A 144,179-nucleotide genomic window follows, 5' to 3' on the forward strand; every position below is an offset into this window, starting at 1 on the left:
CATAGTATTCCATGGTGTATATGTACCACATTTTCTCTATTCAGTCCACCATTGATGGGCATCTAAGTTGATTCCATGTCTTTGCTATTGTCAATAGTGCTGCAATGAACATACGTGTGCATGTGTCTTTTTGATAGAACAATTTATTTTCCTGAGATTGCTGGGTTGAATGATAGTTCTGTTTTTAGTTCTTTTAGAAATATCAAAACTGCTTTCCACAGGGGTAACTAATTTACATTCCCACCAACAGTGTATACACATTCTCTTTCCTCCAAAACCTCACCAACATCTGTCATTTTTTGACTTTTTAATAGTAGCCATTCTGACTGATGTGAGGTGATACCTCCTTGTGGTTTTAATTTACATCTTTCTGATGATTAGTGAGGTTTTCAATTCTTTACCTTATGGTCAATGCCCAGTTCTCATGGCCACCTCCCAGTTATTTATCAGCTGTGAGCATTTGCTTCCAAACAGCTTGATAAGGATTTTCAGTGGGTCATCTTGCAATTGCTCTATCACTTCTGTATTTTCTTACCTTTGCCATCTCTAAAGCCACACCAATATTATAATTAATACCATGAATGGAAATTTGATTTTCTACCTTTCAGTCTTCCAGGAAGGCAGAGCTAGAAGCAGTGGGTGAGATTTGGAAAGCCAGATTTCAATTAAACAGAGAGGCGCCCTTTCAAACCATCAGAGCTGCCTGTGGACAGAGCCACTTTGAAAGGTGATGAGCACACAGTTAGTAGAGCTCTGCAAATGACAGGCTGCATCATATTTTCAGGGATAGCAGAAGGAAGGTGCCAACATTAGGAGGGAAGTAGGAAAAAAACATGCCTCTGGTCCCTCCAGACCCTCAGTATTTTATTTTATTTTATTTACTTGTTAATTAAATTTCCACCCAGGCAGAGTGCAGTGGTACCATGGTGGCTCACTGCAGCCTTGAACTCCTGGGCTCAAGCAATCCTCTAGCCTCAGTGCCCTGAGTAGCTGAGACTACAGGCCCGCACCACCATACCCAACTAATTTATTATTATTTTTTTGTACATATGGGGACTCACTATGTTGCTCAGACTGGTCTTGAACTCCTCGCCTCAAGCAGTCCTCCTGCCTTAGCCTAACTTCCCCATATCAGTAGCACTGAGGAGAGCGGTTTTCACTGTAGATTCTGACTGCTCCCATCACCAGAAGCACACAATGCAAGGGAATGAGGCTGTTTTCCACATTTGGCATTTGCTCCTAGAGATTTTTTCAGCTTAGTTTCAGGTCCTGGGATGTGGGTCAACAAGATGTTGCTAGACTTTGAGGATGGACGTGCGCATGCCTGGTTTCCGCACACACTTCAATTTAGCTTCTCAGATGAACTGAGGCATCCTCAGTTTGGTTAAGTAGGTGGTTAGGCAGGTTAAAATGAGCAGATTACCAGGTGCGGACTCTGCAGCTCTATGGAGAAACATCATAGAGTTGGAGTCCAGGTTCAGTCTCTGGTGTGGCAGGCGAAGGGGACTTTGGGTGGGGAGAAAGGCAGACGGGCTCTCTTTTTAGGCGGGGCCGGGAAAAAGATGTCAGTGCTTTCAGGAATGTAGCTAAACTCATGCTTCCAGGCTCTGAGCAAGTAAAATCTAAACCAACATGAAAGCACCCTCTCAGCCCTTCCAGCATCCTTGGGCAGCTGCGCCGAGGAAGCTGGGGCCGCATGGACTCAACACGTTCCAGATCCTGCGGCTGAACACTCAGGCTGAGCTCTCAAATTGGCAGCGCAGAAACACATCATGTCAGTTACAGCCTAGCTGCCCGAGGAAGCATCTTTCTAAGCAGGCTCATGTACAATGAGCGTAAGAACTTTCTAGAAAGCCATTCCCGGTGACTGGTGCTGCTTGAGGTCTTCAGTGCTTGCCTTCTTCATGTAGAGGTGCAGAGGACGGAGAATGTCAGCTCTCATGCGGGCGGCAGGGGCCACTCTGATAGCCACACGGCCTCCACCTTTCCCTTTTCTTGTGCACATTTTCCCTTCCCTGACCTAAGACCCTTTACTCAACACCCCAGAGAATGTTTTCTATAACTAAATCCAAGGCTAAAGACTGGCAGACTCTAATGGGTACTTTTATGACTGCCATGCCACCATGACTGAGAACTTGCCTCCTTGGTCAAAGGCATTTTCTGATCTACTGGCAGGTAATATAGTTTATCTGCCTATTGATACAAGTCACCCAAGAAAATTGCCGCTCATTGCCTGAAGAATTATTCCTAATTAATACTAAAAGTACTGAAAGAGGAGACTTTGTTATTTTCTGTTTCCAAAAAAAGGCCTCATGAAAGATCCACAAATATAATACACTGTTTTTATTTTATTTATTTTATTTTATTTTATTTTATTTTATTTTATTTTATTTTATTTTATTTTATTGAGACAGAGTCTGCTCTGTCGCCCAGGCTGGAGTCCAGTGGCGCGATCTCGGCTCACCACAACCTCCGCCTCCCAGGTTCAAGTGATTCTCCTGCCTCAGCCTCCTGAGTAGCTGGGATTACAGGCGTGCGCTACCATGCCTGGCTAATTTTTTTATTTTTAGTAGAGACAGGGTTTCACCATGTTGGTCAGGCTGGTCTCGAAACTCCTGACCTCATTATCCACCTGCCTCGGCCTCCCAAAGTGCTGGGATTACATGCGTGAGCCACTGTGCGCCACTGTGCGCGGCCTGTTTTTATTTTAAACATGAAAAATATGAAACACTTGGCTTTTGTTCCGATCACAAAGGCAATATATCTTTTATGAAATTTACATATATTTCTATACAGTCATGCCCTGCATGACAATGTTCTTTCTGGTCAACAACGGACTGTATATATGATGGTGGTTCCATAAGATTGTAATGGAGCTGGAAAATTCCTATCACGTAGTCGTGTTAATGTGTGATGCATTACCTTTCTGTGTTTAGATATGTTTAGATACACAAATACGTATCATTGTGCTCCAGTTGCCTAGAGTATCCAGTACTGTAGCATGCTACACAGGTATATAGCCTAGAAGCAAAAGGCTGTACCGTATAGCCTGGGTGTGCAGTAGGCTCTGCTATCTAGGTTTTTGTTAAGTACACACAAACCTAGATGGTATATTTTATTTGCACAATGAGGGAATCATCTAACAATGCATTTCTCAAATGTATCTCTGACATTAACTAATGTACAATTGTATTTTTTCCTGCAGTTATGTATTATTCATAGCTCATTTATTATTATTAATAGCACAATTTATTATTATTACACACAAACCTAGATGACATATTTCATTTGCACAATGAAGGAATCATCTAACAATGCATTTCTCAGAATATATCTGTCATTAAGTAATGCATAACTGTACTTTTTCCTACAATTATTTATTATTATTATTATTATTGAGACAGAGTTTCTCTCTTGTTGCCCAGGCTGGAGTGCAGTGGCGCAATCTCGGCTCACTGCAACCTCCACCTCCCGGGTTCAAGCGATTCTTCTGCCTCACCCTTCTGGGTAGCTGGGATTACAGGCATGCACCACCACCCCTGGCCTTCAATTATTTATTATTAATAGCTCATGTTTTTTTTTTGTTGATAGCACACTTTATTACTAATAGTTCATTTCATTTTCTGTGCCATTAAATATTTTTCTATAACAATATTTTTAATGGTTTTATTATATTTCATTCCATATATGTTACATAATCCAATTAATTAATTGATTTCCTGTTGTCCCCTATTTATGCTGTTTCCAAGTTATCTTTTTTAGCAATACCACACCGATGTATACTTCTCCCAGAAATGTAAGATAGTATCTATTTCCCCAAAGATCAACTACAAAGGGTATAATCATTTTTTTAAAACTTAAATCAATTTAGTAGGCATCTCATTGCTGCATCCTTTCAGTAACGTTTGTAGGGCTCACCAGATTTTCAAATATTTATTGGCCATTTGTATATTTTTTGTAAATTTTACTTTTTGCTCTTCTCCTGAAGCATTTTTAAAAATTAATTTATTATTATTATACTTTAAGTTTTAGGGTACGTGTTTACAATGTGCAGGTTAGTTACATATGTATACATGTGCCATGCTGGTGCGCTGCACCCACTAACTCGTCATCTAGCATTAGGTATATCTCCCATTGCTATCCCTCCCCCCTCCCCCCACCCCACAACAGTCCCCAGAGTGTGATGTTCCCCTTCCTGTGTCCATGTGTTCTCATTGTTCAATTCCCACCTATGAGTGAGAATATGCGGTGTTTGGTTTTTTGTTCTTGCGATAGTTTACTGAGAATGATGATTTCCAATTTCATCCATGTCCCTACAAAGGACATGAACTCATCATTTTTTATGGCTGCATAGTATTCCATGGTGTGTATGTGCCACATTTTCTTAATCCAGTCTATCATTGTTGGACGTTTGGGTTGGTTCCACGTCTTTGCTATTGTGAATAATGCCGCAATAAACATACGTGTGCGTGTGTCTTTATAGCAGCATGTGCCTGAAGCATTTTTTTTCCAATTACTTATAAGAGGTCTTAAGACTATATTATCGATGTGATATGTTGCAAATAAATTTAACATGTTGTCATCTGCCCTTAAATTGTATTTATACTACACTCCAGCCTGGGTGACAGAGTGAGATCCTGTCTCTAAAAAACCAAAATGTATTTAAAGTTATTTTTTCTTTTTTGACATATAGACAATTTTAATTTTAATGCTTTTTTTTTTTTTTTTTTGAGATGGACTCTCGCTCTGTCACCCAGGCTGGAGTGCAGTGGCGCAATCTCGGCTCACTGCAAGCTCTGCCTCCCGGGTTCACGCCATTCTCCTGCTTCAGCCTCCTGAGAAGCTGGGACTACAGGTGCCCGCCACTATGCCTGGCTAATTTTTTGTATTTTTAGTGGAGACGGCGTTTCACCGCGTTGGCCAGGATGGTCTCCATCTCCTGACCTCGTGATCCGCCCAACTCGGCCTCCCAAAGTGCTGGGATTACAGGTGTGAGCCACCGCACCCATCCAATTTTAATGTTATCAACATTGCTGAAGCCTGAAAAAAGTAAAAAAATGTGTAAACCGCTATCTCTGTCTTTAAGGAACCTACAATCCAATTGTGGAAATAAGAGATAAACGCATGTAGAATAAACAATGCAATATCTTAAAGCAGCAGCTTTTCACAAAGAAAGGGAGTAGCCACCAGGAGAGAGGCTTGCCCAGAGTACTAAAAAGCCCCTTTGGCTGGGCACCATGGCTCATGGTGTGCGTCTGTAGTCCCAGCTACTTGGGAGGCTGAGGTGGGAGGATTGCTTGGGCCTGGGAGATTGAGGCTGCAGTGAGCTGAGATCGCGCCACTGCACTCCAGCCACGGCAAAAGTGCAAGACCCTGTCTCAAAAATAAATACATAAATAAACAAAAATGAAAAGCCCCTTAGATGCTATTGATCATCACTCTTCCCCTCCCTTAGTTGGTAACCAGAGGTCTCAATGTAACTGGACAGGAATAAAGAGTGTCTCCAAGTGGTGTGTAATTAATATGTGATACTTGGGCCTCCCCTCCTGACACCTGGAGACATTTTCTCTTTTCTGGTCAACAGACTGCATACCTGTGCCAGTATCTTTGATAACATCAGTGATCTAAACTGTTTATTTATGGTTTGTGAAAAGTTAGAAAAGTATCTTGAAAAGAATTTTGGAGGAAAGAGAGTGAACATTAACTCTAATGATTTTCTTTTTTGTATCCTTGAAATTATATTGTGTTGTGTTTAAGCACTGAGGGTTTTGCTGGTCTTTGTGTCTCTCTTAGTATCTTGTAGAGTACCCAGCACATCTGTCAGAATTTGTGATGCTTTTTAAAGACTCAAAGCCAATGAGACCTGGTTATCTGTGGGGTGCTGCTGTGGCATGAATGTTTGTGTGCCTCCAAAATTTATGTTATAACATAATCCTGGCCAAGCACGATGGCTCACACCTGTAATTCCAGTGCTTTGGGAGGACAAGGTGGAAAGATTGCTTAAAGCTTGAAGTTCAAGGCCAGCCTGGGCAACATAGTGAGACCCCTGTCTGTACTAAAAATTTAAAAAATTAGCTGGGCATGGTGGTGTGTGCCTGTAGTCCCAGTTACTTGGGAGGCTGAGGTGGGAGGATCACTTGAGCCTGGGAGATTGAGTCTGCAGTGAGCTATGATTGTGCTACTGCACTCCAGCCTGGGCAACAGAGCAAGACCCTGTATCAAATAAAAAAAAATTTAAAAAAAGAAAGAAAGGAAAAACCCACCAAATGCAATTGTGTTAGGAGATGGAGGTTTTAGGATTTGATCATGAGGGCTCTGTCCTCCTGAGTGGAATTAGTGCCCTCATAAAGCTCAAGGAAGCCTGTTTGGCCTTTTTGCTGTTTCAGTATAGGCAGACACAGCACTCATGTCTTCTGCCACGTGAAAACTCAGCATGGAAGCAGAAGGCAAGCCCTTACCAGACACTGAACCTGCCAGTGCCTTGCTCTTGGACTTCCCAGCCTCCAGAACTGTGCAAAATAAATTTCTATTGTTATAAATTATCCAGTCTAAGGTATTTTGTGAAGGCAGCGTGAACTAAGGCAAGCGTGTACAGTGCGAGGATTCAAGGAGCGAGGAGTACGCTTAAATAACCTGGTTGCAGGAATCAGGAACAGAAATTTGAGCAGGCAGTTGCCCAAGGTAATGCAGGCCTGGGTGGTGGGGGATGGATGGAGGCCTCCCCGTGATACATTCCTCTGGATCGTTCTGCAGAGCAGCAGGAGGCCTCTAGAGAGCAGAAGCTTTTTCAGGTTAGATGGACTTCAGCCAGTGGGGTGCTGGTAAATGTTTAACAACTGGGTCTCTGGGGAAGCATAGTCCTGGTTTGAAGCATTTGCTGATTTCTGTGGTATAAATACTCCCAGTGTGGAGTATTGCAAGCCTCCACTGTGAAGGAAGTCACTGAATGTGCAAGTGGAAAGAGATGCGTGCCATGGGCTCTAGTGAGTTGGTGTGAGCTGACCGCATCTTGTTTCTGTGCAATCTATTCATTTATTCTTTCATTCATGGCAGGACCACAAGTAGTTCTTGAGGCAGGAGCCAGTGGGGGCAGAATTTAGCATCCCATGGGAGGCCAGGAGCACAAAGCAGACAGTGTGTCCAAGCACCAGCCCCACACGCTGGAATCGGGGCTTGGCTTAGAGGCAGGAAGACATGATGCTAAGTTGAAAAGCTGGGGCAAGTTTCAGTCATGACAGTGGGGGAGGAAGACTGATTGAGGGGCTGCAGTGGGGCCCAGCACTCTTCCCTGGCCAGTTTCAAAACTGATGTCATGATCTAGCAATTGATGTCCTTGAAGCTCTGGATGTCTGTTCTCCCCTGCTCAGACCTGGCTCAGATACAAACAAGGGATATAAGGGAGAGAACAGCAGGGAGCCCGAAACCAGGGGCCAGGCAAGATAAGGACTTCAGTAAACACCCAGCACATGAATCTGATGTCTTCATGTACCCACAAATGAGGGAATGGAGTATTCCTATTATTGCCATATTTCACCCTTATGAGGAGTTAGATTATCACCTAATTTATTCAACCAACAAATATTTTTAGATGAACAAGAGAGACAAGAGTTTGCTTTTGTGGAGGCTGCATTCTTGTGGAGGAGACAGATAACAGACCATTTATAATAGTACCAAATTGTTTCTGATCGAGACAAAGGCTAGGAAAGGCTGAGGGAGGGGTGGCAGAGCAGGGACAGGAGATGTGTCCCTTTATACAAGGTGGTTGTGTTCTTTCTGAGAAGATATTGGGGCTGAGCAAGAACAATGAGAAGGGACCCATCATTCAAAGAGCGAGGGGCAGAGGCAGAAGACAAGGCAAGTGCCAAGGTTTTGAGGCAGGAAGAACAGGAAAGGAAGCCCAGTCTTTTTGGGGAGAAGACAGGAGGGTGGAAAGCCAAAGTGTGGTGAGAGAGAGGGCGGGACAAGATGAAGTCAGAGAGATGGTGAGCTCCTGATCTGTAGGGCCTTGAAGGTCAAATGAACAGTTTGAATTTGGTTCTAGGTGAAATGGAAAGTCCCCTAGGCAATGCCATTTTCCTGGTTCATGGACTCAGACTGGGAAAATGGCAATGCCTGGGAGGTCCACCCCATCCCCTGACTTACTGAATAAGAATATAAGAATCTGGTTTTTTGTTTGTTTGTTTTTCTTGTTTTTATTTTTTTTGAGACAGAGTCTTGCACTGTTGCCAGGCTGGAGTGCAAGGGCGTGCTTTTGGCTCACTGCAACCTCTGCCTCCTGGGTTCAAGAGATTCTCCTGCCTCAGCCTCCTGAATAGCTGGAACTACAGGCACGCACGACCACGCCAGCTAATTTTTGTATTTTTAGTACAGATGGGGTTTCCCCATGTTGGCCAGGATGGTCTCCATGTCTTGACCTTGTGATCCGCCCGCCTTGGCCTCCCAAAATGTTGAGATTACTGGCGTGAGCCACCGCACCTGGCCAATAATCTGTTTTAACCAGGTCCCTAGATGGTTTTCATGTACTGTAATGACCTGCTCAGGGTGTCATAACAAAATACCATAGACTGGGTGGCTCAGACAGCAGACATTTATCTTCTCACACTTCTGTAGGCTGGAAGTTCAAGATAAGGGTGCTAGCATGGTCAGGGGCTGGGGAGGGCCCTCTCCCTGGCTTGGAGAAGGTCACCTTCTGACTGTGCCCTCGCATGGCAGAGAGAGAGAGAGAGAGAGAGAGAGAGAGATTTCTCTCTCTTTTCCTCTTCTTATAAGGCCATAGTCTTATTGGATTAGGTCCCCACTCTTCTGACTTCATTTGACCTTAATTAGTTCCTAAAGACCTTGTCTCCAGATGTCCCCTTGGAGAATAGGGCTTACACATATTAATTTGGGAGTGGGAAACAATTCAGTCCTTAGCTTGTACATTGCTTTTGAGCAGCACTGATCTAATATTACTAATTCTCAAACTTCAGCGTGCATAAAAATCACCTGGAGGAATTGATGAAACCCAGAGTCTTGGGCCTTCGTGGATTCTTATTCTTGCTCTGAATCTGATTCAATAGTTTCACCCAAGGGTTTTCATTTCTAAGAAGCTTCTCGATGCTGATACTGCCAGTCCACGGGCCATACTTTGAGTAGCACCAAATTAGACAATAAATTTGGGTAACCAATTTTCAAAAAAGTAAAATATCGTAAGATAATCTAAACTTAATCTTTTAAAAAATTCAGCTGTTCTGAAGATGTTTCATATTTATAAAATTTTTAAGCATCATTTATTTTTAAATTATATGCAATCATGCTGCATAATGACATTTTGGTAATAGATAGATATGCTAGGGTGGTCCCATAAGATTATAACAGAGCTGAAAATTCCTATCCCCTAGTGATCATAGCTGTCGTAATGTCAAAGTGCAACGCATTACTCGCGCGCTTGTGTGATGCTAAGGTTAATGTATTGCTGAAGAAAGAGAAATTTTTAAAAATACCCTTAGTGTAGCCTAAGTGTGCTGTGTTTATGAAGTCTACAGTCATATACAGGAATGTCCGAGGCCTTCACATTCACTCATTCACTGGCTCACCCAGAGTGACTTCCAGTCCTGCAACCTCCATTCATGTTTAAGTGTCCTATATAGGTGGACCATTATTTATCTTTTTTTATTTTTATTTTTTGAGATGGAGTTTCGCTCTTGTTGCCCAGGCTGGAGTGCAGTGGCGCGATCTCGGCTCACCGCAACCTCCGCCTCCCAGGTTCAAGCGATTCTCCTGCCTCTGCCTCCCGAGTAGCTGGGATTACAGGCATGCGCCACCACACCCGCTAATTTCCTTTTTTTTTTTTTTTTTTTTTTTTTAGTAGAGACGCGGTTTCTCCATGTTGGTCAGGCTGGTCTTGAACTCCTGACCTCATGTGATCTGCCCACCTCGGCCTCCCAAAATGCTAGGATTATAGACGTGAGCCACCACGTCCAGTCTATTCATCTTTTTTCATATTTTTACTGCAACTTTTCTATGTTTAGAAATGCAAATACTTACCATTGTGTTCTAATTGCCTACAGTATTCAGTGTAATCACCCGCTGTAAAGGTTTGTAGCCTGGTAACAATAGGCTACACCATGTAGCCTAGGCGTGGAGTAGGCTGCGCCATCCAGGTTTACGGACGTGCACTTTATGATGTTCCCACAATGACAAAATCACCTAATGATGACGTTCTCAGAATGTGTCTGTCGTTAAGCAACACGTGTATATGAATTTAAATTTTTAATTTTAACTGATTTGTTTTTATTCTGGCTAAGTGGAGTTTTACTTAGGTACTTTCCTTTGATCACCTGAAAGTGCTTTGCAAGCATTTTGTTAACCCTCAGATCTACTCCAGGGAGGATAGTAAATAAAAAATTAAATGTGGAGAATCGACAGTGTTTTGGGTCACAGGTTTCTAAAACTGGTAATCAAACCAAATAAGGGTGCTTATATGTCAGTCGTGGTTTCTCCTGGTAATCGGCAGCAGCTAACTTAGTTCAGTTCTTCAAACACTGCAAGTTGTGAAGTTTAGCAACAATGATTTACAAAAGCTGCATTGTTTTTATTATACCACCATTTTACCTAATTATTTCTGGTATAAACCCCAGTGGAAACAATGCATGTTTTGTTATAAAATTCCAGCCAGAAACTTTGGACCTCAGACAAGAAGGAAATTTTGGCAAGGTTTTCAGGGTAAAACTCTGGTATGCAAATTCCTACATACATAAAATGAAGAATTAATGTAAAATGTCGTGCCAAGAGCACACTACTTAATATTTGCGCATTTCCTATTAAAACTAACTTGCTTGGAGGATAACTGTTGTTTCTTTTTTCCCTATGATTAAAAAAATGTTATTTCAATCATTGTCAGATACAACTCATTTTGAAGTGTATCATTTCAAAATTCACCTAAAGAAATGTTTAGGAGGCCAGGTTCAGTGACTCACGTAATACCAGTACTTTGGGATGCTGAGGCAGGCAGAGAGTTTGAGCCCAAGAATTCAAGAACAGCCTGGGCAGCAAGGTGAAACCCTGTCTCTACAAAAAATACAAAAATTAGCCCGACGTGATGGCATGCCTGTAGTCCCAGCTACCTGTGAGACTGAGGCAGGAGGATTGCTTGAGCCCGGGAAGTTGAGGCTGCAGTGAGCCATGATCGTGCCACTGCTCTCCAGCCTGGGTGACTGACTGAGACCCTGCCTCAAAAATAAAATAAAATAAAAATAAATAAATAAATAAAAGAACTGTTTAGGAGCAAGGACAATGTATTTGCAGTTGGAAAAGACTGTTCCTTTAAACAAGCTCAATGCTATTAAATTTGTTAATAGAATGCTATTAACAAATTTATCTTGATGAACACTCTGTCCCCAAAATGCAACTTATAGTTTTGAAGATAATTGGGAAAGGAGATAGTGCTGGAAGCTTCACAGAGAGGTTTTTCTTCCATGACAGTTTTTTAAATTAAACTTTTCATTTTGAGACAATTGTAGATTCACATGCAGTTTAAGCAGTAGTTCAGTGAGATCCCATTAGCCTTAACCCCCAGCAACCACAAATGTGTTTTCCAGTTCCATAATTTTGTCCTTTCTAGAATGTTATATAAATGGAATCATTCAGCATGTAATTTTTTAGGACTGATCTATGCCAGTCAGCATGATTCTCCAGATTCATCCAGGTTGCAGTGTGTATCAACAGCACATTCCTTTTTCTTTTCTTTTTTTTTTTTTTTTTTTGAGATGGAGTTTTGCTCTGTCACCCAGGCTGGAGTGCAATGGCACGATCTTGGCTCACTGCAACCTCTGCCTCCCAGCTTCACGTGATTCTCCTGCCTCAGCCTCCTGAGTAGCTGAGACTACAGGTGCGCACAATCACGTCCAGCTAATTTTTTGTATTTTTAGTAGAGACGGGGTTTCACCATGTTGGTCAGGCTGGTTTCGAACTCCTGACCTCAGGTGACCCACCCATCTCGGCCTCCCAAATTGCTGGGATTACAGGCGTGAGCCACTGCACCTGGCCAGCACATTCCTTTTTATTGCTCAGTAGTATTTCATAGTATGAATGTATCCTGGTTTGTTTAGTCACTCATCCACTGAAGGTTATCTGGGTTCTTGCTAGTTTTTGGTTATTATGAATAAAGCTGCTATAAACATTTGTGCACAGGCTTTTGTGTGCACTCAAGTCTTCATTTCTCTGGGATAAATGCCCAGAATGCAGTTACTGGGTCGTGTGGTAGTTACTTGTTTAGATGGTTAAGAAACTACCACATTGTTTTCCAGAGTGGCCATATGAGTTTACATTCCCACCAGCAATGTATGAGTGATGCAGTTTTCCTGCATCCTTGCCAGCATTTGGTGGTGTCACTTTTTAAAATTTTTAACCATTCTGATTGGAGTATAGTGATAGCTCACTGTGGTTTTAGTTTGTATTTCCCTAATGGCTAATACTGTTGAACATCTTTTCATTGGCCTGTTTTCCAGCTTTATATATTATGTAGTGAAATGTCTGTGTATATGTTTTGCCATGTTGTAATTGGATGGTTTACTTTTTTTTTGAGATGGAGTCTTGCTTTGTCGCCCAGGCTGGAGTGCAGTGGTAGGATATCGGCTCACTGCAAGCTCCACCTCCTGGGTTCACGCCATTCTCCTGCCTCAGCCTCCCGAGTAGCTGGGACTACAGGTGCCCACCACCATGCCCGGCTAATTTTTTTTAATTTTTTTAATTTTTTTAATTTTTTTTTTTATTTTTAGTAGAGACGGAGTTTCACCAGGATGATCTCGATCTCCTGACCTAGTGACCCACCTGCCTTGGCCTCCCAAAGTGCTGGGATTACAGGCGTGAGCCACCACACCTGGCCAGATGGTTTGCTTTTCTACTGTTGAGTTTTAAAAATTCTTTGTGTATTCTAGATACTCGTGCTTTGCCAGATGTGTGGTTTGTAAATAATTTCTACCACTCTGTAGCTTGCCATTTTATCTTTGTAATAGAGTCTTTCATGGACCAAGAGTTTTTAGTTTAGATGCGAGCAATTTATCAACTTTTAATTTGATAGATCATGCATTATGTGTCAAGTCCAACTCTTTGTTTAGCCCTAGGCCCTGAAGATTTTTTCCTAAAAGTTTACAGTTTTACACTTCAAATTTAAATCTATGATCCATTTTGAGTTAATTTTTGTATAAAATGTGAGACTTAGATTTAAGGTTCAGTTTTTGCCTATGGATGTCCAATTGCTTTGTTTTTCAATTTGTTGAAAAAGAGTGGTTCTTGCTCCATCGAATTGTTTTTGCACCTTCATCAAAAATTAGTTGGTTATATTTGAATGGTTCTATTTCTGGGTTGTTAACTCAGTTCCTTTGATTTATGTGTCTGTCCTTCCACCAATACACACAGTCTTAATTACTGTAGCTCTATAGTAAGTCCTGAAATTGAATAGATAGATTCCTCTGCCTTTTTTCTTCTTTTCCAAAATTGTTTTGGCTGTTTTAGTTCCTTTACCTTCCCACAGGAATTTTATAATAATTTTGTCTATATCTACAAAAAATTTTGCAGCAATTTTGATAGAAATTGCATTAGACTTGTATATCAATTTGGGCAGAATTGACATCTTTACTATATTCATTACTTCCAATCCATGGACATAGTATATATATATCTCCATTTACTTAGGTCTTATTTGATTTCCTTCATCAGCATTTTGTAGTTTCAGCATACAAAGTCCCATACAAGTTTTGTTAGATTTATACCTAGGTATTTTAGATTTATACCTAGGTATTTCATTTTTGAGCAATTGTAAATGTTACTGTATTTTTAATTTCCATGTCTGCATATTCATTGCATTCATTAATAGCAATTACATTTTGTATGTTTATCTTGTATCTTGTAAGCTTGCTGATCTCATTTATTAGTTCTAGGAGTTTTTTTGGTAGTAGATTCTTTGGGATTTTTATGTAATCATGTCCTCTGAAAATAGAGGTAGTTTTTTTTTCTTTCTAATCTGTATCCCTTTCACTTCTTTTTCTTGCCTTGTTGTATGACTAGAACTTCCAGCACTATGTTGAGAAGAAGTGATGAGAGTGGATATCCTTGCCTTCTCCTGGTCTCAGGGGGAAGCTTTCAGTTTTTCACAAGTAAGTATATTAGATATAGATGTTTGTAGATGTTTTTTATCAAGTTGAGGAACTTCCCCTCTAATATATTTGTTTATATTTTAAAATTTAGAAATTTAGATTATATGAACATTACAGGAGTTTTTTTCTCTTTCTTTTTCTTTTTAATATGATGACAATCATGTTTTTCAAGTTTTTTTCTCAAGTTTACAAAAGTACTTTTGTCATCTATTCCCACCCAAAGGATGTTGTATTCTTGTTTTGCCATTCTTGGATTTGTTATGGAATGTGCTGCTTACACAGAGGAAATGTTGGCTATCAATCTTAAGCTAACTCACTAAGAATGAAAATAAGTCTCAGGTCATAGTTTGGCTAGTGAAGGACCCATTTCTTTATGGCTTTGGGTATAACACAGAAAAGATGTTGGGAAATAAAGGGAAAGGGATTGTGGGTTCAGTGACCATTCTTCTGTCTCTGCTCAGCCCCCTGCCTCCCAGGCCTACAGAGAGCTGGCATTACAGTCTAAACTCCAGAGTCAGAGATATCTTTCCTCCTGACCCTAATTTCCTTGGGGCCACTTGGCACTGCAGAGCTCAAGCAAAGTGCGTGTTCATCTCTGACTCCTGCCTGAACACTCCAAAGTCTTTTTCCTCCAGGTCAGGGATTTTGTTTTGTTTTGTTTGTTTTGTTTTGTTTTTTCCCAGCCTGTTCAATGAGAGCTGCAGGACAAGAAGCCCCGCAGTGTTGCTTTCCTTTTTTTCCATCTTAGACTTTCCAGGCCTGCAAGTGTTTAAGTATACCTCTACTGGTTGTCTGCTAAGCCTTGCACGTCACATAACTCTCCTGGGTGTTTGATTTTTGCTTTAAAAAGATGAGCCTCCATCTGAGTTCCTACCAACCACAAAGTGAAATGAAAATTTGGCAAAGTTCAATCCTATAGATGTGAAGTGGTGGGGGGTTTGTTTGCTTCTTCAATTTGTTTGCTTTAATTATGCAGGTGGGCTTTCTACATTAATCAAACCTCTTTGGTACCTCCCAGTCCCAGACCCCTTTTTAGCTCTAGTCTGTGTTAACATAGAACTCACTATATGTATGTCCTTGGGGTCTCATTTTGTTCTCCAATTTTATTATCTTCTGTTTAAGCAGTGAAACTCCAAGTGGTGCTACTACCCAGGATCACAATATGAGAAGAACAGTTCATAGCTGCAAAGCATTATGGAAACAAAAAGTCCCCTTTAACTGCATAATGTCCCCTATTTACTCCTGGTAATTTTAGTAGCTTTCTTCTGAGAAGCTCAAAGCATTTCACAGTCTTTATTTGGCCACTGGCAGATTTCATAACGTGCGACATGTACCAGGATTGACAGTCATTCCCATGTGCAGTTCTGCATTTTATTGATAGGATGCTTTACATAATTTTGAATGAAAACAGTCTTATGTACTTCAGCCTACAGATCTTTGGAATATTTTTGGCTTCGAGAGGAGCACTTATATTTGTTGCCTTGGTAATGAATATTTCCTCAATTGCTCAAAGTGATCGATATTTTTAAAAAACATTAACAAAGGCCCCATGTCTCTGGAACTGATTAGAAATGTAAAGGGAGTTGTTAGTCCTCCTCAGCCAAAAGGAGATGGATAAAAATCTCCTTGGAGTTAGATGAAAGATCTGGGCAACTGTTCACTGTGGCTAAGCCTTAGTACATCTGTGTCTTGAGGCTCAGCAAAGTGATATCTCTACTAAGATGGATAACTTCAGATATTATTTGGTGTGGACTGTATCCTACAAGAGGCTTATAGAACCTAAGATTGAGTTTTGCAGGACTAGAAGGAAAATACCTCTGAATTGTCTTCAATTATAAATTGCTTCCTTAGAGGGGGGTTAAGATTAAAAATACATTTACAACAGCTACAAAAAAGATACCTAGGAATAAGTTTAACCAAGAAAGTGAAAGATCTCTACAGTGAAAACTATAAAGTGCTGATGAAAGAAATGAAAGAAGACACAAATAGAAAAATATCCATGTTCACAGATTGTAAAAATTAACATTATTAAAATGTCCATACTACCCAAAGAATCTACAGAATCAACCCAACCCTATCAAAATATCAATGACATTCTTCACAGAAATAGAAAAAAAAATCCTAAAATTTATATGGAACTACACAAGACCCTGAATAGCCAAAGCAATTTTGAGCAAAAAGAACAAAGCTGGAGGCATTACACCACTGAACTTCAAAATATACTACAGAGCTATAGTCATCAAAATAGCATGGTATTGGCATAGAAACAGACACATAGACCAATGGAACAGAAAAGAGGGCCCAGAAATAAATTCACACATTTGTAGCCAACTGTTTTCTGACAAAAATGCCACAAACACACATTGGGGAAAGGATAGTCTTTTCAACAAATGTTGCTGGGAAGATGATATCCACATGCAGAAGAATGAAGCTAGAGCCCACATACAAAAATCAACTCAAAATGAATGAAGGACTTAAATGGAAAAGCTGAAATGATAAAACTACTACTGTAGAGTAAAACATCAGGGGAACACTTTATGACATTGATCTGGTCAAGAATTTTTTGGGTAAGACCTCAAAAGCACAGGCCACAAAACCAAAAATAGACAAATGGGATTATGTCAAACCAAAGAGCTTCCGTATAGCAAAAGAAACAAGAAACAGAGTGAAAAGACAACCTACAAAATGGAAGAAAATATTGGCAAACTATGCATCTGACAAGGGGTTAATTTCCAGAATATATAGGGAACTCAAACAACTCAATGACAAGCAATAACAACAAACCAAAACCAACAAAAAAACAACATGGATGTGGTAGCTCACACCTGTAATCAAAGCACTTTGGGAGGCCAAGGCGGGCAGATCGTCTGAGGTCAGGAGTTCGAGACCAGCCTGACTAACATGGAGAAACCCTGTCTGTAATAAAAATACAAAATTAGCTGGGCGTGATGGTGCATGCCTGTAATCCCAGCTACTTGGGAGGCTGAGGCAGGAGAATTACTTGAACCTGGGAGGTGGAGGTTGCAGTGAGCCGAGATCTCACTGTTGAATTCCAGCATGGGCAACAAGAGCAAAACGCCATCTCAAAAAGAAAAAAAAAACTCAACCTAAATAATCTTAAAAAAAAAAATGGGCGAAAGACCCAAATAGACATTTATTGAAAGAAGATGTACAAATGGCCAACAGTTACATGAAAAATGCGGAATATCACAAATCATCAGAGAAATGGAAATCAGAACCACAAATGAGATATCACTTCACCTCAATTGGAATGGCTATTATCAAAAAGACAAAAAGTAACAAAGGCTGGCATGAAGAAAGAGGAACACTTATACACTATTGGTGGGAATGTAAACTAGTACAGCCATTATGGAAAACAGTATGGAGGTTCCTCAAAAAATTAAAAGTATAATTACCATATCATCCAGCAATCCTGCTTCTGGGCATACATCTGAAGGAAATGATATCAGTAACACTGAAGAGATATCTGTGCTCTTATGTTTATTGCAGCACTATTCCCAACAGCCAAAACATGAAATTAATCTAAGTGTCCATCAACAATGAGTGGATAAAAAAGTATAGTACATACACACAGTGAAATACTATTCAGTTATAAGAAAGAATGAAATCCAGTCATTTGTGGCAGCATGGATGAACCTGAAGGACATTATCTTAAGTAAAATAAGCCACAGAAAGATGAATACCACATGTGCTCACTCATATGTAGAAACTAAAGAAGTTGATCTCATAGAAGAGGAGAGTAGGATAGTGGTTACCAGAGGCTGGGGAGGGTAGTGGGGAAGTGAGGATAGGGAGAGATGAATCAATGGGTACAAAGTTACTGTTAGATTGGAGGAATAAATTCTAGTGTTCTATTATACAGTAGGGTGACTATGGTTCACAATATTGCATTGTATTATTTCCAAACAGCTAGAAGAGAGGATTTTGAATGTTCTATCCACAAAGAAATGATAAATGTATGAGGTGATGGATATGCCAAATACCCTGATTTGATTATCATGCAATGTATTCATGTATTGAAACATCACACTGTACTCCATAAATATGTACAGTTACTATGTGATAATTAAAAAATAAATGATACATGTTGAGTATCCCTAATTTGAAAATCTGAAATGCTCCAAAATCCAAAACTTTTTGAGCATCAACATGATGCTCAAAGGAAATGGTCATCGGAGCATTTTGGACTTTGGATTTTCACATGAGGGATGCTTAACTGGTAAGTACAGTGCAAATATTCTAATATCCCCAAAAGCCAAAACCCAAACACTTCTGGTCACAAGAATCTCAGATAGGTAATCCTGAACCTGTATAACGACAACAACAACAAATGAATAAATAAAGGACTAAAAATACCCCTAACTTTAAAAGAAAGAACATTCTTATAGCTCAAGGCAATGCAATGATAGCACAGATTACTCGTTCACTGTGGCCAAGCTGACCATAGAAAGTGGCGTCAATCCACCTACCAGACGTACTGGCACCAACTTTGCATGGCTAGCACCTAGACCTTTAAGCAAAATGATGTTAGTTTTTGACTGGTGTCACACCTCTTGGACAGTAAAGAAAAGGATGACTCTCCCAGATAAATGGTCATTCATGAAGCTGTTTTATTTATGGATGCTCCTTTTATCAATAGCAAATAGCATGCATTTATAAGAGGTGCCCACAAACAAGATTCTTATGGGCACATTTCTGTCTTTCTGTCAGGTTTTTCATTTCTGGAAAATCAGCAGCTAATGACTATTTCTAGTGTTGAAAAGTGGGGCAAGTTGGTGTGGCTGCAACTCAAGTTTGTGCCCAGGGACAAAGGTAGGATAGCTGAAAAGTGTGTGAAGATAAAATTCAAGAGAAACAGGCATCTAGGAAAGGTGGATAATAGGAAGTGTAAAAAGAAAAGAAATAATAGCTATAATCACAGGTGGAATTAGAAATGCACATTTGTCTTTCGAGAAAATTAGAAATGCTCATGGCGGCCGGGCACGGTGGCTCACACCTGTAATCACCAACACTGTGGGAGGCTGAGGCTGGCGGATCATGAGGTCAGGAGATCAAGACCATCCTGGCTAACATGGTGAAACCCCATCTCTATTAAAAAAAAAAATTATATATTTATAAATATGTGTGTGTGTGTGTGTGTGTGTGTGTATGTATGTGTATATATATATATATATATATATAAAATTATAAAATTAGCTGGGCATGGTCGTGGGCTCCTGTAATCCCAGCTACTCAGGAGCCTGAGGCAGGAGAATGGCCTGAACCAGAAGGTAGAGCTTGCAGTGAGCCAAGATTGCACCACTGCACTTGGCAGAGCGACAGAGCGAGACTCCCTCTCAGAAAAAAGAAATGCTTATAGCATGTTTCATTCCCTTTCTTGGCATATGTTAACCCCATTTAGATTCTACCCATATCTCCGCACAAATGGCCTCTTCCTAGATGATCTGGCCAGCTGACCCTGATCACTGCGATCCAGAGAATACAGAATCAGGACCACGAATCTGACTCTACGGTGGAGCACATTTGGTACATAGTGATAATTATATTTTTTTGTGTTCACGTCTTATTTCCTTATCAATATTGTATGCTTCCTAAGAGCAGAGTCAGTCTTTCAGTTCTTGTTAGTTTGATGTTTTGCACCAAGCAGTGCTAGTAAATATTTCAAATGGATGATGGTTGAAATAAAAAAGAATGGGCCAGGTGCGGTGGCTCACGCCTGTAATCCCAGCACTTGGGGAGGCCGAGGCGGGAGGATCATGAGGTCAGGAGATTGAGACCATCCTGGCTAACACGGTGAAACCCCGTCTCTACTAAAAATACAAAAAAAAAAAATTAGCCAGGCTTGGTGGTGGGCGCCTGTAGCCCCAGCTACTCGGGAAGCTGAGGCAGGAGAATGGCGTGAACCCGGGAGGCGGAGCTTGCAGTGAGCCAAGATCGCGCCCAGCCTGGGCGACAGAGCGAGACTCAGTCTCAAGAAAAAAAAAAGAAAAAGGAGTCAAAGCTGAGAACTTAAAGAAAAATAAAATGTGCTCAGTTTCATTGTATATAGATTGCATGAGAAAGAAATGCACTGTTTGGGGTTCTAGTGCTGCTTGCATTCTGTCTCTGTGTGAATAATGTTTCAGAATGCACCCATGAAGCAGTATAAAAATATCATTACTGCCCTGTTTCATTACAGTGAACATTGCTGTATACTTGCAAGCTGGTAAATATGTCAAGTTTTAGGATCGATTTCAATGTACTGATCATATCTTGAGCAGTCAAAGAGTAATTGGGGAAGGCAAGATGGTTTTATAGCAAACGACTACAGGAACTCTTACCTGCATTTCTTCAGATTATCATTTTACTATGCAATGTTTCATTAGCTAATTGTTATTGAGACAATGGAGGAATCGGTTCCAAAACAGTCAATTACTTAGTCCAATTTTGGTAATAAAAACATTCTATGAATTGAAATATAGTTTACTCTGAAAGGAAATCCTACCTCCCTGGAGGCTGTTAAATGGTTTGAGAAAAATGGTTCCACCACTGGTCTTTTTGTTGCAACATCATATGTTGGAAAAAATACACTTAATTATATTTGGTTCACTCTAAAAACTTTCTGGTGCAAACTGCCAGGATATTAGCAAAGAAAACCTTGCATTCAGGAGTTAAACAGAGGGGAACATAGGTTCCAGAGAGGAGATAGGGTACCCCTAAAGAGGGACGCAGCAGACCTGACAGCCTCGATCTTTAGACTGAACTCAGTTGTCATTCCATTACTTCATGCAGCAAAAACTACAAATAACCAAACAGTGACTCAGAAGGGCCCCTCATATAGTTTAGGAAATGTATCTTTTGTTAGGGTGCAAAACTACTGAGGTCTTTGGAAATCCCTAAATTGTAAACTGTTGTTTTTCAATTAGTAATTTGATATTTTTAGTAGGAAAATTGCATATTCTATTGAACAGTTACTAGATGAGCAGAATATGTATGTTCTACTTAAAGAAAAAAAAAAGCTTTTTGATTGCTTTTGTGAAGGCCTGCAAATGAATCACTGTCATAAAACAATGTGTTCAGGAAGCCTCAATACTCTTGAAAGATGTCGTTTGCCACTGTTGTCTTTTTTTTTTTTTTTTGGTCATGCATTTAAGACAAATCCTCTGTCCTAACACCACCGTCACTCACCAAGTAGCTTAGAAAGAATGTTTTCTTGGGACTTAAAAACAGCGATTGTGGCAGCTCAATTCTTTTTGCTGTCGAAAATAGTTTAAATATTTTATTTCTCTTTTAATTTGCTGTTTTCTCTAACCCCCACCACAGAGATGTGTGTGCACGCGTGCCACACACACACGCACATGTCTGAGCCCCATTTTGACACTGGCCCCGAGCTTCAGCCTGTGTTGTGTTTTAGGGTCTGACCAGTTGCACAGAAAGGATCTAGGGCCACCTGTGTCCTTTATCTGCATGTTGCATCTGAAGGTCTCCAGGGCAGTGTTTGCTCATGAGGATTGAGTCTGCAAGTGACCTGTTTGTTTGAGGAAGCAGAAGAGCTTGTCTAAGCACCTAAAACATCCCTCAAGCTGCTGCTCTCTGTCTCCGTAATGGGGCCCAGCAGCAGCGCCTACCACCTAGGGGTTCTCTGGTCAGTGGTATTCTCCCGAGACGCGTTCTGTCCGGGAGCAATAATAAATACCAAGCTGTGAAACCGGCCTTTGTGAGATATTTGAATTGCTTATGACTTTAGAGCCTGGCTCTGAAAGAACAGAACAGCTTCATATCAACTATGCTTTTGTTAACTTGATGAAATTGGAAGCAATGTAATATTCAAAGAGTTTATAGTATTATTTATTTCTCTGCATTATACCTCTTTGAGATTATCTGTAGTCCCTTTTATACTGCTGAGTACATAGTAGATACTAAATTTAATATTGTTGGAGCTTAACTTTTGCAAAGAGTAAAAATGTTTTGTTCTATATTACAAAGAGTATGGCTGCCTACCACTTTTTCAAATTATTTAAAAATAAAGGATGCAAAATACTATATTCTTTTTAATTTTTATTTAATTAATTTTTTTTTTTTTTTTAGAGACGAGGTCTCACTCTGTTGCCCAGGCTGGTCTTGAACTCCTGGTCTCAAATGATCCTCTCACCTTGGCTTCCCAAAGTGCTGAGATTTCAGGCATGAGCTACTGTGTCCAGCTACAAAATACTATTCTCTATTTGTGGTAGATGAATTGAATTAATGGCCCCAATCCATGCTGTGTCTATGCCCTTTGCAATGTGCTTTGGAGTTTTTCCCATCAAGAGATGGAACATAGTTCTCTAGTGTTGGGTTCTGAGTTTGGGCCTGTAATTTTGGCTAAAGAGGTATTAGCAGATTCGAGGTAAGTAGATGCTTGAAAAAGTGCCTGCACAGTTCTGTCTCCTTTCTTTTTCACATGAGAACATATCTGTGCTTGAAAATGAGACCAGTCACCTGAGTTGTCTCAGCTGAGGCCGTCCTAGGCTAGCTGACAGCCAGCTCCCTACTATCAGACATATGAATTAACCCAGCCAAGATCAGCAGAGATGCCAAACCAATTTTGGGTGACTGTCATTGTTTGAGTAAGCCCAGCCACGCCCTGAAAAAGTGCCCAGCTGACCATAGACTCATGAGCTAAGCAAGTGCTTATTACTTTACACCACTGGGTTTTGGAATGTTTGTTACCCAGCATTTTTGTGGCAGTAGATTACTGATAAAATATTAAACACGATGCAGCTTTTCTTCAATTCAGGAGAATTTCACACAAGGGTAATTGTTATGAAAATTCGTATTTTTTTTGTCCAGCTATGAACATAAGGAAAGTGTAGGAGGTAGAGTTGAATCTGCAGAGACCTTCTTAACATCATGGCTGTATATTTATTTCTAGACAAAGTTTTAGTGGACGGGCATGATAAACATAAGGGACGTTTATCACAGAAAATATTAAAAGTGTGGTCATATGAAAAAATGTACAGTTGTTCTATATACTCAAGTTACATTAAATAAACAAACAGAAGCAAAATAGCAAGACTCTTGTGGTTTCCTGTCTTGTCTTTTTGTTTCCCATAAAAATCATGGGGCTTAGATTATTTAATTTTATACTTAAATGAATTCTGGATAAATGTAAAATAATAATTTATATTTATGTATTTAACATAGAGAACATCAGAGCTCTTAGTTTGTAAGCAAAGGAAACTGACCCTGGCTTAGAAAAGGCATTTGTTAGAAGAATATTGAGGAGCTCACAGAATCAAAGGAAAGACTGGAGGACCAGCATGGAACTGGACAGAAACAAGAGCAACTCTTAGGATAAAAAAGGGAAATTAGGTCAGGCACAGTGGCTCACGCCTGTAATCCCAGCACTCTGGGAGGCTGAGGCGGGTGGAAGGCTTTGAGCTCAGGAGTTCGAGACCTATCTGGGCAACATGGCGAAACCCCATCTCTACTAAAAATACAAAATTTAGCCAGCCGTGATGGCATGCACCTGTAGTCCCAGCTACTCGGGAGGCTGAGGCTGGAGAGTCCCCTGAGCCCAGGAAGTGGAGGTTGCAGTGAGACTAGATTGTGCCACTGTACTCCAGCCTGGGTGACAGAGTGGGACCCTGTCTCAAAAAAAAAAAAAAAAAAGGAAATCAATGCAAAAAGGAACAACTTTTTAAAAAAATTTACAGTCTAGGCCAGGCACGGTGGCTTGTGTCTGCAATTCTAGCACTTTGGGAGGCCGAGGCGGGCGGATCTCTTGAGGCCAGGAGTTCAAAACCAGCCTTGCGAACATGGTGAAACCTCATCTCTATAATACAAAAATTAGGTTGCATTGAGGCGAGATTGCACCACTCTACTCCAGCCTGGGTGTTAGATCCAGACTCCACCCCCCCCCCACCCGCAAAAAAGCTAAACTCCACTACATATGGACTTTTTAGTTTTCAACTGGCAGGCTCTTCTTTTACAAGTTCCCTTATACTGAGAGGAAACAAGTTTGCATTGAAGCCTTGTTTGTTGAAGGAAATGCTGTGTGGGGAGTTGTCTAAAGATAACTGGGTAAGTGAATCTGTGCTAGTAGCCTCTGTGATTAGAGGTGAAGCTCAGCCCCAAATCTAAATTCTCTGGTCTGTGGCAGTAGCACTTTGGCGGCCAAAGCTATTGTTCACCAACGTGGTGCAGTTGCACAAGCGTGGCTTCAGAATGAGTACATAGTAGGCATCCACCACCTAGGAGCTGCAGTACTTATCTTGCTTTTGTTTTTAGAGACAAGGTCTTGTTCTGTCTCCTAGGCTGGAGTGCAGTGGTGTGATCATAGCTCACTGCAGGCTTGACCTCCTGAGCTCAAATGATCCTCCCACCTCAGCCTCCCAAATAGCTAGTACTGCAGGTACACACCCCATGCCCGGCTAATTTTTCTATTTATTTTTTGTGGAGATGGGATCTCACTATGTTTCCCAGGATGGTCTCAAAACTCCTGGCCTCAAGCAGTCCTCTCGCTGTGGCCTCCCAAAGCAGAGGGATTATGGGCATGAGCCACCGCGCCCGGCAAGGACTTATGTTTAAAATGAGGACCATATTTGGAATTAAGGCCTCATAGGGTTGTTGTAGAAAACCCTGTGTGCAGAACCACTCAACTAAAGTTAGCTCAAAGGGAAGCTGGTGGGACGACGGGTCATACGCTCTTCACTACCATGAGGACTGAGACAGGTGGTGAAGAAAAAGACCATGGGCTTTAGACCAGATAAGGTTGGTTTCCAATCTTGATTTTGTACCAACAAAATGTGTGACCCTGAGCAATGCACTTAGCCTCTTGGAGGTGGATTCCTCACTTGCAAAACTGAGATAACACCAGCCTTGGAGGCTTGTTGGGAAGAGTGAAAGTTGGTAGATTGTTTAGCTATGTCTGGAATTTAGTGGGGATCTAAGAGGGAATCTCTTGCCTTAGAACACTGTAGGTGTTTTACCATCACATAGCCCTTACAAGTGGAAAAGTAGAACGGGGTAAAGAATTCAAGGCATTTATTTTGTCACCCCCTAGGCCCGGGAAGATGTATCAATTAGCGACAAGACCAGTCTAGAGCCATCTGCTGGAGCAGCTGTAGCGCCCTCACAGAATCTTGCCCCTGGGATGACTTCCTCTGCCGTAGGTATTCATTCAGATGCTTTATGATGACAAAGCTGACGGAGCTGGGTCACTAACCAGACCCCCTCCCATTGTTGACATCATTGACAGGGTGGCTTGCTTTTTCCTCTTCCTCCTCCTTCTCTGCTTTCTCCTACCACAATGACTTTAATTTAAGGTGCCATGGGGGAGAAACATAACCTTATATCTGTGTGTCATGTTTTCAGTTCTATTTTCTATTCTATTTCACAGATACATTTCTGGCTCCAGTTGCAGTTGTAATACACAAAGAGGAAAATGTTTGTGTGGGTCCCTGAACTTTGCACAGACAGGCAAGTGAATGCACTCAGGCTAGAAACATTTCTGTGACTTTTTGCAATAATGTTGTTGGCTAAATCTTTTCAATTTCTGGCTACATCCTTACTCTCTTTACAGTTGAGAAGACTTGCAAGGGTGAGGTGAGCAGGGAGAATGACTGCTTTCATTAAGGAAGGAAGACAGGAGAGAAGGTAGAAAGGGAGGGAGGAAGGAAGGAAGGAATAAAGGAAAGAAGGAAAGAAGGAAGGGAGGGAGGTAGGGAGGGAGGGAAGAGAAAGAGGGAGGGAGGGAGGGAGGAAGGAAGGAAGGAATAAAGGAAAGAAGGAAAGAAGGAAGGGAGGGAGGTAGGGAGGGAGGGAAGAGAAAGAGGGAGGGAGGGAGGGAGGAGAAGGAGGTTGAAGAAGGGAAGAAGGACAAAAAAAATATTTTAAGGAACACACCAGGTTCAAGTTTCCCAGATCAAAATTCATATTCAGAGGACATAGTGTTTGGTTAACTCCGATCTATACAAATACAAAGGTAATCCTGCATTTGAACAGAAGCCTCACTTTATAGGAAATCACCTCTACCATTTGGCTCCCACCCAGCTTTCTCTGTCTCTCAAATACATGCTTTCTCTCTTTTGGACTAGAATGGAGATGCTATATCCTCTAGAGTGAGATTTCTTGGAAAGAAGAGTTTTAAAACTTGGCAGACGTTCATGTAAAAGCAAAGAGCTCTATTTGGGGCAAAGCTATTGAGTGAAAAGATAATGGAACTTGGGAAATCTGGTTGCACTTAGTATCTGCGATTCATTCACAGCCAGAAGAGCAGAGGGTTTTTTTCTTTAAATAAAAACAAAACAGTAATTTGCTAAAATGATAGTGTTTCTCCCTGTGTGCTTCAGTCGGCAAAGCATCCCACGTGGCTCTCTGGGGTCTGTTGGGACATTTTTGCTTCCAGTTACCCTCTGAGTGTCTCACTGCTAAGATTTCTCTTCCCCTACTTTGTCAGGAAGCAGAATAGTTCCTGGGAAAAAGATCTAGCAGCTTAGTTTATTCCTTTTATTGGGTGACTCCGGCAACAAACTGATAATTTAACTCATTTAGATAATATGTTATGATGAACATTCCCCACCACCCAGCCCCAATCTTTGTTTGGTCTTAATAATAGCTAAGATTTATTAAACACGCTGAGTGTCCATTTTGTTCCAGGCACTGGTCTAAGTGCTTTCCATGTGTTAAGTCATGTTAGTACTTGGGCGAGCCACAGGGTTATTGGTCTGTTTTATTTTGTTTGAGACAGAGTCTGGCTCTGTCACCCAGGCTGGAGTGCAGTGGCTCGATCTCGGCTCACTGCAACCTCCACCTCCCGGGTTCAAGTGATTCTCCGGCCTCAGCTTCCCGAGTAGCTGGGATTACAGGCTCACACCACCACGCCAGGCTAATTTGTGTTTTTTTTTTTTTAGTAGAGATGGGGTTTCACCATGTTGGCCAGCCTGGTCTTGAACTCCTGACCTCAGGAGATCTGCCTGCCTCAGCCTCCCAAAGTGTTGGGATTACAGGCGTGAGTCACTGCACGCGGCCTGGTCTGTTTTTCTTTGCAGATACATCCCAAGAGCCTAGAACAATGCTGGGCAGATAGTTGATGCTCCACACATACTTGTTAATGGATAAAAATTCCTCATGACAGCCCGGTGAGGAAGGTAGTTTATAGATAAGGAAACTGGGAGCTCAAGAAGTGAAGTGACTGTCCCCAAGGTCACTTGGCCAGGAAGTAGGGAAGCTGGTACAGGGCAGACCTAGCTGTCGGCTACAGAGCCTGTGATCTCCGCCACACTGAGCCATGGTCTTGCTTCCCCTGCATTGCTCCAGTAACCCAGTGCTCCAGAAAGACTGGTCCCTACAGTCCTGGGATATTCCTGCACTGAGCTTCACTTGTATCCCCCACAATCCATCACGACCACACCACCATTGCTTTCTCTCCTGCTGGCAAGAGAGAGAAGAATCCCATTCTGTTTTCATGCTCAACGGAAGCTGTATTAGCCTGTTTTCACACTGCTGCAAAGAACTGCCTGAGGCTGAGTAATTTATGAAGAAAAGAGGTTTAATTGACTCACAGTTCCACAGGCTGTTCAGGAAGCATGACCGGCAGGCCTCAGGAAACTTAAAATCATGTTGGAAAGCAAAGAGGAAGCAAGTACATCTTTTCATGGCAGAGCAGTAGAGACAGAGTGAAGGGGGAAGTGCCACACACCTTTAAACCATCAGAATTTCTGAGAATTCACTATTACTTGAGCAGCAAGGGGGAAATCCACCCCCATGAACCAATCACCTCCCGCCTAGGCCCTTCCTCCAATTTGATATGTGGGGATTACACTTTGATCTGAGATTCGGGTGGGGATGCAGAGCCAAACCATATCAGAACCCCACTTTTCCCCAAGCCCAGGCTGCCTTAGGGGTCAGGGATCTCTCCTTGCTTACTACGTGTGCTGGTACCACTCCTTCAACACTTACACATCAAGTCTTGGTTATCTTTTAGATTGATGAAGACTTGGTCTCTCTAATTAGATCATAAGCTCCTAAGGGACAATGACAATCTTGGATGCCTAATATTGGTTCTTAATCAAACATAATTGTCTAGTAGGGAAAGAGAGGTGTGGCCAGTCACCATCCTCTCCCTCAATTTCTCATCCCCACTATGTGCCATTTTCTTTTTCATGCTAATGAAAGATCACATCTAAGGAGGCTGGGGATTAAAGAAAAGCCAAATAAAACTCCCATAAGATTTAGTATAAGAGAGGTCATTTAGCACAGTGGTCAAGAGTGTGCACACTGCTCTTAATTCATTCAAGTTGGAATCCCAGAGACACTGTATTCATTATCTATTGCTGTGTAATAAATTGCCCAGAACTTGGTGCCATAAGGTAACATTAAACATTATCAAATGCTATTTTTCCTGGTCTGTCCTGAAGCTGCAGTCAAGATGTTGTTCAGGGCTGTGGTCCTCTGAAAGCCCAACTGGTGCTGGAGGATCAGCTTCCAAGGTGGTGCACTCACATGGTGGGCAGGTGGGGCTATCTGTTAATAAGACACCTCCATTTCCATGCCATGTGGAGCTTTCCACATCACTTCTGCCACATTCTACTGGTCACATGAACCAAACCTGATGCAGGGTGTGATGGGACAATACAAGGACGTAGACACGAGGATGTAAAGATGATCAAAGACCCTTTTGGAGGCTGCCTACCACATCTATCATTTATAGCTGTGTTAGCTTGGATCATTTCCTTAATGACTTGAAGTCCAGTTTCCTCATCTCTAAGATATGGATAATCATTGCAATAGATTATTGCAAGAGTTAAATGAATTAATACAGGTGAGATGCTTAGATTACTATGCAAAGGTTAACTGTTTATTAGAAAGTACAAACTGATGTCAGAGTAGGAGAGAAGAAGGAGTGGGTGATGGTGTGCATCAGAAATTTTACTGTTCTGATCAGGAGAGTTGTGTGAGTCTGACTCAAATCTGGATTTCTTTGCCTGCTGGTTGCTGGGCAAGTGTTGAGGCGGCTCAATTTCCACATCACCTTTGAGGTTGTCATCACTCCATTTCATGCATATTGCACATCTTGTGATCCGAATACAGTCTCTGTGCCACTTAGACACAGGACAATGATTGTGGTAATCATTGCAGAATTCATGTTTTAGGGGGAAATGCACAGAACGTAAATTACTCCTTGCTGATTTGTTGCTCACCCAGGAAACCAGTGGTTAACCCCATTCAGATCTGATTCCTCCTTTGCAGAAACCTAAACATAAAGAAACAGACACACACACACACACACACACACACACACACACTCTTTCTCTCTCTTCAAGGGAGCCTCGCTTTTGCAATAGATATGTTGCTGAAATGCTGTGTGTTCCCCCAATTTTTGCAAGCCAAGTGATATATTTTGCTTAGACTTTACATTCTCATCTTAGAGATGATTTACCCTGATTTATTTTCAAATCGCAATGGATCTTAACATTTTTGGCTAAAAGTTACTTTCTTTGTTTCTTCTTTCTCCTCTACTTCCCCTACCCCATTTTTGTTGTTGTTGTTAAGAATTTAAAGGTCTAAAAACACTTAAAGCCATTAGGAAGTTACCATAAGGAGAAGAATCCTTTTCCATATTATTAATTCATGGCTCTGCTGGGGCTCTGTGGTCCAGCATGTGTTTAGAGGACAATGTTCTGGAGTCAGGCGTCTGAAGCAAGGACCTCTGACTTAGGCGCCCAGTGAAGTTTATGATGCAGAATAGAAATGTGACTTTTCATCTGCTTTGATTACTTTATCTGAAAAGTTTCTAGGCCTGGACTTACGCAAGAATTTTTTTAAAAAAGGAAATTCTCAGACACACACACACACCCGGGCTGTATTATAGGCACAAACATTGGAAGAGTGTCAAAGGGAAAGAGACAGGGAGGAAGTAGCAATGTTAAATTGAAACTTGAGTCCTAATTCACCATTTCATGCCTTGGCAATGCAGTTGATACAACAGTAATACATCAGGGGCCCTTCCAACTCTGGGTGGGAAAGCTACAAATTATGGGTTAGCTCCTTTTCCTTTGTACCCAGAATGAAAAACTGGCCTCAGTTTAAAGGCAATTGGCACAGTAAGTGAACCAAAGACATTTTAGCTTGGACCAGTGTGTACATATAGAAATAGGATTTTTTTTTCCAGTGAATTTTATGAGCATTCTTAACATACTTAAGGAAGCAATATTCAAAGACAAGAGAATATCTATGTAAGTTCTTATTTCAAATGGAAAAGAACATGAGGACATCAAACATAGGATTCCTTTTCATAGGTTGTATTTTGGAGTTCAATTTCTATCCAATTGCTGCCAAATGAAAGAGCTGTGTTTTTCGTTGGTTTGTTTTGTTTTTTGTTTTGTTTTTAATACAGGTTCCCACTCTGTCACTCAGGCTGGAGTGCAGTGGGGCGATCATCACTCATTGCAGCCTCGAACTCCTGGGCTCAGGTGATCCTCCCACTTTGGCCTCCCAAAACAATGGAGAAAGAGCTACTTTGAATAATCATGTTGCAAGGAGATGTAGACTTTAAAAATCACTTACATAGGGACTTTACTGCTGTAAGACCCTTTGAATATTGCTCATCAGTTGCCTGAGGACAGCTTTAAACTCTAATTCTGGATGTTTTCCCTCCAATGACCCTGAGGCAGGTTAAAGATGGCTGAAAATTCCTTGACACTTTTCATGAGTGGTGGAGTCTCTGTTCACTTTTCTTGTGACTTCTTTGACAAATAGAACACTGGAGAAGTGACACCATGCCAGTTTTCAGACGCGGGTTTTGAAAGGCCTGGCAATTTCCACTTTGTTTCTCGCAGCCCTGAGCAGCCATAAAAGAAGCTCAACTATTGCTGGAGAGACCACGTAGAGAGGCCTGGACATATGTGGGGAAGCAGACCAGTCCAGCCGAGCCAGCCTTCCTGGCTCCCCTGCTGAGATACCAGTCACATGCATGAAGCCATCTTATACCCTCCAGGTCAACCCACTGACAGCTAAAGACCACCTAGTATCCTCAGTCAATGCCACCTGCAACAGAAGAATTGTCTAGCCCAGGCCTGATGAATTTCTGACTCACAGAATATGAGAATAAATACAATTATTTTTGTTGAGAAACAGGTCTGTGATAAGAACCTTTGAACTATGAAAAAAAAAGAAAGTTTTTTTCTATTTTAGGAACTCCTTTTTAAGACACATGACTCATTTATAAGCCAGCTGCAGATTACAATCTACAGCACAAATTCCAGGCAGCATTGGGGCATCTAGATTTGATTAGACAGACAAAAATTTCTGATATTAAATTCTTATCTGGTTTTGAAAACTTTCTCATAGATGCCTTGAGAACAGATACGATTCATTTTTACTGACCTTTGCTGGACTGATCTTAATCGCATTCCCTATCAGAAAGTGCAGTACATTAGAACAAGTCATCATTTTAAATAGGCTATTTCAGGAGCAATATATTAAATTTGTAGAAACCTCATTCCAGAACATCAAGGCAATTTTACTGAGGAAATGTAAGAACTAAGCTCTTCTACCTCTGCAAGAACTTAAAGGTATTGAATGGCTGCAGTTACAAATTGATTTGATATACATCATACTTGGAGATATAACTCTTCTGTCTAAAATAAATCAATAATTTTGCTCAGTCTTTGCTTTGTGCCTAGTGTGCTCTCTATAGAAAGACAAACTCCTGTTTGATTATCAAAGTTGGTCTGGCAATGGAATGTTCTGGTTACTCAAATATTTTACTTAATTGAGAATTCCTATCCATACCACACAGCGCTGACCAATTTCAGAGAATTACAAGTAAGTGAAATACCGTATAATTTCCATTGAAAATGACTTTTCTCTTACCTAATGATTCAGAAGGCCCTTGCGTTTCCAGTGCCCAAGGGCACCGTTAGAAACCTAGAACTGTAGACGCAGGAAGCCCCCAAAACTGGGACATTTGCGTTAAGTCTGTTTCAATTCCAGAGTTGTCGTGTAGAAGTCATCCCTCATAGCAAGTTGTTCATTTATCATTTTTCTTTGATTTTCATACAAGTAGATCTTGGAAAGAAATCCATCTGCAATATTTTGTGTTCTAATTTGGTGTAAATGGAGTATGTCCTATCCATAAATAAGTACCTATTCCCTGGAAATAATATTTTCTGCTGAGTTCCTGGAAGTGGTGGATGCATTCTCACAAGATCCTTGCATGAACAGTGAAAAAACTCCTTGGCAGGAGCTCAATTGCTCCTAGGGAAGTAAACCTGAAACCCAAAGCACGAAGTGAAAGTGAGTGCTCAGTGGGTGAAATGGACCCTCGCTGATGTCACCAGTTCCTTGTGATTTCATCAGCGGCTTCAAAGATCAGCTCTCACAATGGTCTCTACCCTCAGGTAGCAGGTACGATCTAATCAATGAGTTATCTGCTTGTGTGTCGCTGCCTTCCCTTCATTTTCACATGTGGAAAGGGAAGTGAGGGTGTAAAGGAGGACGGAGCTGGGCTTGGACTCCTGAAGGACACAGCCTCTGAGGCCAGGTGAAACCCTGTAAGCAAAACCACAGAGGCAAAGTCTGATTTGAATATTTGCTCCTCACCACCGAGATTATTTATTTATATACTTAAGAGACAGGGTTTTACTCTGTTGCTCAGGCTGGAGTGCAGTGGTGTGATCATAGCTCACTGAAACGTTAAACTTCTAGGTTCAAGCAATCCTCCTGCGTCACCCTCCCAAGTACCTGAGACCACAGATGTGTACACCATGCCTGGCTAACTAAAACATTTTTTTGTAGAGACAGGGTCTATGTTGTCAGCCTGGACCACCTAAATTATTAAAAAGACAAGAAATAACAGATGTTGGGAAGGAGGCGGAGAAAAGGGAACTCTTATACACTGTTGGTGGGAAAGTAAATTAGTACAATCTCTATGGAAAACAATATAGAGATTTCTCGAAGAGCTAAAGATAGAATTACCACTTAATCCAACAATTCTACCACTAGGTATCTACCCAGAGGAAAATAAATCAATATATCCAAAAGATACCTGCACTTGTATGTTTATTGTAGCACTATTCGCAAGGGCAGAGGGTAGTGAACCAGCCTAAGTGTTCATTGACAGATGATTGGATAAAGAAAATGTGGCATATACACATAATGGAATACCATTCAACCATTAAAAAAAAATTGAGGGCCAGTCCTGGTGGTTTGCCCCTGTAATCGCAGCTACTCTGGAGGCTGAGGTAGGAAGATTGCTTGGGTCCGGGAGTTTGAGGCTGTAGTGAGCTATGATCACACCACTGCACTCGAGCCTGGGTGGCAGAGCAAGATTCTGTCTCCAAAAAAAAAAGAGTGAAATAATGCATGGATGAAGCTGGAGGCCACTATCTTAAATGAAACAAACCAGACACAGAAAGACAAATATCGCATGTTCTCACTCATAAGTGGGTGCTAAAAAATGTTTATACATGGTCGAAGAGAGTGAAAGGATGGACAATGAAGACTCAGAAAAGTGAGGGGGTGGAAGGGGAGTGGGGGATGAAAAATTGCTTAATGAGTACAGTGCACGGTGTTCAGGTGCTGAATACTCTAAAAGCCCTGACTTGACTATGATGCAATCTATGCGTGGAATGAATTGCACTTCTACCCCATACATTTATATAAATAAATAAATCAGCACGAGATGCCATGGGGTGAACTACTGTGTTCAACAAGAAGGGGATGGATCTGTTTCCCTCCAGTCCTGCACAGAGATAGCAATAAGGCTGTTTCTCTGATGGCCTGGGCCACAGTGTGAGAGGAACCGGCAGAAGGAGTCTCGTAACAACATAAGCAGCCTCCACTGGCCAGCCCTAGGCAGGCCATTTCCCCAAATGTGTCTCTGTGTTCATACACGCAAACTTCACGGCCAGTACCAGGCGACCAGGATGGTCAGCGTTTGGGTTTCTTTACTGAAGCTTTGGAGGCGTAGCGTTCATTGTCGGCAGTAACTAACCCCAAATTTCTAAGCAACCTGGGCCTTCCACTTGCAAACTAGCTTTGAAGAGCATGGAATCTTGATATCAGTTCCTTTTCATGGATATGTATTTTACATAGAAAAAATTGTGGCCAGGCATGGTGGCTCATGCCTGTAATCAAAGCAATTTGGGAGGCTGAGATGGGCAGATCACTTGAGGCCAGGAGTTTGAGACCAGCCTGGCCAACATGGTGAAACCCTGTTTTTACTAAAAATACAAAAATTAGCTGGGCGAGGTGGTGCACGCCTGTAATCCCAGCTACTTGGGAGGCTGAGGTATAAGAATTGCCAGTGAACTGAGACGGCACTACTGCACTCCAGCCTGGGTGACAGAGTGAGATTCTGTCTCAAAAAAAAAAAAAAAAAAAGAAAGAAAGAAAGAAAAAGAAAAAATTGTAATAATTATGCAGCCAGAACATCTCCTCATGTCTTTCAAGCATCTGCAAACATGAAGCATGGTGAATGTACAAATGGTACTTGGTTTGCTGAATCATGAGTGTCAGTTGCCTGTGATGAACCCACAAACAACTCTGGAAAGGGGAAGTAAGTCTATACAGGTAATAGGTAAATGTCATATTATTATTTATGTCTACCAATTGATTGATTTAATTAGTTAAGTGAGTGCTTTATATCTAAAGACATTGGATTTTCCCATTCTCAACTTTCTGAATATGAGAAGTCTTTTGAGTTGCCAGGCACACATTGTCTTTTGTTAATTCATTCATTAATTGCTTACTCAGCAACTATTGATTGACTGCCTACCGTACCCCTGGTTCTTCTAAGTACTAAAGATGTAGCATGAAACTAGATAGACATAGTCCCTGCCTGGGGTAGAGCTCACATGCAGAGGCGAAGCCACGTTAGAGAAGTTCTTACAGAAATTGCTAATGCATGTGACAATCGTAATAATGGAGATGTCCAGGGTTCTTTGAGAAAATACAATACAGATCTAACCTTGAAACGTGGCAGATTGTGGAAAGCTTCCCTGTAGAAGATACTTAAGTCAATAAAAGTCTGAGCATGATGGCTCACACCTATAATCCCAGCACTTTGGAAGGCTGAGGTGGGAGGATCACTTGAGCTCAGGAGTTTGAGACCAGTCTTGGCAATATAGTGAGACCTCATCGCTACAAAAATTTTTTTAAAAAAATGTATCCTGGCATGGTGGTGTGCACCTGTAGTCTCAGCTACTTGGGAGGCTGAGGTGGGAGAATTGCTTGAGCCTGGGAGGTTGAGGCTGTAGTAAGTTGTGATTGTGCCACTGTACTCCAGCCTAGGCAACAAAGTGAGACCCTGTTTGATAAATAAATAAAATAAAAATAAAATAGGAGTTAGCTAGGGTAGACAGAAGGAAAGGTGTTCTGGCAGAAGGAACAGAAGCAGGAAGGTCTTAAAGTTAGAGCTTCGGGGCTGGGCACGGTGACTCACGCCTGTAATTCCAGCACTTTGGGAGGCCAAGCCAGGTGGATCACCTGAGGTCAGGAGTTCCTGACCAACCTGGCCAACATGGCGAAATCCTATCTCTAATAAAAATACTAAATTAGCTGGGCGTGGTGGTGTGCACCTGTAATCCCAGCTACTTGGGAGGCTGAGGCAGGAGAATCGCTTAGAACCTGGGAGGCAGAGGTTGCAGTGAGCCGAGATCACGCCACTGCACTCCAGCCTGGGCAACAGAGGGAGGCTTTGTCTCAAAACAAAAAAAGTTAGAGTTTCGCACATTCAAAGAGCTGAGAGCTTAGTAGGCAGTGAAGCAGGAGAGTTAGACAGATATCTCCAAGGGCCTTACTTATATTTTAAAGATTCAGAGTTTTATGCTAATGACACTAGGGAAACTACTAAGAGTTTTAAGTAGTGAAGTGACATGACAAATATGGGTTTTGAACAGATGGCCTTGGCTACCCTATGGAGAAGGCACTAAGAAGAACCAGAATAGATACAGAGAGAACTGTTAGGAGGTGTTAATTTAAAAAAAATTACAAGATCTATAAATTTGGAAGAGGAGAGAGATTTTATTTCTTCTTATGGGTTATAACCTGTAAGGGCTGGGAGGCGTGCCTCTGGCCAAGGCCACTGCAGGCACTTCAAACAGAAAGGGATTTGGGTAGGAGCTTTATGCTGAACAGGTTGGGTAAACATACATATTCAGCAGGTTACAGAAAGAGTTATGAATATTCATGAAGGCGGCCCTAACATGTGTGTACTGAATAAACGTGCATGTAACATACAACCCATGTTCACTTTCGGGTGGAGACTTCACATTTAAATGTATTACAATTAGGACCTATATGTCAAAAGGTCTTTTCAGGACATGAAGACACGCAAGTGCACACTCTGTAAACCAGACAGAACCAGTCCATGGGTTTCTTATCAGGAGAAAGTTACCTAAATCAGCCTCTTGTCTAATCACACCAGATGGCTGGTGGAACCAGGGGTCAGCTAGTCAGTGCCTAAACTCCAAAAGCGAGGGAAGTATAAAGAGACGTGTCTGACCTCCATCCCATCATGGGTGGGAACTCAGTTTAAAGTTTTTTCTGGGGTCCCCTTGGCGGTCCAGTCAGTTGGTGGAGTGGGGGTTTAAGACTTTAAGTTTACAGAGGCTACTGCAGAATCCAGGGGAGAGATGAGGGTGGTTTTACCTGAGGGCTGGAGACTGGGGACAGGAAAAAAACCAGTGACGGCTCCATCCTTCTTCCTCTAGCCATGCTCACTGTACAGCTTATCATTTATTTATTTATTTATTTATTTGTTTATTTTTGAGATGGCGTCTCACTCTGTCACCCAGGCTGGAGTGCACTGGCACGATCTTGGCTCACTGCAACCTCCACCTCCCAGGTTCAAGCAATTCTCCTGCTTCAGCCTCCCGAGTAGCTGGGACTACAGGCACCTGCCACTACGCCTGGCTAATGCTTGTGTTTTTGTAGAGACGTGGTTTCACCATGTTGGCTAGGCTGATCTTGAACTCCTGACCTCAGGTGATCCGCCCACCTTGGCCTCCCAAAGTGCTGGGATTGCAGTGTGAGCCACTGCGCCTGGCCATCACTTATTTTTGAAGTGCAAACCAGTCATAAAAGAATAGCAGGAGGAGGAGGAAATTGTCAAAAGTGCACTAGTTCTACAAATGTTTATCACTTGCCATATCAGGCACTTTTTATAGCACTGAACAAAATGATACTTTCAGCAACCTTTTTCCATCTGCTAACTTGAGAGCAAGCGGCCTTAAAGGCTATATCCCCCGATTTCCTTAATCTCCAACTCGTCTCTGTCCCACATTATGTATTGTAGGAAAGCTCTAATGTAATCTACTACTTTTCCAACATTTCCTGTACTGAGCATTTTCCTTTTTCTCTCCTTTTCTGCAGTGTATTCTAAGGACTTGATATCAATTTTATTTCACCTTTCAAAAAAATGATTTGAGAAAAGAAATGCTAAGAAGTTAAAAATGTATCCCTCAAATTTCCTTTTGCATGGAGAGCTACCCCTTGCTCTGTGGTCCAAAATTGAGATATTTATGTATTTAGTATTTACCAGGCATGGTCCTAAGAGTTTTGTATATATTCATTCTCTTAATATTTATCTTCATAGCATTAATAAGTAGTATGCTTGTTCCCATTTTGTAGATGAGAAAACTCAAGCACATAGCACTTAAGTAACTTGGAGAGGGCTACACAGCTAGCGAAAGGCAGAGCAGCATGCTGCATCTCTGGATGAAGAGACGTGGGTTTCCGTCTTTCATCCTAGTCCCTACAGGGCCGCCATCTTCAAATCTACCCTTTAAGCAGACACAACCTCAAACCCTCCTCCATCAGAATAAAATCCTCAGGAAATTTTACAAATTCATTCTGCCACTTTCCCTTTGGGCTGCAGGCCTGGGCTGCTGCTCTCCCCGTAAAGGGACCTCATCCCTCTGTGCTCTGGTAGCCGTGCTTTCCCATGCTGGACCCACCGTATGCCATTGGGTGCTAAGATAATGTGACCAAGGCCTGAAGGCGGGACACAGGCAGACAGGGACTCTTAGTTTTATCAGCTTCTTGGATGATCCTTTGGGAAATGAAGTTTATAAGCCATGTGTGAACCTCAGTTTCTGGTTCATCTGACTTTGAGACACTTCCCATCTGTTTTGTGTTTAAAATGGGCTTTTCGTTTGTGGAGGAGCTTCACATGAGGGATTATGTTAATGCTTGACATGAAAACATTGCCAAAGGTAAGATCACTCAGATGGGATTCCTTGGAGAATCTATTGAAGTTTGTTGCCTAATCCATAATCTGTTTCCCTAGTGCATAGGCATAATCTTGCCTAGTCCCGCTCCTGGCTCAGGGTCTCCTAGAACTAAAGAAGAAGATTGACAGGGGTACGGGTGTGGTAGGGGAGAGGGAGGGAAGTGGTGGCAAAGTAGAGAAAGGGGATGTGGAGACAGGGAGGCAAGGTAAGGAGAAGAGAATGGTTAAAGGGGAAAGTGTCTCAATGGATCTTGATGTGTCTCCTTGCTTGTGGGGTGTTGGGAAACTTGGACTGTCTACACTGTTCTCAGGCAACAGCCTCAGTTTGATTGATTTTTTTGTTCAATTGCCTCAGCACCACAGAGGGCTCTGCCATGAAGCAGGTCAGCTTCACCACTTCTGTGGAAGGAATGAGGCACATTTTTGTTCCTTGCATTTCTCCTCCAATCTCTTTGGCTCCCATCCCAACAAAGGTTTTGAAAGATAGAAATTCCTATGTGTGAAGTCAGGGAAACAAAACATGCATAAAATGCTTCAGAGATGCCACATTCATCACTGTTATTAGAGAGCATCTGTAAGCTGGAAGCCTTGAAAAGAGTACTTGAAGGCCAATCCATTACTATTCAAAGAAAAGTATCTTTAATGCAGAGATCTTTGTGCAGAATACCAGGCACCAGCTGGGCTCCATCTCCACCAGAGAACACACGACAAGAGGCAGTGGGGTCAAAAGGCAACATGAAGAATTTGTGTTAAGCATAATATGAATAGACAGTAAAAGTAAAGTCCATTTATGGGTGAAAGAATGTGACAAGTCACCCAGAGCCCAGGGCCTGGAGCCCAAATTTTTTTAAAAGGTTTATCCTGAAAATACCTCTGTGGCTCTAGAAATGACCGAAATGTCATTTTAGTTCAATGAATAGTGATTGCTCTACCCCTTCTGACAATCTGGACCCCTGGGCAGTTATTCCACTCAGCCCTAGAGCCCTGGTCACCACAACTGTCTCTCAAGGAAGGTGCAAGAGAAAGCACAAGAGCAGGGTGTTGGTGGTAGTGGTAATGACACTGATGGAGACAGTAGAGGTGTTGATGGAGATGGTGGAGGTGCTGATGGAAATGATAGGGGTACTATTGGAGACGGTGGAGGTGCTGATGGAGACGGTGGAGGTACTGATGGAGGTGGAGGAGGTGCTGTTGGAGATGGAGGAGGTACTGATGGAGATGGTGGAGATGTTGATGGAGGTGGAGGAGGTGCTGATGGAGATGGTGGAGGTTCTGATGGAGATGGTGGGGATGTTGATGGAGGTGGAGGAGGTGCTGATGGAGATGGTGGAGGTTCTGATGGAGATGGTGGAGGTACTCATGGAGATGGTGGAGGTGCTGATGGAGATGGAGGAGATGCTTATGGAGGTGGTGGAGGTTCTGATGGAGATGGTGGAGAGGTTGATGGAGGTGGAGGAGGTGCTGTTGGAGATGAAGGAGGTGCTGATGGAGATGGTGGAGATGTTGATGGAGGTGGAGGAGGTGCTGATGGAGATGGTGGAGGTTCTGATGGAGATGGTGGAGGTACTCATGGAGATGGTGGAGGTGCTGATGGAGATGGAGGAGATGCTGATGGAGGTGGTGGAGGTGCTGATGGAGATGGTGGAGAGGTTGATGGAGGTGGAGGAGGTGCTGATGGAGATGGTGGAGGTTCTGATGGAGATGGTGGAGGTACTCATGGAGATGGTGGAGGTGCTGATGGAGATGGAGGAGATGCTGATGGAGGTGGTGGAGGTGCTGATGGAGATGGTAGAGGTGCTGATGCAGATGGAGGAGGTCCTGATATGGATAGTGGAGGTACTGATAGAGATGGTGGAGGTGGTGATGGAGATGGTGGAGGTACTGACGGAGATGGTGGAGGTGCTGATTGAGATGGTCAAGGTGCTGATGGAGATGGTGGAGGTTCTGATGGAGTACCAATACAATACAAAGAGTGCCAATTAAAGGGCAGAACTTCATTTTGACAAAGGATGTGGGAAAACTTCAGGGTTGGCATTGGGTTGATGTCACTTCCTTTCTCCATGCCTCAGAGGGTTTGTGTGTGTGTTTATGTAGAAGAGGAAGATATTTATAAAGCTCGTTGCCCATTTTGCAGAGTCATCTTCATTAATTTCAGAGTATGTGTGAGAGAGGCCCATAGCTCATGTTTGACCTTTTAATCTTCATTCTTGGCTTGTTGGGGATTAAAGATAGACTAGGCTTAACACCAATAGTACCTGCCCTTAACAGGGTTTCTGAGAAGCAAAGTCATTGACGATAGAGTCTCCATATGGTAATACTACTTCCTCCTTCCAGAATTTTCACAGAAGCTTTCCTTTCTGACAATGAAAAATAAAATCACCTCAGACATAAGAAATACTTGGCCTTTTATTTTCGTTTTCTCACTTGAAACAGAACCTGAGATACCTTGTTGGACTCAGAGTTCTCCTTGAGTGTGACATTAGGGACTAAGAAAATAAGCAGCAGCTTGATTTTTTAAAGTATAGTTGCCACTGCTGACAGAAGTCAAATTATAACACCAGAAAAGTCTGGTTTTGATTCCTGCCATCTTCCTGGGAGAGTGGGTGGCTTGGTTGATAAAGCTGCACTCTCACTTCTGGAATTGGATTGGGTTCCCAAGCTTAAACACGTCTGCATTTAATTTGGATCTGCTTGTGTATTCCAGTAAGAAACAGGGCTTAACATATGCACTGTAGCTCTGGCTGAAGGGCATTTTAACTGGTTATGGGTCTCCTAAGACACAGGGATTTTAAGCCATTGCTTTTCAAATGTGCAGTCTGATTGTGCACATGCCAAAGGGAGGGGCGGGAGCAGCAGTGCGGGAGATGGCATGTCACACACAGTCATAATAATCGAGCTACATCTAGCCAGATAACGCTCTCTTTGCTTACAAATCTAGGAAATAAGCCAGCAACTTACCAAAGAATAGGAGTGATTACTGATACTGACTAACTAAAAAAATGTATCCTTCCTCTTCGTTTCTGTTTCTGCCAGATGAAGACAAGGGGATTTATATTCAGAAGTGGCTGTTTCTAGAGGACTCAAAATCTTAGTGTAAACTAATGAAATTCATCATATGAACAGAACTAAGAAGAAAAGTAACATGATTATCTCCAATAATGTTTTAAAAACATGCTTGGCAAGATTTATCGACCCTCCATGTTAAAACATAAGAATTGAGAGAAATTTCTTAGCATGATGAAATATGTATATTAATACCTCAGCTCTTGCAGTGAGCCAAGATAGCACCACTGCACTCCAGCCTGGGCAATAGAGCAAGATTCCATCTCAAAAACAAAACAGAACAAAACAAAACAAACAAACAAACAAAAGTCAGTCCAAAGCCTGCATCTTACTTAGTGGGGAAACACCAGAGGCTTTTCCACTAAGTCAGTAACAAGACAAGAGTGGCCACTCTCTCCATTACTATTTAACTCTATGCTGAAGTTATTAGCTAATGCAATTGGTTAAGAGAAGGCAATTAGAGACACAAATTGAAGAGGAAGAGGTAAAACTATTCCTATTTGTAGATGATATTATTATGTATCTGGAAAACCCAAAAGAATCAATGGAAAATCCACTCTAAAAACTTTAGTACATAGGTAAGGTATAAAATCCACCTACAGAAATCAAAGTTACATGTGTATACACACACATGCATAACTAGTTAGAAAAATTAATAGAGAATACACCACATTTAAAGTAGCAGAAATACAATACAACTAGACTTAAACTGAATAAGGAATTAGTATTGTTGTAAAACTATTACATATCAATTGCAGGAGAAAGCAGATTAGTCATTTTGTTAGTATTATTACTGCAAATAAAAGAACAGCCCAGTAATGATGAGCACCTCTTGAGCCCAGATTATGAACTCTAATAACCATTTCTTCCTAGGAGGAGGAAAGGTTGATTTTCTGTCTGGGGTTAGCAATATACAACTTGTGCTCAGTACATCTTATATTATTTATCAAAACCTACTAGAATTGTGTCAAGAGGATATGGGAGAAAATGTGCATAGGAGCCAACTTGAAGGGGCTCTCACTGGCCAAAGACGGCATAATTAGAGAGCCAAGAAGAATAATGACTGCAAAAAAGGAAAGATATCAAATATATAAGAACCCATGCGTCATAACAATACTCTAAAAAGAAAACTCATTGATTACCTTTGGAGGTTGTTAAGACAGTAATTAATTATTCTAAAATTTGTACCAGAAAAAATTAAATATTTATCTTGCCTTTCCTGTAAGGGCTATATTTCAGAGCAAATACACAGTTGACAGAAGACATTTCTTCCTTAGAGAAGAATTACTGTGAACAAATGAAGAAGGACTGATAGAATTTTTAAAAAATCACAATTGTGCAACCGTAATGAAATAATAGATCTAACCAAAAATCAGCAATAACAGCTAAGCCATTAAGTGAAATATCAAGGGACAAGTTTCATAATAAATGGGTTTGCTGGCACCTGAACCTACTGATGTATCCTAACATCACTACAGTTGGGAAAGCCAACCATTATGTGCATTCTGATGTGAAGCATTAAGAAGTGCCCAGCACCATCTATGGGACACTTTTTTCTAAACTTTGACCCCAATATAGCCAAGCCTTTGAATCTAACTTACAGATTAGCAACATTATGGAGGGTAGAAGAACATGAGCAACAATACCATGAGGAAAAGGGAAACTTCTGTTGGACAAATGATCCAGTTTCTTCTACAAAGAAATGGCATGGGAATAAAAGAAAGAGAGACTATTACAGATTTAAAAAGACCTACCAGACATAAGGCCAAGTGAAATGTGTATATGTATATATTTTAAGACAGGGGTTTCCTTCCCGTTCCCAAGGCTGGGGTGCAGTGGTGTGATCTTGGCACACTGCAGCCTTGACTTCCTGAGTTCAAGTGATCCTGACACCTCACCCTCCTAAGTAGCTGGGACTACAGGTGTGCGACACTATGCCCTTTTTTGTAATTTTAGTACAGATGGAGTTTCACCATGTTGCACAGGCTGAGCAATGTGCATTTTTATTTGGATTATGATTTGAATAAATCAATTGTAAAAAGATATTTTTAGACAACCAGGAAAACCTGAGTATGACATTATTGAGTAACTACTGTTAATTTTGTGGAGTGTGACAATGGTGTTATAAGGATATGTTTTAGTCTTTATTTGTGAAAGGTAAATATGAAAATATTTATGAGAATTATATAATAAGTGGGATTAATTTAAAATAAAACAACAAAGTTGTGTCAGGAAAAGAGATTCTGATGAAGCAAGTAGAACGGAGCATACATGTATTGAAAGACTGGGCCACAAGAATTCATTATACCATTTTCTCTATTTTTCTCTCTACTTTTGTTGTGTTTGGATATTTACATGTAATTTTCTTTTTTCTTTCTTTTTTTTTTTTTTTTTGCCAGGTGTGGTGGCTCAAGGCTGCAATCCTATAATCTTAGCACTTTGGGAGGCCAAGGCAGGAGAATCTCTCGAGACCAGGGGCTCAAGACCCATCTTGGCAAGATCCATCTCACAAAAATTAAAAAAAAAAATTAGCTGCGTGTGGTGGTGTATGCCTGTAGTCTCAGCTCTCTTGGAGGTTGAGGTGGGAGGACTGCTTGAGCCCAGGTGCTTGAGGCTGCAGTGAGCTATGATTGCACAACTGCACTCCAGCTTAGGCAATAGAGTAAGACCCTGTCTCTTAAAAATAACCCAAAAAACCAAGAAATTTAAAAACATTAATCTTGCTGTCAAAAAGGGACAATATGAAAACACCATGTAACATTTTAAGTGAAAGCTAGAAAGTAAGAATAAAGAATTATATCATCTAAATTCAAGAAAGGAAAAGACTGACTGTTCTTTGGCCATAGTCCCAATCTATGAACAAGTCATCTCCAAAATTGCTTTTAAACTCTTACCAATCATCACTAACAACTTCACTTCAGTAGTCATATTTCTGAAAGTCCACTAGTCAGAACAGCCTCAGTCCATCAAAAAGGCTTTCACAGCTAAAGATCAACCAATCCCCCAACACTTCAATTTCCAAGAGTTTGCCAATCTCTGAACTGCATGCTTCCCAAAACCCTGTGTTAGAATCCCAGTTTGCTTTATTCAAAGGCACTGTAACTCATAAGTACAGCTCTCCCTGGCAGCAAGAAATACAATCTGGTCTTTGTTTTGGATAATGAGTGGTGGTCTCTTCTTTTAGAATAAATGTACCAAAAGAAATTTTAAAAGTCTGATAAAGACAACAAGACCAAATTTTGGGGCCTTGAACCTGCATTTGTAATCAGCTTAAGTTGCACTGGCCTTTTGAAAGCAAATTCTTGGTGAGGCTCAGCCATTGAATACGAATCCCATCTTGCCCTTCCCCAAACAGGGAAAATCAACACAATAAATAAAATTTTGCACTACTAAAGAAGGATTAGGAAGAAGAAGGAGAGAGCAAAGTAGTGTTTGATAAAGACACTACTTAGGTATGACTTGTGGACTTTGTAGTTCATCTTCCATCCTGAAATAAACTGATAATTAATACACGTTTCAAAGAAGCATCTACTTTTCTTTTTTGAGACAGAGTCTCGCTCTGTCATCCAGGTTGGATGGAGTGCAGTGGTGCGATCTTAGCTTACTGTAACCTCCGCCTCCCAGGTTCAAGTGATTCTTGTGTCCCAGCCTCCCCAGTAGATGGGACCACCGGTGTGTGCCACCATGCCTGCATAATTTTTTTTTGTACTTTTAGTAGAGATGGGGTTTCGCCATGTTGGCCAGTCTAGTCTTGAACTCCTAGCCTCAAGTGATCCTCCTGTCTTGACCTCCCAAGGTGCTGGAATTACAGGCGTGAGCCACTGTGCCCCGCCCAGAAGCATCTACTTTTATGTACCTTATGTGTACTTTTAAATTTTAATGTTTCTGTCATGGAAAAAGGCTCAGACCACTCTCTTAAAATGTACATTTTGCTTGTAATATTTACACTGAATGAATAAAAAAAGCACGTCCCAAACAACACACTTTGATGCGTGATTATTCCTGCTTGCAATCTATAGAAGTTCATGTATAAATGTTGAAACTCCAAAGGAATCATTCTCTGATCCATAAGCTAAGAAATACTTTTTATTTGAGACCTCAAAAGGAGAAGATAACATATAAAAACAAAAGATATGAATGATGTTTGCATTAATTTGCTCAAGATATAAATTATAAGACTGTTCCTTTTTAACCCTCCTTTTATCAAAGTTATCACCAGTGTATTTGTTCAGGAGTCAATGTCATCTGTATCTTATCAAACTGTGAAAAGTTTCCGTATGGCAAGTTAGAGAGTTAATATTCAGGAATGTCAGACAGCACAGACTTTGCCGATATTCTTCATATATTAAAAAATGACTTCATAGACTTCTTTGATGACTCTGATTAAGTTGTTTTTAGTCTGTCAAACTGATATAAAAACTTACCACCATCTTGAAATGATCAAAAATTGAGTACTCAACTATGTGTAATCGGAGCATGCCACTGAAAAATCAAACTCTTTGTGAATGAATACAGTTTAAAAAATAATATTTGGGAAGTTGTGCATGAATATTTTTGAAAATTGAGGCAAACTTGTGGATAGAGTACTCAGTACTTTTTCCAGTGGTCTAATTTTTGAAAGTTTTTATAGGGATAACATGTCAAGTACTTTTCTACCTTTACCAACGTGTCCTAGTACTATTCATTTTTTTTTTTTTTTCTTTTGAGACAGGGTCTTGCTCTGTTGCCTAAGCTGGAGAAGCTGGAGTGCAGTGTCATGATCTCGGCTCACTGCAACCACCAGCTTCCGAGTTCAAGCAATTCTCCTGCCTCAGCCTCCGTCATGGCTGGGACCACCACGCTCAGCTTTTTTTTTTTTTTGTATTTCTGGTAGAGACAGGGTTTTCACCATGTTGCCCAGGCTGGTCTTAAACTCCTGGCGTCAATTGATCCACCCACCTCGGCCTCCAAAAGTGCTGGGATTACAGGCATGAGCCACTGAGCCCAGCCACACTATTCCTTTTTATTTGTAAGTTGTGACATTCACATTAGTTATTGGTGATGGGTAAACAGAATGACAATATCTATTAGAATAAATAAGAAACAGTTAGAACAGTACAGTACTGAGACAACTAGATCAATCAATATGTTCCAAAAGACAATATTTGGAGCGTCATGATGAGAAAAAAGCCATTTAATTTTCTTTTAATTAAAATTTTTGTAGAGACAGGGTCTCACTATGTTGCCTAGGCTGGTCTCAAACTCCTGGCCTCAAGGGATCCTCCATCCTGGGCTCTCAAACTGTTGGGATTACAGGCATGAACCATGCATCTGGCTGAAAAAGCCTTTTGTTGGTGGTGGTGGTGTTTGTTTTTTTGAGACAAAGTTTTGCTCTCATTGCCCAGCCTGGAGTGCAATGGCACAATCTCGGCTCACCGCAACCTCCCAGGTTCAAGCTATTCTCCTGCCTCAGCCTCCTGAGTAGCTGGGACTACAGACATGCGCCACCATGCCCAGTTAATTTTGTATTTTTAGTAGAGACGGGTCTTCTCCATGTTGATCAGGCTGGTCTCGAACTCCCGACCTCAGGTGATCCGCCCGCCTCGACCTCCCAAATTGCTGGACTTACAGGCATGAGCCACTGCGCCCAGCCAAAAGCCATTTTAAAAGAAGGTTCTTCCTCTGACTTTAGGGGTCAGGAACCCCCAGAAATATGTGCATTTTTGAAGAGAGTGTCTTTAATCTGTCAAATTTTCCAAGCGGTCCTTGACTCTGCAGTTGGATTAAGGTCAAGTATACAATGCCAGCCTTTGGATGGGATCGAAACATATCAGCTGATTATCTGGATATTTTGCACAATATTTGACAGACTAAAATATTCTGCACAAACCACACCAGCAACTATTTGATAATGGAATGAACTTTCTACTTTTACCTGGATATGCCAAGCACTTTTATTATCATCCTCATTTTGCAGATAAGAAAACTGAGGCATAGAGTGGTTAAGTATCTTCTGCAAGGCCACTCACACAGTGGTGGGCCTGGGATCTGGGTTTAGGAAAGTGATCCCAGAGCCCCCCTCCTTTGTTTTTAACCACCATGTAATTCCATATGCCCTAAGAATAGGTTAACTTCAGGTTCGCATTTCAAGGTTTAACTCATGATGAACTTTCTTACATTTTCCTGGGGAAAAAGAAACAGTTACGTCAGTTGAATCTAATATCTTGTTTGATGCCTCTCTCCTCCCTGTATGTGTTCTTGTTACAGCCATTCATCCGTCCTTAGCAATTGGCTTATTGGTTTGTTTTCCCTTCTGGGCTAGAAGTCGTTTAGGACAGGGATCGTGTTTCATGCTTCACTATACCCCTTAGCATGAAGCGTGCACATAGTACGTTCTAAATTAGTAGTTGCTGAATAAATTAATGCATTTATTCCCCTTCCTAGCTGTGCATGAAGGAGAATAATCTTAGAAGCTACTGCCTTATCTAGATTTGGGGTTGGTTTTAGATAGTATTTGAATATTTGCCAATGAGAATCTGGCCAGATCAAGAAAAACAGGGTATTCTAGAAAGTCAGATGCCCTACATACAATACCCTGACTCATTGTTCTATCTGTATAATCTGAAAATAGTAAGAGGTTATATACCATGATCCTCAAACTAAAATTCTGCAGTTAGGCAATACATGCCTCTAGCCATGATCTTGTACCTAATAAGGGGGCGTGGAGAAAACCGAACCAAACCAAACCAAACCAAACCAACAAAAAACCCAAAAGCTTGTTCTTTTTCTAGCTGCTTAGAGCAAGGTTCTATTTGTAAGTTGAAGTTCTTGAACTTCTCACCATGGTATGCAAAATTTGGTTATATGTGAAAGTGAGTGCATCTCCCGGGAAAAAGTCCTGGCTTTCCCCAGTGGCTCAAAGTCTGTGGCACATAAAGTGTTAAGAAACAGTGTTTGGGGAAGCTGTGTAATCTGGTAGAAATAACCACATCTTCTGTGCTGCACTATCAAAGCATCTATCTCAGAGCCCCAGCCAGCCATTTACTTCCCTCCCTTTCTGCCACAAAAGGTCTTTGAGAAAATAGAATGTTTTTATTCATTTTTTGTGTCCTAACAGCACTAAGCCTAAGCCTGGTAAATTGAAGCATCTCAATAAGTCAGAAAAAAGGAATGGCCTTTACAGTACAGATGTTTCAGTTTTCTGGAATCTTCTAGAATCTTCTAGAATAGACTAATCCTTTATTATCATGTATCTCACTTTCTTTGCTTCACATTTTAACTATGAAAAGAAAAAGACCATTGAACTTTAACTATGAAAAGAAAAAGACAATTATTTTTCTGACCAACTGGTTTGGTCAATGGTAGGAAGAATGTGCCTTTAGAGCATTGTTTGTGGCTCAAGTCTTTTGAGGTCCTTTGAGAATATTTCTCTAAAATCCCTTAAACTTCATTTTTTGCTGGGTGCTCTTATGGATGCTTCTGGGAAAAAAAACAAAACTGTTACTGGAAACTCACAAGGCTAGAAAGAATTTGAGCCTCATGAACAGGACAGCTAGCATCGGTCAGGAAAACAAGACCTTGGGTCTTAGTAGAAGTGCAGTTATTAACTCAAAGGTGATCTAAGGCATGTCATTCATCCCTGAGGACCTCTATTTCATCCATCTGTAAAGTGAGAATACTGGTTTAGATGAACTTTAAATACTCTTTTGGCTCTCACAATCTATAAATCTTTAATCTGGTTCATTTCCACTCTTGAGCAGGGACAGAACAGTTTAGCCTGACCGTCTAATAGAAGCAATCTCTTTGGATTAAAGTATCTGTACTGGATTTCTCTGCATGCACCTCATATCCATTTTCATGGTTTTTCACCTTATTCTTTGTCCCCAGTGGCTGATCTTTAAAGATTGCATCACTAAGTTCCCTTTCCCTCTGGCTTTCAGTTAGGTTTAACCCTTGGGAGACACCAGCAGGAGATGAGAAGGTGAGAGGGAGAGAGAGAGAGGTCAAGGTTTCCACTACCTTCCGTTGTCTCCACTGGAGCCTTCTGGGGGAAGGGGCTGCACTTCTCTATTCCTTTTCACAATTCCTACCAGGGGTCCTCAGCTGTAATGACAGCTCTGAGAATTGCTGCTGCTCTTCTCTTTAGGTCCAGGGGTGACATTGGCTTCCTGCTGTTGCTACTTCTGTGGGGCTTTCCCGTCTCTTGTCGTTGGTTTGTCTCCATCCTGCCCCCATCTTTGTAAAGAAGTCATTCATTAAACTCTCCTTCACCATTTTCCATTTGAGGAATGAGGTAGGCTACATCTACACACTTGGCAGAAGAATGGTTCTGAGAAATTTTCCAGCTGCAATTTTTTATGAAATTGATTAGATATTAAATTTTTATGAAATTAATTAGATATTCAACAAACAGGATTTTTTTATTTGTGAAAAAAATATAAGGGTATATTGTGGAGTGGTGAAATTAGGGTTTTTAGTGTAATCATCCCCGAATGATGTACTCTGTACCCATAAATTAATTTCTCATCCTACACCCCCTCTCCCATCCTCCCACACTTCCTTCACACTCTACCTCCATGTGTACACATTATTTTAGCTCTCACTTATAAGTGAGAACGTGTGGCATTTGACTTTCAATGAACAGGAATTTATTAAACACTTTGATGGAAGTGGACCTGCATAGCCACCTGATAAAAACTATCTACACTTTTGAAATCGACCATTATGTCGCAGGATAAACAGCCAATGTTGACTAATGTTTCAATCTTTTTTAAGCATGGCCATGAAAATGGTTTCTAGATTCATTGGCAGGTCCTGCGGAAGTCAGGGTTGAAGACATCTCTGCTTGTAAAAGTACACCTTAGTTTGTGTACACTAAGTTTAATTTAATTGGATTACTCTCCCATGGAAGATAAAGCTTATGTTTTTTTTTTTTTATTGACCCAAGCTGGAGTGCAGTGGCACGATCTTGGCTCACTGCAACCTCCACTGCCCGAGTTCAAGCGATTCTCCTGCCTGAGCCTACCGAGTAGCTGGGACTATAGGCATGCACCACCACACCCTGCTAATTTTTTTGTATTTTTAGTAGAAATGGGGTTTTGCCATGTTGGTCAGGCTGGTTTTTTTTTAATAAGAAGAATACCCACAGTATATGTGAGAGGACTGAACACGTTGCAATGTGGTTAACCAGCTGACAAGTGGCATCATTAAAAAATAGACTCTTGGCATGTTAAGGGCAAATTTTCTCCAAAAAGAAATCTGGTGAAACCCATCCTAGTAGAACTATATGTCCTGCGGAAGAAGTTGGAAGAAAAATGATGCTGAGAGAAGATTCTGAGAATGTAGAAACATAGCACATTGAGATCTCTTATGAAGTCAGAGTGAATGCAGAATTGGTCATCAGTTCTCCGAAAGACTAAGAGAAAGCTAGTAGACTTGCTGATAAATTAGGATTTGAGTAAGTCTTAAAGGTGGGATAAAAATTCACAAGTGAAGTAGGGGAGGAAAAAAAGGCTTTCAAAGCAAAAGGAGAAGCACAAGGAAAGCGACTGAGGAATCACTTAGTCCATTCAGAGTGAGCAAGGAGAAAGATTTTGTTAGAGAGTACAAGGTAGAGATACAGCTGGAGAACAGATCAGAAAGGTCTGTCTATGCTATGCCAAGGACTTTGTGCTTCATCCTATAAACTGGGAGTGAGTTCCTTTTAGGAGTAAAGTTTTACTCCCAAAGGGATATGTTTAATTTCTAGCTCCTGGTGCTTGAAAATTTGATCTTATTTGGAAATAAAGTCTTTGCAGATGTAATCAAGTTAGGATGAGGTTGTTAGAGTAAGCTCTAATTCAGTATGACTGTTGTCCCTATAAGAAAAAGAAAATGCAGCCCTGTGCAGTGTCTCACACCTGTAATCCCAATGCTTTGGAAGGCCAAAATGGGAGGATCACATGAGGCCAGGAGTTCAAGACCAACCTGGGCAACATAGTGAGACACCATCTCTACAAAAAATTTTAAAAATTAGCTGAGTATGATGGCATGCATCTGTAATCCCCGCCACTTGGGAGGCTGAGGCAAGAGGATTTCCTGAGCCCAAGAGTTCTAAGCTGCAGTGAGTTATATTGCACCACTGCACTCCAGCCTGAGCTGGAATAGAGACAGAGTGAGGCTCCGTCTCTATTAAAATAAATCACCCCTAATCATTTATTCACGAGTCTGTCCAAGCCAATTTGGTAATCCATCCCACAGTTGCTAACAAGAGGATCGAGGGGATGACAAGCAGGGAGCAAAGGGAATAAAGTCAGTGAGTATGTAGTCACCAGGTGGATGTCACAAGGCCAGCCCTCAATGCTTGGTTGTTGATATTAATATTGGGCTGATTGCAGTGGCTCACACCTGTAATCCTAGCACTTTGGGAGGCCAAGGTGGGAGGCTCATTTGAGGTCAGGTGTTCGAGACCAGCCTGGGCAACATAGCAATACCACAGCTCTACAAAATTAAAAAGAAAAAGAAAACTCCAAGTGAAGACAGAGACAGAGACTGGAGTAAGGGATGCAGCCACAAACCAAGGAACTCAAAGGATTGAGGCCACAACTCGAAGGGAGGAAGAGGCAAGGAAGGATTTTCCTGAGACTCTCATGGGCCCATTTACACCTTGATGTTGAACTTCTGGCCTCCAGAGCTGGGAGACAGTAAATTTCAATTGCTTTCAGCTACCTAATTTTTAGTATTTTGTTATGTGTTTACATAAGTACCTGTATGGACAAGGATTGTTGGGTAACTGTATAAAGCGAGCCAAGGGTAAAACAATAGGAAGTGGAGGCGTTGTGGCAAACTAGAGAACTTGCGTTCATCTTCACATTCAAATATTGTCAAAACAGGACCTGCAGCAAACAAAGGATCTGTGGACCAAATTAGACCCATCAGCTCCCAAGTGTATGACTTCAACTACACATTGGGAGGAATTCAAGAGTTTTAAGCTAAATGCTGATATTAGTTTTGCATTGAGTAGAAGAAACACAGACTGTAAGAGGTTTTTGGGTTTTTTTTCCCTCTGCTCTCACACCACAGCAATTAACAAAGAAGACTTTTGTAACCAAATGTGTGGGGATTTGTCCCCACCAAGAAGCAAGCAATCAGTTCTGCAGCAGATACCAGTGAGGCACCCTCTAGCCCAATTCAATTCTGATACTATCTACCTGGAGATAGCATCAGATTCCACAGGTTGAGGACTCAGTCCCCACGACTGACCACCTCCTCCAACTTCAGATACCAATCACAAGTCCCAGGTTTTACCTGTGCTTATGACCAACCACTATAAATCAGGGATCCCACAACCCCCTCCTCTGGTTCCAGTAATTTGTGAGATCGACTCACAAAACTCAGGGAAATACTTACATTTACTTACATTCATTATAAAATGTATTACAAAGGATACGGATGAAGAGATGCATAGGGTGAGGTATGAAGGTAAGGACATGGAGCATTCATGCCCTACTGGGAGCTCCACCCTCCAGGAACCTCCACATGTTCAGCTATCAGGAAGCTCTATGAACCCCAGGCTCTTGGATCTATTACATGGACAACCATGTAGAGATATAACTGGATAAAAGAGTATGATCTCATAGTAATAGACAGAGTGGGGAAACCCAGCCAGGCCTGTCCAGATTCCTCCTGGCCTATCTGTACAGCATTCCTTCCTTTAAGGTATGGGACAGGACCCCTTCTGAAATGGGGGTCTTATGACCTACAATCAGGCAAAGTGGTGACAGAATTTCTTTATGGAAAGGTGGGAGAAGATTTGAGTCCTGTCTTGGGGAGAACAAGAAGCAGGTGAGAGGAAAACAGAAGAAGTTCAGAGCGAGAGATTCTATTTTCTGAGTTGTGCTTCTGAGGCCTAAAGTGCTTCAATATTATAACAAAAGACTGTAACAAAGGCTATGGGAGTTAAGAGCCAGGAACTGCAGGCTTTTCCTGCAGTAGACGGAAACACACGTACGCACCCACGTGTGTGCAATGCAGGTGTGTGCAAGGGGACTTCAAAAGGCTCACAGAAAAATAGAATTAAAAGATTAAAAATAAAATATATAAACTTTATTTCTCAACATAATCACTATAAGTTCAAGACACTTTTGTAAGTGATGATGGTGTATATCCTAATATCACATGCATTGTGGAAAAATTGCTCTGGTGGCAATGAGGAAGATGAATTAAAGGAGAGTGAGGAGAGTTAGTAAGGAGAGTTTGGTATTAACCAGATGAGAGATGATTCAGATGTAGATCAAGACAAGGACAGTGGATACAGAGAGGAGAGGCAGTAGGATCAATAGCGCTTAAGTTTTAAAGAGGAAAAGTTGGATTGGGAAGGGGCACTGAATAGGCAGTAGCAAGAATGAATTATCTCCTGTCATGACTATGCTGTGTAACAAACCACCTTGAAACTCAGTCTGAAATAACTACTTATTCTTATGGACCCAAGGTTGGGTATGGCTTGGCTGATTCAGGCTGGGCTTAGCTGGGTGGATCTGCTTCAGGCCATGCAGCTGTGCTTCTCACTGAAGGTCTCTGGTCTGGATGAAATAGTGCTGCTTCTTCCATCCCTCATCCTTCTGAAACTAGTGAGCTACAGAGGACACATACTTCTGATTGCAGTGACAGAGGGGCAAGAGGCAAACAGAAACACACAAAGCCCTAATGACTGGGCTCAGAGTGGGCGCATTGTCTGTTCCACCCATTTGCATTGGCCAAAGAAAGCTATGTAAATACGTCCAAAGTCAAGGGGCAAGGAAGTGCATACCTCCCACAAGGAATCTACAACAGTGCTGTGGATGCAGGAAGGCTGGAGAATTGAGGCCAGTAATGCCATTTGCAATAGTCTGCCCTCTGGCCACCATTAATAACATCCCTCTCATATGCAAAATGTACTCACCAGCATCCCAGAACCCCGAAAATCTCACCAAATCATGGCATGAGGCACAAAGTCCAAGATTCCATCATCTATATCAAGTCCAAATGTGGCTCTTCTGAACTTAGAGTTATATGAATTAGATAGACACATTGTCTGCTGCATACATATCCTGTGAAAACAGGGACAAGATAAACACAATAAACACACTCATCAGAAAAGGGAAGAAGGGAAGGCACATAGCACTGACTTGTAGCAGTTTTGAAATCTCACTTAGAAAATGTTGCCAGGGCTTCCTGCTCTCAGTAAGGAATGTTCCCTGATGAGACCGAGCTCTGCTTCCTTCCTCTTCCTTTGGTAGTCATGGCTCTTGGTTCCCCATTCTAGGATGCCTTTTCATTTCCATCATCTTTCTTGACCATTTTGGAAGACAGCATTAGAAACGTCCTGTTTTGGTGGCTGAGCTGTTTTTTAAGACTTCAATCTTTTCCAGAGAAAGTGAGAGACTTTAATTTGGATAAGTCTTGGTCTCTTTTTAATCCTTTAGCTCTTTCCTTTAGATCTTTATTCATATATAGCTAAATGTAACCATTTCATAATTTTAACACTTCAAAAAATTACCTTGCCCAAGTCCATAAATTCATTAAGTACCCTGTGTATCTTCCAAGTTATCATAGGTTTTACCAATTTTTTTTTTTTACCATCGCATACAATAGGTCAGCATTGTTTCAGCCCTTTATAATACTTTGATAACCATCTTCCAGATGCCTAGAATAACTTCTTCACCTTTTGCCACTCAGTCCTAAAGCCAATACTACATATGTCAAGTTTTACTTATGGAAGGACTCCACTCCCAGACTAAATTTCTGCTTTGGTTAGCTATTGCTGCAAAAATGTCACTCCAAAACTCAGGGACTTAAAACAACACACTTTTATCCCCATGGATCTGAGAGTTGTCTGGCAAAGGGTTGATCAGGCAGTGCTGGGCTGGACACAGTGAGGCCATGGCTAAGATGCAGAGGCAGAATGCCTACTGCTCACCATGGTTTATAAAAAGGGGAAGAGCAGAGCTGAAGGGAAATGTAAGGAGCTCAGCTTTGGAGACAATGATTTTTTTTTTTTTTTTTTTTTTTTTTTTTTTTTTTTTTTTGAGAGAGTCTCTCTCTGTCCCCCACGCTGTAGTGGAATGACATGATCTTGGCTCACTGCAATCTTCGCCTCCCGGGTTCAAGCAATTCTCCTGCCTCAGCCTCCCAAGTAGCTGGGATTACAGGTGCCTGCCACTACGCCCGGCTAATTTTTATATTTTTAGTAGAGACAGGTTTCTCTGTGCTGGCCAGGCTGGTCTCAAACTGCTGACCTCAGGTGATCCACCTGCCTCGGACTCCCAAAGTGCTGGGATTACAGGCGTGAGCCACTGCACCTGGCCAAGACATTGATTTTATGATGCTAGTGGAACAATCAGGTGAAGAAATGAAGCCTAAGAGAACTGTCTTGGGGAGAGAGAGAGGGAGAAAGAGAGACTAGAGGGTCATAAGATTGTACATTGGGGCTAAGGACGCGGGAATAGATGATCTTTTAAGATGATTACATAAAGTGACAAGAGGCTATAATATAAAGTTTTAGGGTCACCAACATTTAAGAGGCTTGGAAAGGAAGAGAAGCTCACAAAAAGAACCTAGATGGAACAGAGATACGGGAGAGACACTGTGGAAGCCAAAGGAGAAGAGTTCTATTATTGTGGGATTGAATAACAGTGCCAAGTGCTGCAGTGATCAAGCAATATGGAAACGGGAAAGAGTCTTTGGGACTTGGCAATTGGTAGAGAGATCAACTAATTTATCTGCAAACTAGGACACATTTGAGAGTGAACAGAGAGGGGCTATTAATAATTACAGCAGGACAACATGTGTTCATGGGCAAACAAGGACATATGGTCACATTAGTCTCTGGGGATCTTTGCCAGACTGTTTCTACAGAGTAACTGCAGTGTAAGCTTGGCTTGCAGTGGGCAGAGGTGTCATATGGAACATGAAGGAGTTGAGACAACTGGAGTATATTTCTTTCTAGGAGCCTGCTTGGATGAGGAAGTGGGACAAGAGTACAGTAACAAGACCACAGGCTTGGACAGATGTTTGAATCACCTTTTTTTTTTTTTGAGATGGAGTCTCACTCTGTCACCCAGGCTGGAGCAATCTCAGTTCACCACAACCTTTGCCTACCGGATTCAAGTGATTCTCCTGCCTCAGTCTCCAGAGTAGCTGGGATTACAGGCACTTGCCACCACACCCAGCTAATTTTTGTATTTTTAGTAGAGACGGGGTTTCATCATGTTGGCCAGGCTGGTCTCAAACGCCTGACCTCAAGTGATCAGCCCGCCTTGGCCTCCCTGAGTGCTGGGATTACAGGCATGAGCCACTGCACCTGGCCAAATCAACTTATAACAGAGAAGTCCTTAAACAGCTTTTAAGTGTAACCAAATTCAACTGACTGTGAGATTTTTTTTCCAGAGGATTTAGAAAGTAGAACCAGCTAGTAAGACCACCCCCTCCCCCACTCCATACACACACACACACACACACACACACACACACACACACACATATATATATGACATTGGAAAAGGACAATGGGAAAGAATAATCCCATTGGCTCAGGTTGTGGCACCATTTTCAGCAACAGCAAAACCATATTTGTATACACACCTTTGAAATATTCTGTTGTCAAAGGACCTCAGTAAAATGCACTATGGAAAACTCAAAATAAATATGCTATGGTACGACTAAGTCTCAAAGTGTATTGAGAGTATTAGAACACTCGCTGCTTGCAGCATACAGCCTCTTCATTCTCTGACCTTGCTAACTTCCCTTCCAAGCCTTCCCTCCTCCACCACACCCAATCTACTGTTAAAAAGTGTTCTGAAACCAGACTGATGGCACAAGTCCCAGCTTCAGCAACCCTCTTTGTTAACGGCATCTGTTGGCTCAGGAGTTCACGTGACCAGGCATCAGGAATAATTTCATGATAATCTAGGTTGAGTTTTCTCTTTCCCATCAATGCCAGAGAGTGAGAATGCCAGTCCCACTGATTTCAGGAGCCGGCACAGGACACAGGTCTGGGCTTTATCTCAGTAGTCAAGTTTCTTTTATTGGATTGCCTATGGGGGAAATCTCAGCTCTCAGGCATCACAATGAATGATTCTGAGAGCTTTTACTTGATCTCTAAACTTATCTGCGTATTTATGCAGATTTTGGTTTTTTTTTAAACAACCCTTTCAATTCACTAGTGACTAACAGAATAGCAATACATTTTGGCTAGGCAGAACGTGAGAAGTGAAGTTACATTTGAAAAAGAGTCTTTTCTTTTAGGACATAAAAGATAACTCTCTCAACAACTGGCAATCGTGAAACCACTTTGCCAACAACAGGGTCCCAAGGATGAGAGCCAACCTATTTTAAACATGTCTTAATTTCACTGAAATTTCAGGACTGTTTTTTTAAAACATTCAAAAGACAGAGTTTTAAAGGCAAGCGTATAAAATGTAAATTGCTTCCTCTGGTTATTGCAGAGTGAGGGGTGGTTGTTCCTATTCTTGTTTTTGAATGAGGAGAAAATGCGCATCAGTTCGGGGTGGGATGCATTAACTGGGACGCACTGAAACCACAATGGCTAAGTCAGAGCTGACTTCTAAGTCCTGGCTCCATCTTTTATTAGCTGTGTGACTTTGGGTAAGTTAATCAACCTTTCTGTGTTTTATTTTTCCTCCAATATAAATAGAGAGAAATCATAATGGCCACCTCATAGAACTCTGTCGTAAATATTTAATGAGGCTGTGTTTGTAAAGCCACCTAGTACAAGATAATTATAACATAAAATAAAAGCTCAGTAAAAGTAAAATACATTACTATTTCTTTTGTCATAGATCCGGCCTGAGGAGTCCCAGAAACCAACTTCAAGAAGACCACCAGGAGTTTAATACCAGCCTGGGCAACATGGTGAGACCCTGTCTTTACAAAAACATTAAAAAATTAACTAGGTGTGGTGGCGTACACCTGTAGTCCCAGGAGGCTGAGGTGGGAGGATTACCTGAGCCCAGGAGTGTGAGGCTGCAGTGAGCTATGATTGTGCCGCTGCACTCCAGCCTGGGTGACAGAGCAAGAACTCGTCTCAAAACCAAAAACAAAAAAACAAGAAGGCCTTAAAAAACCTTAATATGTGAGAAAAACTATTGCAGGCTCCAAACCTCAGGTCTGAACAATGGGGCACGTGCTCTGTACCCACCAATGATGCTCTCTGCACATAAATGTTCAAGTTTAGGGAGCTCCTAGCAATAGTGGGAGAGGGAGCTTAACTCAGAACAGGACTTCTACCTCCTTCAGCCCGGTGCAGGTCTGGCTTCGAGTAGCATCAGGAATCGACTTCTGTGTGTTCCTCACATTGGAACTCTCCAAGTTATTGGTTTGGTTCTCCATTCATAGCCTTTCAACCTGGCATTTTCCTGAGTTTTAGCTCTACCAGACCTGTGGACATGGAACCCTGGCCTTCCAGCTCTGTCTTAAAGATGGTCTCATAGTGATATTCACTCCTGGGCTGGCACTCCTTCCTTATGAGAGACCCTCTGCTACTGATTGGGGGACTGTTTTAGTTGTACAGAGAACAGGGCGTTTTGTCACTAATGACAAAGGACCAAGTGGAATATTATGAGTAAGTTATATACAAACTATCCTCTGTAAACCAATATTGCTAGTATATTTTACTTTTTAATTTTTATTTAATTTATTTATTTATTTTTGAGACAAGGTCTCCCTCTATCACCAAGGCTGGAGTGCAGTGGTGCGATCTCAACTCATTGCAACCTCTGCCTTCCGGGCTCAAGCGATACTCCTGCCTCAGCCTCTCAAGTAGCTGGGACTAAAGTTGCGTGTCACCATGCCCGGCTAATTTTTATATCTTTTTGCAGAGACATTGTCTCCCTATGTTGCCCAGGCTGGTCTCAAACTCCTGGGCTCAAGCGATCTGCCTGGCTCGGCCTCTCAAAGTGCTGGGATTACAGGTGTGAGCCACCACACCCGGCCTAGATTTTATTTTGTTAATGCAATGTTTCTGGGAGATGCTTTCTTAAAACGCAATAAATATAAAACTACAAAAGAAAAGTCAATCTCAAAATAACTCTTTATTAGGACTTTTAGACTAGGTCAGGGAACTATTTGGATTGTAAAGGGAAATCCTAGGAGCTTATTTTTAAAAAACAGTCTTAAGTTCATACAGTGAAAAAAAGATTGTGGAAGAACAAAGTGTTCCTTTAAGTTCTGATAGAAAAAAACACATTATGCTTTGCTGAAGATCCTAAAACGGGGGGGGAAATATTGATGATCTATCGTCTCTGAGCATGTTTCATGGTGCTTTAAAAAGTCCCTTTTAAAGTGTGAATGTATATATATCTCCATAGAAACAATTTTTTTAGGATGCCCTAGAGGTTTTGAACATGTTTATACTTCTTTGCACAGAAATTCTGGTTCTAAGTTGCTTTCCTCCAACAAATATTTATTGAGTGCCTACTCAAGAACTCTTGTGAAGAACTTTTCTGGGCAGTTGAGATACATCCAAGAAGAAAGACACTTAACACTGTCCTCTCTGAGCTTACATTCTAGCGGGTAGTTACAGATAAGGATGCAGATATTGAAGGAGTAAATTACAGAGCACATTTGAGGGATTCGTGCTAGGGAAAAAGCAATGCAGGGAGGGGAACCAGGAATGTGGCTCAGCATGGAGCAGGTTACAGCATAAATAGGGATCTATAGCAACATTTTTAATGGCTACAAAGAATTTCATTATTTGGAAGCACCATAGTTTATTACCAATTTAATTTATTCCAAATTCATTATTATACATAAAGCTTCAATGAACATCCTTATATGTCTGCCTATCTATCTATCTATCTATCTATCTATGCCTATTTAGCTATCAATGTATTTTTTTTAAGACAAAGTCTTGCTTTGTTGCCCAGACTGGAGTGCAGTGGTGCAATCTCAGCTCACTGCAAGCTCAGCCTCCTGGGTTCAAGCTATTCTCCTGCCTCAACCTCCTGAGTAGCTGGGATTACACACCACCACACCCGCCTAATTTTTGTATTTTTAGTAGAGACAGGGTTTCACCATATTGGCCAGGCTGCTCTCGAACTCCTGACCTCAAATGATCCTCCCGCCTCAGCCTCCCAAAGTATTGGGATTACAGGCGTGAGCCACTGGGCTTAGTCTGTCTATCTATCTATCTATTTATCTATCTATCATCTATCTAATACCTGTCTGGTTGTTTTCTTAGGATAAATTTCTAAAAGTTAAATTACTAAAGCAAATTTTTAACAATTTTATTTATTTATTCTTATTTTTATTTATTTTATTTTTATTTTTGAGACAGAGTCTCACTCTGTCACCTAAGCAGGAGTGCAGGGGCATGATCTCAGCTCACTGCAACCTCTGCCTCCCAGGTTCCAGGGATCCTCCCACCTCAGCCTCCTGAGTAGCTGGGACTACTGGCAAGCCTGCTTCATTTTTTTTGTTTTTGTGTGTTTTTTTTTTTTTTTTTTTGTAGAGATGGGGTTTTGCCATGTTGCCCAGGCTGGGCTCGAACTCCTGGGCTCAAGTGATCCTCCTGACTTGGCCTCTCAAAGTGCTGGGACTACAGGCGTGAGCCACCATGCCAGGTCAAGTCAAATATTATAAGTTTAAGACTTATCTTAATAGTAATCAATTATAATATTAGAATTTCCCCAAATAAAAAAATATAGTTATAAGTTTTTCACCAGGAAAGAGATCACTGACATTCATTGAGTTTTTCCAACATCTTCACAAGAGCGCTGATGTGTCCTACCATTTAATCTTATATTTACTTACTTTCTATTTTTAATTTGATAGATAGTTCAAACTTAGTTCTGGGTCAGACCAAGGCAAACATCCTGCCAATGGGAGATACTCAACAGCGGAATGACCACAGGTTAACTAGTCATTTGTTGGCAAAACCTTTTAAAATTCTGTTGATGAATGGCATAGAAATGATCAATTGTATTAAAGCATGGTCTTTACATTTCAGACTTTTCAGAGTGGTATGTGATGTTATGGAGAATAAGTTTCAGATTTTATAGGTTGAATCATATAAAATTGAAGGTCTTCAACTATTTTTAACCTATAAAATTGACCATTTTGTATGGGTCAATCTAGGAAATTGGAAGTTCATTGGTTGCTTACAGAAAGGTGATGGAGTAAATTCCACATAAAAATTCCTTTGGCCAATAAGGGCACCTCGCCTAAGAAACAGCTCTTAAATATATTATGATATCAGATGTTACAAATATCTTTTTAATTTTTAAAAATACGCTGAATGAACTCAATTAGCAATGTTAGGTCACAGCGTGCTAACAACTTCAGAGTTAAACATAAAATCAAAATTTTAATTTGGAGGCTTTGGGGATTTGGGGGAAAGGGTGGCAGGTGGTGAGGAATAAAAGACTACACATTAGGTACAATGTACACTGCTTGGGTGATGAGCGCACCAAATTATCAGAAATTACCACCAAAGAACTTATTCATATAACCAAACACCACTTATTCCCCAGAAACCTATTGAAATAAAAAAAAAATAAATTTTTGACTGAATATGCAATAGAGAATAAGTTCTACTTATTCTATTTTATGGAATGAAGTGCTGCCCTTCCTACCAAAAAAAAATTTTTTTTTTTCTGAGATGGAGTTTCACTCTTGTCGCCCAGGCTGGAGTGCAATGGTGTGGTCCTGGTTCACTGCAACCTCCATCTCCCAGGTTCAAGCAATTCTCCTGCCTCAGCCTCCCAAGTAGCTAGGATTACAGGTGCCCGTCACCACGCCCAGCTATTTTTTGTATTTTTAGTAGAGACGGGGTTTCAGCACGTTGGCCAGGCTGGTCTTGAACTCCTGACCTCAGGAGATCTGCTTGCCTCAGCCTCCCAAAGTGCTGGGATTACAGGCATAAGCCACCACACCTGGCCCAAAAAATTGTTTTTAAAAAGAGAACAAATTCTGCTCTTCTGAAATTGAGTGAAAGTATGATGAGAGAAATTGAGTGAATGTCTCATAGAGATGCCAAGCTAGGTTTTCTGTTGTTAATTAGATCACTGAAAAATCTCATGCTATAGGATACGTTTGAATAATTTTTTCTACCACAAAATGTACAGACAATAAAATAATGGAGTGGTCTACCCACTGCCAGTGTCTAAACTGAACGCTAACTGTAGCAGAAGGATGCTTGTAGTTGAAACCCAATTAAAATGTCTTAAAGTATAAAGACTTTTCTCTTTTTACATAACCAAAAGTCTGGATGTCTCAACACTGTCATCAAGGACTTGGGTGCTGTCACTCTTTCTACGTCTTTAATGTGTTGTCCAGGTCTCTAGGTGTGGCATCTCACGATGGCGAGATAGCTTCTTAGTTCTAGGGTCATGAGCACCCCTCAAGAGTGCCTTGCTGGAGTATGTTCTCACATGCCTTTCAGACATCCCCTGGCACCATGCTTTGGAAATACGGTCAGGCGTGGTGACTCACGCCTCTAATCCCAGCACTTTGGGAGGCCAAGTCGGGTGGATCACCTGAGGTCAGGGGTTCGAGACCAGCCTGGCCAATGTGGTAAAACCCTATCTCTACTAAAAGTACAAAAATTAGCTGGGCATGTGGTGGGCACCTGTAATCCCAGCTACTCGGGAGGCTGTGGCAGGAGAATTGCTAGAACCCAGGAGGCAGAGGTTGCAGTGAGTCGAGATTGCGCCATTGCACTCCAGCCTGGGCAACAGAGTGAGACTCTGCTTCCAAAAAACAAAAACAAAAACGAAAACAAAAAACCCCCGAAATACTACAATGTTAAGGGGACCTAGAACACCTTGATTATTGACATCAGTCAATCTCATCCTTGAAGAATGAGAAAGAGCTCAGCCTCCCTGAAAGGAAGTGACTGTTTAGATAAGGATGAGCAAAACAGAGGTAGTGTCAGCAAGAAAGAAATGGGGCAATGCATATTGGAGAGGGACCCTAGAGCATAGGTCTCAATGGCAAAGTCAGTAATAATTAAAATGAATCATCAAAAAAAAGGTGCAAGTGCCCTGCCTTGGATTTTCCATAACTCAACACCTCTGGATTCAGATCTGATTTCAACTGGAATCCATGTCATGGTGTGGTCTCCCCTACATTGACTCATAACTATAAGCTGAGTTTTGGTGAAGTGAATCTAATTTTCCCTTTGATTTATTTTATGGTAAGCTTTCCCCACATTTTCCTGTAGTCTGAATTTAAAACGGTTTGTAAGAGTGTGATTAAGCAATGGATCAAGTCCACAAAATATTGGGCGATATAACACTTCGTCCTTCTGGAAGTGCTTTGTAACTGCAGACACTTTTCCTGACTCACCATCTGTCCTCCTTGGGTCGCCACTGTTGTTCAAACTCTGCAAATCTTTGATCTGTCTGACTCCATACTTATCATTTCTGCCCCTGCACTCTCATTCTCTTCTTTTGTCTGAGAGTGGAGAATGTCTGAGAGATTGCATCACAGTCACGTTAACCCTTGGTACTGTACAGCCTAACAGGATAAGAAAGGTTCAGTCTGGATAGGAACTAGAGCAATCAGACATCTATTCATATCTCAACGTCCTTTTGTCTGAAGGATTTTGGTTTTAGAAAATTAGTTTGTGCTCTAATGTATCAACTTGGCAAGTTAGAAATCTGTAAACCAAGGTAAACAATATTTTTTGCTCTATAAAATCGTACATGTAGACACCACAGAGTGCAACTTGAAGAGTTAAAAAGTAAAACCCAGTGAGCAGCAAGCAAACTGCCTTTGCTCCCATTTGCCTTAGGGGAGAAAACTTTTCATGGTAGGGCTTGCAAAACAACCAACTAAATAACTTTTACATGATTAATGGGGTGAAGGTTAGACTAAAATGTGATGTCTTCCCTCCAAAAATTAGGAAGATTTTAAAAACTCTTTCCTTTATTTAGTACAAGGAAGGCTGCAGTTTTCATTTTATTATTTATTTATTTATTTACTTATTTATTTATTTTTGAGTTGGAGTTTTGCTCTTGTTGCCCAGGCTGGAGTGCCAATGGCGCGATCTCTGCTCACTGCAACCTCTGCCTCCCGGGTTCAAGCGATTCTCCTGCCTCAGCCTCCTGAGTAGCTGGAATTACAGGCATGTGCCACCATGCCCAGCTAAAGTTTTTAGAAGGAAGAGTGTATTTGCTTTAGAAGAAAATGAATCTAGCCTGGCACAGTGGCTCACACCTGTAATCCCAGCACTTTGGGAGGCCAAGGCAGGGCGATCGCTTGAGCCCAGGAGTTTGATACCAGCCTGGGCAACATGGTGAGACCCCATCTTTACAAAAAACGCAGAAATTAGCCGGGCTTGGGGTCACACATGCCTGTAGTCCCAGCTACTTGGGAGGCTGAGGTGGGAGGATCACTTGAGCCCAGGGAGGTTGAGGCTGCAGTGAGCCATGACTGCACCACTGCACTCCAGCCTGGGATATAGAGTGAGACCTTGTCTCTAAATAAAATGAAATGAAATAAAATAAAATAAAATAAGGGAATCTCCAGAATTTCAGTATTTTAGCAGCAAATATCAGGAGTATTAGCCAAATCAATGAAAACTAGGATAAATAACATATGTTTCAATTTTAAGACAAAGTTTTGATTATGGGAATTAAGAAGTCTGTGCTACTAACATATCCTCTGTGATTATAGGAAGGGACATTAAGGTACAAACTCATATCAAAGGAGGAAATAGACAAGTATGGAACAGACATAAAGACAGTTACATAGATGAAGGAAATATTGGGATGTTGATGTAGGAAAATAACATGGTCCAGGCCTTCTTGATGTATTTTGCAAAGGTTCATAACAAGCATGCTATGCCTTTCTATCATTTGTGGTTACTTAGTAAATGGTACATAGTTCATTCTATACATGGTTCAGTTCTTCTAAACTAATTTTTTGTTCTTTATTTAAAAACAAAATTGTAAGTTTGAAAAAAAAAAGTACAAGTCTTCCAGGGGTGCAGAAACGGGTTGAGGCAAATGATTTTTGTAGCTGAGAATCTGGACCCTCAAGTTGGCAAACAAGCTAGTTGACATCAGATTGGGTGTATACAGGGCCTGCTCTTGTTTGTTTCTGTTCCAAGGTTACACAGATGCACTTATAAACTGACCAAGCAGTGCAGAGGGAGGAGGCCCGCTTTTAAAGATCCTTTTAAAGAAACTGCTTCTATATTGATCCAACTTTTTTAAAAGTGAAGAAAGCGATTATACCTTGGCTGGGTGCAGTGGCTCACACCTGTAATCCCTGTGCTTTGGGAGGCTGAAGCAGGAGGATCGCTTGAGTCCAGGAGTTCATTCAAGACCAGCTGGGGCAACATAACGAGACTTCATCTCTATAAATTTTTTTGAAAAAATATAATCAGGTGTGGTGACATGCTTCTGTAGTTCTAGTTATTCAGGAGGCTGAGGCAGGAGGATTACTTGAGCCCAGGAGTTTGAGGTTACAGTGAACTATGATTGTGCCATTGCACTCCAGCCTAGGTGGCAGAGCAATGGCCTGTCTCTAAATAAACAAAGAAGAAAACTGTTATACATGTTTTTTTTTTCTTGGGATCCTATGTTTGAATTCATTGCCAACATTTTCTTACCAGGTAGATATAAAGCTTTTTACAAGGTTATTCATGGCTTTTTGAATGCATCCTTTATTTGTTTCTCTATTCTCCTGTCCATCTTCTTCAGTTACACACCCTTCTGATCTCTCTTCTGTCTTGAACCCATGAACCCATGATCCTTTGATGTCTCTCCTTGATCCACGTCCCCACTCCAGATTCCAGAAGCTCATGCTGCCCTTTCACTGATAAAATGTTCCTTTTCAATCTCAACACTGCCATTACCATCCAGACAAAATGAGAATCAATTTCACCATTTGTAGGAATACAGATATGTAAAGCAGAGATTCTTGGGGAGTTAAAGGGACTTTAAAGACAAATGGCAAATGGGGCGATAACATTTCCAAGCAAAAGGTATTCTTATTATATGAAAAGTTAACACAAATTAGCAAGGATAAGATCGACAACTCAAGGAACAAGTGGGGAAAATCTCTGCCAAAAAGCAGAAAAATTCAATAAGTGTATAGTTAATACTTTCAAGCTCATTTTCAGTCAATGGAATGCAAATGAAAGAGTGACAGCATTTTTTACATATCAGAATGTCAAAGGCTGAAAAGGATTATAATTACTCATGCTGGCAAGAGTGTGATGAAATGAGCATGTCGGGGGCGGCTGTTGGGAGCCTACATGTGTACAAACTTAGCCTGGGGCATTATCAAAGCCTTCAACATGTTTCTGGTCTTTGAAGTAAGAACACTTCCAGGATTTTATCCTAAGGAAATAATTAGGGAAGCATGCAAAAACTTTTCTGTGCCAGGATGTTCTGTGCAATGTTATTTGTAATACTTGAAAAAATGGAATCATTAGCTGCACAATATTAGAAATCTAGTTAAATAATTTATTTTTATAAGAGAATCTAGTTATATAATTTATTTTATATAAAATCACATTGTCAGAGACTTCTTGATTTTTTGGGGCAGGATCACATTATATTAAGTGAAAATTGACATGTTTTGTGACAGCGTGGAGTGCGAAAGGCAGAAATGGGTTTTAGAGTCCGATGACAGGTGTTTGAATTCCAACCTTTTCACTGATTGGCAAACTAACTTGGAAAAATTACTTAACCTTTCTGAACCTCAGTTTCCTCATCTGTAAAATGGGGATAATATGTTAACAGGCCTGTTGTAAGGTTTAATTAAGAGATTGTATGTAAAGTGCTTTGCCAAGGACCTAACATGTAGAAAACATTCAATAAATCAACAATGCTATTTAAGTCACCCAAATGTCACTGAGACTCATTAGGCTATCTGTAATATGTAAATGACTGTCATTAACATCAGTATCGATAAATTTATGTCCTTGCCCACCACTTGCTCACACAGGACCTCTGATGCAACTTGTAAAGTACACTCTCCTCTGAATATTTCAGGGAGGCCCCCAAGTACACTTAAATTAGTTTCTTATTTTCACCAATCAGCTTCTGCTACATTGTTTCTTGCAGATTTCAGCCATTATCACTCATTCATCTCTGTGTGTGAAATACCTATGATTAAGCAGCTCTGTGTTACCCAAATATACATTGATGCATCCTGGCCCATTTTCATGGATTTATACCTAGCTGAGGGGAAGAGAAAACAAATATTTACAAATGAATATATATATATTGTATTGAGTAGGCTAGGCTCAGTTGTCTGGCGAGCCTAGGATTTCTGCTCCTATTTAAGTTGGGCTATTACAAAGCTGATGGGAGGGTCTGTGGCTGTTGGAGGAGCCTGTCACTGTGGGCTTCACTGTGGGAGGGTCTGCCTGAACAATAGCTGTATCTGTAAGTCTTTTCTTTTGGCCTGGTCAGATTCTGTTCTTCTATTTGGATGGCAAGTCTGGGCCTTAAAGCTGAAGGTGTGAAGAAAGCTGTGGGTTTTTAACATTGAGAAGGGTTCCCCAGGTCTCAGCTGAATTTTTTTTTTTTTTTGAGATGGTCTCACTCTGTCTCCTAGGCTGGATACAGTGGCACAATTATGGCTCTCTGCAGCCTCAACCTCCCAGGCTCAGGTGATCCTCCCACCTCACAGCCTCCTGAGTAGCTGGGACCACAGGCAAGCACTGCCATGCCTGGCTAATTTTTGTATTTTTTTGTAGAGGTGGGGTCTTCGCTATGTTACCCAGGCTGGTCTTGAACTCCTGGGCTCAAGCCATCCTCCGGCCTTGGCCTCCCACAGTGTGTGAGCCATTGCCCCCTGTCCCCCAGGTCTCAAGTGATTTGATGTCCCTTCAACTTTCACTCCATGCAGAGAATAAACCTGCAACGTTCCGCAGGATAGGAAAAAGACGGTTACTTAGCTGCATGTGATGAAAGAGGGAATCTGCTTTTGTGTCTTAACCACTTTTAACCAATTCTTATTTCAGTCTCTCCTTCACCCCCACTCCCAGAGGTACGCGGTGCTATCATTATCAGAGCCATTGTGGGGGCGTCTTCGGTGCAAATGTGGTTATCTTCATCTTTCTCAGCAGGGGCTGAGGGTTCAGCATTCTTCGGTCTTTGGAATCAATCTCCAGTCATTCTTTAACTTTTCCACATGCAAAGTTCAGTTGCTATCATCTCCTTTCCCAACCTTGTGACCCTTTAGAAAATTCCCTTCTGTCAGGCTAGGGGTGTTTTAGGAAGGAACAGAGTTAAATGTATATTTTTAATTCACTATCTTTAACCTGAAGTTTAGATCTTAAGATTTTTGAAAAGTTGGTTGGCAGAGGTGGCTGGTGAGTTTCCAGTGAGGGGGATTTTTGTTTGTTCCATTGCATATTTAATTGGAGAGGATATTCCAGAGCCTTCGATATGCCGACGCTGCCTGGTATGTTGTGATGGGACAGAGGAAAGAAAGTGTCTCTTCCCCTTCTGAATTAGGCATGTTTACAGCAATTTAGTGGGACATGTCTTTTGAGTTTTATTTATAGCTGTCATCATTGACAAAGGATTTCAGAGGAGTTGCTGGGGGATGGGGACTGAGAGAAAATTCAGGTGATAGAGATCATGATTCTGGCTCATTCTATCCGGCTGCTTTTTTCCTTAGGATTTTCCAAGACTTGTATTCCTAGTTTCCCAGATTCAGTGGGTCATGCTTGAATCCCCAGGATGGACACAATTTAGGCTGGGGCTGGGATTTCTGCTGCATTTATTTATTGAAAAGGAGACTCTCAGATTATTTAACTAACTCCTCCATTTTACATAAAAGCAATCTGGGGTCCAGAAAGTTTCAATGACTTAACTAAGGTCACAACTTTAAGTAAGCAGCAGGATCTCATGACTGGAGCTGCAATCAAGGAATTATAACACACATTGAAATTCCTTAAGAAAATGGTATTAAGGAAACAAGGGACATTATCTTACTATATAAGATAGGAAAGACAGGAGGAAATTTGCTTAGCCAAACCTAACTTTATAAAGGTAATACCCTGAAACGTGACCTTTGTATCCTCTCCTGTTCCTTACAACCAACAACGAAATCTTAAGACAAAATGACTCACATTTGCCAAAGGCTGAGAATTTCTGTCCCCCAGTAATACTGGAAAAATGGAGGGTTAAAAAGCATCATAGTCACTCTGGGTGCAGTGGCTCACGCCTGTAATCCCAGCACTTTGGGAGGCTGAGGTGGGCGGATCACCTGAGGTCAGGAGTTCAAGACCAGACCAGCCTGACAAAAATGGAGAAACCCTGTCTCTACTAAAAGTACAAAAAAATTAGCCGGGCATGGTGGTGCATGCTTGTAATCCCAGCTGCTCAGGAGGCTGAGGCAGGAGAATCGCTTGAACCTGGGAGGCAGAGGTTGCGGTGAGCTGAGATGGCACCATTGCACTCCAGCCTGGGCAACAAGAGCGAAATTACATCTCAATTAAAAAAAAAAAGCATCATAGTTGCTTAAGCATCATAGATGCCCAAAAAGCTTCAGAGTTGAGAGTATTTAGGGCTCTTCAAATCTAGTTCCCTTTGAGCTCTTCCCATCTCCTCATTCTTTCTGATCATCCATCCATGGTTATCCATTTATAGTAGCTATCCTTTATTTGCATTTCTCTGTTCATTTTCTTCCAGCAATAGCTCTCACTTTTACTGTGGAGTTCACCTCTGCTTCCTTTCAGCCCAGGCTGCCTGGGTGAGCTTGTAAGTTCAGGTGTTCCTGGCCTCAGAGGTTATTTAAGAGCTGGGCATTTACTATTACAGAGGACTCCTTGGGACTTCCACTGGTAAAGGTAGGGCCAAGAAACGAAAAGAGAGAAATTTAATGCTGCTGACTTGACTTATGCTGCTGACTTTATTTGAGCTCTGGAGCAAGCCAAATTGGAAGCCAGAATACTTGTGAATGATAATGTAACATAGATGTATTACTCGGTTTTCATGCTGCTAATAAAGACATACCCAAGACTGCGCAATTTACAAAAGAAAGAGGTTTAATGGACTCACAGTTCCACATGGCTGGGAAGGCCTCACAATCATGGCAGAAGGCAAAAGTTACGTCTCACATGGCGGCAGGCAAGAGAAAAGAATGAGAGCCAAACGAAAAAGATTTCGCCTTATAAAACCAAGAGATCTCATGAGACTTATTCACTACCACAAAACAGTATGGGGAAACAACCCCCCTTGATTCAGTTGTCTACCACTGAGTCCCTCCCACAACATGAGGGAATTATGGGAGCTACAATTCAAGATGAGATTTGGGTGGGGACACATCCAAACCATATGATGGATTAATAAATATAACCTCTGTTTTCTTTCTTGATCCAGTGTCAACAGGGCAGAGTGGTTTGTGTCACTTGCAAGGAAATTCTAACTGTTAAATTATTAGCACAAACACGCATGCATACACACTAATGTCTTGATAATATATTACGTCTAAGGGATAATTTAGGCTGTTTGCAAATGAAGAGAGAGATTTTCCTAAATGCATAATGTCCCCAAGCCTCTGCCTGCAATGGGAACAGAGCTTTACATCATGAGACAAAATGCCGACTCCCTACTTGGTTCATCTTCCAGCTTCTGAATGTGTCCCCAGTAGCTACAAGTGTGTAGGGAATGTGGCCTTTTGGTGCAGTTTTCAAGCAGAACCATCTGCTCCACCAATGGCCACCTCATGGCATTTCAAAGAGCTGACTTAAAGGTTTGAAATGATCACCTTTCTATAGGATGTCTGGCCACAATCTATACCTGGTTTTCACAGTACTTCTTTTAAGTGAAAAACCAGCCTTAGCAGAAAATGCTTATTATGCCCAGGGCCAAACAGGCTATCTACCACTGAGCCTCACAGTAGTAAGCAGTTATACTTCTAGTAGGCCTGTAGCCAAAAGTTTTCCAAAAATCTAGAATCTTAAAATCTTTAAACCCTATTATACCTATCCCAAGTTTTTTGGGGTTCTTGGTTTTTTTGTTTGTTTTGTTTGCTTGTTTTTGTTTTTGTTTGTTTTTTGAGAGTCTCACTCTGTCACCAGGCTAGAGTGCAGTGGTGCAATCTCAGCTCACTGCAACCTCTGCCTCCCAGGTTCAAGCAATTCTCCTGCCTCAGCCTCCCGAGTAGCTGGGATTACAGGCACCCGCCATCACACCTAGCTAATTTTTGTATTTTTAGTAGAGGCAGGGTTTTGCCATGTTGGCCAGGCTGGTCTTGAACTCCTGACCTCAAGTGATCTGCCCGCCTTGGCCTCCCAAAGTGCTGGGATTACAGGCGTGAGCCACCATGCCCGGCTATTACTGTGAATTCTTAGTTTACTTTTCTAGGAATATAACAGAAGTTAACTGACTAAGCCTTTCTCCCCACGAGGTAAAATTGACGCAAAGGACCTGTATTTCCCTATGGCTGTGGAAATCCAAAGGTCTTGATTTGAAGCATAATTAATGCCTAAGACAATTATTCTCTGAGTGTTCCCAGAGCAGTAGCATCAGCATCGACTGGTAGCTTGTGAAAAATGCGAATTCCCGGGCCCTGCCCCAGACCTACTAAGACTGAATCTGGAAGGGTAGGGTCAGAAGTCTGTGTTTGAACAAGACTCCCTGGAATTCTGATGCAGCCAAAATTGGAGAACCACTGTCCTCAGAACCTGCAGTCCAGAAGAAGTGGGTCTTTAGCATCCCTTTTAAAGCAGATTTTTTTTCAGAGGATGGGTCTGGAGCTGCTGCAGGCACGTGCAGTTGGATGTGCGGAAGCCTCACCTGCAGGCGGGTCTCATGCCATCACTGATTCAGAAGTGAAGTTAGCCTATGCCCAGATATCTTGATGATAGAAATATTACTATTGTTCATGATCAGAGCTTCCAGAGTTCAAGTGACTTAACAGTCTTCCAGACATTTTCTAGAAAACAAAGAAAAATCCAATAACTTATAAAGTTCATGAAAGTCTGAATCTAGCTATTTTTGTCAGTTCAACACTTACTTATTGGGCATTGATTGAGTGTTACTAGTGATTTATAGCATAAGTGATTGCACTATGGAAATGATTTCCCAAGTTCCATGGCTGCAGTGGGTTAGAGACGGCGCCCTGCCTTTCAGCAGCACCTGTGAGGTAGGCGTGTTCAGATGGCTCCTTAGCATTAGCGTCATTCTCAAGGAGCAAGCTGTTGTTTCGGGTGTGTATTATTTTTGCATCTTGGAAGTAGGATGAGGGGAAATGTTAACAAATGGTATCTCCACTGGTGTTTGTTAAATTGTGAGCCTGGATCTACTTAAACCCCTTGGGCATTTCTTAAAACGCAGATTCCTAGGCCCTCCTTGCTCTTTGAAAGTGCTGAGTCCGAATCTCCAGGGTTCGGTCATGGGGCTCTTCCTTTTCATAAGCATCCCACATTTCTCTTACATGCAGTACATTTGATAATCACTAATCAATGCCATCTGACTTTGCTTCTCTTTTAGATTTTGATTAGAATATACAATTTGCTTTTACCAATTGGAATTTGGTCTTCTAGAAAGAATATAAACTAGGAAATGAGACAAAGCTAGCTTCAAATCTCAGATCCAGTAGTGATCAAAGGTTAAGACTTTTGGCAAGTCGCTAAACTTCCTTGAACTTCCATTTTCTCATCATTAAATGAGATGATTGCAATACCCAGACTGCAGAAGCACTGAGAGTAGCAAATGAGAAATTGTACGCAAAGGGTGAAACACACAGCAGATATTTAACACAGAAGGGTTATCTAATAACAGTGTCTAAGGAATTCATCTGTCTTCTAGCCCTAGAAGATGTATTTTTTTTAATCTCTTTCCAAAATACCTCTTTCGAAATGGAGTAGGAAAGGAAAGAAAGAGGGAGGGAAGAGAGAAAAAGAGAGAGGGAGAAAGAGAAGAAAAGAAGAAAGAAAGAGAGGGAGGGAAGAATGAAGGAAGAGGGAAGGAAAGTAGGTATTAAGACATCTGATCTAGGCCGGGCGCGGTGAGTCACGCCTATAATCCCAGCACTTTGGGAGGCAGAGGCGGGTGGATCACTTGAGGTCAGGAGTTCGAGACCAGACTGGCCAATATGGTAAAACCCCGTCTCTACTAAAAATACAAAAATTAGCCAGGCATGGTGGTGGGCACCTGTAATCCCAGCTACTCAGGAGGCTGAGGCCAGAGAATCTCTTGAACCTGTGAGGCGGAGGTTGCATTGAGCCGAGATCACACCATTGCACTCCAGCCTGGGTGACAAGAGAGAGATTCCGTCTCAAAAAACAAAAACAAAACAAAACAAAAAACCCACAAAGATATCTTATCTAAAAATCACAATATCCCTGTGAGACAAGTGTTTTTATCATCTAGAATTCACAGAGGTTGCTAAGAACCAGAAAAATACTTCCTTTACTTCCCAACCACAGGGTTTTTTCAACTCCTGTTGTAATCCTGGCTTTGATTAAATCCCCCCCTATCACATAACTGTAACAATCAGAAATCAGTGGAGGTGTGGGGTTTGTCCATACACCTCAGGGAATGTGCCTGTGAGGTTTAAACTGAGGTGACCCCGGAGTTCAATGGCTGTGGAGTGTCAGTTTCCCTGTACCAGGCCTTCCCAAACCCCAGGTTTTTGTTTGTTTTTGAAACAGAGTTTCACTCTTGTTACCCAAGCTGGAGTGCAGTGGTGTGATCTTGGCTAACTGCAACCTCTGCCTCCCGGGTTCAAACGATTCTCCTGTCTCAGCCTCCCCAGTAACTGGAATTACAGGCACCCAACACTACTCCCAGCTAATTTGTTTTTCTTTTTCTTTTACTTTTTTTTTTTTTTTAAGTAGTAGAGACGGGGTTTCACCATGTTGGCCAGGCTGGTCTCGAACTCCTGACCTCAGGTGATCCACCCACCTCGGCCTCCCAAAATGGTGGGATTGCGGCCAAGAGCCACCATGCCTGGCCAACCCCAGGTTTTTTATGCTGCAAGAGATGACTCAGTGCTTCACCACCTCTAGCTAAATAAACCATGTTCCGATTATCATGCAAAAAGTGTGTTGTCTGAAAAAGAGACCTAAAAAAACTTTCTGCCCTTTGTGGTGGCAGAATTCCTGGTTCAACCTTAAATGGCCTTAGTTGTTCTATAGGAGTTACGGTGACTTGCTTTGTTTTGAATGTCAAACTTGATTCCAGGCTTAGATATGACAGCAGAACAAGCCCATCAAAACTTGAGTGTCTGTGTATTGCAAGAACTGGAATTGGTATTTTGGGGCCTGGAAGAGCTGAAAATCAAATCAAATGCCCAGGTCATTGATTATGTCACATGCATTGAACACTGAGAAACAGTCTTGGGAAGGATCTCAATCCTTGTTTGGAATGTCGTAATTCCATTTAGGGCAAAATACACCAACCAGTTCCCATGCAAACTTCTGCAAAGACAGCATTCACAGATGATGGAGACTTAGCAATTGAAAATGGACACAGTCAATGAAACCCAGGATTCCAGATCTTTTTTGACTTGTCCGAGAAGCAATGGAAAATAAACAATCCCAGGAAAATCTAATATTACACCAAAATTAGCAGTATCTTTTCCTTTCGGTCAATGTGCAACCAAAGCCAAGCATCTCTTCTCCCTGTGGAAAAGTCAAATAATTGCAAAAACTCCTGGAGATACCGGTTTCTTCTTAAACCAGGGCCTTTCACCAGTTTGGCTGGTCTTTTCAAAGGGCACATGGAGATTGATAATATTTCGTATGTAAGCATGGCCATAATTGTGTCAGGGTGTGTGCATAATCACCCCAAAGCTAACAATTCTCATGGAGTAAATGCACTAATAGCAATGGAAGCAGACACCCTAGCAATAGAATTTTTATTGGCTCTTTCCTTCACTCAGTGTCTTGATAGAAAAACATCTGCCTAACATTTAAAACCACTAGAAGAGTGTAATTGGGTTGTTTGTAACACAAAGGATAAATGCTTGAGGGGAAGGATGCTCCATTCTCCATGATGGGCTTATTTCACATTGCATGCCTGTGTCAAAACATCTCAGGTACCCCATAAATATATACACCTACTGTGTACCCACAAAAATTAAAATTTAAAAAATTTTAAAAAGAAAAACATCTGCCTAATCTCAGAGCACCACTTCTGCCTGTAGGATTTTGGCCCTGTGGTCTTATCTGTGATCCTATGACACCCACTCCCTACCACCAGCCAGTCGAGTCCTGTGGAATCTACTCTAGGAAAATGGCTTTGAGAGAATTTCCTTCTGGCTCCCTGGTCAGAGCCATGGGGAGCTAGAAGCTTCCTCCTTCCATTTGGACAGACCCTTGACAAATCATTTCTATTATTATTATTGTTGTTATTTTTAGAGACAAGGTCTCACTCTGTCACCCAGGTTGGAGTGCAGTCATGCGATCATAGCTCACTGCAGCTTCGAACTCCTGGGCTCAAGCAATCCTCCCACCTCAGGCTCCCAAGTAGCTAGACAAATCATTTCTAAGCAGGGAAGGAGTTTCTGAATGACTTAAGGGGTGTTCTAGAGTCTCTCAAACCTGCCTGGAGTTACAGCAATTGTGTGGTGAAGAGGCTGCTGAGAATTCTTGAGCATGAGGTAAAGAATGAACCTTTGCCATGTTAACATCCATTATTAAAGCCAATGGGAGGATTTATGTTTTCCAGAAATGGCTTTTTGGAAAGATTTGATGTTCAGCAGTCCTGAGCTCTAATGCACATTTGTCTTACATTAAAAAATACTATCTCAGAGAAACATCAGTCCATTACTTAAAGGAGAAACAGTATTTGAGTATTTAAAAGGCTGCGTGTGTGTGTGTGCATGTGTGTGTGTGTGTAAAAAGTTAAAATAATAGCAAATCCTTTCTGGATTTCAGAAGCCAATTGTTCAGGATATGCATTAGGCTCAGTCTTGAAAGGAGAATTTTCCTAAATGTCCTTTAGGTCTCGGCTTAAGTGTCTCTTCTCCAGACATGCACTTTCTTCTCATAGAGTCTTAACTAGACACCTGCATTAATCCTCTCTCAGCTCTATATTATTTTCTTCATACCAGATCAGAGCCTATAATTATCTTATTTGTCCTTTTAATTGTTTCCTGCTCTACCATGCAAGAAAGTTCTATGAAAATAGGAACTGCAGGCAGCCTTGTTCATAATTTTATCCCCAGTGCCTAGCAGAATGTACTTGCTGTATACAGTAGTAGGTGACCAATAAATACTTGCTGAATTAGTGATCATGATGAGATAGACATAAAAAGAGTGGCTCTGTAATAGTGTGTTGAACTCTGGAAAGAAGAACTGAAAAGGGAAAGATACCAGATAAACTGATTTCTAAGATAAAGATTAGATCAGTTCACCAATAAGAGGTAAAACTTAAGTATAATATATTTATTTCAATATGATTATTTAGAATATAGGAATAGATGTGGGAGTAAAATCCTCATATTATCTCTTTGGGTGGCATATATAGCGTTATGGAGAGACTATGGGAATATGTCTACTTCTTGTGGTACTGAAGCCATGCTAACTAGGGCATGGTGTATGTGGAGCACACAGTCAGAATGCAGGCAGTATAACATGATTGCTTTACAAACTGCCCCATCTGAGTAAGAGAGGGAGTTTCTGTTAATGAAAGGGGTTCCGGGCACAAGCAAACCATGCTGTACTTTTTAGGGCCTCTTCTGAGGAGATGTGCACTATGGAACTAAGGAAACACCATTCGTCATTAAGCCCATAGTATCCGTAGTATGTATCGGGCATCTAACACTTTTTTTTTTTTGAAATGGAGTCTTGCTCTGTCCCCTAGGCTGAAGTGTAATAGCACGATCTCAGCTTACTGCAACCTCTGCCTTCCAGGTTCAAGCGATTCTCCTGCCTCAGCCTCCCGAGTAGTTGAGATTACAGATGCGTGCCACTACACCCAGCTAATTTTTGTATTTTTAGTAGAGATGGGGTTTCACCATGTTAATCAGGCTGGTCTCGAACTTCTGACCTTGGGATCCGCTCGCCTCGGCCTCCCAAAGTGCTGGGATTACAAGCATGAGCAACTGCATTATGGCATCTAACACTTTTATGATAATTAATCATCATGAAAATGCCAATAAGCAGGTGCTATCTCCATTTCTCAAGGTAGGGAACTGAGGGTCACTGCCATCTACCCAAGGCCACCATGGGATTAAGTGAAGGTTCTGTGACCCCAGAACTTTGACTTGACTTGTATTAAGTGGCACCAGTTGGGGGATCCATACCATTGGATTACAAGAAATAAAAAGCATCTCCACAGAATATCTGGGGTATTTGTTTTGATTTTCTTTGTTTTGATATTTTGCAATTCTACTAGGTATTTTTGCAGTTCTACTAGGTAGCCTGTGTTTTAATGCCCATTCTATCTCTAACTAGCTTAACCCCAAGAAGTAAGTTTGAAATCGAAATTTAGGGAGCCTGCAGACGGTTAGGGCACTGAACTCCCTATTTTCTAATATGTAAAATGGACACAGTCGTTCCTAGTTCACGGCACTCTCATGAGGCTCAAATTAAGACAGTGGGAACAAAAGAGTATTTTTTCCTTCCTTCTAAATAATTTTCTAAGTTAATTGGAGAAAAAACATAATTAAATTTCCATCCCTTATTCTTGGACGAGATCAAAGCTTGACTTCTGTAGTTTTAAATTTGAAAAAAGGCACTTACTGGTCTAGTGCCTATTTATTCGCACTTTCTGATTGTCTCATGAATATATGCCAGGAATTTTTTCACAGGAAAGCTGGTTTTTCCCCCTGCTGGTTGCCTCTTACAGCTAATTGTATTTAAGGGGGAAATTAGATGTTTAGAAATGCTCATTGGCCCCGACTCATTAATAGGCCCTCCTTACTCTATTGTATCCGGTAGAAGAGTTATAAGTATGTCATTCCCTCTCCTCTCTCTTTTAAAAGACTTTTGACAAAGACCAAGCCACAAGTACATACTGCAGATCATCAAAAGCCGGCACCAATTTGGCTAATGGTGTGTACTTTGTTTTCAGATTCTCTTAATACTTTAAGCACTTAACTGGAGCCTAGGTTCATTTTGAGCTCTAGCTTGTGGTTTCCAGGCAAAAGCAGCCCATCTGACTTTTAGTGCCCTTGTCTGTGAGTTGATAAGACCGCCTGGAGTCTCTAAACTCCTTTAAGTGCTAAATGTCAAGCTGGAATTGGGTATCTCTGGCCGAACAATGTGTGTTGTTTTAAAATGACTCCTTAATATGAAGAGGTTTCCAAGTGCATTAATGTCAGGGGTATTTAAACAGTTTAATGGGGGTATCTTTAAAATGCCTTTTTGGTTGGCAACTTAATAATCTCCTTCTTGTTCAAATATTATTTTCACCACAGTACATCTGATACTCTCCGAAAGTTAAACAAGCCATTCAGGAAAATGGGATTGAGTTATGACAAGCTGAACAGAAGCCCTGAAAGGTCGTGGGCTCATTTCTTCATTTATGGTAAGATGTCCCTTCTCACCTCTTTTTGTCAGTCCTGCGTAGGAGATAGTGAGGAATTTTACCTGTAGATTAACAGGAAAATGACTTGCATCCAATTGCATCTGTGAGGCAAGACTTTGAATATATAAAGAGCAATGTTTGCGTACAATTTAGTTTTTTCTCTACCTAATGCTCTGGAAATAAGGAGCTGGAGGAGTTGTTATCTGTGTGAGAGTGGAACATTTGATGCAGAAAGATACATATTGTATTAGTCTGTTCTCAGGCTGCTAATAAAGACTACCCAAGACTGGGTAATTTATAAAGGAAAGAGGTTTAATGGGCTCACAGTTGCACATGGCTTAGGAGGCCTCACAATTATGGCGGAAGAGCAAGGAACGTCTTACATGGCAGCAGGCAAGAGAGAGAATGAGAACCAAGTGAAAGGAGTTTCTCCTTATAAAACCATCAGACCTCACGAGACTTATTCACTACCATGAGAAGAGTATGAGGGAGACAGCCCCCATGATTCAATTATCTCTCACCGGCTCCCTCCCACAACACATGGGAATTATGGGAGCTACTATTCAAGATGAGATTTGGGTGGGGACACAGCCAAACAATATTACATATAACAATTAAGCTGTGAAGCAGAGAGGAGCCTGGGAACACCTCTGCTCCTGAAGTTTCCAAGATGTTCAGGGAAGAGCTACAGCCCTTCCCAGACCTGCCCTGCCCAGACTGGAACCACCATCATGTGAAGCAAAGCTGCAGCCACCATTTGACATCTCTCCAGCCCCAGGAATCACCTTACCTACCCCCAAAATATGTGTTCCTTCTCAGTATTCCCCCTGAGCTGTATTCATTCTCCATCACTCAGAGACTCCTATTATTTTTACTCACTGGCTTCAAAAAGTCTCTAATTATAGAAGAAGGACTGTGATAATAAGATCAGATTATCAGAATCTAAGACCTATCATTAATATAGTAATGTCATCCACAAGTGTTTTAATTCTGAACTTAAACTAAAAATAGATTTCAGGTCAGGCACAGTGGCTCACACCTGTGATTTCAGCACTCTGGGAGATCGAGGCAGGAAAATGGCTTGAAGCCAGGAGTTTGAGACCAGCCTGGGCAACATAATGAGACCTCTTCTCTGCAAACAAAATTTAAAAATTAGCTGGGCATGGTGGTGGTGTGTGCCAGTAGTACCAACTACTCGGGAGTCTAAGATGGGAGAATTGCTTGAGCCCAGGAGGTCAAGGCTGCAGTGAGCTGTGATGGCACCACTGCACTCTGGCCTAGGCAATAGAGAGCGACCCTATCTTAAATAAAATAAATAAATACATAAATTTCATATATATATATATTATATATATACACACACACTTAAATTTCAGTTTCAGAAGAGAAAGTCTTAGAATACTTATTCTTTTCTGGCTATGGCTTCCTAGCGAGTAAGATGGGAGTAAAAAATGAAAAATCTTGCCTATCTTCTGGGTGCTTCGAAAAGTTGGCATATTTGATGTTACTTAGACCAAGTTCCTGGTGATTCCTGGGTACAAGGGAGGAGAGATAGGGAAGGAGAGGGGGCTGGGAACTGGAAGGTAGGCTATTGGTCTGTGGCCTGGACTTCCCAAACAACGTGGCCCGAGACCTTGGCATTTATGTTTTTATCTGTCCAGTAAGGATGATAGGATTGTACCAATGCCCTCACGAAGATGTTTGAGGCAGCTGAGGAAGCAAGAGGCTCAAGATGCGTTGCTGTTTTGGTCACCCTTCTTGCTTAATAAGGCCCAGAACCAGTAGGGGCTGTGGTCACTCAACTTCAAGAGCCCTCGTGGTGCAGCAAGCTGTGAAGTTGCCCTCGTGCTGCAGTGAGCTGTGAAGTTGCAGAGTTCTCAGGCACACCCACCTTCCCTGGTGCAGGCCCCTGTAAATGTTACTATTACCAGTAATGACTATCCCTTCAGAGTTGGGGGACTGTCAGACATGGTATCTCACCTGAGCCCCACCTCACGGCCTTCCAGCCAGTGCAAACCAACAACCTCCTCCATTCTCACGTGCCCTACATCCCTGCAGGCAGGACATGTGGGCCTGGATGCTGGATGTCAACCCGAGATTCTTCCTTGCCACTCATAACCAGACGTGAAGCTGCAAGTGACCTGGAGCACATGGCCCATTCCCTAGCAACTCAGGGCAGGGCTCAGGGCACCTTCCAGGCCTGGCAAGGTGAGGGGACAAAGCCACGGTTCTGTGCAGTGAAATGCTAATTTTATGTCCAGAAGGAGGGCCTGGGTCTCCAGGCTTCCAGGCTCCCACCCTTTCTAGCTTGGTATATAGCATCATTGGAGCCACTGCATTGAGGGCACAAAGTCCTCATGGCTTCAATTTCATTGTCGGAAAGTTAGGATTAACACTGAATTGGTAATGGGAGGAAAACTAGCGTTCCATCAGGAAAGAGGGCAATTTTCTACTCCTTGGCACCTCGAAGAGGCCTCCAGCGATGCGATAGCTGGCAGCCTTTGAAAAAAATCCTTTGCAGCTCTTGGCATGAGAATTTGGCCTGGAGGAAGTCATTTGATCCTGGGGCTGGGGGCTATGAAGCAATTGTGAAAGTCGCTTCTGAAGTCCTGTAGGCACCAGATCTGTTTTCTAGCTTATAAATCAGATACAAGCAAACTCTGGGACTTGTTCTCTCGTGGTGAGAGCTGCCACTGAAATCGCAGGGGAGCTGGGGGGCTAAGGATGCACAGGACTGCTATTTGTTTAGGAGGGCAGTCCTCTCACAGGGCCTGTGTCTGGGGCTGCGTTGTTGCCCGTCTACACCCAGGCTGCATGCCAGTGCCCATGTTGAGAGGCAGCAGGCCAGGCCGGGGTCTCCATGCTGCTCCCTGCAGCCCTTTGAGGTTTAGCTGCAGTTGTCACGGCAATATTTCTTCATGCCACTCTGCTTGGGCACCCTGGCTTTCCAGAGAACAGCTACTTGAGTCCCTTTTGTTCAGTCCCTCGCAGGCAGGGCCTGCCCAACCCAACCTGGTCCAGTCCAGCTGTGTCCAGGCCAGCTCAGGATCCAGGGGTCACCATTTAAGGGCTCATGAGATTGCGAAGTGATTCTACTCAACCTATTGAAGGACATTTCTATGTAAAACGTTAACATAGGGCCGATTTTTAGCATGAAGAGGCATGAAAATATTCTATGGCTCTGGTTAAAAATTCCGGCACCATTGATTCATTGCCCTGATGATTCTCCTTGGCCCTGAAAGTTGTTTTGCCCTCATTTGGGCAAACACCTCTCACTCGAAGTAGGATAAGCGTCACTTTCCATTCAATCTACTTCCTTGGTCTCAGCCTATGCACCAGTGAGGCACAATGTCTCCTTTATAATTTTCTCCAGCGGTCCTCATGCTGCCAGCAAGAAAAATTATAGCCTCCACCGTCACTAAATCCAAAAGTCTGGTCCAATGACCTTTGCTTGAAGACAAAATTTCTCACCACCTCACCAAAAAAAAATCCAGCAAAAGGCTTTGATCCTGAAAAGCATTAAAAGAAAACAACACACAAAACAAACAAACAACTCAGCCCAGCCCAGCCTCGGTTAAAGGGAGGTTCTTTTCATGTGGTTTCCTTTGCGCTGACATGCTGTGTCAGGTTCAGGATGTCTCCAACTGGAGAACACTGAGATTTGATGTTTTAGGAGAGTAAAGCTGACCGCCCAGCACAGAGCTGTATTCAGAATCCATTTCAGAGCCCCAAGCCTTGCCTGGCAGCTGCCTCACCACATCAGCCGCCGAGGCTGGCAGCTCCCATTGCTTTGAGCTCATCATTCAAAGATGATTCCTGCAGCACGCTTGAGTGACAGAGCTAAGATGAGAGGGGGTGAGTTTCTGGCCAGAGGGCCAGAGCACTGAGGGTGCACATGCATGGTCCTCGCTGGCTCTGCAGCTGTAGCGGTCTTGAGTGTCCCTCAGATTCTCCTGCACTGAATGCTTCTTCCTCAAGGAGTGCTCCCTGTAGGGACTGGAGCTAGGTGGATGAAGTGTTGCCAGGGCCCTGAGTAAAGAGTGGTGAAAAAACCTCAGGATTACACCAAATTTCACAATGCTGAAGTTGAGGGAGATGTCAAACTCGTGTCTGAGTGTATGACGAGTGTGTGCAGTGGAATATAGGTGTAAAAAGTCCCACTGAACAATGGGGTACAAGCTACACTGGATTTGCATATTAGATTGCAGCCCCCCGAAGGGAAGAGAGATATTTGTGTCTCTTTACAGCTCTGTGCGCGTTGTTATCTTGAAATGTGTGGGTGCAAAATGTCTGCTATGGTTTGAATGTTTGTCCCCTCCAAAACTCATGTTGGAACTTAATCTTCAGTGTGGCAGTATTGAGAGGTGGGGCCTTTAACAGGTGATGTGGATGGCTGGGCGCAGTGGTTCACACCTGTAATCCTGGCACTTTGGGAGGCCGAGGTGGACAGATTACTTGAGGTCAGGAGTTCGAGACCAGCCTGGCCAACATGGTGAAACCTCATCTCTACTAAAAATACAAAAATTAGCTGGGCGTGGTGGCATGCATCTGAAATCCAAGCTACTCAAGAGGCTGAGGCAGAAGAATCATTTGAACCTGGGAGGTGGAGGTTGCAGTGAGCAGAGATCATGCCATTGCACTCCAGCTTGAGTGACAGAGTGAGACTTCATCTCAAAAAAAAACAACAACAAAAAAAACAAAGGGTGATTGGGTCTTGAGAGATTTGCTCTCAGGCAAATGGATTAATCCAGTCCTGGATTGATGGGTTATCATGGGAGTAGGGACTGGTGGCTTTATAAGAAGAGGAAGAGGCCAGGTGTGGTGGCTCACTCCTGTAATCTCAGCACTTTGGGAGGCTGAGGCGGGCAGATCACCTGAGGTCAGGAGTTCGAGACCATCCTGGCTAATACCGTGAAATCCCATCTCTACTGAAAATACAAAAAATTAGCCAGGCATGGTGGCACATGCCTGTAGTCCCAGCTACTGGGGAGGCTGAGGAAGGAGAATGGCTTGAACCTGGGAGGCGGAGGTTGCAGTGAGCCGAGATCATGCCACTGCACTCCAGCCTGGGTGACGGAGCAAGACTACGTCTCACAAAACAGAAAAAAAAAAAAAAAAAAAAACAGAAGAAGAGGAAGAGAGATCTGAGTAGCATCCTCAATGCCATCTCCATGTGATGCCTGAAACGCCTCAGGACTCTACAGACTCCCTACCAGCAAGAAGGCTCTCACCAGATATGGCCCCTCGACCTTGGACTCCTCACCCTTCAGAATGATAAGCAATAAATTCCATTTTTTTCAAAGTACACAGTTTCAGGTATTCTGTTTTAAGCAACAGAAAAGGGACTAAGATAGTGCTGTACTGAGTAAATGCTTACCAAGAAGCCGCAGGGCAGTGTGGGGTCCGGCAGGACCAGGCATGCTTTCTTTCACAAATACCGACCTCTTGGAGACACCAGCCCCTCAAATGTTTGAGGAGGCTCTTCAGCAGGAGAGGGCCCTACCTGAACAGGTGGAGGCAGGGTCAATGAGCTGTGGGTCATTATTGTTTATGTTTCTCTCTTGAACCCGCAGGCTCTTGAAACCTGGGGAAGTGCCAGTTACAAAAATGACTGGCCTTGCCAGGCAGCTATGACAAGCCAAGATCCAATCTGGACCCTCAGATTGGGCATTTACACCCAGGCATGTAGTATAGAGTTCGAGTAAGAGAATGTTAAATGTGGATCTACGGTGGAAGTCACGAAGACTCTTGACAATGGAATTGGTGTCATGTGTCCCCCATATCTTAGGAGATTGTAAAACTGCATTAGGTAAAACCATACTCCAGCTTATGAAAGATGGAGGACTAAAGGGTTGAGAGAGGAAGATCTTTTTTTTTTTTTTTTTGAGATGGATTCTTGCTCTGTTGCCAAGGCTGGAGTGCAGTGGTTCAATCTCAGCTCACTGCAACCTCTGCCTCTGGGGTTCAAGCAATTTTCCTGCCTCAGCCTCCCAAGTAGCTGGGATTACAGGCACCTGCCACCATTCCTGGCTAATTTTTGTATTTTTAGTAGAGACGTGATTTCACCATGTTGGCCTGGGTGGTCTCAAACTGGCTGATCTCAGGTGATCCACCAGCCTTGGCCTCTCAAAGTGCTGGGATTACAGGCGTGAGCCACCGCACCTGGCCTGAGAGAGGAAGATCTTATAGAGAAAAGTGCTGGTGTGCTACTGCAGATCCCCCAGCATGGGGAAAGGAAGGAGTATTCCCCCTAAAATCTAAGCAAATGAGAGAGCAGGGCTTCAAGAGGACCTCTTGTGGAGTTGGACAAATGTCCCCTGGAATTGAGTGGGCTGGCATTTGATTCTCGCCCTTAGTCAATCATGAAGAACTGCAATGCCCAGCAGCACTGACAAAGAAGCTTTCATTGATATATGAGTTTATTTCCATCAACAGCATGATAAAAACCCCTACATTTCCCCATGGGTCCAGGGGATCCATGTGAAGGGGAGGACTGGGAAACATCTTGAGAGGAATCTGCCGAAGAAAGAAATCCTTCTGGGACTTGGGAGAGGACAGGAAGTCCGAAGGCCCAGGGGCTGGCTTGCACCACAGGAACCTCAGGTGGAAGCTCTCAGCTGCAGGCTCTGTGGGCAGATTATAAAAGCATCATCTGACACCTGGGGAGCCCCAATGCCGGAGGATGCCTGTGTATGAGACCGCCCTAAAACCTCATCCTCTCACTACTGACCCAGCTCTGGAAAGGGTCAGAAAAGAGCTGGTGAGAGAAGAAGGAGGAATAAAAGATCAACTGCAATAAAGCTAACCACACCCACCTCCTTCACTGCAGACTTTAGGAGGGAAAACATTTTAGCTTTAGAGGAAATTCGGAGTTTTGATTATTAGAATGTATTAGTTTGGTGCAAAAGTAAAAACCGCAATTACTTTTGCACCAAACTATGCAAGTCTGAATATTTTAATTGCTGAAGTGAGATTAAAATCCTTTTAATCACAGGATTACAAGGGCATGGAAAAGCCATAAGATCTATTTATGGTTTCATCTAGAGACAGTTAAGAACTAATCCTCGGGATGACTTTAAGGGAGGAGAAAGGTGAGAAATCATACATTTTTTTTTTCTTTTTGCCCCTATTAAGTTCAGCTTATTCAATAAAATGGTTACACCATGAAAAAAAATCCGCCTCACCAAATTCCCACAGTGATCATCCTGACCATGGAAAGCAAAAAGAGATGGCCGTATTAGTTTGCTACGGCTGCTCTACCAAAGTATCACAGACTGGGTGGCTTAAACAACAGAATTTTATTGTCTTGTCATTCTGGAATCTGAGATTCACTTCTTCTGAACTTCTCCTTGGTTTGTAGACAGCCTTCTTCTCTCTGTGTGTTCACACCTTTCTCTTTCTGTGCCCATGTCCAAATTGTCTCTTCTTACAAGGACGCATATCAGCCTGGCGTGGTGGCTCGTGCCTGTAATCCCAGCACTTTGGGATGCCAAGGCAGGTGGATCACCTGAGATCAGGAGTTCGAGACCAGCCTGGCAAACATGGTGAAACCCCGTCTCTACTAAAAATACAAAAATTAGCTGGGTGTGGTGGCAGGCGCCTGTAATCCCAGCTAGTTGGGAGGCTGAGGCAGGAGAATCGCTTGAATCTGGGAGGCAGAGGTTGCAGTGGGTGGAGACCACACTACTGCATTCCAGCCTGGGGGACAAGAGCGAAACTCCTTCTCAAAAAAAAAAAAAAAAGACACCTATCATACTGTAGGGCTCCCATTAGTAGTCTCATCTTAATTACCCCTTTAAAAATTGTTATGGTCTGAATGTGTCCCCTAAAATGTATGTGTTGAAACTTAATCACATTGAGGTAGAGCCTTTAGGAAGTTATTAAGTCATGAGGGCAGAGCTCTCCTCGATGGGATTGGGGCCCCTTTAAAGGGACTTCCATCTTTTCTACCACGTGAGGACACAGCCTTACTTCCTTTTCCCCTCCTGTCTTCTGCCACGTGGGCGCAGCAATAAAACGCCATTTTGGAAGCAGGGAACAGGCTGTCACCAGACCCTAGACCTGCCAGTGGCTCGATCTTGGACTTCTTGGCCTCTGGTACTGTGAGAAATAAATTTCTATTATTTATAAGTTATGCTGTTTATGGTATTTTGTTACAGCACTACAAATGAACAAAAAGACTCTATTCCCAAATACAGTCACAGCCTGAGGTACTGGGTGTTAGGACTTTAACATGTAATTTTGGGATGAGGAAGAAACATGATTCAGCCCAAAACAGAGGCCAATTAAACTGAAAAGATGAAGGATGCATATATGTTCTTGCCCCAAGAGAGGACTCCGCTGCAGTGTATGTGGTATGTTTGTACATTCTCTCTGGAACTCACAGTACATAATCGGCAAAATCCACCATATCCTCAAACTCTCTCTGAGTAGTCCCTTCACCTTCTACTGTTACTGAAACCTGACTTCCCTAAGCACATAGCTTCTTCTGCAGTCCTTTCAAGTAGATGTCCACTCTGCATACGACTAGGCTTTGGGATAGTGTAGAGATCCTCCTTGCCTCTCATTGCCACTGTTAATCTATTCTCATTCTCTCCTCCACAAAATCCTCCACCTCCGAATTCTACCATACTACCATCATATCATACCTTACTATATATTCTGCATTTATCTATGAACACATAGTTTACTATTACCTTCTTTTTTTTTTTTTTTTTTGAGACTGACTCTAGCTCTGTCACCCAGGCTGGGGTGCAGTGGCACAATCTCGGCTCACTGCAAGCTCTGCTTCCTGGGTTCAATGATTCTCCTGCCTCAGCCTCCCAGGTAGCTGGGATTACAGGCACCTGCCACCATGCCCGGCTAATTTTTGTATTTTTAGTAGAGATGAGGTTTCACCATGTTGGCCAGGCTGGTCTTGAACCCCTGACCTCAGGCAATTTGCCTGCCTCAGCCTCCCAAAGTGCTGGGATTACAGGTGTGAACCACCACACCCGGCCTCCTTTCATTTTTTAAAAAACATTTTAGATCCTGACTCACCATTACTTTCTCCATCACTACTCTCATTAATTGTTGACAATTTTAATACTCCTCCAACCATAATTTTTTGAAAAGTTAAAAACATGGCCAGGCACAGTGGCTCATGTCTATAATCCCAGCACTTTGGGAGGCAGGTGGATCACCTGAGCTCAGGGGTTTGAGACCAGCCTGATCAATATGGTGAAACCCCGTCTCTAATAAAAATACAAAAATTAGCCGGGCGTGGTGGTAGGTGTCTTTAGTCCCAGCTATTCAGGAGGCTGAGACAAGAGAATTGCTTGAACCCAGAAGGTGGAGGTTGCAGTGAGCCGAGATTGTGCCACTGCACTCCAGCCTGGGCGACAGAGCAAGACCCCATCTCACACACACAAAAAAAAGAAAAAGAAAACTTAAAAACATGACTCATAAAAATATTGAATGAACACACATCAAAGATTATTAATTCATGGACAAAGAAATCACTAAGATGGTAAAGCTGATTCTAAGAGTACTTTGAGAAAATGGTGATTTTTATACATTTTGAAAAAAATTAGAATAGAATTGCTAGGTTAGATACAAAACCAGTTAATGTCCTACAAGGCCATAAAACTGTGATCTTTGGGGCTATCTCTTTCACTGCACAGACTCTACAAGTTAATGTGTAACCTTACAGTGTCTGGATCCTAATCGATGATAAATAATAAAGTCAAACACCGGTACCAGGTACATTCTCTTAGAAAATGAACTGATTCACAGGTGGGCCTGTAAAACATGCTCCAGTATGATATTGAAGAGGTTTGTCACCTCCATTCACCTAAAATCCAAGTTTTAGATAATGTTTCTGAACATTCACCATGGATGAGTCTCTCCACACTGAGGCTTCTCATTCCTCTGTGCTCATCTCTTGCAATCATCTTATTCTCCATTCCACCTCTTCTGTTCCACCTCTTCTCCCCTGCTCTTGTCCCCAGACCGTGTCATAACCACTCACTAAAACCCCTCCATTATTTCAGTTGCAGGCATCCCACTTTCCAACTGCCATCTCCCATCTTCCAGACCACTTCGTCTAGTTTCCTATCTCCAACCATTTTCAGCTCCAATAGAAACTACACTCCACTGATCCATCACCTTTTCATGTCTCTTCTCACCCTCTTATCTTCACATCCTTCCATCCCCAGTGTGAATTCCATATCAGTTGCCATGATCACTCCCTTTTGGGGACCACCAAATTTCTTTCCCAGCTCTCACTTTGTCCCACTGTCTTGGCTAAGCCACAAACATGGTTGAATGTAGCTCTTCTCCCACCTGTGCCCACCCCTGTTGAGCTAAACATTGATGGTGAAAAATACCAGCATATTGACATCTCTTACTTGAAAATTGTGATCACTAACCTTACATAGGCCTTCAGAATAGCCAGGTAATCAAACTACATTTCCCATGTCCATTTCCTCTCCCTTTCTTCTAAACTGTGTTATGGACTGAAAGTGTCCCCCCACAATTTATATGTTGGAGCTCCTATCTGCAATGTGATGGAATTTAGAGGCCGGATCTTTGGGAAGGAATTAGTGCTTTTTCTTTTCTTTTTTTTTTTTTTTTGAGACGGAGTCTCACTGTTTCCCAGGCTGGAGTGCAGTGGCACGATCTCAGCTCACTGCAAGCTCTGCCTCCCGGGTTCACACTATTCTCCTGCCTCAGCCTCCTGAGTAACTGGGACTACAGGCACTCGCCACCACGCCCGGCTAATTTTTTGTATTTTTAGTAGAGACGGGGTTTCACCGTGTTAGCCAGGATGGTCTCGATCTCCTGACCTTGTGTTCCACCCACCTTGGCCTCCCAAAGTGCTGGGATTACAGGTGTGAGCCACCGTGCCCGGCTGGAGGTAATCAGTTTTAAATGAGGTCATGAGAATGGGGCCCCCCATAGTGGCATTACTTTTCTTAAAGGAGGAGGTAGATAGACCACAGCCTGTTCTCACTCTCTCTCAGTCTCCACCTCCATCTCTCTCTCTATCTCTCCATCCCTAACTCTATCCTGTCTCTAGCTCTATCTCTCTCTCCCATCTCTCTCTCCCCATCGTGTGAGGACACAGAAGGTAGCTGTATGCATGCTTTATTTTTCCACTTAATACTCAGCTCCATCTAAGGTAGTATCTGTTTTTTGTATTTATAGCACCATGTTTATCTTGTTTAGTGTCTATCTCAACGTATGTAAAATATCCAACTATCTTACATAATTTTTGTGAGGATCAAATGAATGAGATCTTTGTAAAATCTAAAGACAGAAATTTGTTATTGCAGCTGCTGGTATACTGGGGAAACCTAACAAAAATCAAGTCAGCCAATGGACTTTCCCCCTGCTTTTTTTCTTTAAAAAATTAGGAGTAACTAAACTCCTTTCAAATGGATTATTTGAAGGAGATTCAGACTTCACTTATTGTTCTTCTGGATTCTCCCAGGTTTCAGATTCACAAGTATAAGACTCTTGTGTTCAGACTCTTTCTGGGAACCAAAGTATGATCCCTGTAGCTCCTTTCCTTTTCCAAATCACATTCTAGACAAGAAATTGGCTCCAAATTATTCCATGCAATTCTAGAATCATTTTTCTATGGCTTCAAAAACCCTATTCAGTGCTCATAAACTTGGTCTATGGATATTTAAACTCCACAAGGAAAATTTGATGCAAATCGACTGTGTCTGTTTATGTAATATGTCCATCTAGGAATGGGTTTCTCTGCCTTCTGAGTTTGTTTGGGGTATGGGTATGAGATCTTGGCTGAGGTGCTCCGCAGCAAACATATTTTCCAGTGCCATTTTCATTGGCAGTAACTTTATTATGCCAATCTAAATGGACTGATGAAATTATTTTGAAAATAATCTTTAAAGGTAATCAATAATTCAGATCTGAACTTTCGTAGATCATTTTTCTCACTCCCCCTCTAGCAATCCAGACTGTCAATCCTCACTTGAAAACAGTGAATATATTGTGTACTCGTAAAAGGAGGAGGCTGAGTAGCAGAAAAGCAATTAAAAGGTTTGATTTTGGGGAGGAGAAACAAACATCTTTTCACTCAGATTTCAGAATGAGGGGGCATAGATTCCATGGAAACCTGAAAAAGTACCATTATACCTGTGATACAGTCCCAGAAGGAGGCTGCTACCTGGCCTGTCCCAAGTTCCACTCCAAATGACATTTTTCCATGTTGGGATCTGCTTGTTCCTGGTGTTAAAGAATGTCTCCTGCAGCACTTGCAAATGTGGGGTGAGTTGGGCCTACAATGGCTCAAACTACCAATCAATTCAGTGAAAGGATTACTCAGAGTGGCTGTGTGAAATTTCATTACCCAAATAGCCTTTTGGTTGACTGTTTTTCAATTTCCAGTTGACTGTGGCAGCAGTAATTTTTCTGAGAGGTTGTCTCAAAAATTTTCTGCTAGAAGAATGTCTTTCAATGGAATCCTATTAGAACCCACTAAGATGCTGTTTGATGAATTCTCCAGAAAGTTTTTCTGTAACCTTGCCACCAAGTAAAAGACTACTAGTATGCCATTTGTGAGAGACAAGTTCACCTACCAGATTCCAAAGAGTGTATGCATGTATCTCTTGGGACTCAACAGAAGGCAAAGCTGGCTCACTTCAATGAAAAGAAATTTATGATGAAGATTTTGCTCCCACAATCCATGAGGGACTAAAGGCCTAAGATTGGGAGCACAGAGAAACCAAAAGAGCCCCAGAGGGACAAGAAGCAGACACCAGAGCAATAATCTCATGGTCTAACATGTCTGGGCAGGTCACCACTACAATAGATGGCCTTCCAAAATTTTCTTTTCCTGCCCTCATTCTCAAAGTCTAAAGTCCTAGAGACTCTTGTTGCTGATATGGACAGTGGTGGTGAGAGGAAGGAGCTGGAATCAGATTTGGATAATGGAAAAAGCAGTTTGCTATCATTATTCCACCCCATGGAGGATAGATTCATCCCTAAGAAAATCAGAGCATTGTTAGGAAAGTGAGTGAATGCTGGTAGCCAAATATAATGTTTTCTGTTACAGCACATCACAGGATCAAAACCTCCAGGGTACAAATTATTTATATTGTTAATCCAGGACTATAAGCTTACAGGCATTAATTTCCAAATAATGCCCTATAGATAATGAATGTATTTTAAGTACTTAATTGTTGCTAGTTATCTATTGCTGTATAAGAATAATATTCCAGACTGGGTGCAGTGGCTCACACCTGTAATCCTAACACTTTGGGAGGCCAAGCTGGGCAGATCATTTGAGGTCAGGAGTTCGAGACCAGCCTGGCCAACATGGTGAAACCCTGTCTCTACTAATAATACAAAAAAATTAGCTGGGCATGGTGGCGCGTGCCTGTAGTCCCAGCTGTTAGGGAGGCTGAGGCAGGAGAATCACTTGAACCCAGGAGGCAGAGGTTGCAGTGAGACTCCATCATAAAAAAAAAAAAAGGGAAGAATATTCTCAAACTTAGTGGCTAAAAGCACCTATTATCTTAGTTTCTGTGGGTCAGGAATCCAGGCATGGCTTAGCAAGGTCCTCTGCTTCCATGTCTCTCACAAGGCTGCAATCAAGATATCGCCCAGGACTGCAGTCTCATTTGAAGTCTCAAGTGGAGAAGGATCCGCTTCCAAGTTCACCTTTATGGCTGTTGGCAGGATTCAGTTCCTTCTGCTGGCTAGAAGTCATCTTCAGTTCTTTGCCATGTGGGCCTCTCCAATAAGGCAAGAGAGAATCTGCTAGGAAGAGGGAAGTCCTAATCTTTTGGAACCTCATCACTAAAGTGAGAACCTGTCAACATTGCTGTATTCTATCGGTTAGAAGCAAGTTACTCAAGGAGAGGGGATTATCAAGGGTATCAGTACCAGGATGCATGGATCCCTTGAAATCGTCTTAGAGGCTACCTACCATGTAAACAAAACAATTGTTACATTAAAATGTAGTAAGCATATTGACTTCTTCTCTCAATAAATAGATGAATTGTCCAGGGTTTCTGCAGACCGACCAAAGGTGATGATCCCACATCAGCAACAAGAGTCAGGAGGAAGACTTCAGAAGCAGGAATGCATAGATCCAAGAAAGGTAAGATAAAGTCAGACCAGGACATGGATCCCATTCCTGGTTTCAGTCTCTGCTGGGCTCTGCATTTAAAGACTAGGCCTCCAGAACCACCTGAAGCCAGGTGACCCCAGGGTCCTACCTAGAATCCTTAGACAAGCTATGTTCTCTGAGCTCCACATTTTTTCCATGTTTGTTCAAGAAGAACATAAGCTCCTTTGGCTGTCTCATTTCTCCTGTCCTTTTCTATTCATACTATTCTATTATTTCTCTCCCATGCCCCAGCCTCCCTCCATGCCTATCCCCCTACGTCTCTCTCCATCTTTGTAACTCTAAGCTCCATAATAGACAAACGATTGTATTCCTAGTTGCCTCCTAGATATGTGTCCTCTCTGGAATGTTCTTCTGCATTTTCCATTTTGTGTTGCTATAAAGGAATACCTGAGTCTGGGTAATTTATAAAGAAATGAGGTTTATTTGGCTCACATTTCTGGAGATTGTACAAGAAACATGGCACTAACATCTGCTGCTGGTGAGGCCACAGGTAGCTACCACTCAGGTGGAAGGTGAAGGGGGATAAGTCATGTCACATGGCGAGAGAGGAAGCAAGAGAGAGAGGGGTAGATGCCAGGTTCTTTTTATTTTTATTTTTTATTTTTTGAGACGGAGTCTAGCAGTGTCGCCCAGGCTGGAGTGCAGTGGCATTATCTCAGCTCACTGCAAGCTCTGCTTCCCGGGTTCAAGCGATTCTCCTGCCTCTGCCTCCCGAGTAGCTGGGAATACAGGTGCCTACCACCACACCTGGTTAATTTTGTATTTTTAGTAGAGATGGGGTTTCTCCATGTTGATCAGGCTGGTCTCGAACTCCTGACCTCAGGTGATCTGCTTGCCTCAGCCTCCCAAAGTGCTGGGATTACAGGCGTGAGCCACTGCGCCTGGCCGATGCCAGAGTCTTTTTAACAAACAGATCTCATGGTAACTAATAGAGTGAGAACTCATTCATCACCACAAGGACAGTGCCAAGCCATTCATGAGGGTTCTATCCCCATGACCCTAACACCACCCACCAGGCTTCACCTCCAACACTGAGAGTCACATTTCAACCTGGGACTTGGAGGGGACAAATACTCAAACTATATCATCTTCTTTCCCCAGATCAGGGCATTCTGCTACAATCATATGCCATGAGGAAGCTTTCTATGACCCGTCAGGCCAGATTAAGTCCTCATATTTTGTATACATAGCCACAGTTGACACTAAAGTTTATCTCATACCACTTGTCACAACAATAAATAGCTGCGTTGGTCATTTTTTTTGGCTTAATGAATGCATTTGCTAGATTGGACACCCATGAGAGCAGGAAGCATGCATTTCTTATTGATCGTTGCATTATTATTATCATCCAGCACGGTGGCTCCAGATAGAGCAGATGGGCGGATCATTGACTTTTTTTCTTTTATGAAACAAACATTTAAGTGTTCTATCCCTAGTTTTGTATTTTATAGAACAAGGAAGGCTCTCTTCTAAGGGCTCACTTGCCTGGCAAACACCTTGAGGGGAAGGCACTCATCCTCCTGAGAGCCCAGAGGCCAGTAGGTCTCTTTTTGCCCTCCCAATCAGCTTCCAAACCATGATTCCTTCACCATCACATAGAAATCACCATTCTTTTCAAACTCTTGGGCATCCACCCACACCACCATTCTTTTTTTTTTTTTTTTGAGACGGAGTCTTGCTCTGTCACCCATGTTGGAGTGCAGTGGCACAATCTCGGCTCACTGCAACCTCCACCTCCCAGGTTCAAGCGATTCTCCTGCCTCAGCCTCCCTAGTAGCTGAGATCACAAGTGTGTGCCACCATGCCTGGCTAATTTTTGTATTTTTGGTAGAGACAGGGTTTTACCTTGTTGGCCAGGATGGTCTTGAACTCCTGATCTCATGATCCGCTCGCTTCAGCCTCCCAAAGTGCTGGGATTACAGGCGTGAGCCACTGTGCCTGGCCGCACCACCATTCTTGATCCCTCACGGCTGTAATCTGTGGTTTTCCTGGTCGTTTTCTCCTATTCATCACTCTTCAGCACATCTCATACATTGTCTCCTCCTGTACCCCAAGTGCCTCAGTAATTTCAGAAACTTCTGAATTCATCAACTCAGCAGAGTTGAACACCTTGTTAGGAAACTGAACTGGAGTCCACTAGCCCAGCGCAGTGAGGCCACACATCCACACCAAGGTTTGCAGCTGGAGAAAGGAGGGCATTTATTTGCAGGGCACCAAGCAGGGAGAATCAGGCAGCTAGCTTACCTTTAAGCCCCAACCTCCTCGATGGCTTGTAACTAAGGATTTTAAAGGCAGGGGTAAATTTCAGGAAAGCGGAGGTTACAGACAAAACTGTTAATCAAGACATGGAAGTTACACGTTGGTTTGGCTTAAGAAGGTGGACTATCCTGAAGTGGGGGCTTACAGTGGGGGCTTGAATCTACATATGTAGATTCGAAGGTTTCCTGGTTTGAAACTGCTTAAGGAAAAGAGGCTTTGTTTTAAAAATTGGAGTCAGCAGATAAAGAATGTTAGCTCTGGCTCATGGGTGTGACTTCCTTAGAACCCTCAGGAAGAAATTTAGAACAAAGGACAGTGGTCAGCGTTCAGTCCTCAGTCTCCCCTTATCTGAGGTCTGTGTGCCAGTGGATTCATCTGATGGGGTTCCAGGTTTCTGAAAAACAACTCAGAAGCATATGTTAAGATGTTACCTTTAGTTTCAATAGGGAACCAAACACCCGTGACTCTAACTTTGTTGGCTATTGTTTTAAACTACTATTACCTTCTTGCTTACAAAGTTGCTCATTTACTTCTTAGGGCTAGCTAGGTGCCTGGAATTTCCCTTGAAAGAACTCAAGATTTTCCCTTATTTCCCTTCTAGGTGGGGGATTCCTGCAGGCCTCTAGGACAGTCCCTACTCTGTCTCAACCTCAAAGCAGAAAGATAACGCAGAAAGAGAAATGTCCCATGCACTATCCTACACCTTAGGCTCATAGACCCTTGATTGCTCCTATTCCAGCTCCAACAACTACCACTTTCCTTCCCATTTGGCCAACATCATCCACAGCCACATGGGATACTCATCACCTGGAACTGTTCCGCCACTGGAACCTTTAACTATAATCTTCCACAACCCATCTGATCCCCACCCCCATCCTTCTTGTCTACTCTCTTACTGACCTTCATGGTCTTCCTTCTTCAATCCTGTCAAGATGTTCAACCTCTGACACCTTTTTTGCTGCAGAAATTCGTTTTTTTTAAATTCATACTAGTCATGATCCATCACCTACTGGGGGCTGTGGAGTCTGGCGCCATCAACTTGAATCCAGATGATGCTATTTACAGCTGTGTGGCTTGAAACAAATTACTTAACCTCTTTGAGTTCCAGTTTCCGCAGCTGAAGATGGGAACAAAATTATTGTCTATTTCATAGAATTATTGAGGATTAAGTGAAATAGTAATAAATGCAAAGAACTTAGCTCAAGGACCATCAAATAATAAGTGTGAAATAAATATGTGCCATTACTCATTGTGAGGGTGGTGGTAGTTGCTTTCTCACCAAATGTCCTTTATCCCTCTCCCAGATCATATGTGAAGCACCAGTCTATGCTCTGTATCTCGCCTTCCACTTTTCAAGGCATCACTCTAATGAAGATCTCCTCCTTCAGCTGTGCTCTCCATGGCCTCTGAACATATAACATAGTCCTAGCTCACCCAAATGAAACAAACAGGTAACACAAAATCTTCCTCAATCCTTTCTCCTTTATCTTTTAAATTTCGGATTCAATTTCCTAAAAGACCTTATTTTTGTCTAATTACACTATTGAAACTGTTCCTTTCTAAATCACCATCCTCTTTTCAGCTTCCAGGAAGGGGCAGACTTTCCTAAGCCATAAAATAGTTCCAGTTTCAACCACCCACCAGGGGAACGGAGACCTACTCACCTTACAGCCGTGACACTCAGGTTTTTCTTTTCCAGACAAAGAAGATCTGCTTCAAAATGATGGCTCTCTCAATGGAGAAACCTGAAAATGGCTGACATCCTTTAAAGAAGACAGATTCACACACACACACACACACACACACACGCACACATTCACGCGATCTTTTTCACCCATCCCCACGTCCCCACATTAAGCTACCGTTTTATCACTTCTTCCACCTACCAGGACATCTCTTTTTTTTTTTTTTTTGAGACGGAGTTTTGCCCTTGTTGCCCAGGCTGGGGTGCAATGGCACGATCTCGGTTCACAGCAACTTCCGCCTCCCCAGTTCAAGCCATTCTCCTGCTTCAGCCTACCAAGTAGCTGGGATTAGGCATGCACCACTATACCTGGCTAATTTTGTATTTTTAGTAGAGACAGGGTTTCTCCACGTTGGTTAGGCTGGTTTCTCCACGTTGGTTAGATGGGGTTTCTCCATGTTGGTTGGGCTGATCTCGAACTCCCGACCTCAGGTGATCTGCCGCCTCGGCCTCCCAAAGTGCTGGTATTACAGGCGTAAGCCACCACGCTGGCACATCTCTCTTTTTTAAACTTTTATTTTAGATGCAAGGGGTACATGTGCAAGTTCGTTACCTGGGTATATTGTGTGATACTAAGGTCTGAGGTATGAATGATCTTGTCACCCAGGTACTGAGCATAGTACCTAATAGTTTTTCAACCCTTGCCCTCTTCTCTTCCTCCCCCTCTGTTAGTCCCTAGTTTCTATTGTTGCCATCTTTGTGTCCATGTGTATTCAATCTTGATCTCCCACTTCTAAGTGAGGACATGCAGTATTCAGTGGTTTTGTTTCTGCATCAGTTGGCTTAGGATAACGGCCTCCGGCTGCATCCCTGTTGCTGCAAAGGACATGAGTTCATCCTTTTTCATGGCTGCATAATATTCCATGGTGTACACATATTATATTTTCTTTATTCAATCCCCCATTGATGGGCACTTAGATTGATTCCATGTCTTTGCTATTGTGAATAGCACTGCAATGAACATGTGAATGAATGTGTCTTTTTGGTAGAAAGATTTTCTTTCTTTTGGATATATACCCAATAATGGGATAATAGGATTGCTGTTCTTTGAGAAATCTCCAAACTGCTTTCCACAGGGGCTGAACTCATTTATACTCCCACAAACAGTGTATAAGCATTCCCTTTTCTTTGCAGCCTCTACAGCATCTGTTGTTTTTTTTCACTTTTTAGTAGTAGCTATTCTGACTGGTGTGAGATGGTATCTCATTGTGGTTTTGATTTGCATTTCTTTGATGGCTAGTGATGTGGAGCATTTTGTCATATGTTTGCTAGTTGCTTGTATATCTTCTTTTGAAAAGTGCAGGACATCTCAATATTTACTTTAACTCAACTCTGTGTATGTGTGTGTGTGTGTGTGTGTGTGTGTGCAGGTAGGGAGGAAAACAAGGACAGAAACCAGGAGGCCCAGCCCAGGATTAAAAACACACCACAGCCTTTCCAAAAAGTCAGAGTCATACATGGATCACTTGGAAATAACTGAACTTGCAAATCCAGTTTCCCATGGACCTGCTGAGTTTATGAGGTAAGAGAAGGGAAGCGTTCACATAATGAGAGATGATTCTTTTCATTACCATGGTTGCAAATTTGATGATGGCAGGAGCATTTGTGCTTGGCTACAGGATTCCAATTCCTGCCTGAGATTTCAGAACACCCTTCCTGCCCTTCTTTGAAGATGGCCAGGATACTTGAGGATGCCTTGCAGTTGTTGGGCCACCCTCAATTTCCCATAAAGGTGGCATAGCCACCCCCTCCGCCAACACATACCTTATTAAAATCTTTCTCAGTCTCCCTTGAATTCTTTCGTGTACATCCGGCACTCGGGCCTGCAATTATCTTGCTTTTAAATCACCTGCAGAGGAAGAAGGCATGCAGGCAGAAGCTGGCTGGGGCATGTCCTGGTCATCATTGTGTGCCCAGGTAGACAGTGAGCCCTTTGAGAAAAGGACGGCATTCTCTTCTTGTCACTCCCCCATCCCTACCACCCCTCACTGAGCATAGTAGAAATTTAATAAAAATTTGTCGATAGATTAATCGCATCATTACCTGGTTCTGTTGTGAAAGCAGAAGCTAATCCCCCTGAGACTTTACTCCCCTGCTTTATATATTTATTTATTTATTTATTTATTTATTTATTTATTTAGAGACAGGGTCTCATTCTGTCACCCAGGCTGGAGTGCAGTGGTGTGATTATAGCTCACTGTGCCTCAAACTCCTGGGCTCAAGCGGTCCTCCTGCCTCAGCTTCCCAAGCAGCTGGGACTACAGGTGCACACCTCCACACGCAGCTAATTTCTTAACATATTTTAGAGATGGGGTCTCGCTTTGCTGCCCAGGCTGATCTCAAACTCCTCTTCTTGATCCTTCCACCTCGGCCTCCCAAAGCACTGAGACTGCAGGTGTGAACCACAGTGCTGGCTTAGAAGGGACTCCAACTAAGCTAGACAGTGAGAAAGGAGGCCAGAAGCCGAGCCCTCCAAAACTGCCATGAAGTTCCCCCACTGCCACGATCAAGGAGAGCCAGGTGTGCCCATTCTCACTCCTGGGTTCCTTGCTGTCTCACATGTCTAAGGTCATTGGTCCACCCCTCTTTTGGACTCTGCTTTTCTCAGCCTCAGGTGACTGTGGCTTTCAGATTCCATCCCTGGTCTCTGCCTTTTCCTGTCCTAACCTTTTGGAGAGTGATCATTGGAAGCTAGAGCTCTCTGCTCAGCCAGCACAGAGGAAAAGACCCTGGTTCTGCCCCTGAGTCGGAATCCAGGTTCCAGGACTTGCTCCTGTCTAGATATGAACGAGTGTCAGGGTTTATCTAAAACTGTAGGAATTGGACCCCATGTAAACTTTCTCATCTGTACAGGTCACAGGTCACAAGTCACCTGAGATTCCTGCAAATCATTCAGATACCTGGGCCCCTTCTTGAGGATTTGGGATTAGTGGGCCAGGGGAGGAGCCAGGAATCAGTGTAGGTAACAGGCAAGTCTTATCAGGGAAGTTGGGGGAACAGTGGTTTGCATGACTCTCAAGTTGCTGCTGACCCCGACAGGGTCTTGCTCGAATTCCTTAAAAATTGGATTTCCACATAGTGGTCATTGTGTGCCACCTTCACGATTTTGCCATATTTATACATGCCATGACCTTATTGCCTTCATGCTTTTCTTTAAATCATTCTGAATTTTTTAAAAACCACCTTCTTTAGCCTATTATGTACAAAATCTCTGTTTTGAGGATGATTTCCTCCTCATATACAGTCATATAAATACATAATTCAAATTTAAATATTCACCCCAGTTCCAACAAAAACCATGTCAAATGCTACCCACTAGGATATGCACTGCACTTTGGAGACACTATTTAGGTAATGCCACCATCCAAGGTCAAAGGGTAGGGAGCTCTGAGGTCAGGAGGGGCAGGGTGTCGGAGCTGTGAGGTCAGGATGGGGCAGGTGTCCCCTGGGTGTGTGGAGCTGTGAGGTCAGGAAGGGCAGTTTCCCCTGGGTAGGAGAGGGGCTGTGAGGTCAGGAGGGGGCAGGTGTCCCTTGGGTGGGAGGAGCTGTGAGGTCAGAATGGCCAGGTTCCCCTTGGATATATAAGCTGTGAGGTCAGGATGGAGCAGCCACAGGAGGCCTTCCCAGGAGCTGACCACGTTTTCTTTCTTGACCCAAGTTGTTGTTACCCTGGAGTTGCTTTATTATCATTCTTTATATAATCCATTATATTTTATGCACTCTTCTTTATTTAGCTTAATTAAGAAAATAAAAAGAACTTAGAGAGTTAAAAAGACAAGGCCAGGTGTGGTGGCTCACGCCTGTAATCCCAGCACTTTAGGAGGCCGAGGCGGGCGGGTCACAAGGTCAGGAGATCGAGACCATCCTGGCTAACACGGTGAAACCCCGTCTCTACTAAAAATAGAAAAAATTAGCCAAGTGTGGTAGCGGGTGCCTGTAGCCCCAGCTACTTGGGAGGCTGAGACAGGAGAATGGCGTGAATCCGGGAGGCAGAGCTTGCAGTGAGCCGAGATCATGCCACTGCAATCCAGCCTGGGCGACAGAGTGAGACTCCATCTAAAAAAAAAAAAGACAAATTGTTCTAGCAGCAGTTCACTTAGTGGACATTTAAACCCTGTTTCACCCAGCAATGGGAACACTGTAGCCCCATAACCTTGGGCTGGGGTGGGACTCCTGGGGAAGGGTGATGTCTGGGTGGTTTCCAGAAGCTTTGTGCTGTGTGTTTCAGACCCTTATCTCTGGAATTAAGTTGCTGAGTATGAATGAGGCTGACATAGAAAAGCTCTGTTTAATCACAATCCTTAGCCGAATTCTTGGTGGTGTGAGTTTGGGGAAGGAGGAGTGCATAAAAGCGATAGCATTGTATACCAGTGTCCTGGTATTGTTGCATCCCTGACTCCTTCCCGCCACACACCCCCCTCGCCGCCCCACACACACACACTCAGAGCCATTTTTAAAAGGAATCCCAGTTAAGGTAAGCATAATACCTTAAAAGCAAAGCCTTATCTTCTCTTTCCATCAAGCTCCCTTGAAAGAGCACGCTGTCTGGCTGGTAGTTCTCTAGGAATCTGTTTTCTTTGTGGCAGCTGCTGAACCCAATGAATCAAGCCAATAAACTATTTTGACAGCATCTGCTTCTTTTATTCTTCCTTCTCTCCAATCCTGGCCCCAATCTAAAAGCCTCAGACACCATCCCCTCCTTCCCCCACGCTGAAGCAGACAGCCTCTGTAACTAGTTAATGGTGCCATTCTTCAGCAAATCTGAAGGCCTTGGCAGGAGCCCAGGGGCCATGGGGAAATCGAGTTCTGTTTTCCAATTGACACACTGACGGAGGCATTCGTCCAACTGGGCACCCCCTCCCCAGAGGAGGCTGGCTATATGGAGAGTGTGGCAGGGCCATCTATCCCCAGTTGTGTCCTCTAATGAATTGTCACCACCTCTGACTTTCAACCATTTATTCTTTTGAGCCTTGTTTTAGTCTTTCAGAGTTTTCCATAAAAATCTCCGTCCCCAGAGAAATGCAGTAACACCTAAACACCTAGCAGGGTGAGTCAGTACCTGGCTAGGTCGCAGGGACTAAGGGGATTGGGTTACTGTGTGGGTGGAGTTCTGGACAAGGAGAGCTGTTTAAGGGTGATGGTGAGGAGAGATGAGAGGAGGGCACCGCAGGCCTGTCCGGGCTCCCACTCCAGCTGACCTGGGTTAGACAACCACAACTTAGCAGTGCTACCATGAATGCATAAGGATGGCCTGACATCTGGGAGAAATAATGAGTTTCTAACTTGCCAAGTTTCTATACATTCATTTTAAATGTGGAAAAAATGCAAAGGTGCAGTGTGATGGTGTGAAAATTCATGAGTTAAATTCCTAACCCCTAAGGTGAAGCCTCGATTATGAAGGTGGAACCCTGATGAATGGGATTAGTGCCTTTATAAGAGACCCCACAGAACTAGCTTGCTCCTTCCCCCATGTGAGGACACAGCCAGAAGGCACCGGCTTCTGGTTTCTATAAACCAGAAAGCAGGTCTTCACCAGACATTGAATCTGCTGATTGCATGCTCTTGGACTTTCCAGCCTCCAGAACTGTGAGAAACAAATTTTTGTTATTTAAATTTTCTCATTTTATGGTATTTTGTTATAGTAGCCTGAATAGTCTAAGACATTGGGTTATTGTTACAACAACAGGTAGATTCTTTGATTTCTAGGAGAGTCTTTCCAGAAAAATAAGACCACTAATACAGAGGCTTTATATTCTATAGAGGAATTTACAGACTGGTAACAGAAAAGATAGGCATATTGTTTTAGTCTATTCATGCTGCCATAACAAAACATCTTAGACTGGGTAATTTATAAAAAGCATAAACTTATTGCTGACAACTATGTAAACTGGGAAATCAGGGTTATGGAGACTAGGGAAGTCTAAGCTTGGGGATTAGCAGGTTCGGTGTCTGGTGAGAGCCCAGACACTGCTTCCACGATGGCGCCTTCAACATGGCATCCTCCTGAGAGGCAAGGAGGAACACTGTGTCCTATATGGTAGAAGGCTGAAAGGACAAAAAAGGGCTGAATGTTGTGGGAAACCCCTTTTATAAGGACATACAATAAATCTGGAGAGCTTGGAAGCTGACTGGTTTCTTTTTATGTGTGCCAAGATTATTGGTCTTATCTTTACAGGAAAAGGTGGCTGTGGCCATTACCAAGTTATTAAAACCACAGAGATCTTGACTTGTATGCACTGAGATGAGGCTTCCATCAGCATCTCGCATAAATAACATAACACTGATGCAGCAGATGAACATGGAAACAGTGACATCCACAAGGTAAGACCTTTTCTTCTTTGCCTTGGGCTCATCTAGACCCCTGTGGCAGGAGATTCTGAAGCGTGGAACATTACTGATTCTGAAATGATACAATTTATGCCCTGACTAAGCAAGGTCCACCTTTGGTTATAAACATTGGATCCATCATAAAGTTATTAAGCCAAGATCATGTTTTTGGACCCTGAAGAAGACAATAGGCTTGGAGGAGAAACAGACCTTGACCTCAAGACACAACGCAGAGGGAAATATAGCTGATACAAAGCTTGAAGATGATCATCTATGTACCCATCAGGACATTTTTAAAGGGACAAGTGGAATGAGCGAAGACTTTGAAGACAGTCTTGTCTGCCAGGCACTCAGATCATCAGGAAGCAGAAAAGGAGATGCAAGATCAGGTTGAGAGGTATTTTGTGCAGGAATACACATTCAGTGTTATAATGTAATTGAAAAAGAGTCTATTTCAGAGGCATCAGCTTCACAGCCACCATGGTTTAACCTCACCTGTGGTGTAAGATGGACAGTGGGTATGGGTGGCCCCTTCTATGGGTGGGAAGCACAGTGATGTGTTGGGCACCTGAACAGGGCTGCCAAGATTTTCTAAAGCATTCTGTGGACCATTCTGTGAGCCCCTACAAGGGGTTCTGAGCTTGCCCTGGGATTTGATCCAATGGACCTATCTAACTGGTATCTCCAATGTCAGAGGTGAGTGAGAGCTTCTGTTTGTTTGAACTCTGCCTGACCTCAGTCTCAGTGCTTATTTTGAACCAGGAACTAAATGTAGAGGAAAAGTATGGAGGACAAAGTGCACAATTATTTTCTCTTGGACAGATCTTCGACGTCCTGCTTTTCCCTGGGGAGCACTTTCCCTGGATGCAGGTAGACACAACTTCTTTCTCCTAATATGCCCACCCTGGACTCTCCCTTCGCCCTGGTCTTTTCTCATGATTTTGGGAAAGTTCCAGACAGTCTCTCTGACTTGCAGCAGGAAAAACACAGTGCAATATAATATATTGTGTATATTTAGCATGACATGTAAATATTTTATAGAAGCTAAAGTAAATAATATATATATTTGTAATGTCAGTGTAAATATTTGATAGGCTGCAGTAGGAATCCAGTATGTTTGGAGCTGGGCACAGCACCAGTGGGAGGAAGGGACAAGGTCAAATCAGAGGGCAACCTGTTCATGACGTATCTGAAAACATCTCTTTTTCTCCTTCTGCCTAGCTGCTGCTTTGAACGCTTGACTCTCAACATTCAAATATTCTCACGTGAATTATCCACAGCAATTCAAGACCAAGCCCTATAGCTTTAGAGGCTGCTGGAAAGAGAGCAGCATGTAAGATCCTAAATAACTGGCTGAATTATATTTATTCATTTGTTGACTTGTTTACTGTCTATCTCATCCATACAATAGAAATTCCTGGAAGGCCCATCTTGCCTATTATCATATCTCCAGTGCATAAAACAGTTCCTGACACATAGTAGACACTCTGTAAATAATTCTGGACTGAATAAATGGTGAGATTTGGTGCCAAACTGAGGAGAAAAAAAACTGCAACCCCAGCCCTCCCTGAAAGGGCCAACATTTTAAATCCATTAGTCATGCAAACCTTGAGGGTGAGTTTATTTAAATTAGTGATAAGAACTAGCTGAAGTTAGCTATGTGACAGGCTAATGTTGTTTCACTGGAAGGGGAAGAAGGTATTTGGGGCCCTAGGGCTCCACGGTGAGGTCCACGCCAGAAGAGTTGTCTAGGAGGCCATGGAGGTAGTGAGGGGCACAAGGCAGATGGGGATAAAGAAGCAGAAAATCTACAGCAGAAGATGAGAGGGAAGTGGAAGACACTAGAATATCTTTACCACCTCCCAAATTTTCCAGGACAACCTCTTTACATGCGTGACTATGAGTAAGTGTTTCAACATTAAATGCAACCTGCTGTTAGCTTTCCCGGGACTAGTTACCCAGAATGTTTTACTTCATCTAAAATGCAACCAATAATAGCATTCATAGCAAATGCTTATGTTGTATTTACCCAGACACTATTCACATTGTTCTACACGCATGAATGCATTTCACCCTTAGAACCCCCAAGTAGAGGAAAAAGAAATTCAGGAGATTATGTGACTGAATTATCTAGGGATGATCATGAGCTACGTTCCTTTCACCTGTGAGTATCAAATACTACTGGTGTCAGTAGAGGCAACATGTCCCTCTTTCTAGATGCTCCTCTTCCTGTGTGTGTTGTGTTGGGTTGTGGGGGAAGTCTTAGTGAGAAGTTCCTGGACTTAAGAAAGGTAGAGTAGCTCCCAGGTAAACAGAACCTGCTTGGAAATAGGTCTAATCTCTTACAAAATCACAGAGCCCAAAGAATGCAAAGGCCCTGAGAGGAACTAAGTCTAATAGCTCCACCGAGTGATGCACGGAGAGTTCCCGGAACAGTCCTTCAGCTTGCTGGCTGCACAGGAAACTGTGTGATGTGTGCTGTACCCACATTTCTCATCTGTCTTCAGAACACAGTAAATATCAGCTGGCTTTGTTCATCGGAGAGGTGTGGGGTATGGAAGGGACAAGAGAAGAGAGAAAGGGAGACAATAGAACGATAACTGATCTCTTCTTTCGGGTATTACTGTTATAACAGCACAATGGCAATTGAGCAATCAATTCCAAACTTTTAAAGGTCTTTTTCTTTTCTCAACTTAAAATCAAAGCTTGCGCTGGGCGTGGTGGCTCACACCTATAATCCCAGCACTTTGGGAGGCCAAGGCTGGTGGATCACCAGGTCAAGAGATCAAGACCATCCTGGCCAATATGAAACCCCATCTCTACTTAAAATACAAAAATTAGCTGGGCGTGGTGGCACGTGCCTGTAATCCCAGCTACTCGGGAAGCTGAGGCAGGAGAATCGCTTGAACCCGGGAGGCAGAGGTTGCAGTGAGCCAAGATCGTGCCCTGCACTCCAGTCTGGTGACAGAGCAAGACTCCATCTCAAAAAAATAAAAATAAAATAAGATCAAAGCTTGAAGTTCTTACACCATGGCACCAGCAAAGACGTGTGCTGTCTTGTCACTGTGCCCAACAGAACAGATGACTTCTTTCCCATATCCCACCCGATGATGTTCTGAGATGGCTTTGAAATGTTGTCTAGACCACAGTGGGCCTGTCTTACAAACCACAACTCTGTCAGTGGTGTACCCACACCCGTGTCACTCTATCCGTGGCCCCGAAGTACTGTGGATGAGGGCCATGAGTGAGCTAGGTGTCTCAGAAGACAAAGAGAGAGGCACCGTGTGGGACAGTGTTTAAATATTCTCGGTGCCAGAGAGGAAGCTGGGACACAGCAGAGGCCTGAGTTGACATGCTGGGCCCTCTCTAAGGCCAGCTGTTGGGGACCAGGTCCTCAAGTCCTGCCATTGAGACAAGGCAAACGGAACACATTTCCTCTTCTTTCCACATTTGTACCAATAGCCTGGACTGAGCGTCGGGGTCATCTTGGTGCACGTTCAAGTCCTTCATTCTTGACAGGTGCTAACTCAGAGAACTCGGTGGGGCCCAGGTCCAACACAGCCAGGTGAGCTGACTCCAGAGCCAGATCAGAGCTGGGCTTGGGAACCAAAATCCAAGCAATTTACTGAGTCCTCAAAGAAACACTGAACTTTATTTCACTGAACTACACTTGTAGACCAATGCATTTTAGTGGGACCTTCAGCACCATGGAATCAGACTCAGAGTGTTTCATTTTGTTTTCTTTTTCTAGTCTTATTTTTTGCTTTGTCTTACTTTGACTAGCTTTGTTTCACCTTGTTAGGCAGAAAATTCAAGGAACAAGATGATTCCCTTTAGTTTGGTATGGATAAATAAACATTAAATGAGCGAACTACTGCTTGCTAGACTTATGTTGCCTCTGTGGATTGAGATATGAATCAAACATACATTCAACATTTATGTGGCAAGGACTAGAGAAAAAAAAGTATACAAGGAGCAATAGGACAAGGAGAACAGGTTCCCAACCCAGACAGGAGAAACAGAAAAGCTACCTGGAGAGGTGACATTGACATTGAAGTTAGTGACTGAGTTTCTGCAGTTGTATTTTTTAACCTGTAAAGCCACTGACAATGCAGAAGAACCCAGATTTCAAGAGAAACAGAGCTAGATTCAGACAACACCTCCACCACCACTTACTGTCTGCATCAGTCAGGGTAAGCTATATGCTGTAACAAACAGCCCTAGAGAGCTATCCTAGGGCATGCTTATTTCTCGCTCATAACACAGTCCAGTGCAATGCAGTGGGGTTCTGCTTCATATGGGCAGTCACGCTTCTTCTATGCTTTCTCCCATTCTAGGGCCTCATCTTCTTCAGCATTAAGTTATAGATGGGGGAAGGGGGAGATGGTAGAGAAGACCCATTTGCTTTTAAGCTGCCTCAGGCAAGAAGTGGCCTACATCTCTCCCACTCACTCTCCATTGGTGAGAACCAGCCACATGGCCCTGCCTAGATGCCAGGGGACTAGAAGTGCAGTATAGCTGTGGGCCCAGGAAGGGGATATTGGTGAGTGTTAGCAACCTCTGCCACACCAGCCATATCAGATCAGTGAGGTTACCAAACCTCTGTGAATTCTGAATGCTGTTGCTGAAGCTGAGACCAGTTTCTATTGACTAGGTAAAGCAAAGACATGTATTTTTGGCCTCTGCACACTTCTTGGTGACTTGGGAGAACTTCAATCATATGCTGTCACCATCATAATTATCATCCAGTCAACAAGCACATTGCCAGGCATGGTGCTGATGTGGGAATACAGCTGTGGACTAGAGAGGTTGGGTCCCTGGCCTGATAGAGCTGAGAGGTATCACATCCTTAGACCAGAATATGACATATTGCAGGATTCTTGGTATTCTAACTTTGAGAAATCCTTTAGAGTGAATTTTATGTATATTGAGGGTGTAAAGTACTTATACCTTTCTTTAAGCAGATGAATTCATGGTTGCCTCTAACCTCTGGGTCGCATGTGTTTTCTTGGAGCACTGAAATGTTGCTTTTTTTTTTTTCCATGCCTGAGGATAACAAAAGACCAGGTCATGAGGCATGACCTCGCCCTGCTATTTTGCTTCCAGAGTGTAAGGTCGTCTGCTATAAAATACTCCAGATATGTTTCTTGGTACAACATGTCTTGAAAATTATATGCTTTCAACTTAAAGCATAATTGGGTACCAGAAACAAATGTTCGTGCTGCTTTATAACATGTTTCTCATAGCCTGTGGCCTTTTGTCCCAACTCCTCCCGCTCCATGAGGGCACAACTGTTTCAGAAAAGAGATTAAACCTCAAAAGAATCTGAGAGTAACCTTGGAGTGGCTACAGATTTTTCAGGAAAGCTCTGTCTCCATTGCAGGCTGGATACTGTTACCCTGCACCACATTTGTCACTGAATCTGGAGTGGCTGTGTTTTTACAGACAATTGGGATTTTTTTTAAAAAAAGGAAAGATAAAATTTATGGATATCCCGTGGTCTTCCCAGTAGCCAGACAGCGATAATCTGACAATGCTAATCTTTAGTGTTAAGGGTTTGGAAACTACAGACTAGCCCTTTGGGAAACTGATAATAAAACATTTAAAAGAAATCAAAGAGCAAATATCAAACAAGCAATGCCTCTTCCATCATCTGTGCTGTTGTCTATGTAATCCTCCAAACTTTAGTTTGAGAGATCACTTGAAATTCTGGGAGTCTTTCAGGAGATTATCGGTATCAGTTAAGGCTTTGAAGTAGGGACTGCTGGCATCTCATTACTGACAGAGATCAAAAACCAAAGCTGGAGTGCAGTCCCCGGCTGTAGGGCCTCATTCACACATCACAGACGCACTCAATTATCAAAGTCCGGGACCGTCTTTATGTGATACCTGCTTAACCACAAATGGCCCTTCCTGCCTCCTGTGGCCTTTCGCTCCCTTGTTCTTGCCTCTTTCCCGCTTGTGCTAATTCCTTCTGCTTTTCCTAAATCAAGGAAATCTTAGAGATTGTAATGGCAGTCCTCTTCTAAGTGAGTAACGTATTTTTGACACTTGGAAAAAAAAGAAACAAAATTCAGCCTCCATGGGGTTGAATAGTTTAAGTGGCAAATGTGCTTTGATGGAAAAATGTTTGAGCAGCAGGTCACTCTGGTTCACCGGTGCCGTGGTGGGTTTAGCCATAGAGTTAAATTGGTTTACTTATAGTCTGAACTTGGCCTTGAACAAGCCCAAGAGTACCTAAGCTTTACCTCATGGTGCTTGTGAATTTGGACTGTTAATTAGCGCAGAATCAATCTCCTACCCCAAATGCTGTGTCCTGGTGGGAATTTTCCTGGGATGGTAGGAAAAGAAGGGCAGGAAATTTGAGCAGCCATCCTTGATTGCTGCCTAGGTTTTCCAGAAAACTTCCTACCCCTGGGGAGACAATTCGGGGTCAGGTTATCATGTAGCAGTGCTGCAGGCTATTGTGAGAAACTTTCCTTTCTGCCTGTGCCTGCTACCTTTGGTGAAAGTTACTGCTCTGTCCCTAGGTCACATTTACTTAATAAAATGCCAACCTGGAACCCACCAGTGGGCAAGGTGACCCCATGGGGCAGTTACACTATTCTAGGGTAGAAGAGTTTCAATAAAATGCTGCAGCTGAGACCACAGTTTCCATCTGCTAGGTAAAGCAAGTACATATATTTTTGGCCTCTGCACACTTCTTGGTGACCTGGGAGAATTTCAATCATATGCTGTCACCATCACAACCATCAGCCGGTCAACAAGTACATTGCCAGGCACGGTGCTGGTGTGGGAATACAGCTGCGGACCAGAGAGTCTCATTGTCCTATCACAGTTTTGTTTCTGCTGCCACCATTTAATTGAAATTCTTCTACCCCAGAATAGCAGTGACTGTCTTACCATTCAATCCAGTGGCAACTTTATTCATATTCACATAACTAATGGCCCTTCCTTCTTGGAAGACTTTCATTCCCTGGCTTTCTCTGGCCAAGCTCTCTTCATTTTTGTTTTACCTCTCTAAGTGTTGCCCCAGGAAGTGTCTACCACGTAGCAGGTGCTCAATAGATGCTTGAACAAAGAAATTGCATTCATTCTCTCTTCATTCCTGTCTCCCTTCCTTTTTGCTTTTCTTTTTTATTATCCTCTGCTGTGCACAAAGCCAGTCAGATACAAACTCTCTGGTGGGAGGGATTAATGATCTTTATTCTATTTTGGATGATGTAAACCCAATGGTCTGATTATCTATAGGAAGCTTAGCCAAGAGAAATAGAGCCCTGGCCCAAGTGCTGACCTGCAATCATGGAACCTTCTAGCAAGAAAGGTAGCCATTGAGAGCAAGTGCTTGAGCTGGGGCATAGTCTTTCAGGGAAGTGAAAAGCTAGTTTGGCCACATGTTATTAATACAAACTCAAAAGTAGGGGGCCGTATCTTTTCCCTTCTTTGAAGTTCCTCAGAGTACTTATTATTTCTGCAAGATGTTTGATGACTGAAAATATTTCCACAAAACCCTTCAACATGTGACTTTATCTGACAATTCTAAAATGCGCCTTCAAGTCTATATTTGAAGATTTAGGAATTCACCTACATTTTTTGGAAGAGTCAACATTTTCTTTCTATTAACAAAACTTGGATATCAGAGGCAGAAAGGAGGCAGGCGGGAAGTTCTGTCCATTTCTACCTCTCTTCTGAACCTTTTCTCTGGCATTTTGGTAGTGCTGTCATTGCTCATGGTCATGGGGAAGGAGACAGCACAAATAAGTAAAGTAAAAATGCATTTGGATTATTGGGGGCCAATTTTGTGCCAAGAACTGTACTAGGTACTCTGTACATTTCAGTTCTTTTTTTTTTTTTTTTTTTTTTTTTTTGAGACGGAGTCTCGCTCTGTCGCCCAGGCTGGAGTGCAGTGGCGCGATCTCGGCTCACTGCAAGCTCCGCCTCCCGGGTTCACGCCATTCTCCTGCCTCAGCCTCCCGAGTAGCTGGGACTACAGGCGCCCGCTACCACTCCCGGCTAATTTTTTGTATTTTTAGTAGAGACGGGGTTTCACTGTGTTAGCCAGGATGGTCTCGATCTCCTGACCTCGTGATCCGCCCGCCTCGGCCTCCCAAAGTGCTGGGATTACAGGCGTGAGCCACCGCGCCCGGCCTGTACATTTCAGTTCTAATCTTCACGCCTATTTCATGAGATAGCTGTTGTTATTCCTATTTTACAAGTGACAAAACTGAGGATGGACAGGAGCCTTATCCAGGGTCGTGTAGGTGGCTTCCCATGTAGTTGGGGAGCCAAGAGCCAGCTCTGCTGGGCCCACAGTTAGTGTCTGGCTCCACGAGGCCTGCAAATGCTACCCCCATCAAGGTCAGCAGCGACTAACATGTTCATGGAGCCACTGGGTAACACAGTCAGGCACAATGATATTTCACCAGCAGGACACAGTGGCTCACAGCTGTAATCTCAGTGCTTCAGGAGGCCAAGGAGGGATGACTGCTTGAGGTCAAGAGTTCAAGACCAGCCTGGGCAGCACAGTGAGACCCCCATCTCTACAAAATATAAAAAAATTAACTGGCGTGGTGGTGCACACCTGCAGTCCCAAGCTACTTAGGAGGCTGAGGTGGAAGGATGGCTTGAACCCAGGAATTTGAGGCTGTAGTCAGCTGTGCCATTGTACTCCAGCTTGGGTGACAGAGGGAGATCTCTCTCTCTGTCTCTGCCTTTCTCTCTCTCTCTATATATATATGTATGTATGTATGTGTGTGTATATATATATAAATATATGTGTATATATAAATATATATACTTGTATATATATAAATATATACGTGTATATACATATAAATATATATGTATATATATTTAACCAGCAAACGCATTTATACTAAACAAGCACAAATCTCACCTCCTTGCATTTTATATGTTCCTCTGGTGACGATGCTGAAGAACAACAGAAAGAGCTAAATGGAAGAGAACAGGTTTCATTGTAGATGTTCATTTGGTCATTCATCAAAATCATTTGCAAAAGCAAGGCATGTTCCTAGGTACTTGGAGATTCAAAAATGAATACAATCCTGCTCCCTCCCTTAGGAAGCTTACAGTTTAGAAGATGAGATCGCCAAGTGTGCAGAATCACAAAGTTATGAGCGGGAAAGTGATAGATGCTAACGAGAAGTTCAAAGGGCTCTGCTGGTGAGGGGAGCGAGTGATATCGGAAGCCAGGAAACAGCTCTGCCATAAAGGCTGGAGACAGACTATAGAGCATAGAATGTTCCCTGCACTCGGCATAATGCAGATCCAGGCAGGAGCAAAACCATAGGAAGGGGATGGAAATAATAGAACAAGAAAAAAAAAAGGACAGGAAGAAAAAAATTTTGACCATGGAGTTAAATAGTTTGCAATATTCCTAAAAAGTTTCCTCTCTCTCTCTCTCTGTGTGTATGTGTGTGTGTGTATGTGTGTTTGTATGTGTGCATGAAAAGAGAGGGCTATAAATGAAAGCAGGGAAGAGAGAACACAAAGGTAGAGATCTGAAGTCAACTGGCCTAGCGGAGAGCCCATAGCCCTCCAGTGTTTGACTGCCATCGGGGCAGGGCTATCAGGAATGTGTCACCAGGAGGAAATGGAGCCTGGCTTAAGTAGCTCTAAAGCCAGATTTCAGCTGAGATTGCCGGAGGGTGCCTGGAGAAACAGGAGCAAAAGGAGATGATAAGCAAAATGGCTTTGCATTTTTTCCCTTCCCGTCTCCTATCACTGAGCTGAACAGACAGGTCTTTCTGTGCCAGTGTATACATTTTCCTAAGAGCTAGCGGGGAAGAGTGGGTTTATTAAACTGTGATTGGATCTGAAGTGTATGCAGTTTCTATTGTGAGGTTGTCCGGACAATAAGGGTGAACAAAGAGGACGATAACAGGCACCCGGGACACTTGCTGAAGCATGAAGGGCAGCCCAAAATATCCATATTGATTGCACCCCTGTCGGGTTCGAGCCACTTTCTTATTTCAGTGAGTCACTTCTGCTTATTGAACCATAAACCCCAGACAAAGTGCATGCCCCCACGTCACCAGGGCAGCCTTGTTTCTGCTGCCTAGAGGGATGTTTTAGGGCTGGGACCCCAGATACCCAGGGCGCCAACAGCAGTAGGAGCAAACACATTTGTTACAAGTTTTGAGGGCTTGTTGTGAAGTTTCAAGGATAAGTGAGAAAATATGTGATGAAGAGAAGAGTGTTATTCCCTCAAATAGAGAAGGTGAATACATTTCACCTCAAGCAAAGGGCCATGGTGAGAGGGACCACGTTGTTCCAATGAGGTAAGGTGATCCTGCGTGAGACTCCATAGTTACATGGATAAACCCTTAGTATTTCAGCATTTTCCAAGACTAAAATATATCTACATACAGAACATCCAAACTATGCTGAGGCACAAACATCCTTGCACTTCAAAGTGTGTGTGTGTGCATGTGTGTCTCAATGAGCATAATATTGGGTTAATTTCTGAGCAGTACACAATAATTCATTCAGCAAATAGTTGCAGAGTTTCTACAGAGTTCCAGGCACTCCTCTGTGCTATGCGACTATGACAGTAAGCAAAACAGAAATCCTTCCCTTATGAAGGCAGGAGATGGGAATAATCAAGTATAATATTGTATGTGTCATCCCAAGATCAGTTCTGTGTAGAGAACTAAAACAAGGTCAGGTATAGACCACTGAGAGTTGGGGGGTGCTTATAATTTTTGATAGAGTGGTTAGGACAGGCATTTGCCAAAGACCTAGTGGAAGGAATAGCTCTTGCCATGCAGCTTTCTGGGGAAAGAGCTTTCCAGATGTTCACTCCTAAAAAAATGCATTTTAAAATGCCCAACAAAATTACAATTTTTTTGGCAGTGGCCCTCAGTGTAAAGACCTCCCCTATCTCTTTGAGGTCACAGGATTTTGTGGGAGCACTAAGACAGAGAGGCCAGCCTCATCCTGGCAGGGCAGATCCACCTGAATGAAGGAATCTGGAAGTTCCTGAGAGGTGAGGGCCATGACAGGGCAATTGTGTGTCCTCAGGCAAAACCGCAAACACAACAAGCAACTGAATTAAAGGATAGAGGTAGGGAATGGGCCCCACCAAACTTTTAGATCCTATTCTTTCCTCCTTGCATTTGATTTTTAATAAAGTTCAATTCAGTTTTGATATAAGGTGCTATAGTTTGGATGTTGTTTGACCCTGCTAAAACTCATGTTGAAATTCAATCGCCAATGTGGCAGTGTTGGGAAGTGGGGCATAGTGGAAGGTGTTTGGGCCATGGGACCAGATCTCTCATGAATAGAGTAATGCCTCCTCCTCCCCATTCATCATGAAGGGAGTGAGTTCTGGCTCCCACAGGAATGGATTAGTTCCTGAGAGAGCAGGTTGTTAAAGTCTGGCTTCCTCAGTTACTCTCTGGCCTCCTCTCTTGTGTGATTTCTTTGCACACACCCACTCCCCTTCTGCTTTCTGCCATGAGTTGAAGCAGCCTGAGGCCCTCCCCAGATGCAGCTGCTCACTCTTGAACCTCCCGGCCACCAGAATCGTGAGCCAAATAAACCTCTCTTCTTTATAAATTACCCAGCCTCAGGCATTCTATCAATGCAAAACAGGCTGAGATATAAGTATTAGTAAATATGTGCACAAATGACTACTGGTATCACAGCAAAGGGCACATCTCTAGGATACTTGAATGCAAAACAGGAGAGAACACATCAGTAGCCCAGGTCTTGTCTCCAAACAGAGGCCAATGGAGTTCAGCTTCGAAATTAGAAGACCTCATCCCCTGCTACAAAAATATATGGAAGTTTAGTCTCTCTCTCTCTGGCTTTTATCATCCCATGAAAAGAGGGAAGAATGACTTCTTTCTGTTGCCAAGGCAGTATTTAGCATAAGAAGAATGATACTCTGGGCACCATGACTGGTCTCAAATGCCTCTAGGATTCACCCTGATGACCACCAATCAGTTGGATGCTGGCAACCTCCAGCTACTCAATGCTAGTGACCCACACACAGTTTCCCTATCGTGAAAACTAACGTGAATCAGAATCCATGGCCTCTGAAAACCCAGACAAGAGCACCTTTTCCAGTTGAAGCAGTGGTGCTAAATAGTCTGAGGTTGCAGAAACTACTAGGGGTATTGTATGTGAAGAATTGTAAGGAGTGAAGTTGGAAGGGGATCTGTGAATAGCAGCAGTACAAGATGCTTCAGACTCTAGTCCCCACTCACTCTAGCTGTCACTTTAATAATTTACTAACACTTTGTTTCCATTTCCTCATTTATAAAACAGACTGTGAAAATTAAACCTTACTTCATCAGACTACAATAAGAATTGAATGAGATAAAATCTGCCATGCATTTACAACAGTGCCTGAAATATAGTAAGCACTTAATAATAGCAACTCTTTTTACTATTCCTTGGGAGCAAGAAAGATCTCCACCACTACTTCTTGGCTTTCTGAGTATTTTCCAGACTTTCTGGAACCTAATCTTAAACTCTGCTAAAGAGTCACTGGCAGATAAAAAAGGAAAGCCTTTGCTCTCCCCATGGAAGACAACCTGAAGGAATTTCTGATCAGGTCATATTTTAGGCATAATTTTCTTTTCCTTCTTCTTTTTATTTTTATTTTCTTTTGAAAATGAGGCCAGGCACAGTGGCTCACGCCTGTAATCCTAGCACTTTGGGAGGCAGAGGTGGGCGGATCACCTGAGGTCAGGAGTTGGAGACCAACCTGGCCAACATGGTGAAGCCCCATGTCTACTAAAAATACAAAAATTAGCTGGACGTGAAGGTGGGCACCTGTAATCCCAGCTAATTGGGAGGCTGAGGCAGGAGAATTGCTTGAACCCAGGAGGCAGAGGTTGCAGTGAACCGAGATCATACCACTGTACTCCAGCCTGGGTGACAGAGTGAGACTCTGTCTCAAAAAATAAAAAATAAAAATAAATAAAAAATGAAAATGAGGAGGGGGTGGGAATTGTAATTCTATACATATTTTAAAGACTACAAAACTTTAACAGTGTTGTCTTGTTCAGTTATTTTTACAATAAATTTTATTGTATATATTTAAGGTATATAATATGATGGTTTGTACATATATAACAGAGAGAGAAGAAAGTAAATGGTGACCATAGTGAAACAAATTAACATATCCATCATCTCACATAGTTACACATTTCCTCCCACTGTGGCAAGAGCAGCTATAATCTATTTATTTAGCAAGAATCCTGAATGCAGTACACCATTAACTATAGTCTTCATGTTGAACATTAGATCTTTCAACTTGTCAATCCTACATATCTGCTACTTTGTATACTTTGATCTATATCTTCTCATTCCCCCTCTGACCTTGGTATAGTCAACTTTACTTTAGATTTACCCACTTAATTCTATGTCATTTTTCATTTCTTCCTGCATCTCTAACCTTCTTTAGGAGATTATTTTCTTTCTCATCCTTACTTCTGTATTTTCTATCCTTTTGATTATTTGTGTTTCATGCTATATATTTTCTTCTGGTTTATCTTCCATTTCACTGATACTTTCTTCAGCTCTGTCTAAACTGCTGTTATGTCTATTCATTGAGCTCATAATTTTGGTTTTGTATTTTTCAGTTTTAGAATTTCTATTTGATTCCTTTTCAAATCCCCTGTTTCATGTTTTATATGAAGTTTTTTTCTTCTTCCAGGTACCTCAGTGTGCTAGTACTTTTGAATCACCTGAATCCAGTTTCAGGGACTGGAATTTTTTGTGTCATCCTATTTGAAACTGGGCAGAAATCTATTTGAGGACTGATTTTTTTTTTCTTCTAGTGTTCATCCTTTCTGGGTCTTAATTAAAGATCCAAGGGCTTACCAGAGTGTTCCACACTTCATGAGCCTGGAACACCTATTTTTGTCCTCCCAGACCCACGAGGCTTCTGTCTTATTCATGATTTGGCTTAATTAAATCTTATCTTGGTTAGCTTTTTGGTACCTTCAAGGAGATTGAAAAAATAATTTCCCCAGATTTTCCGATTGTCTTTGGCAAGAGGACTTGTCCAAATTATCCCAAGAGTAATATAATTGTCAAACTTTCCACTGAGACTTTTTTTCTGAGGTTCTATAAATGGTATAGGTAAAAGAACTATATAGAATTATTGTCTTTGGTACTAATACACAGTATACATTTGGGTAAATAACCTCAGCTTTTTGGGATGGCATTCTTCTACATCAGGAAATTCAATGATTTCTTGGCTCAGGACTTTTCAAAGAGAAAATTATAATACATTGAGAACACAGTTCTTTAAATCATGGAAGTTTATTTATAACTTTAAAAATTGAATTTAATTTTTTAAATACAGGTGGGGACTCACTATGTTGACTAAGCTGGTCTCAAACTACTGAGCTCAAGCAATCCTCCTTCCTCAGCTTCCCAAAGTGTTAGTATTACAGGTGTGAGCCATTGCAACCAGCCTAAACTCATGGAAGTTTAAATTGACTAAAAGTGACAAACATGCCTGCATTAAGCCTGCCTCTAATTCCAGTATGTTTGTCAAGAAACTGTGTCCTGAGATTCAAGCCAGTGCTGATCTCAATGTTCATGTACCTGAGGACAGAGGAGACCATCTGTGTCATCAGGGTCCATGCTGGAGGTAGGAACCACACCAGCTTTTTAGAAGAGAGAATTTAATAGAAGCAATTGTTAGCCAGGTATTGAGGAATTCTAAAGGCAAAAAGGGAATACTAAGGTATCAACTGCTTCATGGCAGCTACAGCCCCTAAAGCTGGAAGATCAAAGAAAAGAGGATGAAATGACTAAAACATAGAAGTTTGGAGGAAGAGTCCATGGAGCGAAAATTTAGACCTGTGAAAAGGGGGCCATGCTGGTGCCCCGGGAACTTTGAGGGGCCCCAGGGGCTGACACTCAGCCTCCGAGGACAGTGCCTGTCAGGTGCTGCTCAGAAGGCATAATAAACTTGTTCTGGGAGTGCTGGAAAAGCTGCCGACTAGAATCAGTGCCTGCTACTGGAACAAACTGCTACCGCCCAGAGAAAGACACAAACAGGAAGCAGCCTTTCTCTTCTCCCTCATCCAGCCTCACAGCCCCTCTCTACCGCCCCCCAATGGCAGAGCCTCAGACAAAGTCAGCTGGCAAAGGATAAACGCCACCCAGCCTCAGGAAGCCGATGACAATAGGATGGGTTTAGACTCGACAGCCTATGTTTAAATAAGCAGCACACCATGTTTACCATCTGCACTGAGGTCTAGTTTATTTTATCATGCTGTCACTATGGATTATTGGAGTTTTAGGATAATGAGCTGTGTTTATGCCCCAGGAGTTTATATTATTTTGTCTATAAACGAAATGTGAGGCCAGGCACAGTGGCTCACGCCTGTAATCCCAACAGTTTGGGAGGCCAAGGAGGGTGGGTCACCTGAGGTCAGGAGTTAGAGACTAGCCTGGCCAACATGGTGAAACCCTGTCTCTACTAAAAATACAAAAATTAGTCGGGCGTGGTGGCATGCGCCTGTAATCCCAGCTACTCGGGAGGCTGAGGCAGGAGAATTGCTTGAATCCAGGAGGTGGAGGTTGCAGTGAGTGGAGATTGTGCCACTCTACTCCAGCCTAGGCAACAGAATGAGACTCCATCTCAAAAAACAAAAAACAAAACAATACAAAACAAAAAACAAAGAAAAAGAAATGTGAGTACAATACTATCTAGCAAAAGAAAGTGGACCTTCAGAGGGATCATTGAAAAAGCCACTTTAAGAAGCAAAGCCTTATTTCATCTGTTCTCCTTTTCAACCTATCTCTATTTTATTCTTTGATGAAATAACCTTAACTTAGATTGTTCAGTGACATTCCGTCTCATAACGTACCATCGGACAACAGTTCTTGTCCCATATTCCAACACTAGCAACATCTGAGTCAGCTCACTCTCCTGAGGCCCGGGGGCTTTCCATGAGTCATACTCTAGCATGAACCCCTATCTAAATACAGACAGACTCTGAGGGAGCCTTTCCTAGGTGAACTGTGATTAATCTAGTTATTCATAAACAAATAAAGTTTCTTCAGCTTCAGTTCCCTGAATTTATCTGTCCCTTTCTTTCTTTGTCACTGTGGAAGGACTGGCTCAAATAGTGTCAGAGATCAGATTTCATTATGACAAACTGCAGTGTTGTCTAAATTCTTCTTCTTCTTAAAGTAGTATTATTTTTAGAGGTGGGGGTCTCACTGTGTTGCCCAGGCTGGTCTTAAACTCGTGAGTTCAAGCCATCCTCCAGCCTCAGATGCTTAAGTAGCTGGGACTTCAGATATGTGCCTCCGTGCCTGGATACATTATTTTTATTATTGTGGAATATGTTATACCAAGTACCATTTGTTGTTAATTAAGCATTTAATTGATTTTGGAAATCCTTATGTTACCTTGAGACCCAGTGTAGCTGATGTTTGTTTCATAATAAAGAAGGTGTTCATGTATAGTGGAGTTCTCAGGGTTATTCAAAACCAGCCAAAGGGACAGAAGCCCTGTGCTTTAGAAATTTACAGTTAGGCCAGGCGCGGTGGCTCACGCCTGTAATCCCAGCACTTTGGGAGGCCAACGCGGGCGGATCACGAGGTCAGGAGATCGAGACCATCCTGGCTAACACGGTGAAACCCTGTCTCTACTAAAAATATAAAAAATTACCCGGGCAAGGTGGCGGGCGCCTGTAGTCCCAGCTACTCGGGAGGCTGAGGCAGGAGAATGGCGTGAACCCCAGGGGTGGAGCCTGCAGTGAGCCGAGATCACGCCACTGCACTCCAGCCTGGGCGACAGCGAGACTCAATCTCAAAAAAAAAAAAAAAAAAAGACATTTACACTTAAAATAATCAGCACAAGTACTAACATATATAGATATAAACATACTTTCAGCCAGGCACAGTGACTCACGCCTGTAATCCCAACACTTTGGGTGGCCGGGGTGGGAGGGTCGCTTGAGCCCAAGAGTTTGAGAACAGCCTGGGTAACATAGGGAGACCCTGTCTAATAATAACTGGACGTGGTGATGTGCACCTGTGGCCCCAGCTACTTGGGAGGCTGCTGTGGGAAGGTTGCTTGGGCCCAGGAGGTGGAGGCTGCAGTCAGCCAAGACTGCACCACTGCACTCCAGCCTGGGTGACAGAGACTTTCAAAAAAAAAAAATCCTAAAAACATACTTTCCTATTTACCAACATGAAGCAACCAACCATAAACCAATACCAAAGCAGAAGCATTTTATAAATGAAGCATAGACTTTGCTGTTAGGGAGGGTGATTATAAGGAGAACTTCAAGGCAAGAAATACTTTATACAAGTAGTTGCCTTCTTCAGTTGTAAACAACAGAAACCATCTGCAGTAAGTTTAAGTAAATGAAATTTATTGAAAAATAGATACATAACCACTCACAGGTTCCCTGGAAGAGCCAGAAAAACAGTCTTAGAAGCAATGGATCCAGGAAGAGTACTCAGAACACAGTGGCCTAGTAGAGGGCATGGACACTGAAAAATGCCCTCTGATGCTGGGTTCTGGGCTCTGCTCTTGGAAATGCCATTACTTCTGTCTCTGGAACCCTTACGGTAACTGCTTGCACCATGGGTTCTGGACGCATTTGCTTCCGACGCAGTCTTATGGGGCTGCATCTGGTTGCCTAGGTCTGGACTACATCGCCTGATCCCTAGCTGCCAATGAGGCTGAAAAGAATGTTTCTCTGCAAGGGAGTTAGAGCAAGTCGGAAGGTGCGGACTTGAAAGATAGGGAATTCAAAACACAGGAAGAGTGTTTAAAGTTGCTGGCTAGCCAAAAAGAATGGAAAATGTCGAAGTCACTTCTCAAAGCATGGTGCTAATCATCTGCATCATAATATATCAGGATGCTGAAGAAAAATGTAGATTACTGGGCTTTATCCTCAAATCTTCTTCTTATTAGTATTACTTTTTGAGACAGAGTCTCTCACTCTGTCACCCAGGCTGGAGTGCAGTCGTGCAATCACGGCTCACTGCAGCCTCAAACTCCCTGGCTCAAGAAATCCTCCCTCCTTAGCCTCCTGAGTAGCTATGACTACAGGCATGCAACACCACATCCAGCTAATTAAAAATTTTTTTTTGTAGAGATGGGGTCTTGCTATGTTACCCAGGCTGGTCTTGAACTCCTGGGCTTAAACAATCCTCCCACCTTAGCCTCCCAAAGTGCTGGGATTATAGGCGTGAGCCGTTGCATCTGGTCATCAACCCCCAAATCTTATGAATTAAAATCTCTGCAGTGGAAGCAGCAACCTACATTTTCCGCAGCCTCCTTGGGTGATTGTGATGTGTACTAAAGAGTGAGAACACTCCTGCGCAGTTTTGTTTTGTGTTTTATTTATTTAAATAGAGACACCCAAGCTGGGCTTGAACTCCTGGGCTCAAGAAATCCTCCTGCCTTGGTCTCCCAAAGTGCTGGGATTACAGGTGTGAGCCACCGCGCCTGGTGATCCTGCACAGTTTTTATTTTCAAAAGGACTTTAAAATTTTTATTTTGTTTACTTTTGGAATTGAAAGGAAGACAGCTATACCTTTCTCAGTCAGAGATCAAAATCTCTGTAACTCTCAATAAGAAAGCCCTCTGCTATGGACTAGAGAAGTGATGAGTGTCCACTCTTCTCTCACAGGAGAAGCATCAGAGGAGGAGTGAGTATTAGGGTGTGATTAGCATAGACTCTGAAGTGAGATGACTTGAGTTTGAATACACCCTATCTCAATTAGCAGTGTGTGGCAGATTTTTCAAAAAATGTCTTTTTCAAAAAATGGCCACAGTAATATTTTCTATTCTGCATGCTCTTGTAGAATCTTCTAGAACCTTGCCACTCTCCCAACAAGAGATGGAGACAATTTTTTCTGTCTTTGAATCTAGGCTGGCCTTTGTGACAGCTTCCACCAATTTGTGATTTCTGAGTCTAGGTCATAAAAGTGCTATGCACTTCCACCTGGTCCTCTGAGAACACTCTTTCTGAGAATCCAGCCACCACACTATGAGGAAGCTCAACTTCCCATAGACGAAAAGCTGACACAGAGAGAACTGAGGTCCCTAGCTCCCAGGAGATTAGAAACCAACTTACTGGCCATGTCAACCATCTTGAAAGTGGGTCCTCTAGCCCCCAGATGAGCTGCTCGTCTTGATACCACAGAAAGCAGGTACAAATGATTCCTGTGGATCTTTGCCAAAATTGTAGATGAGAGAGAAAAAGAAACAATTGCAATTTTTTTTTTTTTTTGAGATGGAGTCTTGCTCTGTTGCCAGGCTGGAGTGCAGTGGCACAATCTTGGCTCACTGCAACCTCTGCCTCCCAGGTTCAAGCGATTCTTCTGCCTCAGCCTCCCGAGTAGCTGGGACTACAGGCGCCCGCCACCACGTCCAGCTAATTTTTTGTATTTTTAGTAGAGACGGGGTTTCACCATGTTGGTCAGGATCGTCTCGATCTCTTGACCTTGTGATCCACCCGCCTCAGCCTCCCAAAGTGCTGGGATTACAGGCGTGAGCCAACGCACCCTGCCGCAATAGTTTAAACCCACTAAATATGGTTGGTTTGTTATGTAGCAATAGATTACTGATAAGGAGATGAGTCAATTAACTTCTTTGTGCTTCAGTTTCACTGTATATAAAATTGAGAAAACAATTAAATCCACCTCATGGAGTTTTAATGAGAATTAAACAAGTTTTGATATGTAAAGTACTTAGAAAACAGCCTGCCTGGCCAGGCACAGTGCCCCAATGCCTGAAATTCCATTATTTTGAGAGGCTGAGGTGGGAGGATTTCTTGAAACCAGGAGTTCGAGACCAGCCTGGGCAACATAGTAAGACCTCATCTTTACAAAAAATAAAATTAGAAAAATTAGCCAAGTGTGGTGGCTTTTTCCTATAAAAGAGGTTGAGGTAAGAGGATTGCTTGAGCCCAGGAGTTTGAGGCTGCAGTAAGCTATGATTGCACCACTGCACTCCAGCCTGGGAGACCGAATGAGAACCTTTCTCAAAAAAAAAAAAAAAAAAAAAAAAGCCTGACTTCTGACTTATAATAAATGTCATTTCAAGAAAAGAATTAACGGTGAATGAAAAGAAGATCAGAATGACATAAACAGGCAACCCAGAACTCCTTTAGACCGGTAGTAAAATTGTGTTCATTTCATATATCTGAGGTGGAGCAATTTAAATTGGTAACCACTGAAATGATAACTTTTTAAAAACATAAAATGAGTTGTACTACTTTTAATTCTCACTATAATTTCAGGCAGACTAATGTCAATAATATTTGTTTAATTACAATGAATTATTTATTCTTAGCCCGTGAATCATTTATTCCTATCATTGCTGAGTTAGGACTCAGAGGCTGAATACCTGGTTCTGTTTTAAATCTCCCTTTCCCTTAATGAGTGACCTTAGCCAGTTACCTCAGTTCTCTCCAAAGACCTAGAAGTTTCCAAATAAACATTTGGAAAATAAATAAAGCTGTCAGATATGATACAAATGTTGGTTCTTCCAGTTATTCCGGCACATGGTTGTTTACCAGGCGGATGACCTGTTGGAAATAACAGAACCGAGAGTCAGAAAATATGACACTGCAGCTCAAATCTGATAAAAATCTCCCCGGGCACTAAAATATCATGGGGATCAGGAGCCAGGAGATGGGCCTTTGCTCAAGGAGGCATTGGGCAGGATAAAAGGCATCTAAGAGGGCAGGTGACCCTCCCAGGGCCACAGGCACGTAAACCTCCATCATCCAGCAGTCGTTACTGGGACGGGGCAGATTGTCTAATAAGACAAGTCCTTTCTATTTTCCACATCTTTTTTTTTTTTTTTTTTTTTAGACGAGTCTTCTCTGTTGCCCAGGCTGGAGTGCAGTGGCGGGATCTTGGCTCACTGCAAGCTCCACCTCCCGGGTTCACGCCATTCTCCTGGCTCAGCCTCCCGAGTAGCTTGGACTACAGTCGCCTGCCACCACGCCCGGCCAATTTTTTGTATTTTTAGTAGAGACGGAGTTTCACCGTGTTAGCCAGGATGGTCTCGATCTCCTGACCTCATGATCCACCTGTCTCAGCCTCCCAAAGTGCTGGGATTACAGGAATGAGCCACCACGCCCGGCCTATTTTCCACATATCTGAAAATACCTCAAGCGATTGTATTCACTATCTATTGCTGCAAAAAAAATTGCCCCAAAACTTTTTTGAAAAATATTTATTTTTTCTTTCTTTCTTTTCTTTTTTTCTTTCTTTCTTTCTTTTTTTTTTTTTTTTTTTTTAAGACAGGGGTCTCCCTCTGTTGCCCAGGCTGGAGTGCAATGGCACAATCATAGCTCACTGCAACCTCAATCTCTCAAGCTCAAGCGATCCTCCCAAGTAGCTGGTGCTATAGGCACGTGCCACGACCCCCGGCTAATTTTTTTAATTTTTAGTAGAAATGAGGTCTCCCTGTGCTTCCCAGACTGGTCTTCAATTCCTGAGCTCAAGCAATTCTCCAGCCTCAGCCTCCTAAAGTGCTAGAATTACAGGTGTGAGCCATTGTGCCTGGCACCTTCGTTTAAAAAAAAAAATAGGGCTGGGCATGGTAGCTTATGCCTGTAATCCCAGCACTTTGGGAGGCCAAGGCAGGCAGATCAACCGAGGTCAGGAGTTCGAGACCAGCCTGGCCAACATGGGGAAACCTCGTCTCTACTAAAAATACAAAAATTAGCTGGGCGTGGTGGTGGTGCCTGTAATCCCAGCTACTAGGGAGGCTGAGGCAGGAGAATTGCTTGAACCCAGGAGGCAGAGGTTGCAGTGAGCTGAGATCGTGCCACTGCACTCCAGCCTGGTGACAGAATGAGACTCCGTCTCAAAAAGAAAATAATAAAATAAAATAACAAAAAAACCCCACTTTCCTTCCCGTCATAGTATTGTCATGTATGTAGCTTTATAGTCTACTTCTTCACCTTATTCTGAGGATGACTTTAAAACAAGTCCTCGCATACAAGCAGTCTCTAAATGCATTTGCTGTTTAGGAAAACAATGTATCTAGATGGTCCCCTGGCGGAAGAGCTGCAGGAGGAGTAGCTGGGGTCCTGGTGGAAATGCAGAATTGCAGGTTCCACTCCAGACCCACTGATTCAGAATCTGCATTTTGACAAGGTTCCCTGGTGGTTAGTATGTGTGTTAAAGTTGAGAAGCTCTGTTCTAGGACTGTCATTGAAGAGCTGAGAATCACTTGTGTTTCTGAACTTTAGCCTGCGTCCAAGCACGCATGAGAATAATAAAATGAGATCTGTTTAATCACAATGAATTGTTTATTCATTGGAAATAACGGCCAGTCTCGCAGCTCGACATGATATTTGGGAATTTGGAGATCTTTTTTTCTCTGTGTCTCCCTGTCTCTCTGTCTCCCTCTCTCAATCTCTGTCTCTCCCTCTCTCGTTCTTTCTCTTCTCCAGCTCTCTCTCTCTTTCCATTTTTTCTCTATCTCTTTCACCTACATTGACTTTATCGTTTTACTTTTCTATGGAAATGTTGAAACACTTGAGACTTGTTTTTGTTTTTCCCCATCACTTGGAGCTGACCCCTTTCATCTTTGATTCAGCCAATTTCCTTCAAAGCTAAATATTAAACAGATCTGTCTTCTGACAGCTGACCCCAAATAGGGACGAGCAGTGGTCCTGGCCCCAGGGGTGGAGAACTGAGCCGACAAAGGTAGAGGAGAGACAGGATGGAGCCAGTTCCTGTCCCCCAGGGAAGCCCAAAAGTTGTGTCTAAGCCTACACACAGCCAAACAGCCAATAACCAAACAACCGATAGCTTCTGGAAGGCATTCTTGCAGAAATTCCTCTTTTGCCAGAGGGTGAAAGGGTTGCTAATTGATTTTGTCTGCCTTTCAGATGGACTCAGAGAGACACAAAAGTTTTAATTCTAACAGAGAGGTAACATTTTTAGATACTTCACTGTAGAAAAATATTCTGTGTCTCTCATGTGATCTGGAGTTGCATATTGGTATTTTTTGTTTCACCAGCTTGTTATCCTGTTAAGAGAATAGCAGCAGTAAATTTAATTACGTAGACCCTTTTCTAAACAACATATATTTCATAAACATATTATTTATTCGTAACAAAGGAATAAAAGAAAGCTAACTCTTCCCAAATGCATTGAGAATCGGTGGTCTCGACTCTCACTGAAGAGATGGGTGAAGATTGCAGTCTTGTGATCTCTGGCCAAGAGATGCCACCTTGTGCCCTCTTTACCGCTTCTGGAGCTTGTGTCTCAGCACAATGTGCTATTGATCTCAAATCCGACATGCTGTATGTCAACAAGTGAAAACAGGGAAGAGACCAGATAGGGAGGTGTGAAAGGAAAATCTCCTGGGCTCCCCAAATCACTAAGCTAAAAGGAAAATTCAAGCTGGGAACTGCTCAGGGCAAACCTGCCTACCATTCTAGGCAAGTCATCCCTCTGCTCACTGAGATAGATGCATATTCTGATCGCCTCCTTTGGAAAGGCTTATCAGAAACTCAAAAGAATGCAACCATTTGTCTCTCACCTACCTGTGACTCAAAAGCCCCCTCCTTGCTTCGAGTTGTCCCTGCCTTTGTGGACAGAACCAATGTACTTCTTACATACATTGATTGATGTCTCATATCTCCCTAAAATGTGTAAAGCTAAACTGTGCTCTGACCACCTTGGGCACATGTCATCAGGACTTCCTGAGGCTGTGTCACCGGCGCAGGTCCTCAGTCTTGGCAAAATAAACTTTCTTTCTTTTTCTTTTTTTTTTTTTTGAGACAGAGTCTTGCTCTGTCGCCCAGGGTGGAGTGCAGTGGCATGATTTCAGCTCACTGCAACCTCCGCCTCCCAGGTTCAAGCAATTCACCCGCCTCAGCCTCCCAAGAAGCTGGGATTACAGGTGCGTGTCACCACTCCTAGCTAATTTTTGTATTTTTAGTAGAAACGAGATTTCACCATGTTGGTCAGGCTGGTCTTGAACTCCTGACCTCAGGTGATCCATCCACCTCTGCCTCCCAAAGTGCTGGGATTACAGGCATGAGCCACTGCGCCCGGCCCAAAATAAACTGTCTAACTTAACTGGAGACCAGTCTGAAATTTTCAAAGTTCACAGAGGGAAAAAAGAGAAGTGACAGAATACAACTCTATCCTTACCTTTTCATATCCACAGAGAAAGAGCTCTGTAATGTTATGCAAAATGGCAGAAATGCCAGTTTGTGAAAAGAGACAATTGTTTTAACACACACAAAAAAGCCTCCTAGTCATTGGGAATGACCAGAGTTTTTAAGAGAAAAAAGTCACACAAGTCAGAAAGTCTGCCTATAATCCTGAATCAAAAAATCTGGAGTCAGAATAAAAAGTTGGTCGGGAAGTATTTGCTTACGTAAAAGAAAAACTGTGAAAAACCTAGGAATTTGGCTTCGCAAAGTCTTCTTAAGCCCTGTGATTTCAGTTTTGTTCTTCCTTTCTTGTTATTCTGGATTAGAGTGTTATTCTTGTGATTTTTGAAAAATGAAAAATATGGCCTTATACTCTTGCCTAATACATGATTTCTGGAAATAAGAGGTGAAAAAGTGAGCTCATTTCTTCTTTAGCCCAACCCTAACCAAGTGTGAGCTAAGGAATTCTATATTTTATTTTTATTTATTTATTTTTAAGAGACAGCTTTGCTCTGTTGCCCAGGCTGGAGTGCAGTAGTGGAATCATAGCTCACTGTAACCTCGAACTCCTGGGCTCAAGTGATCCTCGTGCCCTAGCCTCCTGAGTAGCTGGGACTATAGGTATGCACTACCATACCCGGTTAAATTAAAAAAGTTTTTTTTTTTTTTTGTAGAGACAGAGTCTGGCTACATTGACCAAGCTGTTCTCAAACTCCTAGCTTCAAAAGATCTTCCCACTTTGGCCTCCCAAAGTGCTTACAGATAGCTACACTCCTGGCCAGGAATTCTTAACATGTTTGTAACAGAAGGAAGGAAATTAGGGTCATATTGGGTTTTGTTGTTATAGTTTGTCTGTTTTTTTAATTTAAGCTATGCCATAGAGTTTTGTGGACACTATGAAACTTAGGATCATTACTATGTATTTAACAGAGTAAGTGTTCTAACAGGGCAGTGGAGAATAATATTAATAGTTGTGCACCTCATTTCTGGACAAATCTGACAATAAGCTCATTGGATGAGTAGCAAAATCATAATCTCAGAAATTTCTGAAACAGAAGAGCATACTATCTTTTGGAGAATTAACTTCATTCAGAGCTTTCATTTACATTCTTCTTATGTTTTTATTTTGCCTTTATATATTCTTTTGTAATTTACATATTCCTGTACGATCCTAAAATCTTTCTGAAACAAGCAAGAATATAAATTTATTATTTTGATAAGTGTTAGAAATTAATTTTTACATTTTTTTTAAGAGACGGAGTCTCACTCTGTTGCCCAGGCTGGAGTGCAGTGGCATGATCTCAGCTCACTGCAACCTCTGCCTCCTGGGTTATAGCAGTTCTCCTGCCTCAGCCTCCCGAGTAGGGCGAGGCTAATTTTTTGTATTTTTTTTTTTTTTTTTTTAGTTTCATCGTGTTGCCCAGGCTGGTCTCGAACTCCTGAGCTCAGGCGATCCACCTGCCTCGGCCTCCCAGAGTGCTACGATTTCAGGCGTGAGCCACCGCATCAGGCCAATTTTTACCTATTTTTTTAAAACACAAAGTTATTCTTGTAACCATTGGCATTATAACTGTTAGCAAAAAGCAAGGGCTCCTCCTAGTGATACTGCAAGTCAGTGCAGCGTACTAATTCCAGGTGTATTTGTTTTCTTTGTTGTGTAACAAGTTCATTATCCTTAGTAAACACACACTGGAAATCTGTTGAATTCAGCGATCAATAATGAAGATGTGTATTTTAGGGAAACTGCAGTAATTCCTTCAGGCCACTAGGGGCCATTTGACTAAATTCTCTTCCCAGTTCAAAGGAAAGGTCCCCAGTGCACCCCCAGGGAGCAAAAAGAAGGACCTCCTCCCATCCTAAAGTGGGATATTCTAAGGGTAGAATCAGGTGCATCATACTCAGTAAATCAGTATTTCTCTAATTTTATTACTTTTTGAAACCTCTTTAAAAGGAAAAAATACATGTGAATTCCCCAGTATTGACATGGGAATGGATTACTGTACAATAGTGATGCATGTATAAAATGATTGCTCTGGCCATAATTGTCAACAAAAGTCGGTAGAATGAAAAGAAGAAAGCTGATGTCCCTTTCACTACTACCTGCTGTGGTCAAATATTGCTTGCCTACTCTTTATCCTAAAAAAAGAAATGGGGCTAACATCACTACCTCCCACTTCCACCAAACCCTCCATCCAACAGCAATTTGTCCTCTTATGCAAGGTGAGAAGAATTGCCCCAGTTGTTCTGGAAAAAGTGTTCCTTTTTTTTTTTTTTTTTTTTCCAGACAGAGTCTCGCTCTGTCACCTAGGCTGGAGTGCAGTGGTGCGATCTGGGCTCACTGCAACCTCCACCTCCCAGGGTTAAACGATTGTTCTGCCTCAGACTCCTGAGTAGCTGGGATTACAGGCATGCACCACCACACTTGGCTAATTTGTGTATTTTTAGTAGAGATGGGATTTCACCCTGTTGGCCAGGCTGATCTAGAATTCCTGACCTCAGGTGACCCACCCGCCTCAGCCTCCCAAAGTGCTGGGATTACAGGCATGAACCAGTGCACCCAGCTAAAAAAGGTGCTCTTTTCTTTGTCCTTCCCTGCCTTTGTTCGCTTCCCAAGTGGTACCATTCCTGGCCAGGTACACCATTGTCTCTTTGAAGGTAATTAAACAGATTGTATAAGATGTCATTAAGTTTTATCACAATTGCACACAAGGACAGACTATTGGACACAACCACCTAAGTACATATGTCCTAGATACTTAGGTGGCCATGAAGCACAGGTCAGAGTCAGGCCAAGGTTCAGCTGACTGTAGGAAGGCCTCACCTTCCTTTTGATGCGGTTACAAGATGGTTCATTTGCTACCTTGCAGAAATAGCTTTGAAGAAAAGTACTGTAAGCTGCGTGGTTGTAATTGGATTTAAGTACTGTTGAATATAATATAAAAGTGACGCATCCTCCTAATAATTAAAGTTGTCATCTCCAGGTTTTATTCAACATTTGAATCATGCTCAAACTTGCAGACTTGACTTAAAGCTTAGATGCTTCATCTCCAAAAGAAGCTGGCCATGGAGTACAACAGGGAATCTAGTAGCAGTCTGGAGTTTTCCTCTAGAAAGTGCTGTGGTCTCAAAATGCAGTCCTGGGTATCTGGACACAATCCCACAAAGGGTGACTGCTAAAAAAAAAAGATTTCAGGATTGAGGAACATAGCTCCTTCTTCGAATGCACACTATGTTGGGATGGTGGGATGAAGGCCGAAATTTTCCAGGTTGGAGTCTTTTGGTGGTTTGTTTGTTTATCCTGTATCTGGAGTTGAGAAGAAACCAAGTTTGAGATTTAGGATGTGGACAGGAGGTAGGAGTTTTGCCCATAAATTACAACAGAGTCTGAACCCATGGGGACTGCCAAGAAGACAAAGTGGTCACAATTGGCTTGGGCCCCAAGCCAGGGCCCCTGCAGAGCAGGAGCCCAGTTGGGGCCTCCTCCCAGGGCCAGTGCAGCTCTGCCTGTGCGTGGATGATAAGCTCTGGGCTGCTTCCTCTGAATCATGAAAACAAACAGACCGGGCCAGGATGGAATAAATGAAGCTGCAGATGAAAGACATTTTGAAGACGAACATGAATTAGAGGGTTGGAGGGATCTGATTTTGACTTTCACATTCATCTGCCTTCTCCTTTCAGCAGTGGGGCCAAGGTGGCCGGCCAAGCCACTGGGAATTCTACAAGGGCCTCTGCAGGCAGGAGGCTAGTGAAGACTTAGAGCCTGTAGAGTGGACTCACGCTCAGGAGAGCCATGAAGCCGGGGCCTCGTCTGCAGCTTTCTTCATTCACGCTGAGAAAGTTTGTCCTTCCTGCCACCCATAATTTTCCTGGAGAACTGAAAATAACAAAACCAGAGGGATATCCACAGAGTCCATAGGTTCCTAGGTTAGTTCTACATGGTCCCCTTCTCCTCCCAGAAACACGAGATGTCAGATTCCTCAAGATTCCTTTGAGCTCACCCTAAACTGCTCAGGGCAAGAACATCAGTCTGTTTGTCTCTTGAGACAGTCTCTGGCATGTTTATGAAAAGATCACTGGAGACTCCAGTTTCACAATCAACAATGTACCTAAAAATAGAAAAAAATCTGTTCCAGGATAATTTTGTCTCCGAACAGCAAGATCAACAAAAGATGCCTTCAGGGAACAAGTGGTCCTTCACTGAAGTCTAATGAAGCTCTGAGCTGCCTTTCAGAGCAAGGGGAGGGTGTGGCTCCTACGTCCTCTTCCTCTTCCCATCAGCTCACACTGACTGGCAGTACGGATGAAGCTGTGAACAGTAAATGGTGACTGTGAACCATTCTGACGCCGTCACCTGGGGCTAGGTGGCACTGTTTAATGAACCATCTCTGCGCAAGGCAAGGCCCAGGGTCTAATTGGTTGGAAAGCTTTGTATGAAACCCAGAATGCTAGTTGCCAAGACTCTCTTCCCCTAAGTTTTAAAATTCCTAGGTGATTCCCTGGAAATGTAATCCGGATGTTCCTGACTCATGTATATTTAAACCCATCCCACTGTTGTTTCCAAAAGACATTTTATGGATATTCCAGGCGAGTGTGTTGTCTTTATCCAATCAAGGAATCCCATTAATTAGACTTAAAAAAGTCCACAGGGACTGCTGTGAAATCTAATTCTGTCTTACATTTGCTAACTTTTTTTTCCCTTTTTTCTTTTTCCTCTTTTTTTTTTTTTTTTTTAATTTACTGGCCTTGTTAAATAGTCTAAGAAAACAGGAGAAAGAGTGTAACATAACATAGAGCATCCTGGACCTTAGTACCTTCAGGTTGAACCTTGCTTTCTCTGAGCTGGCAAACTGGGATCCCATCAATAAGCAGTGTCAAAATATGGAGTTTCCAGCAAGTCAGCTTAGGAAAGGGAGTAGAAGAGAATAAAGTAGAAATCAATATCCATTCCTAGGTTCTTACTGCATTGTAGGAAGCACTTTCTGTTTGTTTGTTTGTTTATTTGTTTGTTTTGAGACGGATCCTCACTCTGTCACCCAGGCTGGAGTGCAGAAGCACAATGTTAGCTCACTGCAACCACCACCTCCCAGGTTCGAGTGATTCTCATGCCTCAGCCTCCTGAGTAGCTGGGATTACAGGTGCCCACCACCACACCCGGCTAATTTTTTGTATTTTTAGTGGAGACGGGGTTTCACCATGTTGGCCAGGCTGGTCTCGAACTCCTGAGCTCAAGTCATCCTCCTGCCTCAGCCTCCCAAGGTACTAGGATTACAGGCATGAGCTACCATGCCTGGCCATAGGAAGCACTTTCTATTCCAGGTGGTAGATAATGGAGACAGCTTATCCTTGCTATTATATCAGCAGATAACAGATCCCAAAACACAGTGCAGATTCATCATGGGGTTTTGAAGTCACAGAGACTTGAATCAAAGTTCTGTCCCCCTCCTCCCATTCCTTAACTATGTATGTAGGACTTGAATGAGCTACTGGAACTCTCTGAACCCTGTTGCCTCATGTTTCAAGTGGAGGCAATAATATTTAACTCATCACTTTTAACTAATGTTTATTGAGCACTTACTATGTGCCAGATACTGTGCTAAGAGCTTTCCACGCATCATTTTATTTTACCCTTATGATTTCCTTATTCTATAGGCATGAGAACTGACACTCACAGCATTCACACAGCATTCACACAAGTGGCAAATCTGGAACACAAACATCGCTCTTTATGACTCCAGAGTTATCATCCTGCTGCTGTGAGTATGAAATGACATAAGACATGTACAGGGTAGGGCTCATAGTAGCTACGGAAAAGAACCAACACTAAGAACCTGTCTACTGTGTGCCATACCCTAGATGTGTTTTCCTTTCCAAGGCTGTCATTTTGCTTGTGCATGCAAGGCTTTTGTGGATGTGACAGTTCTAGTAGAGGATCACAGGGACATGTGCACCTCTGACTAAGATTGTCCTCCTCCACCATGAACACAACTTTCAGAGGATGTAAGTAGAATGGTAAGTGAGGAAGGAGGCAACCACTCATTAGAGAAATATTTTCCAAATCAGTCCTTGAAATGGGGCCAGGCACAGTGGCTCACAACTGTAATCCCAGCATTTAGGAGGTCGAGGAAGGAGGATTGCTTGAGGCCAGGAGTTTGAGATCAGCCTGGCAACATAGGGAGACTCTGTCTCTATAAAAAAAAAAACCTTAAAAAAATTAGCTGGGCATGATGGTGCATGCCTGTGGTCCTAGCTACTCAGGAGGCTGATGCAGGAGGATCACTTGAGCCTAGGTGTTCAAGGCTGCAGTGAGCTATGATGGCACTACTAAACTCCAGTCTGGGTGACAGAGTGAGACCCTCTCTAAAAAAACAAACAAACAAACAAAAAACTTTTAAATGAATGGAGCAAAAGATATCTCAGACAGACCCCATACTCTTCCTAAAGGGATTTAGGTATGCCCCATTTCAGCATGAACGTACATCTAGAAAATACAAAAGGAGGAAGAATGTTCTGTCCAATGTTTTATTTGTGCAAATGACGGGATTTCTAAAGCTTTTCAACAACACAACAGTTGGCTGTATTCAAAATCAGCCGATAGTAAGCAGGTACTTTGTCCTCTAAAGGTTTCTAGAAGGCTACATGGTCTGTATTTGGTCATCCTGATTTAATTCCCTATTTTTCTGAGAGAGAAGGAATGTCGCTCTCTGTAGAAATATGTGTCCTAAAAGTCCCTTGGCTACTCTGATTGAAAAAAGAAACATGTTTGCAGGACTAAGCTAAGATGTTGAGATAAGAATGAACACAGTGGTCACAACAGATAAACAGGAGGAAGAAAGGAGCTGATGAAAATGGGAATGCTTTCTTTTTTTTTCTGTCTTTACAGTTGCCTTGCAGAGGCGCTAAACCCCATAACTATGTTTATATTCTGATGATGTAAGACATTGCTTCCAAAGAGATAGCAGTTTCCATAGAGCTGAATCTATGGGAGCACATATTAATCTCTTTTTTATTTTAGGAGGAAGAGAATCACATCACAGAAAAGTCATGAAATGATTGAAATGTTCTTTTCTGTTCCCCCAAAGCATCATTAAATGTATGTTTCAATCTCCTAATATAATCTGATTAACATATATGCTTGACATGATTCATTATAATAATGACAATGGGAATTTCCAAGGAACACTTATTCTGTGCCAGGGACAGTGCTAGCCACTCGACATGAATTATTTCACTTAATCTTCTCAGTAATTTAGTTGAGAAAATTGAGACTCTGATTTTAAGTGATTTTTCTAAGGCCGTGTACATAATGCATAGGTTTGAATTCCATGTGTCTTTGACTGCAGAATCCATGCTAGTCCACACCTCCTAGCTCTAAAACAGCAATAATATATCATAAGAAAGGGACCAGGAGATGAAAGGGGGCAGGAATTGGCATCTGCCCAGTACTTGGTCTGTATCAGGTACATTACATGTTTTCGCATGCCCAACTTTACATAATTAATAAGTAGGTGAGCTAAGATTTAACACCAAATGGATCTGCTTTCATAGTTCACTCATGTTCCCTCAAGTGGACTTTCTGCCTGATTACTTTATGTGAGTTTAAAAAAATTAAAATAGGTATTAAAGTTAAATTTAGGGACCACCTAATCCTGAAGCTAACCAAAAACAATATTGGGAATTAAACTTAAGACACTGATATCCTGATTATCTATTGCTGCATAACAAGTTACCCCAAAGTGTGGTGGCTTTAATATAATAATTTATTATTGTTATTATAATCATAATTCTGTGGATGAAAAACTCAGGTGGAACACAGTGCAACAGCATGCTTCTTTTCTTCTCTTTCGCTGTTATTTATTTATTTAAGTTTTAACTGACACGTAGTAACTACACATATTTATGTGGTAAAGTGTGATGTTTCAATATAGGCATGCATTGTGCAATGATCAAATCGGGGTATTTAACATAGTCATCACCACATACATTTATCTTTTCTTTGTGATGAGAACATTTCAAAATCCTCTCTTCTAGCTATTTTGAAATATACAACACAATATTATCAACCATAGTCTCCCTACTGTGCAATAGAACACCAGAACTTATTCCTTCTGTCTAACTGTAACTTTGTACCCACTGACCAACATCTCTGCATGCCTCAGGATGTCTTGCTTCTGCTCAGCAATGTCTGGAGTCTCAGATGGGAAGACTTGAATGATTGGGGGCTGAAACAGCTGAAGGCTGGATGGGTATCTCTCTCTTACTCTGCCTTTATCTCTCTCTCTCTCTCTCACTGTCTCTCTCTCTCCAAAATAGCAAGCTTAGGCTTCCTCACAATATGGCAATCTCAGGTTAGTTGGACATCTTAAACCGCAGCAGAGCTTCAGAGTGTTCCAAGTATTTCAAGAAAAGGAAGTGACATCTACCAGTCCCTTAAGGCCTGGACCAAGAAACGGATACAGTATCATATTTACCATAGTCTGTTGTTCAAACTAACCAAGGGCCTACCTAAATTCAAAGGGAGGGAACAGAGACCCCATCTCTTCATGGGAGAAGTATTGAAGAATACGGAGCCATTTTTAATCCACCACTGCTAAACTTCAAAATCGCCTAAATATATTAATGTCAGCTGACTCACTAACATCAGTATGATAGGCTACATGTTGAACTGTTTTTTTACCCAGGCATTAACCAAACTTGTCAATAACTATTAATATTAGCCTTATTATAGACATAAACCATCATTTGGGCTTTTTTTTTTTTCCTATATGTGAAGATCTTAAGGAAGGAATAAAGTAGTATTTACTAATAGTTTACCTACTGTCCAAAAACAGTGTGTTTATAATATCTCATTTAATTCTCATAATTACCTTAATGTGTTATGCCCATTTTATAGATGAGGAAGTCAAGGCTTAAAGAGATCCAAAGTGGTTTCTAAATATCAGCATTCTTGATGCCTCAAATCGTTTAAACTTTCAGGGTAAATCTTAAAGTTTTTGAAAATTAAAAAAATTATACATATATATTTTGGGTTGATACATAATGTTTTGCATATTTGATGGTTACATGTAATTTAAATGCAACGTACTCTAGTCCACCTAAAACTCCATGGATCCAACACCTACGGATTCTTGAACGTGTGTTTCTAAGTTGTCCATTGTTCGAGTTTCCCGTTTCCATTTAATTCTTGATCCATCAGATCTTGTCTCTAGCTACAGGTCACCGCTTTCCACCTCACCCCACCCTAAATGTCCCAGCCCCCTTCTTCATTAATTCCATAAAACTCCTGTTAATACAGGGCTTTCTCGAATATACGGATCTAAGTTCTGAAGATTCGAGGGTAATAGGAAGATCACATTCCACTTGACAGAGAAATGATTTTCAAATGTATGTTAGACAATGCTGTTTGTAAAAACACCAAGGCCATTTCTGTTGCTGGGAATTTCTTACTGGCTGTTCACTCCCACCACGTGTTATAGGCACCTGATATTGCCTCCAGCCTGTTAGTCTCTGGAACTACTTATAGCTTCACCTCACTCCACTCCTCTCCTGGCTGCTGCTATAAACTAATATTCTAACAACACTTTTGTGCACAGCAATTAGGGTCCCTCTTTGTCTTGCCCTGGGCCATTGCAGAAACAGCCTTCACCATCCAAAGAGGTTACTAAAATATTTTTATGCACAATGACACTTCTCTTCCTTTCTACTGTTATCTGCTAGGGAGAAGGTGATACTGCAACAGTTCATGTAATAGATACGCTTTTGAGTTTAGTTTCAATTACAACGAATACTTTTTAAATCTAAAATTCACTTAGCAAATAAAATATGCCCTACACATAGTAGATATTTAATAAATAGGTGAAGTGTGAATTAAAGCAGTGCTAATCAGGAGCCATTATGTTACATAGTAAAGAAAGCCTCAGTACTTAGTTTCACTGTTTGACCACTAAACTAGCAAAACAATGAATGAAATTCAATGAGGAAAAACATGAAATTGCATTAGAATACACAAGGAATGGTTCAGGGAGCCCAATGAAGAATAGTCAATGGCCATAGAATGAAATACAAAAAAAGAGGGCAAGGTCCCCCAAAATTAGTATTAGTTGGATATTTTTAAGTTTGTTTAATAAATACTTGAAAGAAGAAATGCTTTATTTATTTATTTATTTATTTATTTATTTATTTATTTATTTATAGAGACAGAGTCTCACTCTGTCATCCAGGCTGGAGTGCAGTGCTGTGATCATAGCTTGCTGCAGCCTCCAACTCTTGGGCTCAAGCAATCCTCCTGCCTGAGACTCCCAAGTAGCTAGGACTACAAGCACATGCCAACATGCCTGACTAATTTTTTAAATTTTTGTAGAAATTAAGTCTTTCTATGTTGCCCAGGCTAGTCTCAACCTCCTGGCCTCAAGTGATCTTCCCACTTCAGCCTCCCAAAGTTCTGAGATTACAGGTGTGAACCACTGTGCCTGGCCATAAGACATGCTTTAATAAATCCTTCAATAACTTGCAAAGTACTGTGACTGTTGGAAAGTTATCATGACCTAAGAGATTATCTAAAGAACTAAAAGAATGACTGTTCTGGGAATTCAAAGAAATATTAAAATAAGGCAGCTTTGAATGAAGACAGAACAACCCCAAAAGAAAAACAACGGAATCCTTTAAATATATATAAATTAAAAGCTAACCCTTCTTTTAATGAATCTTATTTTCCTCAGCATTCTGTCCTGGTGTGATGTGGCTGTGTTGGCTTTTGCTGAGTTTGTTGCCCAAGATGGCGGATCATGGAAACTGTGGTAGAAAGCCACGCCCCATCTTTAGCTCCCTCAACAACAGTCCTTGGTTTACAAAGGGTACACCGTGTGGGCTGCTTTGTGGAAAAGAAGTTTTCCCACAATGCCAATTAAGTTAAATTTGGAGGGCCGAGTCACTTTTTCCCCTACAGCTAAGCTTGAGCCCACGGGAAACCATCTTGATCCTTCGATATAGTGCCTTCAGAATAGAAATCCAAATTTGTTCTGCTACGACCTGGAGTACTGCTGAGATCACTAAACTCCTCTGACCACTCATAAATTTAGCGTTCCCCTTTTCTATGTCAACAAACCCTGGATAATGGTGTTCATTATTTCACTACATTCTCAAAAATAAAGGAGCCCCAACAAAAAACAGTTCTGTGATAAGCTATAATATAGGAGAAAACTCATTTCCATATGATATTAAGCACACATGGGGGCCTCATGTTTTGTTATGTGCTATCATGACTACTTTGGGGTACCTTTATTATAGAATTCTTAGTTTTCTCAGAATTTTTAAAACTACCTATTCAGAAAGTGAGTGCCATTATTTTTGCCATTATTTTTATTCGAAGTAAATGAAAAAGAGTATTTATATACACTTAAAAAGTGCCATCGGGGACATTTTATCTTATAGGAAATCTAGAATATATACTCCCTAGTGCCTTGAGATAATTTTTAAAGAACACATCAATCTCATTAGTCCCACCCCTATGGGTGGCAATGTTTTACTTTCCTTGGGTTTATTTTTAGTATTGTGCTTCCAAATTTTGTTTGGGGATGAAAAGGGTCATATGAAGGCCTTTTTTTGTATTTTCTGTAAAGCATATAAGGGCTCATTGGCTACAACCCTCTTAAAAATCAGTGGCAGGAAAAAGCAAGTATCTTCTGAAGCAGTGAAATGCTTCCTTTCACTGGAGGCAGAAAACAATGTAACCCATTGTTTTTACTCTTTCCCTAAACTGCAAGGAAGCTCAGAATTAAATTTAATGTTCAGTTGCAGTAACTATCTTAAACTTCCCCTTTTATATGCTTTTTGATTTTCTGTCTATTTTAACAAACTTACTGTGTATGTAACGTTTTATTGAAACCTGCCTAAAATACTTTCTGGCAGAAGGAAGAATGTAAGTTATTCTTTAAAAACAAAAACAAAAACAAGACCCAACTCCAATTACACTGAAATGTGCAGGTTATTTTAGATGTGAGCCCACAGAACAATCATCCGTTAGGTTACTTGGGAGAATTGCCTCTATGTATCCACTCTGTCCTTGTGCATAAACACTCCAAATTGAGAAAAGTAGAAAGGCCATTTTGAATTTGACTTAAAAAAAAAAAAATCCAAAAAACAGAGTCTCGTTCTGTCACACAAGCTGGAGTGCGGTGGCACGATCTCGGCTCACTGCAACCTCCGCCTCCCAGGTTCAAGCGAGTCTCATGCCTCAGCCTCCCAAGTAGCTAGGATTACAGGCATGAACCACCACGCTCTGTTCATTTTTGTATATTTTAGTAGAGACGAGGTTTTGCTGTTTGCCAGGCTGGTCTCGAACTCCTGATGTTAAGTGATCCGCCTGACTCAGCCTCCCAAAGTGTTGGGATTACAGTCATGAGCCACGAATTTGATTTCTTGATGAAAATCTACTTTCTGATATGATTCTCCAGTGAACTTGTCCCTTGGGCTTGGAGAGCAAAAAAACTTCTACTTTGTTCTCAATTTTTTTTTTTTTCTAAGAGATTCCCAAATGATGAGTTAAGTCCAGGAGAATTTTTTGCCTCTGACTAGCACCCAGTATGGGTCCCCGCCTTGCCATATGTGGTTCTGGGTATGAATAACTGGGCAAAAAACTTATTTAAGTCCTCCTTACCAAGGGATGTTTGTTCTATCTGGCTTCTAGTGAGGTAGAAAATGTCATCAAGTTGGACTTTTCAGTTCTGGTATTAGTACTGTTATATCTGATATTGCAAATTCCAAAGGGCTAAAAAAATACAGTCAAAGAAAGCCAACCAAATTGCTTTAAAGCTTTAAAAACAAACATTTGCATTTCAATCATGGGTAAAGGCCTGGGAAAGAGGGAAGAATCTGTGCAAGTATTTAAATTAAATCAGTTTGCCCACCTCCTAACACATTCTTAGACCAGTGGTATATATTGGTGGGATTCTTAAACTTTTTGTAATTGTGTGGTAAATAATAGCATGTTCAAATATCTCATGAATTATGATTAGAATCCAACGCTGAAGCTTAACATCTCTTTTGAAAAAAATATAGTCAGTGAATCATTATTTATAACAAAGAGCTTGGGAAAAAAATTAAGAACAGTCACAAGAGAATTTGGGATATTGGTAACCAATCAGAAGGTTTCAGGAAAAAAACAGTTTGCATTTGGTATAACTTAAGAGACTATTTTGGAAATTTAATAAACCTAGAACAAAGTTATTTGAAACTCCAGTAATGAATACAATGGTTAAATTCCACTCATTCCTGCATCATGGCAGAAATACCCTTATCTCTGAACACAAACCAAAATACACAAAGTCCTGATGCCTATCTGCCAGCCCTGGAGGGCAGCCTGGCAGTGTGAGAAGGAAGAAATCTCTTAAGAGCCTTCTCTTTTACCATATGTGCTTTCTACTAACTCTGTCATCTTTTACTTCATCCAAACTGGAAATGAATGAGCAAGCCTTCTCAGATGGCAGAGGCTACTGATGTTGGCAGTAAATATATAGATGAAATAAAAACAGAAATAACCAAAAAAACCCAACAAATTAAAACAAGCTCCTGAAATGCACAGCTCCCTTCTACCCTCTCTAAATTAATAACAGACTTATTAGTTCAAAGGTAACTTGCGAGAGGTTAGAGTTTCTTTTAAAAAACCTAAATATAGATTAATATATTCCCCTACCCCTATATTAATACTTTTTACAAATAAACACATTTGGTTTAGCATAAGGAATATTTAAATATAAACAGTAGTTTTCTTACACAAATGTATGTTTTTACAATACTAAATCAACCTCACACCAACAAGAGTTGCAGCACTTGACCATGTTTTTATTGCAATCTACATCCATGATTTCTCCTTGCCATTAGAAGTGATGTGGAAGTGCTGGGAAGGGAAGAGCGTGGTCCCTTTAAATGATAGGGAACCGAGGAAGGGAAGTGCTGAGTAGGGAAGGGTGTGGTCCCTGGCTAGGGCTCCACCCCCACGGGCCTAGGTGAGGACAGGCACTCCTGCTTTCGCCGGCCTCCTAAATGTTGCATTTTCCAAGACCACTGTGGCCCACCATGCCCCCGTCCTGGGCCTATAAAAACCGGAGACCCTAGCACAACAGAGACACAAGCCGCTGGACGTAGAGAGGAGCACATTGTCGGAAGAAGGCGCAAGCGGCTGATTGTGGAGAGGGTCTCCAGAGGAGAGCGCGGGCAGAAGAGCAGGACAGGCACCCGCTGGCCGGGAGGTCATTGACTGGCAGAACGACGCGGAGTTTGGCTGGGGCAGTCGGAGGAGAGCCCAGGACACCCAGCAGCCCGACTCCAGAACAAAACCATCTCCCTTCTGGCTCCCCCATCTGCATCCTTGCTGAGCCTTACTTCTACTCAACAAAGCCTTACACATTCTCGCAGCCCACGTGTGATCCGATTCTTCTGGTACACCAAGGCAAGAAACCCCAGGATACTGAAATCCCTCTGTCCTTCTGATAAGGAAGGGGGTCTCATTGAGCTGGTTAGCACACGCCGCCTGTAGACGGCAAGCTAAAAGAGCACCCTGTAACACATGTAACACATGCCCACTGGGGCTTCAGCTATAAACATTCACCCTAGACACTGTCTTGGGGTCGGAGCCCCACAGCCTGCCCATCTTTATGCTCCCCTAGAGGTTTGAGCAGCAGGGCACACCCTCATCGCACGCCCTGGGAGGGGGACAAGGGAACCTCTTCCATTTCAGAAGAGTGGTGGTAGCTCTTAAAACTGTGATCTGGGTCACTGTTCTCTGCAGCCAGCACAGATGTGTACAGAGATGAAGGCACGTGGTCTGCAGTGACACTCGGGCACTAGGTAAATGATGAGAACATTTACAAATGGTATTCGATAGGTAAATTCATAAGTGCCAACGGGTAACCAGAATTCTATGTCCCAGAAACTGGTGGTGCACTGAACTTTCTCCATTCTCCTTCCAGATCCCCTGTCGGCATTTCTGTCTTGTTTTCTGAGCTCAGGAAGCTGACCTCTGCAGATTGCATCAAGTGGGTCTGAGACCCCTTTCCTTTGGCTTTCTTGCGGTTTCAGCCAATGACAACCACTGTAGCAGAGCAGAGGGGGACTCATTCTGCTGAAAGCCACAGCTCCTATCCGGTGGTCTTAGAGCTTGGTAGGTCCTGTAACTACCTGCATCCTTGCTTGTAGGTTTAAGGGTGGCAGTCACTTCCCTTTTGCTAGCCCCAGAGGGGCTTTACAGAGTCTTGGTTTCCTTGCCCTTACTTTCATATAACCTCCTTTTATTTAAAAAAAAAACTGTTTAATTATCACATTTGAGTGTCTTCTTTTTCTGGCACATGCCGCTATGTAGATTAAAGGGGGTAACTGTACTTTAAAAAAATCAATAAATCAGACTTTTCATTACTTCGTCTGGTCTCTTCCTTATCCCTTTGGTCCAATGTATTATGCAATATTGAAATATGGTGGTAATTCATGAGGGCTAATAATCTCATGTATTGAGTACTTAGGTGCTAGAGTTTGGCATGCACTGTCTCATTTAATCTTTATTATTACCCACCTGGAAGGTAAGTATTATTATCTCAATCTTCCACACAAGAAAACTGAAGCACAGATGTGTGAAGGAACTTGCCCAAGAGCCCACAGCCGGCAGGCTGTGTGGGACTGGAGCCTGCATTCTTCATTCTCAGTGCAAAATCAAACAGTGAATTCCTGGGGTCAGAGCAGTTGGTCTTAAAGTGGGTCACCTTCCCTGCTTCTACTGGTTGTTTCTCCCTTTCCTGATTGCCTTCTCTCTTCCTTCTCATTTTCTTGTTTGCAACTTTGACTTCACCTCATCACTCTTCACCCTTTGTCCTTTACTCAGCCTTCTACTGTCTTATGAGCTTGCTTTTCTCCTCCAGTGCAACACACAGCAAAATATCAACAGCTACAAATTGTTTTAAGAGTCAGTTGCAGCCATTACAAATTAAGCTTATGGAAAGTTCTTAATGGTATGGAAAAGGCGGGATTGTGAACTCCCTAAAGCAGCACTGTCTTGTTCATTGAGCTTTCCAGCAGTACAATGCAGGCACTCAGATGATACTCAATACACAATTTTTTTTTTTTTGGAGACGGAGTCTCACTCTGTCGCCCAGGCTGGAGTGCAGTGGCACGATCTCGGCTCACTGCAAGCTCCGCCTCCCGGGTTCACGCCATTTTCCTGTCTCAGCCTCCCGAGTAGCTGGGACTACAGGCGCCCGCCACTGCGTCCGGCTAATTTTTTTGTATTATTATTAGAGATGGGGTTTCACGGTGTTAGCCAGGATGGTCTCAATCTCCTGACCTCGTGATCTGCCCACCTCGGCCTCCCAAAGTGCTGGGATTACAGGCGTGAGCCACCGTGCCCGGCCTCTACACAATTTTTTAAAGAATGCAATAGTAAGCTCAGAAAGCAGGACACACAGTTCCATGCACAGTGCAATCTCAGGAAGAAATCACATGTGTAAAGTGAAGCCAGGGCAGAAATGTGCTTACCTTGTATCCGTAGTTGTGTTAAGATAATGGTTTTTCAGGTGCTTATTTGAATGGTTCAACTTTTCTCTAGTTTTCAGATTTTTCACACTGGGCATGTTTTACTTTTTAGGCATAAATGTAACAACAACAACAAAAACCCCAAAGTGATATGGTTTGGCTGTATCCCCACCCAAATCTCGAGTTGTAGTTCCCATAATTCTCATGCATCG

The 144,179-nt window shown here is 42.3% G+C and overlaps 1 long non-coding RNA gene across 1 annotated transcript; it reads left to right on the plus strand.

The window, feature by feature from the left end:
- Positions 1 to 57,355: 57,355 nt before the first annotated feature.
- LOC117974537 (uncharacterized) lies at positions 57,356 to 98,487 on the plus strand. The gene is made up of 5 exons (XR_004664568.2): positions 57,356 to 57,402; positions 58,212 to 58,284; positions 78,718 to 78,827; positions 92,834 to 92,940; positions 96,534 to 98,487. It is a non-coding gene; the product is annotated as an uncharacterized LOC117974537 (long non-coding RNA).
- Positions 98,488 to 144,179: the final 45,692 nt, after the last annotated feature.

Source organism: Pan paniscus, chromosome 8 (assembly GCF_029289425.2).
Source record: "Pan paniscus chromosome 8, NHGRI_mPanPan1-v2.0_pri, whole genome shotgun sequence".
NCBI lineage: Eukaryota > Metazoa > Chordata > Mammalia > Primates > Hominidae > Pan > Pan paniscus.